We start from the raw sequence: 138,079 nt of genomic DNA, 5'->3' as shown, positions 1-138,079 counted from the left end.
AAAATCACCCATAGAGGACAGTCTGGCTTTAGAAGGAGAATGGGACATTCCTGTTAAAACAGCTGTAAAACTAATTTAAACATCCAACATCTACATTCCAGGTATGGGTCCCCCTAAGTAATGTATTAATAGTTCTGTGTCCCGGTGGAAGAAAGCAGGGATTCTCCCTTTCACAATCCTCACCTCCCCAACACTGGGAAAGGAAAAACTTTGGAGCCTTGGGTATTCTCTCTGTTTTTTGGAAGGAAGAGGTCTTGGATTCTCTCCTCCCAACCATTCCTCTCCTCCCAGACTTTGTGTAACGAGGACACAATTTTTACCCAGGCAGAGATTCCACTCAGAAACGTGCTTGACTGCTGAGTGTGCCATATAACTGAGAGTGTCACACTGGTCCTTGAGGGTTTTACAGTGAGTCTCACTGCATTTCACAGGATGACTGGTATTCATTAGCAATGCTCATCAAAAACAAATAAACAAATGCACATGCACCCGTGCACACACATACCACACATTCCTGGATGTAGAATTGGATTTGCCAAGAGACCCAAGTTTAAAATGCCATTTTCCTTTGGGAGAGCTAGGATAGCAAGACCTTCTGGAGCAGATCAAGTGAGGACCAGGTAGCCCACAGGTGGACCAGCTGATGCCCAGCCCCAGGTGGACAAGCTCTCAAGGACCAGGTGATGCCCACCCCCCGGCTGTTTGACATTCCAGTGGTCTCTGAAGAGCAATAAAGGCCAGGTTCAACACTCTCTGACCCTCCACGAGCTGATGGGGGAACAAAAATCTCCCTTCGGAAGCCAAGCCTCCTGTTATTTCTTCACACTCAGCACGTGGTCAGTGCGAGCTGCGATTTAGTCAGTGATGGATCCCGTCATGGGTCTCGGCAAGGGTGTATTTTTACACCCCCCTCCTTCCGCCCCCAGAAAAACATCAGTTGGGACGAGTCGAGTCCCAATTTAGCAGCAACCCCGAAGTATCCTTTTTACGAGTTGAGGTACTCTGCGCTGAAGAGTAAACAGCCAGGTAATGAGGTGTTCTTCTGGAAATAGGCATAAATAATAACAAAGAAAACATCCTGTGCTTGGTGCCAGCACCCCTTGGGCAGGGAATATAAAAGCTGCAGACGGGCGGGAGCCCTTCAGACCCGGGGAGCTGCGGCCACGTTTCACTGAGTGGGAACCTACCAGCCGAGACAATGGGTTGCTGCCCCACGGACTGCTTCCCTTGCTGCGGTCAGCAGGGCCAGGTGGACTGCTGCGAGACCTGCTGCTGCCAGCCGACCTGCTGCGGGTCGAGCTGCGGTGGCTGCGGCGGCTGCTGTGGCTCTTGTTGCGGGTCTAGCTGCTGTCTGGCTGTGGGGGAGGCGGCTGTGGAGGCTGCGGGGTGCGGAGGCTGCGGGGGCTGTAATGGCTGCGGAGGCGGCTGTTGCGGCTGCTGTGGCAGCTGCTGCGGCAGCTGCTGCGGCTCTGGCGGCGGCGGCTGCTGCGGACCCGTGTGCTGCCAACCCACCCCAGTGTGTGAGACGAAATGAAGAGAAGGACTCGGGCAGCGAGATGAAGCCTGCGAAAAGATGCATTCTTGGTGGAGAGGCACCTCCCCAATTGCCAAAGACAGTGCCCTTGCTCCCGCTTGGATTTTGGATTGGTCTCGGGTCTACACAGAGGAGGAATGCCACTTCTCCAATGCCCGATCTTTGATGATGAGGCAGTGAGACAAAGACCTATATGGGTGAGAAATTAAAAAAAAAAAATAGACATCCCAACCATGTGATCCCATGCAATCGATCGGCATTCGCCGCTTGGGCTCACCTCCTGATGGAACTGTTCAATGTCTTGTCATTTCAGGACATCTTTCCAAGGTGTCTCTGCATCATGTTTCCTGTCTTCTCTGCTACTTCTGAGGTGCAAAGATGCGTCTTTGTCAACTTCTTAATAAACTCGAGCATTGTGGCATTTCCAACAGAGCTCTCACGCCTTTTCTTTCATTTCAGCAGGTGGGTTTGGGCAGGAAGCCCTGGGAGGCCAGTGCCTTATCCATTGGCTTCAGTTGGTTTCTTCCACTGACCAAGAGGGCAAAATGGCAGCTGTCATTTAGGCAGAAAGTTTGGTAGCTGCCATTTTGCCCTCTGGTACAGTGGAAGAAACCCTCAAGCCCTTGGGGGAGAGGAGTGGACTTTGACCGGAGTCAAAGGTTAGAATCAATGTTTCCTCATCATTGTCCCTTCCCTCCCTAGTTCTGTTGCCCTTGGAAGTGGTGGTTTTGAATAGCTCAGCAAGCGTACCAGCTCTCTGCCTTCCCCCAGAATAGGGGATAGAATAGAAATGTCCTGTCTTTACCAAAGGGACCTGGCCCTTTCTCACTTCAAGGCCAGGGAGTACCTAGGAATTCTGGATAAGCTGATATAAGCAGGAAGGGCTAGTGGTTCACACCTCTGGGGTGTGGTGCCATTTTTTTGGCTGGCAAAAGGAATCTAGTTACTATGGTTCCAGTTACCCCTCATTTCCACAGGCCCAAGGGACATGGGAAAGAGTTTCTCTTGGAAGAACTTGAAAGACAGCAGCATTTGTGATTGACTCCAGAGACAGGAGGGTGGGTTTGAAAAGGGGTCAGAAGACAATCTTCTATCTTCCATGCTCATTCTCAAGGTCCTCTGAGGAAATGACCATCAGTACAGTCCCAAACTCTCAAGAAATTTGATTGATTAATTGACTGATTGGTCTACCGAGGAGATCTCAGAAAGGGAAGATGAGAACAGGGAGTTGCTGAGCACTCCATTTAGACAGACATTTAGAAGAGAAGTGAAGTTGGAGGAGATGAGGGACAGCAAACCATAAGCAGGAGGAGCAGAAGAGTGGTAGTCGATATTTAAAGATTTGGGGGATGGCATCTGCAACATTCTTTTCCATGATCACTGGGACATGCGATCCCCAGGAGGGTATCTTTAGTGATCCACAGCACCTGGTGTAACTCTTTGACTTCCAAAGCGAATTGTTGAAAATAACTGTCAACTCCTTTATTCTGTAAGTTCCTTGTGGTCAGGGAACGTGTCTACCAACTCTCTCTGCTCTTAGGATAGGGCTCTGCACACAATACACATTCAATAAACACCACTGATTGATTGAATAATGAAGTCAGGTCCTGGAAAAATGAAAAATTGGTGTTAGCCTGGAATATTGAAATGACTACAGTGAATTAAAGGTGCTTTGCTGATAGTGAATCCTGGGAAGGGGTGGCCCTGATCTGAAAAGGAGGAGAGGTTGAAGATTAGTACTTTTAGGACATGAACACATCGACCATTTGGTGAATTTTTCTGCATCAGGCACACTGCTGGACAGATGGCTTTTCCAACTATCACTTCTTGGTACCCACCAGGAGGCCATTTTGAAAAGAGGGTGAAGAAAGCCGTCTTGAAGATAGGGGAATCAAAGGGAAAATATGCCCCCCTTTTCTTTTCCCACTGACCCTTCCAGATCCACTGAGGGGGTCAAGCTGATCTCTTGCAGACACTGGTTTGGTGGGGTAGGAGGAGACAGGAAGAACCGGATGGGCCATCCATGTCTACAGACCCATTTCTTCGGACCTGGGGCCCCAGGGATACCTAGTGTAGTTGACTGGGGAATCCCTTACCATGGTGGCTGCAGGAATGATCTGCCCCCTACTGGAGTAGGGTGGGGATGCCCTTCTCTTGTGATCTTAAGGATGTTCTCCGATAACGCCAGAGAAACAGGGTGCTTCCCAGGCACTCCTCGACTCCAGTGAGTGTGGTGTGGAAGTTGAATATCGTCGTCATCTTCCTTTCTGAAGACACACTCCTTAAGCTTACTAAGACTCACCCTGGCCTCTGGGAACCTGCCTCCCTCAGAGGTGTAAAAGTTCACCAACAGGCCCAACAGGCCAGAAATCCCTCAACTTCTGGGGAATCTCTCAGATTGGAATCACCTCTCCAATAGGGACTCCTGCCAAGGAATGAACTCTGAGGCCCAAAACCTTCCAAATGGACTTTCTCTCCATTCAGCCACTGCACCTCCTAACTGGAGGTTAGCATCCGGTAGAGAAAAACTGCTTACTGTATTAGGTTAAGGGTTCATAGGTCACTGGGTTGATGCCAAATTAGTTTTCCCCTAAGACAGAAGGAGGGACCTGGGCTATCCTCCTTTCAACCCCTGGGGAATCAGTGTGGCCTAATGGAAAGAACATGAGATTGGGAGTCAGAAGATTTGGGTTCTAATCTCAGCTGCTCCACTTGCCTGCTGTGTGACCTTGGTCAAGTCATTTAGCTTCTCTGGGCTTCAGTTTCCTCACCTGCAAAATGGGGATAAGCTATATTGGGAACCTAGTGAAAGACAGGGACTGGGACTGTGCCTAATTTGATTGTCTGGTACCTACCCCAGCACTCTGCACAGTGCCTGGCACTTAAAAGGTACCACAATTATCAATTGTTATTTTGACCTGGCATGGCAAGGGGATCAAATGGAAGAAACAGGATATTCCAGGGGCACATCTTGGGACTTCTCCTTTTGCCCCTTCTTTCTGAGTGATACTTAGGCAGCGCAATTAAAACAAGCCTATGATGGCTCACTTGTCATCCCCCACTATTCCTTGGTGGGGACCCTCCTTATCCACCAGGGGATCTGGATACCAAGAGAAAAGGATAACTACGAGTATGCACAGGAGCACTTGGCTTTCCCGAGCGTCCCCAGCGACAGGAAGGGAGGGCAGGCCCCATCCAGGAATGTAGAGTGGCCCACCAACTGCTTGTTTCGATCCAACTGCAGGATAATTGAACCCACATTTAGCACCGAGGCAAACGGGAAGGTGTTTTATGAGAGCAAACAAACAGCCGTTTAATAAGATGCTTGTTGGCAAAGCATTCTAAACAACAACAAGGACGACGAGGGGGTACGTGGGGCCACGTGGGCTAGCCAGGTGATATAAAAATCCAGGCAGACGAGAGGGACTCTGAGTCTCAGGCCATTCTCTCCTCGCAACCCAGGGGCAAATCACACTCCCAGCACTATGTCCGCCAACTGCTGTTCCAGGAATTGCGCCACTGTTCCTGCCATCTCCCTCTGCTCTACTGATGTAAGCTGCGGAAGCCCGATCTGCCTGCCCAGCGCCTGCCAAACTCAGACATGGCAACTGGTAACTTGCCCGGACCCCTGCTGCAGAGCCCCAAGCTGCCCCCCGAGTTGCTGTGAGGCCAGCTGCTGCGAACCAACCTGCTGTGAGCCTGTTTGCTGCGAACCCGCCTGCTGTGAGCCTGTTTGCTGCCAGCCGATCTGCTGTGAGTCCGGGACCTGCGAACCATCGTGCTGTGAGCCTTGCTGCGGCCAACCAGACCCCTGTGTGACCCTGGTGTGTGAACCAGTTTGCTACCAGACAGTCTGCTGCATCCCCAGCCCTTGTGAGCCAACGTGCATTACCGATCCCTGCCAAGAATCACCCTGTGGGACATCGAGCCCCTGTCAACCAACTTGTTTCGATCCCAGCTCGTGCCAAGAAACGGTATGCATTCCCTCTCCTTGCCAACCGACCTGCTACCTCATCCAACGCTGCAGGTCCGTTTCCTGTGAGCCTAATTCTTGCCTGCCTGCCTGCTGCCTCCCCTCATCCTGCCAGACACCCTGCTGTGAGGCCTTCTCCTGCAAACCCGTGTGCAGCGGACCTTCCCCCTGCCAGTCACTCTCCTGCCGACCGGGTTCTTCCGTCTCTGCCGTCGGGCGGGCCCCTTGCTCTCGGCCCACGTGCTACGTGCCGAGTTCCTGCCGACCATCCTGTATCACGTCCATCTCCTATCGACCGGCCTGCTACCGATCGCTCTGCTCCAGCCCGTGACCTGCAAGCCGTACGTCCCGTCGATTTCTTACCGCCCATCTTGCTACCGCCCAACATACCCCTTACCCATTCTGCGCCGAGGACCCTGCGTCACCTCGGCTTCTTACCGCCCAGTCTGCATTCGGTCTGCTTACCCGGAACCCGCCACCTACAAGCCGTCTTGCCGAAAGTCCTCCTCCAGCTCTCCAGATTGCTCTGAGTCCAACGTCTGCAAACCAGCTGTGTCTGAGGCTCCTCCCTGCCAGCCCACCTCCACCGTCACCACGTCCTGCAAGCCCACCAGTCCCGCCCCCTGTGACTCGGCGGAAGCTCCCACCAAACCCTCCTGCTGAGTCTCATCCTGAAGATTTGATTTCACACTCAATATGTTGCTAGTATGAGAAGACCTTGGTCTGCTGCTTGACCTCCACAGGATCAGAAGATCTTTTAGTCTATAGCCACTTCCCCCTGTTTATGCTGCCTTTGCTCTTTCCCAAACCCTGAACTCCTCCCAGCTCCAGATGAAGTCCCAGTTAGGGTACTGGGAATGGAAATCCAGGTTTCCTTTCCAAGGCTCCTGGAAGGCTGTCCACGGTTGAACTCCATCATCTTTAGCCAGGTCTTTTCAATCCCTTTTCATTTCAGAAAAACATTTCTGTTTTTGAGAACCTCTTCTGCATCTTCCCTGCATCCCTGATACTTGATAGCCCTCAGCTGAGAGGGAGAGATTATGAAATGCCAATAAATCTGACTGAGCACACTTAGCAGACATAGTTCTTATGCTGTGGCAATATGGGCATGGTTTGGGGAGGGAGTACATTCCTTTATCCTTGTCTGGTGGGAATTTCTATTTTTACAGGGTCATTTTTCCAATCTGTCTCTGCCACTCTTGTGTTTTACAAAGTCTTATGAGCCCCAATGAGGACCTCCTGCCAATCCGAGGAACATGTTTTTGATTCCTACATCTCAGTCACCAATAAAAATAAAATTGAACCGGAGCCGGGAGTTACCACTTGAGGCACCTTGCAATACCATTCCCATAGATTGGTACCTGGAAATTTCCATTTAACTCAGTATCCTAAAGAGTTCTAGGCCTCAGTCTATTAGAACCACAGGAAGTAGGCTTAGTTCTACCCCAGCACGTGTTTTCATTCAGTGTTTTGCCTAGAACCCTGTTAGGGAATCAGAGGATGTCCATCTGATCCCCACCTCCCCCACCCCTGCTCGTATAAAATACGATGTGCTGATGGGAGAAATGGTTCTGTGCATGTATGTGGGGTTAATGAGTTTTATTTAATGTGGGGTTTGTCAGTAATGTAACTGGAGTATTCTGGAAGAACTGAGTGCACTAGGGACCAAAACAGTCCTAGTTTCCTACAAGGCTCCTCAGAGTGCAGTTCTGCTTCCTCCAGGCAGCAGAGGGTGATCACCCTCCCTCCATATCCTCTCCTGCTTTTCCCGCTTAGTCAGGCCTTCTGCCTGGTTTAGGCTGGGCACAGAAAGCATCAGCTCCTGTCCCTGTGAGAACATACCATGGGAACATGAAAGTCCTGGTCCTGGGCAGTGTGGGATGGAAGGGAACTGGCAGGGATGGAGCAGCCTTTGACCCTCACTCTCTTGGCCCTTGTTTCATCCCTGTGATTTGGGGGGATTCTGGGAAAGGAACCAGGACAGAAAGGACCAAGGCTGGGAATAGGGCAGGGAGGATGAAAAACAAGAAGGAATGTGGAACAGGTTGTGGGGTTTAGATCACAAATCCAGCACAATGGGGGGTAGGTGGGAGGGAGAGAAGCACAGATGAAAACAGGGCCAGGATTTGGGGCAACCAGCATGCCATATAGAGGATAGAAATTTAAAGGAGGGTAGGACACATGAGGGTGCAGGTTGGCAGTATGTAGGGAGGCAAAGCGAGTTTTAAAAAAAAGGTCTTACCTGGGCAACAACTGGTAGCAACAGGAAGATTTCCTTTGTGTTAACCAACGATAAGAAGCAAATAACGCCCAACTAATTTGGTACAGCCAGAAGTGCCAAATGAAATCACAGCCAGCTAGGAACAAGTTTAAAATACTTGATTGGGGTGTTCTTCACAAACGTACCTGAATTTCAATTGGAGAGACAGAAGTCAGCTCCTTCCCCTCTACTTTCCATAAAGCTTAATAATAAATAAAAATAGTTGTGGCTTTTCATATATAACATTTGTTAAGGGCTTATCAAGCATCACATTAAGCGCTGGGTTAGATAAAAAGTCATCAGGCTGGACTCAGTACCTATCCCATGGGGTCTCACAATCTAAGTAGGATGGAAAACAGAAATTAAATCCAGATTCTATAGTTGAGGAAACTGAGACCAAGAAAAGTTAAGAGGCTTGTCCAAGGTCACAGAGCAGGCCAGGGGCAGAGCTGAAATGGTGTTAATCACTGGAGTTGCCAAGTGCAGTTTCTTTAGGAAACCTTAACCCCATAGAGACAGGGGAAACCCGGACTCACAAACAACAGATGCAACAACACAACAGACAACAATCTCCATGTATGAGTGGTGAGATTGGGTTCTTGGCTGTTTCAATCACATACACGGCCACAGGTGAGCATCAAGGTCAGGGTTCTCATCTTTGAGACTGAAGGATAGTTAAAGAAGCATGTGGAGTGAATATAAATGGGTGGCTACTCCCTCCGCTTCATAGACAGCCCCACCTCCTGCTCCTCCTTCACACTGGAGACACACCTGGAGCTGCACTAGAGTTAGCACTGCTGCTTGGGGCTGGCGTATACTTCGGGAGTTGTGAGTTTTCTCACAAGATTTGGTCACTAGGCATAAGCATGGACAGAACTCAAGTTCCCACCTAGGTTATGGAAGAGTCGATCACTAGTATGGGAAAGACAAAGAGGGGAAAGGAAGACTTTCCTTTAGGAGAGTAGGGAAGATTTTAGGGAGATCACACCTGACAGTTTTAGTTTTATCAGTAAAGTATGTGTCCAGGTCATTAGGGGCAAGATATGGGGGAGGGCAGGGGGAAAGAGGTTTGGAGGAAATAATTAAATATCTGAAACAGCTGGCACTGGCAGTGGGCATAAAAGCTAATTAGGATGGAGCAATAATGTTGCCTGGTGGAGGAGATATTAGTGATATAGCAGGTGAGGACGAATTTTAGGTGGTGAGAGATCGTGAGGTTCAGTGGTGTCTGGATTTCCACCAGCAGTGCTCTGCAGTTCAAGTAAAGGAACAGATCAGGGAGGCCAGCGGCAATATTCTCAGAACCTCTCTCCCAACCCCCATAGAAAAAGAGGCAGAGAAACTGCCATTTTGAGGCCCATTGTCCAATTTCTATTAGGTCTGCTCTGATTTAATTTAAGCTCTGAGCATGAGAACCAGAGCTGATATTCACAGCTGCATCAGTGGCCCAAAGCAACCCTCTTAAAAGGAAGAGGGGAAGGACTCTTTAGTTTAATAAGAGTTAAGACTGTAAGTTCCTGGTCAGCAGGGAATATGTCTACCAACTCTGATGTATTCTCCCAAGGACAGTGCTCTGCACAGAGTAAGTGCTCAGTAAATACCACTGATTGACTGATGGGACTAGGAGGAAACTCACCTGGAAGAGACTCCTTGTATCAGGGGCAATAGCACAAAAGATGTGGTGGAGATTGGCAAAAACAAACAAACAGTGGTTTTGGTTTTAACGTAGGGGCAATAGTTTCATAGGCAAATGACTGCTGCTTAATGATAGCTTAAATGCTTGGATGCAGATGGTCTAAACAACAATAAGGAAAAGATGCCATCTGCCGGGCCATAACATTGAGGAAGGGGAGTATATTGGAGGAGGAGAAGGAGTATAAAAGCCACGGGTGCCTAAGAGACTCTCAAACTCAGGAACGTACTCCTTGCAACCGACCGGTACTCTGAATCCAGGACACCATGTCTGACGGCTGCTGTTCCGGAAGTTGTACTGCCCTCCCAGCTGCTCCTGCTGTCTCTATTTGCTGTAATGGGATGAGCTGTGGAAGTGGTCTCTGCTTGCCCAGTGCCTGCCAGAGCCAAACCTGGCAACTGGTTACCTGCCAAGAGACCGGCTGTGGACCATCGAGCTGCTGCCAGCCAATTTCCTGTGACTCCAGCCCCAGCCAACCAACTTGTACTACATCAACTTCCTGTGCGGGTTTTGTTTGCAAGCCGATCTGCTACCGCACAATCTGCTACATTCCCAGCTCCCGTCAGTCATCTAGAACCTTCCAGTCGTCTTGCTGTGAATCTAATCCCTGTCAATCCAAGGGCTGTGATAGCACCTCCTGCCAACAAGGGCCCTGCCAAGAAACAGTGTGCGTTCCCAGTTCATGCCAACCGTCTGCCTGTGAATCCAGTCCTTGCCAACAATCGTGCTGTGAGTCCAGTTCCTGCCAACCTACTGTGTCCAACCAGCTTCCTTGCTGGTTTTGTTGCCAACCAGCTTGCTTGCCTACTCTCTGCTTCATACCTAATACTGATCAGTCAGCCTGTTTAAGCAACACTTGTCAGTCATCTTGCTGTGATTCCAGTCTCAGTCAATCAAAGGGCTGTGAGAATAGCTCCTGCCAACAAACCCCCTGCCAGGAAACGGTGTGTATACCCAGTTCGTGCCAACCAGTTGTCTGTGAATCCGGTCCCTGCCAACAGTCATCCTGTGATTCCAGTTCCTGCCAAGCTCTCTGCTCTGATTCCGGGTCCTGCCAGCAGGCATCCTGTCAACCAACTGTCTGTATGCCTGCGTCCATGCCAGGCAACTTGTTATCAACTGGATTCCAGTCAACAAACAAGCTGTGAGTCGCGATCGTATGGACCGACTTGGTACCAGCCAATCTCCTTCCATTCTCAGTCCTTGTCAAACCATTTCCGGTCAAGCCGTCTTCCTGTGGACCTCTTTCCTGCGAAACCATCATGCTTTGCACCCATCTCCTGCCAGCCACTTTACTGCCGGCACGTTCTTCCACTGTCCGCATCTGCCAGCCGACTTACTTTGTACAACCACCTTCTCCATACCCAGATCCCGCAAATCAGCGGTAGGACTTCCCTTTCCTGTCAACCAACTTGTTACCGACCCATCTGCTCTGTGCCCCTTTCCTGGAAAACAGCCGAGTGTATCTCCAGCTCTTTCCGGCCTTCCTGCTGTGTTACCGGTTCCTATGAGCCAGATAGCTGTGGTTCCAATTACTACCGACCAAGCACTCCATGTTTTTATAAAGCAGCCAGTTGTGCACCCGCTTCCTGCTGCCCCACTAGCTACAGGAAGAGTTCCTGCAGGTCAACTTACTGCTGATAAAATGGTGTTTCGCTCCTCACCTGGGTCGGCCTTGCGTGCAAGCAGTGTAGGCCTTTTATCCTGTTGCTTGGCATAGTTCAGTTAGCTCCCAGCATGTGCTGTCACTACCTGTAAGCCACTGGCAACGATTTCGACTAGGAAATCTCTTTCTGTCATTGTCCAAGAGATGGGACCAGCTACTAAGAATTAGTTTTTTCACATACGAGAGCAGACTATGTCTGCGTGTCCTGATGTGTTAATCTTGCATCATTTTAGCAGAGCAGCTGTCTTTCAGATTTTCTCTCCAGGTGTCTTGCTTTCCAAGTTCACAAGTTCAAAGATTTGTTCTAAGCTCTTCAAGAGTAAAGTACCTCCTCCAGGCAAATGCTAATAAACTTGACCAACTCATGACCGCTGTGTTTCTTGATATTCTTCAGTCATTTCAAATATGTCTGGTTTGTAGAATTCCCTACTGAGACATTTAAGTATGGCAGCCCTGTGGGTACTTGGTCCACTGGTCCCATAGTCACTGGTGCCCATGGTTGTGGTGGGGAATGTGTAGACCAACATGCCAACATGAAAAAGGACCACTGAGGAACAATGGAACTGGAACAGAGCCAACTTAGCTTTGATTTTCCTGCCTTCATCCTCTCCTGGTCCTTCCTCTGTCCAGGACCACAGCTCCAGAGGAAGGAGTGCAATCAGGTGGGATAGTCATGCCACTGCTCCTCTGCCCAGATCCACTTACTGCCTTCACTGCTCCATCAGCCTCCAGGATGGCTGCACCCACTTTGGAAAAAGATGGGGAGAGGAGTGGAGAAATACTAATCCACAATTTCTGCCTCACTGAACTAGATAGGACACAAAGGCATAACCCAGTGGAATTTATTGTCACACAAAGAATGGTATTATATTGAGTGCTTACTGTGCTCAGAGTACTGTACTAAGCACTTGGGAGAGTACAATTCAACGGAGTTGGTAGACCACATTCTCTTCCCACAATGAACTTAACTGTAGATGGGGAGACAGATATTAATATATATATATAAAGTATGTACATAAATGCTGCGGGGCTGCGGGTGTATGAATTCCAAATATCTAAAGGGTACAAATCCAAGTTCATAGAAGATGGCAGAAGAGATAGGGTGTCAGGAAATGAGGCCTTAATCAGGGAAGACTGTTAGTTTGGTGATATTTCACCTAATAAACCAGCATGGGAAAAGAGGGGAACAGACAGAGTGCAATCCCAGTAATTTACCTGGAGTCCTGCAACCTTGTGACTGTGATCCTTACAGATTCATATATGTGATGTGCTCATTAGTGTAGGATCTGAATCCTTGCTCTGCCATAGACTTTGGGGTGATTTGGATCAGCATTTTCATCACTAGTTTTCACCTGTGAAATGGGAAAAAAACCAAAATTATTTCAATGTGTAGATTACCAGGGAGATAGATTAGTCAAAATGATTTCTAAGAATGCAGTATTGTGAATTAACACTTTTAGGTACCCTGAAAGGGATTGAATTTCTTAAAAAGTCTTCACAATTTAAATTCACAGTTTAAACACTTAGAAGATGGAAAGATAGAAAATGGTTTTCTCTTGGTCTGGAGCTCTTGCCTAAGTGCTCTGTGCTTATTGTCTTCTCCCTAAACCCTGTAATCATTTCCTCTCTTGAGTGGGTAAGCTTTGAATCTATTTGGATCTTGAGCAGGCATTAGGCCCAATTTGACTATATCATTAGTGTGAGAGAGGCTGTGAGAATTAATGATGGGTAAGGAGGCATCCATTCTATTTCAGCAACTCTAAATGCTGATTATCATCCCTCTCAATAATGATAATTATAATGGTAGTGTTTGGTAACTGCTCACTATGCTCCAAGCACTGTACTAAGGATACAAATTAATTGGGTTGGACACAGTCTCTGTCCCAAATGGGGCTCACAGTCTAAAGTGGAGGGTGCATAGGGTTTTAATGCCTATTTTGTGGATGAGGATATTGAAGCACAAAAAAGTTAAGTGACTGGTCCAAGGTCATGCAGTAGGCAAGTGGCATAACTAGGGATTTGAACTCAGGCCTCCTGACACCCAGGCCTGGGTTCTTTCCACTAGGACTTCTTCTTCTCAAGGTTGAAGATTGTCACCCCTGCAAAAAGATCATGGGTTTTGGGGGATCAGAGCTGAAAATGGAACTGATTAAAGTTAGTTTCTACTTACTTCCCATTGTCAAGGTCAGTGGGTAAATGTAGATAGGAACATAATGACGGATACGATAATTAACATGATGCTTTCACTCTTCTAACCCCTGGTATCCTCAGAGCAATGAGAAAGGTGTTAGGCTGCACTGTCCAAGCAATCTAATCTCGGTAAAGTCAGAAGAGACAGTCTCATTCAATGATTTTCAGGATGCCCCACAGGAGTGGGGCTTTCTATCAGGGAGAAACCTCAGTTGGTCATGCATGCAGAGCCTTGCAAAATCAATAAGGCTTCTCCAAAGATTACTGGAGTATTCTAGCTCATGCTAGCCTCATTCCACCCAATTTGCTGCCAAATCCCACTTGCTGCAGAACCACCTGCTGCCACACTACCTGTGGTCCTAATCTTGTTGCCGAACTACCTCCCCTCCCCTGCTTGTAAAGATGACACAGTTGCCCAAATTCACTGGACCTCCTGAAGCCACGTGGGACAAGGATCGGGCTGCCTGCCCATAATAAGCCACCTGCCTGACACCAACCTGGACCACAGTCTCTTCACCTTTGGAAACTCAATGTCTACCCCCTCAGTCAGTGTGGACACTGGTTTCCAAACAGCATTAAGCTTTGGCCAAATCCTAAAAGACATCTCAGTCTCCCCATCCTCTTGTCTGGCTTGGTACCAACATGTTAGTCTAAGGAGGGACAATGGATTGCCTGTGATAATCCATCTGGATTCAGAAATCCCTTCTTCAGTCCCTAGTCCAGTATCCGTGAACCTAATCCTTCCAGTATGAAACCCATTTTTCTTCCCATCCTGACCTTAATCCTTTTTCAATAGAATTTCCTTCTCAGAACAGAAAATCCTGGCATCATGATGAATCTACTTCTTGAGTGTTTGTCCTCAGCTCCTGGCAAGTCCCATGAAAAAATCAGGTACTGAAAGGCACACTCCAATCGATGGTATTTGCCTGAGCACTAAATGGATTGAATATAATTTAGTTAGTAGACACATTCTCTTCCTCTAAAAAGTTTGCAATCTAGCACTAAAATATTACAGGTAGGGGGAAACAAAATAAAGTTTGAAGATGTAACAGAATTGCTATTGAGGACTACCCATGTGCAAAGAATGCTTATATACAGGTGCTAAAGAAGGGCTAAACTGGTAGTAGTAGAGGCTGGAGAAGATTCTTAAAGGAGATTTAATTTTAGAACTTTAGATGGGGAAAGTAGTGAACGTGAAGGGGGAGGGAATTTCAGACAGGAGACTTGGCATGAGCAAGACGTCAAAGTGAGAGACAGAGAATGAGGTACACTGAGTACTACTACTACTAATAATAATGTTGGTATTTGTTAAGCGCTTACTATGTGCAGAGTACTGTTCAAAGAGCTGGGGTAGATACAGAGTAATCAGGTTGTCCCACATGAGGCTCACAGTTAATCCCCATTTTAAAGATGAGGTAACTGAGGCACAGAAAATTAAGTGACTTGCCTACGGTCACACAGCTGACAAGCGGCAGAGCCGGAACTTGAACCCATAACTTCTGATTCCCAAGTCTGGGCTCTTTCCACTGAGCCACGCTGCTTCTCTAGTATTAGTATTAATAATATTTATCATGTGCTTTCTGTGTGCAGAACACTGTAGTAAACACTGGAAAAGAATACACGGGGGGCTCACAATCTGAAAATAAAAAGGGAAAGGGGCCTGACACATGAGGAAGGAGGGAAAAAGAAACCACTAAGACAACATAAAGACAAAACCAAAATAAGTAGGGTATTTGGTTAGTGGAGCAGAATTTCAGGCTCCTTAGGGTTCAGAGACTGCTACAGCGGCTGTGCCACAATCCTCCAGAGGCTCTGTGGAGGCCACACCAGTCCTGCAGCTGCTTTTCTCCTGAGGGTGGTGTTGCTGCTGTTGAAGATGGTGATTATGATCATGAAATACGATGACTGACATAGAAGCCCTCTTAAGGGGAAGAGCAAGTATCACTTTGAGTGAGTCAGCACCTAAGCCTCCCACTCCCCTGAAACCACTTCTAGACCAGAAGTCAACTTCATTATCCGGAGGAAGGCACATAGATATGAGCAGCATGACTTTCCCAAGAAGTTATAGCAATAGATTCACAGGTTCCGGGGCACTCTGACAGGGAAAGCTGTTCCAACCATGGAAGATGGTAGCATCCCCTTCTCATGTCTAGGGGATTCTGCTCTGGATTTGGCCATGAGAAGCAGCATAGCCTGGTGGATAGAGCATGTGTCTGATTATCATAAAGACTGGGTTCTAATCCAGACTTTGCCACTTAATAATAATGAATAATTATTATACTTGTTCAGCACTTACTCTGTGCCAAGCACTGTTCATTCATTCCGTTGTATTTACTGACCTCTTACTGTGTGCAGAACACTGTACTAAGCACTTCAAAAATACAATTTGGTAACAAATAAAGACAATCCCTACTCAACAGCAGGCTCACAGTCTAGAAGCGGGGGATACAAAGTGCTGGGGTAGATTCAAGTTAGTCAGATTGGATACAGTCCCTGTCCCACATGAGGCTCACACTTTTAATCCCCATTTTACAGATGAGGGAACTGAGGCCCAGAGAAGTGAAGTGATCTGCCCAAGGTCACACAGCAGTCAAGTGGTGGAGCCAGGATTAGAACCCATGACCTTCTGACTCTCAGGCTTCTGTTCTATCCACTAAGCCACACTGCTTCTTTCCTGCTGTGTGGCCCTGGGACAGACACTTAACTTCTCTGTGCCTCAGTTACCTCAGCTGTAAAATGAGGATTAAGTTTGTGAGTCCCATATGGGATAGGGACTATGTCCAACCTGATTTGCTTGTATCTACCCCAGCACTTAGAACAGTGTCTAGCACAGAGTGAGCACTTAACAAATGCTGTAGTTACTATTATATTAAGCTACTTCACACTGGGGCTTTATGGATATTTGCAGGGGTTGATCGGAACCACATCTGAGAAGCAGTGCGATTTAGTGGAAAGAGCATGGGCCTGGGAGTCAGAGGACCTGGGTTCTAATCCTGCCTCTGGCAATACACTCTGTGACCTTGGGCAAGTCACTTGTGTCTCAGTTTCCTTAACTGTAAATTGGGGATTAAATACCTTTTATCCCTCTTACAGAGACTGTGACCCCATGTGGGACAGGATCTATGTTTGACCTAATTAACTTGTACCTATCCCAGCACTTAGAACGGTGCTTGATACACAGTAAGCACATAACAAATACCATAAAAAAGTAGTCACTTCCAGACCTGGTAAAATCAAACAGGGCAAGCTGTGGGCTCTAATTACAAGATTCCCTGCCAGCCTGGAGCCAGACTAGAATGTTCCTGTTTGGGCAGCCTTCCCTGATTGGAACCATCATGAAGGAAAGGGGGACATTTGGAAGGTCTCACCTTCGTTGTGTGCCCCCAGATAGCTTCTGCTAGTGCACTCCAGATGTCTCAAGAAAATTTGCTGCCTCCATTCTGTGAATGAATGTATTTTCACCTCCAGAAATCCCCGTGGGTTTGGAGTTTGCATGCTAATGAAGACCCAAGGGGTTACAGTAGAAGCCTGGAAAAAATTTGAAAAAACCTCCACTCTTCTCCTTGAAAGTCATCAAGAACTTCATCTGTAAATCTCTGATTTCAAGAATGCTGAGGTTTTTCCATAATTACAAATATATTAGTTCCATTTCCTCCTGCAGATCACAGCCCTTCCTAGAAGACACCCAGACAACTCTGCAGAAGAAGCTCATTCCCTGATCCTAGCTCCCAGAACTCCCAAATGGAGAGCTCTCTCCACATGGTTTAAGCATTCTCTCCCTTAATTATCTCCATCCTCCTCTTTGCTAATCTTCCTTGTGATTGGCATTTTTCCAAATAGTGCCATCTGTAAAGTGACTGACGACTGGTTTATGAGTTACACGTTTGGAAGGGAGTAGCGAAAGTGAGTGACTTTAATCCTCCCCATGTGGGCAGAGTCAACTTTTCTGCCCACTTGACCACGCACAGTCTGGGTTGATGAGCTTAGGCACCAGGTAGCTTTGAAGTGTGCCTCTCAGCACATAGTTTGTTAATGGAATTGGTGAGGAATCGAGGAACTCTGAAGAAATAAAGATTTGTGTTGCCAAAATTTTTCAATTATCCATAGGGCTTGGCCAGCAATCAAGGACAAACACTCAGGAAATAAAGATTTACAATGCCAGGATATTTCTGTGCCGGGAAGGGAAATTTTATTAGAGATAATTGGGGACATAATAAGGGTGAGGATTGGGAAGTGAAGGCAGTGTTTTAGAAGGCTTGAAGGATTCGGCAAACCAGAATCCAGACCATGGGCCGAGGAAGGTATTTAACAAGTGGGGTGGATCGCCGCAGAACACTTCCTTGCCTCTTCTTGGATTGACATGCCACTGAGCCAGTTGGGAGGACGAGGACTGAGATGTCCTTTGGGCTTTTTGGTTGATGGCGTCAATTCTGTTTGGAAACCGGTGTCCATGCTGGCTGTGGAGAGATGAGCTTGAGTAGGAGGCTTGGCCTGGTTCCATGGCAGTGAGGATTGTGGGTCCTAAGTTGGGGTTAGGCAGTGTGGCGCATTATGGGCAGGCAGCACAATCTTTCTCCTAGGTGGCTTCAGGAGAGACACTTAACCTGGACATCCTGTGGAAGGTCATTGACTACAAGCAGCTGGTGGGAGTGGAGGTTGTTCAGTAGCAAGCTGATGAACCGCAAGTAGGGCGGCAGCAGCTAGTCCTGCAGCAAGTGGTTTGGCAGCAAGGTGGGCTGCAGCAAGGCTGGCAGCAGCTGGGCACACAACAGGTCGGGCGGCAGCAAGTTGTCCGGCAGCAAGTGGTTTGGCAACACAATGGGCGGCAGCAAGGCTGGCAGCAGCTAGTCACGCAACAGGCTGGGCGGCAGCAGGGTTGACAGCAGCTGGAAGCACAGCAAGGACGGGGGCAGCAGGGCCTGCAGCAGGTGGACACGCAGCAGGCTGGGCGGCAGCAAGTGGGCTGGCAGCAGACCGACTGGCAGCAAGTGGGCCTGCAGCAGGTCGGGCGACAACAGCTGGTCACACAGCACGTTGGGCGGCAGCAGGTGGTCTTGCAGCAAGTGGTCTGGCAGCAAGTCGGGGGGCAGCAAGGACTGAGGCAGCAGCTGGGCTGGCAGCAGGTCTCTTGGCAGCAGCCTCTTCTGCAGCTCAAGGCAGAGCAGACGGATCCACAGCAGGAGTTGACCATGTCGTCGGTTGGTTCAGCGTCTGGCGCTATCTCAGAAGAGAAGGAGGAGATTCCTGAGTCTGAATGCCTCCTGGTGCCCTGGGCCCCTTATATACCTTAACTGATGATGGGTGGTGGGGCAGTGACTGATTATCCACTATGCCAGATCTCTTCCTTACTATTGTTACAGCCAATTGAAAAGCAGCAAATAGATTAGCGATTAAGTTTCTGCCAAGGAAGTGTGCTTAGGCCCTAGGGAAGGATAATTTTCTTCCCTGTCACCCTCAGCCAATGAGGCCCTTGTTTCCAAAAGCCCAATTTTGAGCTTCCCTCTTTCCTGAGGAACATTTCCTCACTTCAGCCATTTTCTGCCATCGTCAACCAGGGTTCTGTCAGGTGACTGTGTGACCTGGCAGATCACTCTCTCTTTGTCTTCCTTGCGGTGGAGCATGCTATGAGGCACACAGGTGGCTGGGTCACATGGAGTGAAGGTCCCCTTTGTGGGATAATGCTCAGGATTAAAACACCTTCCCGTAGGAAGTAATGCAGGTTGGGGGAAGGCAGGAAGGGGACACAGGCGAGAGCTCAGTTGGGAGTCACCAGGGAATCATGAGGAAGAAGACGGCTGAGTGAGCGACGACAGGTTGTTAGGATCCCGACAGAATTCGGCCTCTGGTGTCCATCACAATGCCAATGACTTGCTGACTTGACCAAGCTCGGTAGTGGGTCGGCCATGATGGTATCGAACAAAAGAGCAATTGATTAGCTACGTTCTGCCCCGGGTGGAGCGGCTCTGGAGTGTGAGGCACTTATAGGGAGAACCTGTCAAAAAGAACCTGTGAAAAAGTATAATCTGAAACTGTAGTCTTGGGCCATAAAGTTTGAAGACGATGGTGATGTCATGCATCATGAGGAATGACGATGAGCAGTGGATGGGAGACTTCAGGACTGAGAATCCTCTCCCCTGCTTTAAAGTCTTACTGATGGCACATCTCCTCCAAGAGGCCTTCCCTGACTAAGCCCCCACTTTCCTTTTCTCCCACTCCCTTCTGCGTCACCCTGACTTGCTCCCTTTATTCATCCCTGTAGAAGGCACCACCATCCTCCTGTCTCACAAGTCTGTGACAGTGTTATCTGTGATTCCTCTCTTCCATTCAACCCACATATTAAATCCTTCACTAAATCCTGTTGGTCCCACCTTCACAACATTGGTAAAATCCACCCTTTCCTATCCATCCAACCTGCTACCACTTTAATAGGATCACAATTGACTACCCAGTCTCCTGTCTCTTCCCACTCCAGTCCATACTTCACTCTGTTGCCCGGATCATTTTTCTACAGAAACTTACAGGACCTGTCTTCCCACTCCTCAAAAAACTCCAGTGGTTGCCCACCCAACTCCTTATCAAACATAAACTCTTCACGGCTGGTTTTAAAACACTCCACCACCTTGCCCCCTCCTACCTCACCTTGCTATTCTCCTTCTACAACTCAGCCCACACACTTCACCTACCTAATGCTAACCTTCTCAGTGTGCCTCGATCTTGCCTTGATGTGCCTAGCTTGCTGCCGACCCCTAGCCCACATAATAATAATAATAATGTTGGTATTTGTTAAGCGCTTACTATGTGCCAAGCACTGTTCTAAGCACTGGGGGAGATACAGGGGAATCAGGTTGTCCCACATGAGGCTCACAGTCTTAATCCCCATTTTACAGATGAGGTAACTGAGGCCCAGAGAAGTGAAGTGACTTGCCCACAGTCACACAGCTGACAAGTGGCAGAGCTGGAATTCGAACCCATGACCTCTGACTCCCAAGCCCAGGCTCTTTCCACTAAGGCACTCTGCTTCTCTGCCTGCCTCAAATCTGATAGACATTTATTCTCCCTTTCTTCAAAGCTTTATTGGAAGGCACATCTCTCCAGGAAGCCTTCCCAGACTAAGCTCCTTCTTTTCTTTTCTCCCAATCCCTTGGGCGTCATCCTGACTTGCTCCCTTGGTTCTTTCTCACTCCCACCTCCACAGCACTTATGAACATATCTGTAAATTTATTTATTTGTATTAGTATCTGTCTCCCCCCCACCCTAGACTGTAAGCTCATTGTGGGCAGGGAATGTGTCAGTTTATTGTTGCATTATACTCTCCCAATTGCTTAGTACAGCGTTCTGCCCACAGCAAATGCTCAATAAATAAGCATGGCTTAGTGGAAAGAGCACCGGCTTGGGAGTCAGAAGTTGTGGGTTCTAATCCTGGCTCCGCTATTTGCCTGCTGTGTGACCTTGGGAAAGCCACTTAACTTCTCTGTGCCTCAGTTACCTCATCTGTGAAATGGAGATTTAGACCGTGAGTCCCACGTGGGACAACCTGATTACCTTGTATCTACCTCAAACAATAGAACAGTGCCTTGGCATATAGTAAGAGCTTAACAAATACCATTATTATTATTATTGTAAGTGGATCTTGTTAACTTTTGGGGCAACTTAGGTCAAGTTAAGGTGGAATACCAGGCTAGGGTCAATCTGTTGTAAAACCTGCATTTTTAAAAATAGCCCCTACAGCTGCATTGCTGCAGCTGTTCTATTTACAAGTGTCTTGCTGTGGTAATAATAATAATAATTGTGGTTTCTGTTACATGCTATGTGACAGGCACTGTACTAAGCACTGGGTTGGATGCAAGCAAATTGGATCTAACACAGTCCCTGTCCTACATGGGACTCATAATCTTAATCCCCATTTTACAGATTTACTCAGTTTTACTGAGGCACTGAGAAGTGAAGTGATTTGCCCAAGGTCACACAGCAGAGAAGTGGTGGAACCAGGATTAGACCCCAGATTCTTCTGATGCCCAGGCTCATACCCTATCCACTAGGCCATACTGCTTCTCTAAACATCACAGACATAATATTCTGCCTTGCACATTTCTATAAAGTTTTTCACATTTCCCTTTAAATAAAAGAAGGTGTCCAGGCTGTTTGTGTACCAACTACCCAAAAGACAAAGAAACCTACATTTTTGAATAGGGGAGGGAACTGAGACATTTCAGAATTCTCCTCCAAACAGCTGTCGTAACTGCTGTTTCTGGTTTAGCAGGTAAAAATCCTGACCCTCCCATGCCTCCAAGGGTGAAAATCTATTTATTCGCAGGATGGTGGCAGCCAATTTTCTCGGGAGCTCAGGTGAGCACTAACAGGAGCTATCTGGAAGTGCCTAGAAAAGGCAAGGACACCCAAGAGTTCTCCTATCCCCCAGGACAGGTCCAACTGGGGAAGGTTGTCTCGAACAGGCATATTCCGGTCTATCTCAGGACAGGGAACCCAGTCCAAGGAATCTTGTAGTTCAAACCCACAGCTTGCTCTGACTTAGCATCCTGCGGCTGGAAGCGATCTGGAATTGACTGTACTCTCCCAAATGCTTAACGCAGTGTTCTGTACACAGTAAGTGCTCAATAAATGTTATTGCTTGATTGACTGACCTACTTCTGAAACAGCCACAAAACTCAGTCTGTAGGTGCCTTGTGTCAAATGTGGGGCAAAATCTCTTAAATGTTGGCAAGGGATGTCACAATCCCCAATGGCTGAAACTTACTGGGGGTAGAGAACATGCCTGCACAACTCTGTTGTATTGTAATTTCCCAAGTGCTTACTACAGTGTTGTGGACACAGTAAGTGGTTAATAAATAGCATTGATTAATTGATTGTTTGATGAAACAGCTCTCCCTGTTTGAGCGCCACAGGGCATATGACTCTACTGCTATTTTTTCTTAGGAAGCAAATAATAATGTTGGTATTTGTTAAGCGCTTACTCTGTGCTGAGCACTGTTCTAAGCGCTGGGGTAGACATAGGGGAATCAGGTTGTCCCACGTGGGGCTCACAGTCTTAATCCCCATTTTACAGATGAGGGAACTGAGGCACAGAGAAGTTAAGTGACTTGCCCACAGTCACACAGCCGACAAGTGGCAGAGCTGGGATTCGAACTCATGAGCCCTGACTCCAAAGCCCATGCTCTTTCCACTGAGCCACGCTGCTTCTCCTAATAATAATAATAGTGGTATTTGTTAAGCACTTACAATGTTCCAGGCACTGTACTAAGCACTGGGGTGGGTACATGTAAATTGGGTTGGACACAGTCCCTGTCCCATATAGGGCTCACAATCTCAATCCCCATTTTACAGATGAGGTCACTGAGGCACAGAGAAGTGAAGTGAACTTGGCCACAGTACCAGAAACGGTTAATCAGGCATTCCATCACTCAGTTGTATTACTGAGCACTTACTGTGTGCAGAGCCCCATACTAAGAACTTGGGATAACAATATAAAGGACGCATTCCTTGCCCACACTGAGCTTAACATTCTAGACAGTAATATACTGTATTTATTGAATGCTTACTGTGTGCAGAATACTATACTGAGTGCTTGGAAGAGTACAGTACAATAGACTTGGCAGGCCACATTCCTTCCCCACAGTGAGCTTGCAGTCAAGAGGGGGAGACAGACATTAATATAAAAAAAATCACGGCAATGTATGTAAGTGCTTTGGGGATGAGGGAGGGATGAAAAAAGGGAACAAATCTAAGTGCAAGGGGGACGCAGAAGGGAGTGGGAGAAGAGGAAATGAGGTCAGAGAAGGGTGCTTGGAGGAGATGTGCCTTCGATAAGGATAAGTGCCTTCAATAAGAGAGCTCGGATTCCTGGAGGTCTGCAGTCAGCATTTCAGGCTGGGAGAATCCATTTGGCATATAAACTTCTTCTTGAATCAAAGACTCATTTGCCGGTATTTTCATGACTCGGTCCCCCAGAATTCACCTCTTTTATTTCTAAGGCAGGTTTCATTGCAGGTTCTTACACCTGAGGTTTGCAGCCGTACTTCCAGAGGATTAGATACTGGGGGCTTTGAGCAGATTTCCTCTCACTTCTCCACTCTAACTTCCGATAACATGTCTCCAAAGACTACAATCAATTAATTATATTTATTGAGTGTGTATTGAGTGCAGAGCACTGTATTAAGCAACTGGAAAAGTACACTATAATAGAGTTGGTTGATATGGCCTCTGCCCCCAAGTAGCTTACAGTCTAGAGGGGGACACAGAAATTATTAATATAAATAATTAAATTACAGAAATTTGAATGTAAATGTAAATTACATAAGTGCTGTGGGGCCAAGGGTGATGTGAATAAAGGGTACAAATCAAAGGGCAAGTGGGAGGCAGAAAAGAGTGGGAGAAGACAAAATGAGGGCTTAGTTGGAGAAGGCCTCCTGGAGAAGAGTGCTTTTAAGAAGGCTTTGAAGGTGGAGAGAGTAGTTGCTTGTCTATGAGCAGCTTAACCAAACTGCTCCCAAAGATTTTCATGTTTAATGATCTTAATTGACTTTAAAATAGTTTCAGTTAACAAGAACACTTTAACTGCAAGTGGTTTAACTGCAGTAAAACGTGTACATGTGCATGTATGCAGTAAAACATGCAGTAAAACATTCCATAATCTATAGATCCCCTTTGATTTCAGCACAGAAATGAACAAAAACAATAAACTCTTTCAGCAGCATTTTTTTAAAAGTCATGATTAAATGCATTTCCCCCCTAGCTGGTGACTTTCTCCAAATGGGGAAGTGCAGTTCAACAAAGTAGGAGAATATTCAAGATATGCTGATGTCCCAGTTCCCTTTCTCCATACTTGTGACAACCATTCCTAGAGGCAAATCTAAAACATTCATTCTCTGGTCTGAGAATTTTTGACCCCCAGATGTAGAATTATTTTATTTATGGCTTATGGATTAGTCTCTCACTAACCTCTTCCTTCGTCCTTTTCTCCAGTTCTACCACTTATTAGGCTTATTTTCAGTATTACCGTGATATAGAAAAGCAGCATGGCCTAGTGGAACTAGCCCTGGCTTGGGAGTCAGAGTGCCTGGCTTCTAATCCCGGCTCTGCCACTTGTCTTCTGGATGTGACCTTGAGCAAATCACTTAACTTCATCTGTAAAATGGGGATTAAGACTGTGAATCCCATGTGGGACAGGGACAGTGTCCAACCCCATTATCTTTTATCTACTCCAGCACTTAGTACAGTGACTGGTATATAGTAAGTGCTTAACAAATGCCATAAAAAAGTGACTGGTGCCTGGTTCATGAATTTTGCTGCTTGAAGGGCGCAACAAGAATGAGTGACTGAGTGAATAAATTCAAGTCTCTAGATGCTCTCCCCCATTCATAAATATCTGAGATTAATGAGCCTAGAGACCAGTGTGATTTGGACTGTGGATCCCAGCGCCTGGCTTACCATGGGATTTGGCCATAAACCAAGGACAAACACTTGAGAAATAAAGATTCACGATGCCAGGATATGTCTGTGCTGGGAAGGAAAAATTTATTAGAGAAGAGTGGGGCCAAAAGAATGTTGAAGAGCTGGATGGGAAGACAGCATTTCAGGCTGGGAGAATCCAGCACTCTGGAACCCGGACGGAGGGATGAGAAAGGGATTTCACAGATCTGATTGATCTCCAGGGAACACTCCCTTGTCCATCTTCAGATCTACACACTGTCACTGGGCCACCAGAGATGTTGGAGAGGGTGAAATGTCCTTTGGGCATTTGGCTGGCGGCTTCAGTGTTGTTTGAAAACTGGTGTTCATGTTGGCTGAGGAGTGCGGCTGTTGGTTGCCATGGTGGTGAGGAACTGTGAAACTCAGGTTTTCGGTTTGCTCAGCTATATTCAGGCAGGCTTCTCCCAGACAGCTTCACATGACCAAGAGGTTAGGGGCTTCTGGGTGGATGGTCAGGGGTGGTAAGCAGCTGGAGGGAGGAGAGGTGGTTTAGCAACAAAGTGATGGTCTGTAAGTAGGGCAGGAGCAGGTAGTTCTGCAGCAAGCGGTTTAGCAACAAGATGGGCGGCAGCAAGGTTGGCAGCAGGTGGGCACACAACAGGTTGGACGGCAGCAGATCGTCCGACAGCAAGTGGTTTGGCAGCATGTTGGGCGGCAGCAAGGCTGGCAGCAGCTAGTCACACAACAGGCTGGGCGGCAGCAAGGTTGGCAACAGTTGGGCACACAGCAAGGTCGGGGGCAGCAGGGCCTGCAGCAGGTAGTCATACAGCAAGGTCGGGGACAGCAGGGCCTGCAGCAGCTGGACACGCAGCAGACTGGGAGGCAGCAAGTGGGCTGGCAGCAGACCGACTGGCAGCAAGTGGGCCTGCAGCAGGTCGGGCGACAGCAGCTGGTCACACAACACGTTGGGCGGCAGCAGGTGGTTCTGCAGCAAGTCGTCTGACAGCACGTCGGGGGGCAGCAAGGGCTGCAGCAGCAGCTGGGCTGACAGCAGGTCTCTTGGCAGCAGCCCCTTCCGCAGCTCAGGTTGGAGCAGACGGATCCACAGCAGGAGTTGACCATGGTGTCGGTTGGTTCAGGGTCTGGTCTTGTCTCAGAAGAGGAGGAGACTCCTGAGTTTGAATAAATCCCGGTGATCCGAGCCCCTTATATACTGTGAAGGGATGGTGAGTAGGGACAGAGAAACTGATGATCCATCAAGCAGGATCTCTTCCTTAGCATCTTTGAGGCCAATCGGGAAGAAATGAGTAGATTAACAATTAGCGTTCTTCCAAGGAAGTGTGTTCAACCTCCTGGGAAGGATAATTTCCTTCTCCGTCGACCTCAGCAACAGCCTATCAATGCCTTGCTTCCCAAGACACAAATTTGAACTTCCTCCTCTCCTGAGGAACATTTCCTCACTTCAGCCACTTTCCTGCCTTCATCACTGTGGCTCATTCAGGTGAACAAGGGTCCCTACAGATCACTCTCTCGCTTCCTTGCAAGGAACATGCTATTAGTCAAATATAGATTTAGGTCACATGGGGTGAAGGTCCCCATCCTAAGGCAGTATTCAGAATCAAACAACTTCCTGAAGGAAGAAATGCTGGCTGTGGGAGAGCAGGAAGGGGTCACTGCCAGGCGATCAGTGGAGTCACTAGGGAATCATAAGGAAGGAGATGTCTGTGAGCAATGTCAGCTTGTCAGGGTCTCAACCAAGGACTCGACAGCTCATGTCTATTGTCCCTTCCTCTGCCCTACTGACCTGAAACTGTTAGCCAGTGGGTTGACCATGTTTCTAATCAATCAATCAGTTGTATTTACTGAGCATTTAGTATGTGCTGAGCATGTACTAAGTGCTTGGAAGAGAACAATATAAGACAGTAAGGACACACATTCCCTGCCCTACAAGGAGCTTACATCTAGAGGGGGAGTCAGACCCTAAAATAAATTATAAAGGCTATGGGACTGAGGATGGGGTGAATAAGGAGAACATATCCAAGGGCAAGGGTGATGCAGAAGGTAGTGGGAGTAGGGGAAATAAAGGTTTAGGAGAGGAAGCCCTCTTGGAAGAGATGGGATTTTAATAAGGCCTTGAAGGTGGGGAGTGTGATTGTCGGTTATGAAATGGGAGGGAGTTCCAAGCCGGAAGTAGGACATGGGAAAGGGATCAGTGGTGAGATAGAGGAGATCAAGGTACAAGGAGTAGGTTGGTGTTAGAAGTTCATTCAAGAGCATTTTTTGAGCACTTACTATGTGCAGAGCACTGTACTAAGCGTTTGGAATGTACAATTCGGTAACAAAGACCATCCCTGCCCATTGACGGGCTTACAGTCTAATCAGGGGAGACAGACGGACAAAACAAGACAGCTTAATCGCAATAAATAGAATCAAGGGGCTGTACATCTCATTAACAAAATAAATAGGGTAATAAAAATATATACAAATGAGTACAGTGCTGAGGGGAGGGGAAAGGAGGGGGGAGGAGCAGAGGGAAAGGGGGGGAAAGAGGGCTTAGCTGAGGGGAGATGAAGCGGGGGGCAGAGAGGGAGCAGAGGGAGCAGAGGGAGCAAAGGGAAAAGGGGAAGCTCAGTCTGGGAAGGCCTCTTGGAGGAAGTGAGCTCTTAGTAAGGCTTTGAAGAGGGGAAGAGAGTTTGGCAGAGGTGAGGAGGGAGGGCATTCCAGGACAGCAGGAGGACATGGGCCAGGGGTCGACAGAGGGATAGGCATGAACGGGGGACAGTGAGGAGGTGGGTGGCAGAGGAGCGGAGCATGTGAGGTGGGCAGTAGAAAGAGAGAAGGGAGGAGAGGTAAAAGGGTGCAAAGTGATGGAGAGCCTTGAAGCCCAGAGTGAGAAGTTTTCGTTTTGTGCGGAGGTTGATAGGCAACCACTGGAAGATTTTAAGGAGGGGAGTGACATGCCCAGAGCGTTTCTGCACAAAGATGATCTGGGCAGCGGAATGAAGAATAGACTGGAGCGGGGAGAGACAGGAGGAAGGGAGATCAGAGAGAAGGCTGACACAATAATCCAGATGAGATATTATGAGAGCCTGTGCCAGAAGTGTGAAGTGACTGTGTGGGGTTGTAATAGGAAATCAGTGAGGTAAGATAGGAGAGGGCAAAGCGACTGAGTGCTTTAAAGCCAATGGTTAGGAGTTTTGGTTTAATAAATAGGTGGATGGGCACCCAGTGGGGGAGCTTGAGGAAAAGGGAAACATGGAGTGAATTTTTTTTAGACAAATGATCTGGGCAGCTGAGTAAAGTACGGACTGGAGTGTGGTAGAGACAAAAAGCATAGAGATTAGCAATGAGGCTGATGCAGTAGTCGAAGTGCGTTACGATAAGTATTGGATCAATGTGGGAGCAGTTTGGAAGGAGAAGAAAGGGTGGATTTAAGCAATATTTTGAAGATAGAACTGACAGGGTTTGGTGACAGATTGAATATGTGGGATGAATGAGAGAGATGAGTTTGAGATTATGGGCCCGTGAGAGGTAGAATAATGGTTCTGCCTACTCTGATGGAAATGTCAGGGGGAAGGCAGGATTTGAGTGAGAAAATGAGGAGTTCTGTTCCAGTAATATTCTGTTCCAGTAATATTAATTTTGAGGTGTCAGGGAGGTATCCAAGGAGAGCTGTTCTGAAGGCAGGAGGAAATACCACTTGTCCGCTCTGTGGCCTTGGGCAAGTCACTTAACTTCTCTGTGCCTCATTTACCTTATCTATAAAATGGGGATGAAGACTGTGAACCCCACGTGGGACATCTGATCGCCTCGTATCTCCCCCAGTGCTTAGAACAGTACTTGGCACACAGTAAGTGCTTAGCAAATACCAATGTTTATTGTTATTATTATTATTATTAAATGCGGAGACTTCAAGGGAAAGAGATCAGGACTGGAAACGTAGATTTGGGAATTACCTGCATAGAGATGGTAATTGAAGCCTTTGGAGTAAATGAGTTTTCCAGGGAGTGAGTGTAGGTGGAGAATAGAGGGGATCCAGCACTGAGCCCTGAGGGACTCAAACGGTTAGAGGGTGGACCAGGAGGTCAGTGGAGTTGAGGAGAGATAGAAAGTGGGCAAAGGAAGAGTCAAGGGACCATCCATTTGGTTATTGAAGTCCCCTTGGATCAATGTAGGGATGGGAGAAGAGAGGAGGAATGTGAGAAAGGGATCAAAATGATTCAGGAAATTGGTAGGTATGGAACAAGTGGGCAATTGACCTGGACATATGCTGGTCCACATGGAGTAGCCCCGGAGCTCGACACATCCAAGGGAAAAGTGCTCCATATCAAATGGTGGAAACTTCAGTCTGAGATCTTAGGTTTCACACTTGAACTCTGATAACGATGGAGTTATCTACAGTCAGGAACAGTGATGAGCCACAGTTCAGTGGTTACACAACCGAGAATCTACGCAGAGGAATAGGTCTTGGTGCTAGTTGGCTTTCACGCTTTTCACTACCTGTCAAATACTTGTTGAGGGTAGGAGGTGCAACAAGAAAGGAGTGAGACAGGACTGCATTGTGAACTGAAGGGCAAGTTCCAGGATGATGATGATGATGGTGGTGGTATTTGTTAAGCGCTTACTATGTGCCAGGCACTGTTCTAAGTGCTGGATAATAATTGTGTTATTTATTAAAGCTCTTACTGTATGCAAGGCACTTTACTAAACAGCTTGGCTCAGTGGAAAGAACCTGGGCTTGGGAGTCAGAGGTAATGGGTTCGAAACCTGACTCAGCCACTTGTCAGCTGGGTGACTGTGGGCGTCACTTCACTTCTCTGTGCCTCAGTTACCTCATCTGTAAAATGAGGATTAACTGTGAACTTCATGTGGGATAACCTGATTACCCTGTATCTACCCCAGTGCTTAGAACAGTGCTCTGCACATAGTAAGTGCTTAATAAATACCAACATTATTATTATTACTATTAATAATAATAAATACTGGGTTGGATACAAGTAAATTGGACTGGGCAAAGTCCCAGTCCCATATGTCACTCATAGTCTCAAACCTCGTTTTATAAATGAGAGTAGTGAAGTGAAGAGAGAGAAGTGAAGTGACTTGCCTAAGGTCACACAGCAATCAAGTGTGGAGAGGGGATTAAATGAGCCTGGAAATAACTCAATTTTCCAATTCCAGAGCAGAGCTCTTTCCACAGGATGAGTGAGGAGGTTTTCATGAGCTGTTCCTGACCTCTGGATGTCCATTTGCCTGTTTCTCATTAGAATGATCAGTTCATATGCTTGGCGGATGCTGACATTGACTGGACCTGGGAAAAGTTCAGTGATACATCTATATAAGGGGAGGCGAGTAGGAGATAAAACCAGGGAGCAAAAGCAGCTTGTCTCTTGGGCTTTTCCTTCATCTGAAATTGCCTTTGCTGAAACTAAAGGTTGTGTTGTGACCTTCAGAATTACTGGATGCATTTTGGAGTTCCCGTAGACAACGGGTATATGTGTATCAAGGTATATATGTGTATTAATATGTGTATTTTGTTGACTTTGAGGGTAAGCCAGGTTAAGATAAGGTAGAATAAAAGGTTAAAGTCAATCTGCAGTTAAACCTCGATTTTATTTCAAAAAGCTCTACTGCATGATTGCTGCCTCACACCAGTTTAGTCATTCCTTGAAGAGGTAGATAAAACATTGCACACTGTATGTACACAGAGTAAATGGACACATAATATGGACACAGAGAAGTAGTGAGGCCTAATGGATAGAGAATGAGCTTGAGAGTCAGAAGGACCTGGGTTCTAATTCTGACTTCACCACTAGTCTGCTGTGTGACTTTTGGCAAGTTACTTACCTTCTCTGGGCCTCGGTTCTCTCATCTATAAAATGGGGATTAATAATAATGTTGGTATTTGTTAAGCGCTTACTATGTGCCGAGCACTGTTCTAAGTGCTGCGGTAGATACAGGGTGATCAGGTTGTCCCAGGTGAGGCTCACAGTCTTCATCCCCATTCTACAGATGAGGCAACTGAGGCCCAGAGAAGTGAAGTGACTTGCCCACACTCACACAGCTGACAAGTGGCAGATCTGGGATTCGAACCCATGACCTCTGGCTCCCAAGCCCGTGCTCTTTCCACTGAGCCACGCTGCTTCTCTTGTAAGACTGTAAGATCCATGTGGAACCAAAACTATGTTCAACCTGTTTGGCTTGAAACGACCCCAGCACTTAGTACAGTGCCTGGCACATAGTAAGCACTTAACAAATGCCATAATTATTATTACTACTGTTAAATCATTTTGTATTTCTTTTTAGTAAAAACTAAAGTTGATGTGCCATCTGTGAACATTGGCTGCAGAGGTATAGTCTGAAGACTGTTTGGCCAGAAACTGCAGACAAACATTTTAAAAAACAGGTAACAGAGATGCCAGTTTTTTTTTTATCCCATGGATGGGATATTTTATTAGGGATCAGTCAAGCGGTGAAGTATAAGAAAGCGAGAGGGGGTGATAGGAAGGGATGAAGTCATTGCACACTCAGAAGATTCAGTTTATGGGACATTACACCGGTTATTTCTTAATGAGAAGCAAGAGAAGCAGGTAAAGTTCTCCATAATCCTTTCTCCTTGTGAAACATCAGACACGATGAAGTGGTGGTTGAGGATCTCGTGTGGAAGGCTGTCAATGAGGGACAGAATGTAGAACACAGCCTATTCCAGTTCTAGGACTGCAGATTTTCCATGGGTCTCTGGTGGTGGGGTGAATGGTCACAGGGAGCTCCTGGATTGCTCCACATTATACCAGTAACCCTCGAGGGGATCATGGATTGGAAGCAGCTGGTTGGCACTCAGCAGCAACATGATGGGCAGCAAGTAGGCTAGCCAGCAAGGCTGGCAGCAAGGGGACACACAACACGTTGGGCGACAGCAAATCGTCCGGCAGCACGTGGTTTGGCAGCAGGTTGGGAGGCAGCAAGGCTGGCAGCAGCTGGGCACACAGCAGGTTGGCGGGCAGCAAGGCCTGCAGCAGCTAGACAGGCAGCAGGAAGGGCGGCAGCAAGGCTGGCAGCAGCTGGACATGCAGCACGGCGGGGGACAGCAGGGCCTGCAACAGGTAGACACACAGCAAGCTGGGCGGCAGCAAGGCTGGCAGCACAGGGAGAATCTTGGGAAGCCACAGAAGCCTGTGGAGCAGCAGTTGCAGGCCATGGTGGCAGGGATTGTGAAAATCCTTCAGGTGCAAGGAGAAGTTTCTGACGTTTGGTTGCCCTTCTGCCCCACTTTGTGTCTTATATACTCTCCTGGGAGCAGCTGAGGGTGGGAAGTGGTATCACATCCTTGTGATTGTTCGTGTGCTAAATTACAATAATTAAGTAAAGGGGAATTAAGTTTTTCCTCATGAATCCTCCCGAGCTTCCTTAGGAAGGCCATTGCATTTCTCAGAGACTCTGAGAGTCAACCAATTGGCTCTTGGCTTCCCAAATTACAATTTCATGCTTCCTCTTCCCTGAGAAACATTACTTCCGGTCAGCCAGCTTCTTCTCTTCCCGCTTTTGGGCCATGGGTTTGTCACATGACCATCTGACTCTCGGGCTCCAGTAACATGCTCTGAGTAATGTAGGGGCTGAGTTCCTACTGAGGAACTCCCACTTCAGGGCCATCATCAGAGAGAGAACAATATGGCCTAGTGCACAGAGTGCAGGACTGGGAGTCAGAAGGACCTGGGTTCTAATCCCAGCTTCTCCGCTTGTCTGCTGTGAGACTTTGTACAAGTCACTTTTCTATGCCTCAGTTACCTCATCTATAAAATGGGGATTAAGACTGTGAGTCCCATGTGGGACAAGAACTGCATCCAACCTGATTAGCTTGTATCTACCCCAGCATTTAATACAGTGCCTGGTACATAGTAAACCCTTAACAGATAGCATTAAAAATATTGAAGCCAGGAATAAACCCCTTTCCTTACCAGCTGATGGCGTTCTCCAGTGGGGACTCTAGCCAAAAAACCCTTCAGTGGAACAGCAGGATTTTCATAATTTGATGATGCCCCACTTCTTTTTCTTCCAACCATCCCAACCCTTCATGGTGGATGCTCAGCCAAGTCTTCCAAGGTTGCTTCATTCTCTGGTCCTAGCCTTCTGGACCCTGAAATGGAGAATTATCATGTTCATGAGTCGTGGAGATTCTCGCAAAGCCAGACTCTTTCCTAATCCTTCCTGTGATTGGCTTTGTTCCAAATAATGCTCTCAGCCAAGTGACTGATACCTATTTCATGAGTTTTGCATTTGGAACGGTGTCACTAAATTTGATCAACTAATGGTATTTTTTGAGCACTTACTATTTGGAGAGCACTGTACTAAGTGCCTGGGGGAGTACAATTCAATTGTGAAAAGCAACTGTACAATGCAACTGAGGTGGGGTGAATATCAAGTGCTAAAAGGGATCCAAATGAATACATAATGCAGAATGGAGAGAGAGTAGGAATGAGGGCTTAGTCAGGGAAGGTTTCTTGAAAGAGGTGTTATCTTAGTAAGACTCTGAAGGTTGAGAGAGTGGTGGTCTGTTGATATGAAGGGAGAGGGAGTTCCAGGCTAGAGGCAGGACATGGGTGAGGGTTGATGATGAGATAGACAAGATTGAGGTGCAGTGAGTGAGTAGATTGGTGTTAGAGGAGCGAGAGCCGCCGGGTAAGATAGGAGTGGAGTGAAGCTGATTGAGTGCCTTAAAGTCAGTAGTAAGGACTTTCTGTTTGATGTGGATCTGGATGGGCAACCATTAGAGGATTTTGAAGAGTGGCAAAGCATGAGCTGAACTTTTTTAGGGAAAATAATCTGGGCCTCGGAGTGAAGTTTAGACTGGAGTGGGGAGAGACAGGAGGTAGAGAAGTCAGTGAGGAGGCTGATGCAGTAATCAGGAGTTTGGGTGGAGAGGAATAGAAGCATTTTAGTGACTTTGTGAAAATAGAACCCACAGGATTTGGTGAGAGATTGAATATGTAGGTTGAATGATAAACATGAATCAAGGGCAACATTATTGGCTGCCAGACAGAAAAGATGATGTCTAGAGTGATGGGAAAGTCACTGGGAGGGCAGGGTTAGAGAGACGTTCTATTTTGGACTCAAGTTTGAGATGTTGGTGGGACATCCAAGTAGAGATGTCCTGAAGGCAGAAATAAATGTGAAACTGCAGAGAAGGAGAGATGTCAGGGTTGGAAAGGTAGATTTGGGAGTCATTAGTGTAGAGATGGTAGTTGAAGCTGAGGGAGTGAATGAGTTTTCCAAGGAAATGGGTGTAGATAGAGAATTGAAGGGGACCCAGAATCGAGCTCTCAGTTAGAGGTTGGGAGGCAGTGAAGAAGCCTAGGAAAGAGACTGAGAAGGAGCATCAAAAGAGATAGGAGGAGAACCAGGAGAGGTCAATGTCATCGAAGCCAATGTTAGATAATGTTTTCAGGAGAAGGAGGTGGACCGCTTTGTGAAAGGCAACTGAGAGGTCAAAGAAGATTAAGATGAATTGGGCCCACTGGATATGGAAAAAAGGAAGTCATTGGTGACCGTAGAAAGGGTCATTTCTGTGGAGTGAAGGGGTTGGAAATAGGCTGGGTTAGCTACTCTGTTAACCATGCACAGTCAAGTTTGATGAGAATAGGGACTGGTGACTTTGGAGCATAGTGCACACAGTGTTTGATTTATCATGTGGTTTGACCAAGAAGTAAGGACAAACATTCAACAAATAAAGATTTGCACAATTCCAGGATTATTTTGTGCTAGGAAGGGAAATTTTATTATAAAGTAGTAAGGCCAAAACAAGGGTGAAGATCAAGACAGGAAGAGAACATTTCAGACCGAAAGATTCAGTCCGGTACGGGGACCGTAGGCAGGGGTAGGGATTTCCCAAGTCAGGAGTATTTCAACAGGAAACACTTCTTTGTCCCTGCTTAGAATGATACACTATTACATTCCCAGGTGAGAAGATGAGGCGACTGAAAAGTCCTTTGGTGTTACAGTCAGTGGCTTCTGTGGGAGCTGGCATCCATGTGGGTTGAGGATGGTGGCCGTTTACTGGGAGGCTGGGCCTAGATCCATGACAGGAACAATTATTGTTCTGAGGTTGTTGTTGGGTAGCTGAGCTTGTTTGTGTGCGGGAAGCACTCTTGGGTGACTTCAAGTGGTCATCAGTTACAATCACTTAACAGGAGGAGAGGTGGTTCAGCAGCAAGTAGTTTAGCAACAAGCTGGGCGGCAGCAAGGTTGGCAGCAGGTGGGCACACAGCAGGTTGGGCGGCAGCAGGTCGTCCGACAGCAAGTGGTTTGGCAGCAGGTTGGGCGGCAGCAAGGTTGGCAACAGCTGGACACACAGCAAGGTTGAGGGCAGCAGGGCCTGCAGCAGGTAGTCACACAGCAAGGTCGGGGGCAGCAGGGCCTGCAGCAGGTAGACACGCAGCAAGGTCGGGGACAGCAGGGCCTAAAGCAGCTGGATATGCAGCAGACTGGGCGGCAGCAAATGGGCTGGCAGCAGAATGACTGGCAGCAAGTGGGTCTGCAGCAGGTGGGGCGGCAGCAGCCGGTCACACAGCAAGTTGGGCGGCAGCAGGTGGTTCTGCAGCAAGTGGTCTGGCAGCATGTCGGGGGGCAGCAAGGGCTGCAGCAGCAGCTGGGCTGACAACAGGTCTCTTGGCAGCAGCCCCTTCCGCAGCTCAGGTTGGAGCAGACGGATCCACAGCAGGAGTTGACCATGGTGTCGGTTGGTTCAGAATCTGGGGTTGTATCAGAGGAAGAGGAGATTCCTGAGTTTGAATGCCTCCCTGTGCCTGTGCCCTTTTTATACCCTGATGGGGTGGCAGTTGGAGGAGCAGAGACTCTTGAACCAGGATGTTGGATTCATTACGTGCCCTTGTTTGAGCCAATTGAAAAGCAGTGAGTAGATTAGCAATTAACGTTTTGTCAAGGAAGTGTGCTCGGACTTATGGAAGAGTGATTTTCTTCTCTGTTGACCTCAGCATCATCATCATCAAGGGCATTTATTGAGCACTTACTAGGTGTAGAACTTGGGAGTGGACAATACAGCAGTGGACAAACTCCCTGCCCTACAATTTCGAGGGTGTTACAGACATTAATATACATAAATAAATGGATATGTAAATAAGTGGTGTGGGGCTGAGAGTGGGGCGAATAAAGAGAGCAAATCCAAATACAAGGATGGAGGTGGGAGAGGAGGAAGTGAAGGCTTAGTCAGGGAAGGCCTCTTGGAGGAGATGTACTTCTAATAATTCTTTGAAGATGGGGAGAGTGATCATCTGCTGGATATGAAGCGGGCGGGCATTCCGAATCAGAAGCAGGACATGGGTGAGGAGCTATCAGCGAGATAGACAAAATCAAGGTACTGTGATTAGGGTGGATTTAGAGGAGTGAAGTGTGTGGACTGGACTGGGCTGAAATAGGAAATCAGAGAGGTGAGGTAGGCGGGGACAAGGTGATTGAGTGCTTTAAAACAGATGGTAAAAAGTTACTGTTTGATGGGGAGGTTCGCTGGGCTATCACTGGAGGTTCTTGAGGAATGGGGAAGCATGGATTGAACCTTTTTCTAGAAAAATGACCTGGGCAGCAGAGTGAAATATGGACTGGGTTGGGGAGAGAGGGGAGTCAGGGAGGTCAGCAAGAAAGCTGATACAGTAATTAAGGCTGAGGCTTCCCCAGTCAGTGGCCACCTCCATCAACTCACGGGAAGATCAGAACGGGTAGAGAATGTTTCAGGCTCAAAAGATTCAGCACTCAGGAACCAGGAATATGGGTTGAGGAAAGGATTTCCCAAGCTGGTTGGATCATCATGGATCGCTCTTGTCTCTCCTTGGATTGACAGACTGCTATAAAACCAGGCAAGAAGATAAGGTAAATGAGAAGTCCTTTAGTGTTTTGGTTTATAGCTTTAGTGCTGTTGGAATCTGGTCTTCACTTGGGCTGATGGAGGTGACCACTGACTGGGAAGGCCAGGCCTTTATGGTGGGGAGAAATATGGGACCCATGTGTTTGTTAGGCAGCTCAGCTTATTGTGGTCAGGAAACATAGTCCTTCTCCTAAGTTGCTTCTAGTGGACCAGACAACTCAGGCATCAGCATGGATGGTCATCAGTTATGAAGTGGGTTGCTGTTCAGCAGCAAGATGATAGACCACAAGTAGGGTGACAGCAGGTTGTTCTGCAACAAGTGGTTTGGCAGCATGTTGAGCGACAGCAGGGTTGGGAGCAACTAAACACATAGAGGCTGGGTAGCAGTAAGGTTGGCAGCAGCTAGTCCCACAGCAGGGTTGGGGGCAGCAGGGCCTGCAGCAGCTGGACACGCAGCTTGGTCGGGGGCAGCATGGTCTGCAGCAGGTAGAGACACAGCATCGCTGGGGGCAGCAGGGCCCGCAGCAGATGGATACGCAGCAGACTGGGCGACAGCAAGTGGGCTGGCATCAGTCCAGCTGGCAGCAAGTGGGTCTGCAGCAGGTCGGGCGGCAACAGCTGGTCACACAGCACGTTGGGTGGCAGCAGGTGGTTCTGCAGCAAGTGGTCTTTCAGCATTTTGGGGGACAGCAAGAGCGGCTGCAGCAGCTGGGCTGACAGCAGGTCTCTTGGCAGCAGCCTCTTCCGCAGCTCAGGTCAGAGCAGGCGGATCTACAGCAAGAGTTGACCATGGTGCAAGTTCTGGTGTTTTCTCAGAGGAGGAGGAAGAGATCCCCAAGTTTGAAAGCCTCCTAGTGCCCTGTGCCACTTCTGGAGTGGCAGGTAGGGAAGCAGAGACTGATGATTCAACATGATGGATTCATTCCTTGCCATCGTTTGGGCCAATTGAAAAGCAATGAGTACATTAGCACTTAACCTTTTGCCGAGGAAGTGAGCTCAGGCCCCGCAGAAGGATAATTTTCTTCTCTGTTGTCCTCAGTGGCATCGTCGTCATCACTTACGGTGTGCAGGACACTGTACTGAGAGCTTGGGAAAGTACAATTCAACAGTTGGTAGACACCTTCCCTGCCCACAGTGAACTTACAGCCTAGAAGGGGAGACAGACTCTAATATAAATAATTTATAATATATGTTTTTTTTTGTCTTATGTCGTCGAGTCGTTCCGACCCATAGCGACACCATGAACACATCTCTCCCAGAATGCCCCACTCTCCATCTGCAATCATTCTGGTAGTGTATTCATAGAGCTTTCTTAGTAAAAATACAAAAGTGATTTACTACTGCCTCCTTCCACACAATAAACTTGAGTCTCTGCCCTCGACTCTCCTCCGTGCCACTGCGACCCAGCACAGGGGAGTTTTGACTTGTAGCAGATTGCTTTCCACTGGCTAGCCACTGCCCAAAGTAGAAATGGAATGGGTATGCCTCTGCTTGACTGTCCCTCCCATAGCCAAACTGGTGGAGTACTGGAAACTCTCCAGGTGCGACCCTGAGAGGGGCATATGATTTTTAGATATAGCTAATTTATAGCCATATATATAATCTATAGATATTATATTTATATAATTGCCCCTTGCTTCCGAAGGCACAATTCTAGCTTCCCCCTTTCCTGAGGAATATTTCCTCACTTTGTCATTTTCCTGCTTCTGTCAACTTTGGCTTGGTCAGGTGATCGAGGGACCTGACAGTTCATTCTCTTTTCCTTGCATGGAACTTGCTATTAGTCAAACTTGGGCCTAGGTCACATGGAGTAAATGTCCCCATCACAGGGCAGTGTCCAAGATCACACACCTTTCCAGAGGAAGAAATGCTGGTTGAGGGAAAGCAGGAAGGTGACTTTGCCCGGCAGTCAGTTAGACATCACTAGAGAATTATGAGAGGAAAGAGGCTGAGTGAACACCAGCACATTGTTAGGATTCCAACAGTGAACTCAATAGGTGGTGTAGATTCCATCAGCCTTTGCCCTACAGACCTGAATTTACTGGAGATTGGTTCATCCTGATGATACTTTTGGAACAAAAAGGCCATTAATTTGGACACAATCTTGTTAGCAAGAATTCCCAAGAGCTCTAGATCTCCCAGTTCCCTCTTCACAAGCAATGTCTGAGGTGGTTTGAATCCCAGAATGGAGCAGATAAATTTAGTTCATGTCCCACCCAACCTGTTCCCAATTACCCATTGATAATAATAATAATAATAATAATGCTACTTAAATGCTTACTATGTGCCAGGTTCACTAGCTAAGAGTATTGAGTACTACTGAGGACAGATAACACATACAGGGAGTCTGAAGGATCAAGTTCTCTGCTTGCCTTGTCTGAGCTCCCCATGCCCTGGAGAGACTTACCCCCAACTGGTCTTAGATTAAGTTGCAAAGGCCTTGGCAGCAGGTAACTTGCAGTGAAATCCAGAGCAAACCTTCTAGGCACTGACAGGGAATATGACAGTCTATTGTGGTTTGACTGCCAAAGGGCGGGTGAATCTCGTGCTATATTTTCCGTGGCTCGTATTTATGTGCCTAACTTGGGATAAGGAACTGGGCTACAGATCTAGGAATGGTTTCAGGAGAGAGGCAGTGGCTGCCCAGGTCGAAGTGATACTTATGTTTTTTAAGCAGGATCCGATGTCAGTTATCATTATCATCTTCATCATCATCATCATCATTATTCTCATCATCATTCTTGTCATCAGAAGCCTTTAGTGATGATTTCCTAGGGGCTGAACACCATTCTAGGGACTTGGGGAAAATGCTGAAGGAATGAAAGATGTCATGGATACAGAGCCCTATTCAAGACAGGGACTAGAAACTGAAGATAAACATTAAAGGAAAGCCAATGGAGATGCCAGAATCTTTTTTATCCCAGAGATGGGAAATTTTATTAGGCAAGAAAGCACAAAAAATCAAGAGCTAGGGGTGGGAAGGAATGAAATCACTGAGGGTTCAGAGGATTCGATTAGTTGGAAGCTTTTTTATGGTGTTTCTACTGCAAGCAGTGTTCTAGTCACTGGGCTAGATACATATCAATCAGTTTGGACACAGACCCTTTCCCGCATGGGGTCTCCTGGACCCTGAAATTTAGAGCTACCTTCCCTGTGTCTCATGTATTTCCTTCCCTTAGCCAACCCCCTACTTCTTTTCTCTAATACTCCCAGTGATTGGTTTTGTTCCAGGTCATGTGACTGACAATAGCTTCACATGTTTTGCCATTAGAAGAGAGTAGCAAGACTGAGTGATTTAGGGTCTTGTGGCGAAGGCTGGATTAGCTTCTCTGCCCGCCTGACCATGCTGGTCAAGATTCATGAATTTAGGGACCAGGTGACTTTAGAATCACCCTTCCATACATGATTTACCAGAGGATTGGCCAGGAATCAAGTACAAACAAAATACAAAGATACAAGATACAAGAATTATTCTGTGCTGGAAAGGGAAATTTTATTAGAGGGATGTGGGGCCAAGATAGAGGTGAAGATAAGGATGGGAAGAGAGTGTTTCAGACTTGAAGGTGTCAGCGTGCAGGTCAGCCAAGGAAAGGACTTCCCAAGCATGAAGGATCCCCATGGAACTGTCCCTTCTCCGTCTTCAAATTGAAACATTATCCTTGTGCCGGGAGAGAGAATGAGGTGACTTAGATGTCTTTTGCCCTTGTGATTGAAGGTTTCAGCATGTTTGGAGGTCCATGTCCACGTTGGCTGAGGAGGGAGAGCGATGGGATGAAGGCCAGGCTCTTACCGCGGTGATGAGGGCTGTGTGGGGCAAGTTGTTGGTGTCAGGCAGCTCAGCTTGTTGTGGGCAACAAGCACAATCCTTCTCATGGTGATTTCAGAAAGGGCAGGAAAACTAGGCACCTGCAGGGATGGTCATTGGTTACAAGCAGTTGGCAGGAAGAGAAGTTGTTCAGCAGCAAGATGATGTACAGCAAGTAGGGCGGCAGCAGGTGGTTCTGCAGCAAGTGGTTTGGCAGCAAGCCGGGCGGCAGCAAGGCTGGCAGCAGCTGGGCACACAGCAGGTCGGACGGCAGCAAGTTGTCCGGCAGCAAGTGGTTTGGCAGCATGTTGGGCGGCAGCAAGGCTGGCAGCAGCTGGGCACACAACAGACTGGGCGACAGCAGGGTTGGCAGCAGCTAGTCACACAGCAGGGTCGGGGGCAGCAAGGCCTGGGGCAGCAGGGCCTGCAGCAGCTGGACACACAGCAAGGTCGGGAGCAGCAGGGCCTGCAGCAGCTGGACACACAGCAAGGTCGGGGGCAGCAGGGCCTGCAGCAGGTAGACACACAACAGACTGGGCGGCAGCAAGTGGGCTGGCAGCAGACCGACTGGCAGCAAGTTGGTCTACAGCAGGTCGGGCGGCAGCAGCTGGTCACACAGCATGTTGGGCGGCAGCAGGTGGTTCTGCAACAAGTGGTCTGGCAACAGGTTGGTGGGCAGCAAGGGCTGCAACAGCAACTAGGCTGACAACAGGTCTCTTGGCAGCAGCCTCTTCCGCAGCTCAGATCAGAGCAGACGGATCCACAGCAGGAGTTGACCATGGTGTCGGTTGGTTCAGGATCTGGTGTTGTTTCAGAGGACGAGGCGATTCCCAAGTTTGAATTCCTCCTTGCACCCTGTGCCCCTTATATACCCTGACTGGTGGTGGCTGGAGAGGTAGAAACTGATGATCCAGCACACTGTAGACCTTCCTTGCCATCGTTGCAGCCAATTGAAAAGTGACAAGTAGTTTAGCAATTAAACTGTCATCAAGGTAGTGTGCTCGGGCCTATTGGAAGGTTAATCTTCTTCCTCATGGAGCTCTGTGGCAGCCAATCATTCCTTTACTTCCCAAGGCCAACTGAGAACTTCCCCATCTCCTGAGGAACATCTCACTTCTGCCATTTTTCCTGCTTCTGGCAACCGTGGCTCAATCAGGTGACTGAGGGACATTTTCCTGCTTCTGGCAACTGTGGCTCGATTTGGTGACTGAGGAACCTGACAAGCTACTCTCTCTCTCTTCCTTGCATGTTGTCCACTATGATTCAAAGATGCACCTGGCTCACATGGGGTGAAGGTTCTCATGATGGGGCAATATTCGGGATCAAAACACCTTCCTGAAAGAAGGAATGCAGGTTGGGGGATAGCAGGAAGAAGACACTGCCTGGCTTACAGTTGGGAATCACCAGGGAATAATGAGCAAGGAGGTAGCTGAGAGAGCAACATCACGTTGTCATGATCCCAACAGAAATCTGGGCAGTGTGTTTCCTTTACATCCGCTTCTGCGCTGTCAATCTGAGCCTGCTGGTAGTTGGGTAGTCATGACGGTACTTATTGGAGCAGTAGAGAATTGAATTGGACATGTTCTTCCCCTGGAGCTACAGGCATCCAGGAAGGAGGTGCTCCATGGGAACAGGTAGATAGTTTAGCCGGAGACCAGTCTTGGCCCGTGAGATGCTGTCATTTCTTGTCAAGAATGATGATGAACCAGATTGCTGAGACATCAGGCCTGTTAATATGCCTTAAGGACTGGATTATCATGTTAGCAGTTTATGCAACCCTGCTCATGCTGGCCCTTTTTAGTAATATTTTTGCAAGGGTAGGAGTGTAATGAGAAAGGAGGAAGGCAGAGATTCATTACATAGGGCACCTGCGATGTTCTTTTGGAACTGGAACCAAGGTCTCCTGATTTCCAGGGCAGAGCTCTTTCCACTGGACCAGGGTGAGGGCTAACGTGAATTATTCCTGATGTCTGGATGTCCATTTTCATTGTTCTCTCCCAGAGCTAAAGTGGCCAGTTCACCTGGGTGCCTGGGGCTGACATAAGCTGGACCTGGAACATGTCCAGGAGTATATTTGTCAAAGGGGAGGGCAGAAGGTGAAAATACTAAAGAAGCATAAGCATTTCATACTCCTGACCTCTGCCTCCTTCTGAAACTGCCCTTCCTTAAACTGAAGGATGAGATGTGACTTTTGTGGTTCCAGGAGCCATCTTTGAAGAGCCTTATTCTGGACAATTTGTTAAAAAGACATTGTTACCTTTCTGGACATCCCAGGTTAAGGTGGAGTACCAAGCTAAGGTGAATCTGCATTTAAACCAGAATGCCATTTCTAAAGACCCTTTCCTTATCTCCCATTCCATTTTACATCATCAGACTCTCTCCTTTTGCTCTTCCCCCTTCCCAGCCCCAAAGCACTTATGTACATATGTGTAATTTTATTTATTTGTATTGCGGTCTGTCTACCCGCTCTAGACTGTGAGCTCGTAGTGGGCAGGGAATGTTACTGTTTTTGTTGTATTGAACTTCCCCAAGTACTTAGTACAGTGCTCTGCACACAGTAAGCACTCAAAAAATACAACTGATTGAGAGTAAGCTTCTGTTAACGTATGTTGTCACTCTCAAGAGCAGCAGGATAACCTAGAGGATAGGGCACAGGCCTGGAAGTCAGAAAGAACTGGCTCCTAATCCCGGCTCCACCACTTGTCTGCTATGTGACCTTTGGCAAGTCACTTATCTTCTCTATGCCTCAGTTACCTCATCTATAAAATGGGTATTAAGACTGTGAGCCCCAGCGGAACATGGAGTGTGTCCAACCTGATTATTTTGTATGTACTCCAGCACTTAGTACAGAAAGTAGTAAGCACTTGACAAATTTCATTAAAAAAAATCCTTGCTGAGGTAGACATCACATTCTGCCTTACACATTTTCTGTGCATAGAGTAAATCGCTTCATATTTCTTTTAAATTTCTTTAGACTGTAAGCTTTTTATGGGCAGGGGACATAATAATAATAATAATAATTATTATTATTATGGCATTTGTTAAGCTCTTACTATGTGCCCAGCACTGTTCCAAGCACTGGGGGGGATACAAGGTGATCAGGTTGTCCCATGTGGGGCTCACAGTTTTAATCCCCATTTTACAGATGAGGTAACTGAGGCACAGAGGAGTTAAGTGACTTGCCCAAAGTCACACAGCTGGCAAGTGGTGGAGCTGTGATTAGTACCCATGACATCTGACTCCCAAGCCCGAGCTGTTTCCGCTGAGCCACGCTGCTTCTCTGCCTACTTAATATCTTAATATCATACTCTACCAAGCACTTAGCACAGTGATCTACTACACAGTAAATACTCAGTGAATGCAACTGATTGATTGATGGATATTTAATGAAGAAACATGTTCATGCTATTTGGTGCAAACTCTTCAAATCCTGGGAAAATCACGCTCTAGGTTGGGAGTTGAGACTTTATTCCTTCTTCAAACAATCAATCAATCAGTCAGTCAATGGTATTTATTGCATTTTTACTGTGTGAAGAGCAATGGACAATACAGATCTCTCTGATAGAGCAATGGACAATACAGATCTCTCTGGTAGAGTGCCATGGGGATTTTGAACAATCACTCTAACTTCCTGGGACGATCTCGTTGCTTGTGTCTGTGTGCCTTCCTCAGTTTGTCTAACTTGGCTGCTGATCGAGGAATCACTGCAGGAGAATGGTCAGCTCGTCTGCTGACTAACTCAAAGTGATCCCAACTCAACCACCTGTCTGCTATGTGACCTTAGGCAAGTCACTTCACTTCTCTGTGCCTCAGTTACCTCATCTGTAGAATGGTGATTGAGACTGTGAGGCCCAAGTGTGACAGGGAGTATGTCCAACCCGAATTGCTTGTATCCATCCCAGAACTTGGTATAGTGCCTGGCACACAGTAAGCACTTAACAAATACCATTATCATTATTGTTATTATTATTATGATCACTTGATCAGTAGTATTTATTGAGGACTTACTGTGTTCAGAACACTGTTTTAAGTGCTTGGAAGTGTACAATACAACACATTTGGTAAATGCGTTCTCTGCCCACGAAGAGCTTACAGTATAAAGTAGGATAATAATTGTGGTATTTCTTAAGTGCTTACTATGTGCCAAGCACTGTAGTAACTGCTGGGGTAGATTCAAGGCAGTCAAGTTGGACACCTTGTTCCACAGAGGGTTCACAGTCTTAATTCCCATTTTTTAGGTGAGGAAACTGAGGAACAGAGAAGTTAATTGACTTGCCCAAGTTCACACAGCAAATGAGTGGCAGAGCCAGGATTAAAGCCCAGATTCTCTGTCTCCTAGGCCTGTGCTCTATTAACTCGATCATGCTGTTTCTTGTTCCACTTGTTCTGCCCTTTAGGAGGACTCCTATGTCAGTCATCATCATTGTCATGATCATAATCACCATCCTCATTATCAGAACACTTTATTGTTGGCCTTCTGAGAGATGTTATCTCTCAGGGGCTTGGTGATCATCAGTTAATCAGTCAGTGGTATTTACTGAGTGCTGAGCACAGTACTAAGTCCTTGGGAGAGAACAATCGGTTAAGTTGGTAGAAAGTTTTTCTGCCCACAAAGAACTTACAATCTAGAGTAGAAGACTGACATTAAAATAAATTATTGATAGGGGAATAGGAGAGTTTAGGGATATGTAATTAAATGCTGGGATGTCGAAGGTAGAGTGAATATCAAGTTCTCAAGACATAAAGATCCAAGTGCATATGTAGAAAGCAAAGTCAGTGGGAGGCTGAATGGGAGAAATGAGGACAATGTCAGGAAAGGCCTCATCATCATCATCTTCATTATTCATATTTATTGAGCACTTACTGTGTGCAGAACACTGTATTAAGTGCTTGGCCTCTTGGAGGAGGTATGATTATGTGATCATGCCCAAGAAGAGAAAGATGTGACCATCTCTGAACTCTACTTGAGGGCATGGTTGGCCAGAAATTGAAGACAAGCACTCAAGAAACAGCTACCAAAAATGTCAGGATCTTGTTAGCCCAGGGATGGGAAATTTTATTAGGGAAATATGTAGAAAAATACAAAGAAGTGAGAATGCGGAAGACATTGTAGGCTCAGAGGATTAAGTTCACTGGAACCTGGGTGGGCGATTCCTTAAGGAGAAGCAAAAGGGGCAGATAAAGTTCTCCTACACTGCCCTTTTTCCTTGCGAGATTCTAGGTGAGATGAAGTGGTGGTTGAGGGTTGCATGTGGGAGGTTGTGATGAGGGACAGAGGTTAGAGCAAAGGCCATTCCAGGTCTGGAACTGCAGATTCCCCATGGGTCTCTGGTGGCGAGAAGAGCAGCAGCAGGGAATACCGGGAATTCAAGTGGGGGTCATGGACTGGAAGCGGTTGGTTGCCAGGCGGGATGCTCACCAACAACATGATGGGCCACAAGTAGGGCGGCAGCAAGGCTGGCAGCAAGGGGACACGCAGCACGTTGGGCGGCAACAAGTTGTCTGGCAACATGTGGTTTGGCAGCAGGTTGGGGGGCAGCAAGGCTGGCAGCAGCTGGGCACACAGCAGGGTCGGGGGCAGCAGGGCCTGCAGCAGCTAGACAGGCAGCAGGAAGGGCGGCAGCAAGGCTGGCAGCAGCTGGACCCGCAGCATGGCGGGGGACAACAGGGCCTGCAGCAGGTAGACACACAGCAAGCTGGGCGGCAGCAAGGCTGGCAGCACAGGGAGAATCTTGGGAAGCCACAGAAGCTTGTGGAGCAGCAGTTGCAGGTCATGGTGGCAGGGATTGTGATAGGTCTTCAGGTGCAGGAAAAGTTGCTGATTTTTGGCTGCCTCTAGGGCCCTAAACCTGTCTTATATACTCCCCTGGGGACTGCTGTGGTGAGAGCAGGATCATGTCCTTGTGATTGTGTCCTCATTTACTGTAATTAATAAAAGGAGAACTAGGTATTTCCCCATGAAATTTCCTGATTCTCCTGAGGAGGAATACTGTACTTCCCAAGAGCACTGAGAATCATCCAATCAGATCGTGGCTTCCCAGATCACATTCTTTTCCTCTGAGGAACATCATTTCCCATCAGCCGGCTTCTTCCCTACCCAACCTTGGGCCATGGGTCTGTCACATGACCACCTGACTATTGGACTCAGGTGACACACTATAATAATGATAATAATAATAATAATTGTGGTATTTGTTATGTGCTTACTATGTGCCAGGCACTGTACTAAGCACTGAGGTAGACACAAACAAATCAGGTTGGACACAGTCCCTGCCCCACAAGGGGTTCACAGTCTTAATTCCGATTTCACAGCTGCAGTAACTAAGGCAGAGAGAAGTTAAGTGACCTGCCCGAGGTCACACAGCAGACAAGCGATTGGAACCCACATCCTGCTGAGTCCCATGCCCGTGCTCTACCTAATAGGCAATGCTGCTTCCTGCACTGAGTAATGTAGGTCCCCATTTCTACTGGGGGAAATTCCTACTGGTGGGACATCATCAGGATGAATGATCTGTCTGGCAGGTTAGGAGTCTGCTGGTGAAAGAGAAGGACAGATTCTCTTCCAGGTAATTTTAGCAGGGGATGGGCCTGATCTTTTTAGTGGAATTTGTTAAGTATTTACTATGTGCCAGGCATGGTACTAAGCATTGGGGTAGATAGTAGTTAATCAGGTTGTCCACCATCCATGTCCCACTTGGGCCTCACAGTCTTAATCCCCATTTAGAGATGAGGAAACTGAGGCATAGAGAAGTAAAGTGACTTGGCCAAGGTCACATAACAGATAGGTGGCAGAGCCAGAATTAGAATCCAGGTCCTTTGGACTGCCAGACTGTGCTCTATCCATTAGGCCACATTGTATCTTTTTTGTGGACTGTGGGAGAACAGAGAGGATTGGGTCTGAGCTACATAACTCTGGCTCCTGGGCAAGAATGTATTGGCCTAAATGTTTGCCTTGGTTTCACCAAAATGAGCCTATTAATAGTACAGGATCACTTCTCCATCCAGTAGACCCAGAAATAGAGCAATCTGGGGGGTGAGGGAGACTGATTTTGAGGAAAAAGTAGAAATATCAGGTTGAGGCTAAAAGTCTTAAAGAATGATGACACCAGTCTGGCAGACAAAGTGGTGTGATCAGCTGGAGAACTTGGAAGCAATTCTACTCTTGACAGGGATTCAAATGTGTCTGTGATCCCAATACATTGGGAATTAGTCCTCTACTGCTGTTGGGAAAGGAGGTGATCTGAATTTTCATGGTCCTGGCCAAGCAGAGGAACAATTCCTTTCTAAACGACAGAATTATAACCTTCATCCTATATGGTGTCCCAGGAAGCAAGAGAAAGCCAGCTGTCTTTCACCCGCCCAGTTATAGAGCCTATCTGGGGAAATGAGCCTAGGGCTCTGGAAGTCATGGGAAAATCTAGGAAGCTGTGGTTTGGTGGGGATTTGGAGACCTGCCTCATTGTTCCTGGATTGCCTTCTTTGAAGTGAGACTTCAGTGGTCTTGAAATCCCTATGCACCTCCTGCGTGTCATCTTCCATAGAAATGGGAATCAGTAGAGTCAATTAAAGTGACCTTCTTTCTCTCCTGCTTGCCAAAGTAACTCATGAAGTCACTTGAAAGAGAACTAAGATTCCCAAGGGTCCTTGAATCAAAGAATCATTGCCAGGGATTTGAATGACTCGGTCTTCAAGAATTCACCTCTTTCATTACTGCCACAAACCTAGGACTTTCTGATTTGTGCCCTAGAAGTTTGCAGTCCAGCTGGCCAATCCCAATTCCAGCAGTTGGTGGCTCTGAGAAGATTCTCTTTTGCTTTTCTGCTCTACCTTACAATGACTATCCCCAAAGACTGAGAGTCTCCCTCACAACCTGATCCCTTGTACTCTAGCAGTGAGAGATCTTAACCATTTTAATTAGTTTCTGGTTAAGAAGACAAACAGTGAAGCATTTTGGTTGCAGTAAAATAAGTACACGGGAGGCTCTGTAACCCCTTTGGTTTCAGGATACATATAACCCAAAGCAGTGGGCTCTTTCAGCAACAGTTCGTAAAAGAAAGCCATGAATAAATGCCTTTTCAAGAAAGATGTTGACTTTCACCAAACTGGAATTCCCCTCAAGTTCTTCTACAGTGGAGCAGGAGGATTTTCCTAATTTGCAGATGCCCCCGTTCTATTTCTTCCTGCTCATCACGGCCCTTCCTGGAGGAAGCCCAGCCAACTCTACCGAGGGAGTCTTATTTTCTGGCCCTGGCTTTCTGGACCCTGAAGTGGAGAATGCTCATCCTGATGGTTCATGGAGTCCCTTCCCTACCTAGCCCACCCCTCCCTTTTCCTAATCCTCCATTAACAGCTTTGTTCCAAGTAGCGACATCAGCTAAGTGACTGACATGACATTCATGAGTTTTGCGATTGGAGAGTGATAGCAAGTGTCAAGGACTTTGAATCTCACGATGTGAACTGAGTTAGCTGCTCTGCCCACCTACCAGTGAAGTGCGGCACTTAGAACAATGCTTGGCACATAATGAGGGCTTAACAAATACCATCATAATTCTTATTATTATTAAACTTCAAGGTGTATAAGGATCAGGTGATGTTGGGACATACCCTCAATCACCTGGTTTAGCATGAGGCAGGAATCGAGGACAAACACTCAAAAAATAAAAATTCACAATGCCAAGGTATTTCTGTGCTGGGAAGGGAAATTTAATTAGAAGAAAGTGGGGTCAAGATACAGATGAAGATCTGGAGGGGAAGAGAGTGTTTCATGCTTGAAGGATTCGGTAATCAAAGGATGAGGCAGGGATTTCACAGAGTGGATGGCTGCCAATACAGGACACTTCCTTGTCCCTCTTTGGATTGACAGGCTCTCAATGTGCCAGGCAGAGGATGGGGAGAATGAGATGTCTTCCAGGCTTTTGACCTATGATTTCGGCTCTGTTTGGAAGTAGGTGTCCACTGCGATTGAGGGCAGTCGTTAAGTTGGAGCCAGGGCCTTGTTCCATGGAGCCGAAGATTGTGGGTATCATGTTGATGTCAGGCAGTTTGATTCAGGGTGGGAAGGCAGCACAGTCTTTCTCCTGGGTGGCTTCAGGAGGCCGGTGAACTTGGGCACTGTGTGGATGGTCATTGGTTGCAAGTGCTGATGGGAGGGGAGATGGTTCAGCAGCAAGATGATGTACAGCAAGTAGGGCGGCAGCAGGTGGTTCTGCAGCAAGTGGTTTGGCAGCAAGCCGGGCGGCAGCAAGGCTGGCAGCAGCTGGGCACACAGCAGGTCGGACGGCAGCAAGTTGTTCGGCAGCAAGTGGTTTGGCAGCATGTTGGGCGGCAGCAAGGCTGGCAGCAGCTAGGCACACAGCAGGCTGGGCGACAGCAGGGTTGGCAGCAGCTAGTCACACAGCAAGGTCGGGGGCAGCAGGGCCTGGGACAGCAGGGCCTGCAGCAGGTGGACACGCAGCAAGGTCGGGGGCAGCAGGGCCTGCAGCAGGTAGACACGCAGCATGTTGGGCGGCAGCAAGTGGGTTGGCAGCAGACCGACTGACAGCAAGTGGGCCTGCAGCAGGTCGGGCGGCAGCAGCTGGTCACACAGCATGTTGGGCGGCAGCAGGTGGTTCTGCAGCAAGTGGTCTGGCAACAGGTCGGTGGGCAGCAAGGGCTGCAGCAGCAACTAGGCTGACAACAGGTCTCTTGGCAGCAGCCTCTTCCGCAGCTCAGGTCAGAGCAGACGGATCCACAGCAGGAGTTGACCATGGTGTCGGTTAGTTCAGGGTCTGGTGTTGTTTCAGAGGAGGAGGAGATTCCCAAGTTTGAATTCCTCCTTGCATCCTGTGCTCCTTATATACTCTGTTTTGGAGGTGAGTGATGGCCCAGTGACCAACAACGGGGCAAGTTGGAAAGCAACAAGCTGATTGGCAATTAAGGTTTTAACAAGGAGCTGTGGTCAGGTCCAGGGAAATGATGATCTTTTGTGGGTACCTTGGTAACAGCTAATCGGCCCTTGTTTCCCAAGGACCAGTTGTCAACTTCCCCTTCTCCTATGGAATGTCTTCTCACTTTAGCGATTTTCCCGCCACCGTCAACCATTGTCCTGTCAGGTGACTGTGTGACCTGACATCACTTTCTCTCTCTTCCTTGTGTGGAGTCCACTTTGTGACCCATCTGGGTCACATGGGGTGAAGGTCCCCATGATGGGGAAATATTCAGGATCAAAGGAAGAAGGAATGATGGTTGTGGGAAAGCCGGAAGGGCAGACTGAAGGGCTCTCAGTTGGGAGTCACTAGGGAATCATGAGGAAGGAGGTGGCTGAGTGAGTGATGTCAGCTTCTCAGGATCCTGAAAGAGAACTTGCCAGCTTGCATCCATTCCTTTAGCCTCTGGCCAATTGACTTGAGGCTGCAGGACATTAGATCGGCCGGATGATATGTACAGAGCAAAAAGCCGATTGATTTGGACACGTTAGTGTCAGGTTAGCCAGAATTCTCAGCAGCTCCTCCCCCAGTTCCCTGTTGGCAAGGAATGCCTGTGATTTAGTCAGTGCAATGGAGAGGATAAAGACCCTCCCCCGCTTCCCCATCAAAAAGAAAAACTGAGTGTGAACCAAGCTGAGTTGATTCCCTGGATACCTTGGCATACTACTGCTCTTCAGCGGGGTTCAGTTCTGGAGTAGATTTATCAAAGGAGAGGGAAGCAGCTGACAAGATGGGCCCATGGGTCTGATCCTTCTCTTGGCTTCTGACTCTCTCTGAATCCTCCCTTGTTGAAATTGCAGGTTGTACCGTGACCTGTGTGAACGCAAGAGACATTCTTGGAGAGCACAGCCCTGTTAATTTCATATCAACCAACCTATCGTATTTATTGAGTGCTTACTGTGTGCAGAGCACTGTCCTAAGAGCTCAGGTGCAGGTAGAAACGGCAGCCGAAGGAAAAGAAGGCCTAATGTACGATGTCACCCATCTGGCAGACTAAGTGTTGGGATCATTCTGGAAAACCTGGAAGGGTTTCTACTTGCAACAGAGATCCAAACAGTCTCTGATGCCAGAACATTGGGAATCTTGCTTGCCTACTGTCGGAAAGGGTAGTGATCACCATCATCATCATCATCATCATCATCATCATCATCATCATCGTTATAACCCTCCTCATCAAAGGTATTTATTAAGCTCTTACTGTGTGCAGAGCACTAGTAAGGCTTGGGAGAGTGCAATATAACAGAGTTGATCGATACGTTCTCTGCCCACAATACTTACAGTCTAGAGGGGAAGGCGGAGGTTAACATACATAAATAAATTATGCGAATGTACATAAGTGCTGTGTGGTTAGAGGAGGGGTGAATAAAGGGGTGTCACGGGGGTGAATCTGATGCTATTTCATTCCAGGAAGGTCTTGCTGGTCGCATCTGCGTACCTAACTTGGGTTACTACATTTGGCTGCACTTTAAGGAATGGTTGCAGGAGAGTGGTTAGTTTGGGCCGATGATCAGGTTGAAGTGATGCTTGTTCTGTCCTTTTAGCAGGCTCCTAGGTCAGCCATCCCTCATCATCATGATCAAAACCACAATCTTCATCAGTAACAGCTTTTATGAATGGTATCCGGGGAGCTGAGCATTGTAGCATGGGCCTGCAGGCCGTGCCAGGAAACTGAAAAATGTAGTCATGGCAGAATTCTAGTCAGGGGCATATCTGGTGAGAAACTAAAGAGAAGCATTCAAGGAATAACAACCAGAGATGCCAGGATATTTTTACATCACCGATGGGAAATTTTGCTAGAGAGCAGCCAGGCAGCCAAGCCTGAAAAAGTGAGAGGGAGCGATCAAAGGGATTAAATCATTACAGGCTCAGAGGAAAGAGTTTCCTGCAACCTTGTGGACAACTTAAAGCCGGCACAGTGGAAGAGCACGGGCTTTGGAGTCAGGGCTCATGAGTTCGAATCCCAGCTCTGCCACTTGTCAGCTGTGTGACTGTGGGCAAGTCACTTAACTTCTCTGTGCCTCAGTGACCTCATCTGTAAAATGGGGATTAAGTCTGTGAGCCCCACATGGGACAACCTGATTCCCCTATGTCTACCCCAGTGCTTAGAACAGTGCTCTGCACATAGTAAGCGCTTAACAAATACCAACAAATACCAACATTATTAAAGAGAAGTGAAAGGAGCAGAAAAAGCTCTCCTCCATTGTCCATGTTCTTCATAAGATGTCATGAAGAGATTTGAGATGTCAGGTGAGATGAAGAAGTGGTTGAGGATCTCATGAGAGATTCTGTGAATGAGGGGAACCAGAGTTTAAAGTGAAGCCCATCTAGTTCTGGGACTAAGGTTCCACATGGGGCTCTTGAGACGTGTAGGGCAGCAGCGGGGAGCTCCTGAACTGCCCCCCAAAATGCCAGGAACCACTGATGGGGTCTTGGATTGGAAGCAGCTCTTTGTGGGGCAGGATGCTCAATGGCAAGATGATGGGCTGCAAGTAGGGCGGTAACAAGTTGTCCGGCAGCACGTGGTTTGGCAGCAGGTAGGGCGGCATGGTGGGGGACAACAGGGCCTGCAGCAGGTAGACATACAGCAAGCTGGGGGGCAACAAGGCTGGCAGTACCCACATAGGGAGAAACTTGGAAAGCCACAGAAGCTTGTGAAGCAGCAGTTGTAGGACACAGTGGTAGGGGACGTGATGGTCACTCATGTGCAAGGAGAAATTTCTGATATTTGGCTGCTTCCTTGCCCCACTGCCTGTCTTATAAAGAGAAGCAGGGTGGCATAGTGTATAGAGCGCAGGCCTAGGTGTCAGAAGGTCAAGGGTTCTAATCCTGGCTCCTCCACTTGTCTGCTGTGTGGCCTTGGGCAAGTCACTTCACTTCCTTGTGCCTCCAGTTACTCCATCTGTAAAATGCAAATTAAGACTGTGAGCCCAAAGTGGGACAGGGACCTGATTACCCTTTATCTACCCCAGGGCTTAGAACAGTGCTTGGCACATAGTAAGCACTTAACAAATGCCATCATTATTATTATTATTTTATTATTATGTACTCCCCTGGGAGCTGCTGTAGGGCAAAGGCAGTATCACTTCTTGTGAGTCTGTGCTAGTTTACCATAATTAATAAAAAAGTAATTAAGTTTTTGCCCATGAAATGTACTGAACAGGGATTGTCTCTATCTGTTGCTGAATTGTACATTCCAAGCGCTTAGTACAGTGCTCTGCACATAGTAAGCGCTCAATAAATACTATTGAATGAATGAATGAATGAGCACCTTCGGGAGGACAATTGTATTTTTCAGAGGCTCTGGGAGTCATTCAATTAGTTCTTGGCTTCCCACATCACATTCTTATGGTCCCTTGTCTCTGAGGAATCACTTCCCATCAGCCAGCTTCTTTCCTCCCTGATAGAGAAGCAGCGTGGCTCAGTGGAAAGAGCCCGGGCTTGGGAGTCAGAGGTCATGGGTTCGAATCCCCGATCTGCCACTTGTCAGCTGTGTGACTGTGGGCAAATCATTTAACTTCTCTGTGCCTCAGTTCTCTCATCTGTAAAATGGGGATTAAGTGTGAGCCTCACTTGGGACAACCTGATTACCCTGTATCTACCCCAGCGCTTAGAACAGAGCTCTGCACATAGTAAGCGCTTAACAAATACCAACATTATTATTGCAGAACATGTGTCTGTCACTTGACCACGGGACTTTTGGGCTCAGACAACAGACTCTGAGTACTGTAGAAATCCAGTTTCTACCAGGGGAAGATTCCACTGCTGGACCATCATCACGGTGAATGAACTGCTCTGCAGAGTGGAAGGCTGTTGTTGAAAGAGGAGGTCCGCTTCCCTGCCAAGCAATCTAATAATAATAATAATAATGATTATAATAATTATGTGCCGGGCACTGTACTAAGTGCTGGGGTGGGTACAAGAAAATTGGTTAGACAAAATCCCTGTCCCACCTGGGGCTCAGAGTCGCAATCCCCATTTTCTAGGTGAGGTAACCAAGGCACAAAGAATTGAAGTGACTTGTCCAAGACCACACAGCAGACAAATGGTTGAGCTGAGAATAGAACCCATGACCTTCTGACTTCCAGACCCATGTTCTATCCTCTACGCCATGCTGCCTCTCTGGAGGGATGAACACAATTTTGTGAGCGGTATGAGGCCAGCATGGACTATGTCTGTGCTATGTAACCCGGCCTCTTGGCAAGAATGTATTGAACAAATTCTCTGCCTTTGTGTGTCTAAAATGAGGCTTTATATTGTCTGGGATTGCTTCTATGCCCAATACCCTGGAAACAGAGCAATTAGGGAAGGATCGAGTTTTTTAGAGCAGATAGAAATGGCAGATTGGAACCAAAAAAACATAAAGAACACTGTCACTGGTCTGGGGTTTCTTCTTGACATAGATTCAAATGGTCTGTGATTTCAGCACATTGGGAACATTCCTTACCTGGTGTCAGGAAAGGTGAAGGGTAATATGGTCAGGGTCCTCAACGAGAAGAGAATCAATTCCTTTTTAGCCCTTACTGGATAATAATAATAATGACACTAACAGTAATAATCATAATAGTATTTGTTAAGGACTTCCTATGTGTTAAGCAGTGTACTGAATATTGGAGTAGATACAAGATAATCAGATCCTGCATGAGGCTCGCAGTCTAATTAAGAGGGAAAGCAGTTGTTGATGCCCCATTTTGCAGATGAGGGAACAGAGACCCTGAGAAGTTAAGTGACATGTCCTAGGTCACTCAGCACTCACTCTGGATCCTTAAATGCACCATTAACTTCCTGGCAGCTCATTGATTCTCTTCCTCATCTAACTCCCTCTTCTTTTTTGCTAGCTCATTCCAAGTGCTGCCCTCAGCTAAGGGTTTGAACCTAATTCATGAGTTTTGACGTTGGAGGGAGTCACAATACTCAGTGCTTTTGAGTCTCCTGGTGTGGGCTGGGTTAACTGTCTATTAACATTTAAGGTTGATGAACTTAGGGACCAGATAACATTGAAGTGTGCCTTCTAGCACCTGGTTTATCATAGGGCTTGGCCAAGAATCAAGAACACACACTCAAAAAATAAAGACTCGTGATGCTAAGATATTTCTGTGCTGAAAAGGGGAATTTTATTAAAGTGGGTTCAAGAGAGGCATAAAGATCTAGAGGTGAAGACAGTGTTTCAAGGTTGAAGGATTCAGCATTTTGTATCCTGGTCCATGAGAAAGGTATTTCACAGGCAGGATGGGTTTCCAGGGGACAATACTTTGTCCCTCTTTGGATTGACACAATATCACGGTGCCACCCGAAACGACGTAGAGAAAGATGTCCTTTGGGATTTTGGCAGAGAGCTTTGGGGGTTTGGAATCTGGTGTCTACACTGGTTGAAGAGGGTGGCCGTCAAGTAGGAGGCTGGACCTCATACCATGGTGAAGAGGACTGTGGGTTCTAGAATGTTGTCAGGAGGCTCAGCTATTTGCAGGCAGGTAGCACAGTCTTTCTCCCGGGCAGTTTCAGGCAGGGCAGAGAACTCAGCTTCCATGGGAACGATCATCGGTTACAAGCAGTTGGTAGGAATGGAGGTTGTTCAGCAGCAAGATGATGCACAGCAAGGAGGGCGGCAGCAGGTGGTTCTGCAGCAAGTGGTTTGGCAGCAAGTTGGGCGGCAGCAAGGCTGGCAGCAGGTGGGCACACAGCAGGTCGGGCGGCAGCAAGTCGTCTGGCAGCAAGTAGTTTGGCAGCAGGTTGGGCGGCAGCAAGGCTGGCGGCAGCTAGGCACACAGCAGGGTTGAGGGCAGCAGGGTCTGCAGCAGCTGGACACACAGCATGGACGGGGGCAGCAGGGCCTGCAGCAGATAGACACGTAGCAAGGTTGGGGGCAGCAGGGCCTGCAGCAGGTGGACACGCAGCAGACTGGGCGGCAGCAAGTGGGCCGGCAGCAGGTCGGGTGACAACAGCTGGTCACACAGCACGTTGGGTGGCAGCAGGTGGTTCTGCAGCAAGTGGTCTGGCAGCAGGTCGGGGGGCAGCAAGGGCTGCAGCAGCAGCTGGGCTGACAGCAGGTCTCTTGGCAGCAGCCCCTTCCGCAGCTCAGGTCGGAGCAGACGGATCCACAGCAGTTGACCATGGTGTCGGTTGGTTCAGGGTCTGGTGTTGTCCCAAAGGAAGAGGAGGAGATTCCCGAGTTTGAATGCCTCCTGGTGCCCCATGTCCTTTATATACGTTGACATGGTGGTGGATGGGGCTGCTGATCCAGCATTACAGACCTCTTCCTTGCCATCTCTGGGCCAATTAAAAAACAGCAAGCTGATTAGTAATTTAGGTTCTGCCTAGAAAGTGTGCTCAGACCCATGGGAGGGATAATCTTCTTTCCTGTAGATCTCAGCCACAGCCAATCAGTCTCTTGCTTCCCAAGGAAGAATTTTGAACATCCCCCTCTCTTGAGAAACATCTCCTCACTCAGCCACTTCCTTGCCACCAGGAACCATAGGTCTCTCACATGACAAGTTTACCCTACAGGTCTCTCTCTTTCTCTCTCTCTTCTATAGGTGGACATGCTATGAACCAAGCAGTGTCTAGTTCACATGGGGTGGAAGTTCATTCATTCATTCATTCATTCAATAGTATTTATTGAGCGCTTACTATGTGCAGAGCACTGTACTAAGCGCTTGGGATGAACAAGTCGGCAACAGATAGAGACAGTCCCTGCCGTTTGACGGGCTTACAGTCTAATCGGGGGAGACAGAATCGGGAAGTCCCATGATGGGGCAGCCTTCAGGATTAAACATCTTCCTGGAGGAAAGAGTGCTGGTTGGGGGAGAGCAGGAAGGTCACCCTGTTGGACATTCAGTGGGAAGTCACTAGGGAACCTTGAGGAAGGAGGTGGTTGAGTGAGCAACATCAGCTGGTCAGGATCCTGACAGTGAACTCCTCAACTTATGTCCATTTTACCTGCCTCTGTCCAGTTGACTTGACCTGCTGGACCGTAGGTTGGACATGATGTTATGTAAATGTAAAAAGGCCTTTGAAGTGGACATGTTCTGCCCAAGTTGGAGGGACCCTGGAGCTAGAGGCTTCTAGGAGGAAAGGTCTCCTTAAGAATCGATGGAAAGTTCATCCTGAAACCCTTGTTCTTAGGCCTTGAGATATGGGGATGATGGAGTGGTCTGTCATTGGGAATGATGTAGTCCAGAGACTACAGGACTGAAAGAGAAATGGATTATTGTGCAAGAGACTTGTGCAAACCTCTCACGCTCATCCATGACAGTCATATTCCCATTTGTGCCAGAGTGCAGCAAGCGAGGAGGAAGGCAGGGGTGCAGTATACTGCTAAGTGGATGTGCTATCTTTTCTCACCTTAGCCAGGTTCAGGATGGTCTGGGACTGGAATCCAGGTCCCCTGATTCCCAGAACAGTGTTCTTTCCACCGTACCAGTGGCTGGGCTTCCAGGGACTATTCCTGATGTCCACTTGCATGCCTCTCTGATACTGTTGGTGGGGCTATTTCATCTGGACCCCTGGTGATGATAACAGCTGGAACCATGCCAAGTCCCAGGTTAGATTGGTCAAGGGTGAGGGAGAAGTTGGTAAGACCAAGAGGCATAGGGGCATAATCCAATTATTCTCTTGACCTCTGACTTCGTCTGAAATTGCCGTTGTTGTAACTGTCTGTAGGTTGTGTCGTGACCTCTGGGGTCAAAGGAGCTATTTTGGAAGAACCTGTCGCTTGACGATTTGATATGTGAATCTTCCTTATTTTGGGAGCAATCGAGATTCAGTTACAGTGTAGTAAAAATCTATGGTCAATCTGAGGTTGCACCTGCATTTTATTTCCAAATCCCTTCTGCCTGATGACTGCTGCCGGCCTGTTCAATTCATTCCTTGCTGATGTAGACATCACATTCTGGTTTTTACATTTCTGTAAACAGAGTAAATCATTGCATATTTCTTTGAATTGAAGAACTTCTTAGGAGAAGCAGCGTGATCAAGTGGATAGAGCATCAACCCGGTAGTCGGAAGGACCTGTATTCTAATTCTGGCTCCTTCACTTGCCTGCTGGGTGATCTTGGACTTGACACTTACCTTCTCTGTACCTAAGTTACCCCCTCTGCAAAATGGGGATTAAGATCATGATCCCCATGTGGGATCTGTCCGACCAATTTGCCTGTATCTCCCCTAACGCTTAATACAGTGTCTGGCATATAGTAAATGCTTAACAAATACCGCAATTAGTAAAGAGGGGTGTCTGTGCCACCTGGGCGAATCGTTCAAATGTCGGGAAAACCACACTTGATTTGAAGAAGGAAGCAAGACTTTTTTTTATTCCTTCCCCTGGGTCTCTTATAACTCTAGGTTGCTGATTATCAGGCAAAAGTCCTTTCAATCTAGAGTGACTTCCCATAACTATTCCTCCCCCTTCTCCCCCTCAGTGGAAAGAGCACCGCTCTAAGAATCAGGAGACCTAGGCTCCAGGCCCCAATTTTCTTGTAGCTAGCTAAGGTGAAGAAAAACCTCATATGCACTTAGTTCTGCACCCCAGCCTGCCTCGCTTCTTATTACACTGATGCCCAAGCAGGAATATGAGTAACATGGATCAGTACTAGTGGTGTTGCTTAACTCTTTAGAACTATAATCAATTCCTCTTCACAGATTCTCAGTTCTGAAGTCTCCAAAACAGGGCTCATCATTATTTCTCATGGCAGTTGATATCATCATCATCATACCTCATGGTCCAAGACTATGGTCTCTCTTGGTACTCTGCACCATTTCTTTTGGAGTGCTTCCCTCCTGAATGCTCTTGATCCAAGGCCACTCAACATAGGCCAGACCGTGTCCAAATCAATGCTCAGTACCAACAAGGAAAGCCCACTGCCCAGCAAGCTCATGTCAAGAGTCTAGGGGGAGGTGGTGGCTGAGTCCTCTGTCGGGATCCTGACAACCTGACGTCTCTCTTTCAATCACCTCCTTCCTCATGATTCCCTAGTGACTCCCCACTGACCGCCCGGCAGTGCGACCTTCCTACTCTTCCCCAACCAACATTCCTTCCCTCAGGAAGATCTTCGATCCTAAACACTGCCCCATCATGGGGACCTTTGTCCCATATCACCCAGGCAACAGTATGCATCATAGTGGGAAACCAGAAATGAAGAGAGAATCTGTTGGAACCCAAGTCAAATGAAAGAGCCACAGATGGTGGTGGTGAGAAGCTGGCAGAGGTGAGATGTTCCTCAGGAGAGGGGGAAGATTATGATTGTGGCTTGGGAAGCAAGAGACTGGTTGGCTATTGCAGAGGTCAACAGGGAAGATTATTCTTCCCACTGGGCTGAGCACTTCCTCTGTGGAAGTTTAATAGCTAATCTACTTGTTGCTTTTCAATTGGCCCCAACAATGGTAAGGAAGAGATCTGGCATGCTGGATCATTGGTCATGGGATGGCCCCCTCCACCACCAGCCTCCACATCAGAGTATATAAGGGGCCCTGGACCACCATTAGGCATTCAAACTTGGGAATCTCCTCCTCCTCTGAGACAACTCCAGACCCCAAACCAATTGACACCATGGTCAACTCCTGCTGTGGATCCATCTGCTCTGACCTGAGCTGCAGAAGAGGCTGCTGCCAAGAGACCTGCTGTCAGCCCAGCTGCTGCTGCAGCCCTTGCTGCCCCCCGACCTGCTGCCAGACCACTTGCTGCAGAACCACCTGCTGCCGCCCAACGTGCTGTGTGACCAGTTGTTGTCGCCCGACCTGCTGCCGGACCACTTGCTGCCGCCCGGTCTGTTGCGTGTCCACCTGCTGCAGGCCCTGCTGCCTCCAACCTTGCTGTGTGCCTATCTGCTGCAGGCCTTGCTGCCCCCATCCATGCTGTGTGTCCAGCTGCTGCAGGCCCTGCTGCCCCCGACCCTGCTGTTTGACTAGCTGCTGCCAGCCTTGCTGCCGCCCAGCTTGCTGCCAAACCACTTGCTGCAGGACGACTTGCTGCCGCCCAACCTGCTGTGTGCCCACCTGCTGCCAGCCTTTCTGCCGCCCAACTTGCTGCCAAACCACTTGCTGCAGAACTACCTGCTGCCGCCCTACTTGCTGTACATCGTCTTGCTGCTGAATAATGTCCACTCCTGCCAACTGCTTGTAATCAGTGACCATCCACATGGAGACCTGATTTCCCTGCCCCTCCTGAAACTGCCCGGGAGAAGGACTGTGCTTCCTGCCCGCAATTAGCAAAACTGCCTGACATGAGACCCACAGACTCCCCCCTTTGGAGCAGGGTCTGGCCTGCCACTCAGCAGGCACCCTCCTCATCCAGTGTAGGCAGAGACCTCTCAACAATATTGAAGCCACTGACCAAAAACCAAATAGACAGCTCAATGTCCTCATTGCAAAGAGGGAATGTGCCGATCTGAGGAAGGAAAATGGATCATTCCCCAGGTAACCATCCAGCTTGGGAAAACCTTTTCTAAGACCACTGTCCAGGCTCCCAAATCCCATATCCTCTGAGTTCGATATGCTTTCTTTGTGTCGTGCTCCTCACTCTTGCTTTATCATGTCTTGGTGATGGACTGTTTTCTAATAAAATATCCCTGCCCAGCATGGAAAATCCTGGCATCATTATTTCTTGTACTTTTTTCTTTAAAATCTACTTAAATGCAGTAGAAATACAAAATGATTTAATCTATCACTTTGATTTCCATATTTCTAATCATAATAGTCCATGCTAAAGAAAGAGTACTATGATCTAGAGTATCTTGAGAGCATAAATGAAATCTCTATCAGGACCACCAGTTAACGAAATATATCAGGAAAAAAACTATCTGCAGATAGCAAAGTACTTGCTAATTAACCAGCGTGGCTCAGTGGAGAGAGCACGGGCTTTGGAGTCAGAGGTCATGGGTTCGAATCCCGGCTCGGCCACTTGTCAGCTGTATGACTGTAGGCAAGTCACTTAACTTCTCTGTGCCTTAGTTACCTCATCTGTAAAATGGGGATTAAGACTGTGAGCTCCACATGGGACAACCTGATTCCCCTGTGTCTACCCCAGCCCTTAGAACAGTGCTCTGCACATAGTAAGCGCTTAACAAATACCAACATTATTATTATTATAACCTTTGTGGGATCACGAACCCTGTCATAAATGAAGTGGGATGGATTTCCAGGTCGGGAAGGGGGTGGGGATGTATGGCATGGGACAAGGGAAAGGAGTTGGCACTCAATCAGCTCACCCATTCTTACATTACCTCACTGATTTCATGCTACAGTGAGCAAGTTGGTGCTAGAGGAGCAAAGTGTATGGGCTAGTCTGTAGAAGGAAATCAGTGAGGGAAGATAGGAGGGGGAGAGGAGATTGAGTGGTTTAAAGCCAGTGACAAGGCTTTTTTGCTTGACGCAAAGCAGCAGATGCTTTTGAGGAGATGGGAGATGTGGATCGATCTGTTGTGTTTTTTTTAAATGAACCAGACAGCTGAGTGAAGTATGGATTGACGTGGAGAGAGACAGGAGGCAGAGAAGTCAACAGTGAGGCTGAAGCAGTAATCAAGGTGGGATAGGATTCAAGCTTGGGTTAATGTGGTGACAGTTTGGATGGAAAGGAAAGGGTGGAGTTTATCAATATTAGGACAGTAGAAATGACAGAATTTGGTGGTGATTTAAATATGTGTGTTGGATGAGGGAGATGATTTGAGGATAATACCAAGATTACAGGATTGTGTGATAGGGAGAATAGTGGTGCAGCCTACAGTGATGGGAAAGTCAGAGGGAGGACAGGGCTTGGGGGGGAATTTAGTTTGAGGTGTTCATGGGACATCCAGGTAGAAATGTCCTGAAAACAGAAGGAAATGTATGACTGCTGAGAAAGAGTGAGGTTGGAGCTGGAGATGCAGATTTGGGAATCTTCAGCATAGAGAAGATAGTTGAAGCCATGGAAGCAAATGAGTTCTCTAAGAGAGTTAATGTAGATGGAGAATAGAAGGGGATCCAGACCTTAGCCAGGGACCCCCACTGTCCCAGAGGAGAAACCTGAAAAATAGACTGAGAAGGAACGGCCAGAGAGATATAAGAGGAGAGAACCAGGAGAGGACAGTGTCAGTGAAGCCACAATTGGATAATGTTTCCAGAAGTGGGTGTTTGACAGTGTCAAAGGCAGCTGGAAGTTCAAGGAGGATTAGGTTCGAATAAAGGCCATTGGATTTGGAAAGAAGGAGATCATTGGCGACTTTTGCGAGGGCAGTTTCTGTGGAAGGAAGGGACAGAAACCACAAGGGAGGGGGTTAAGGAGAGAATTGGAGGAGAGGAAATGGAGGCAGCCTCATAGTCTGGTCCTGATGTTTTGAACTCAGAAATGGAGAATTAAATTTCTCTCCCCTAGCCAGTCTCCTTCCTCTTTTCTCAGTGATTGTCTTTGTTCCAAATAGTGCCATCTCTTAAGTGACTGACACCTGGATCATGGGTTTTCCCACTGGAAAGGAGTAGCAAGAATATGTAACATCTCCAACTGCACATCTGACCCCATCCTCTTGCATCTTATCAAAACACTTGTTCCCTCCCTTCTTCCCTCCATAACCACCATCTTTGACTGTTCATTCTCCAGTGGCTTCTTTCTCACTGTTTTCAAAAATGTTCATGTCTCCCCATCCTAAAAAAAAAAAGAAACCCTATTTTGACCCAACGTCTCCCTCCAGTTATTGCCCCATCTCCCTCCTACCATTTTTCTCCACATTCCTAAGAGCCAGTAGTCTACATCCACTGTCTCATGTTTCTCTCCTCCAGTGTTCTCCTTGACCTTCTCCAATCTGGCTTCCATGTCCTTCATCTCACAAAAGCCACCCTCTCAGAGGTCACAAATAATCTCCCTCTTGTAAAATTCCTCTATTCCATCCTAATCCTCCTTGACCGCTCAGCCAGGGAGGACTGGGAGGAGCTTCTTCAGTGGCATGGAGGAGAGCTAGTGAAGGTTCTCGGGGAGAAGGCATGGCTGGCTGTGTACATTGGGGACACCAAAGGTGCTTAGCTGCAGTTTCAATCCTTGTGCACAAAAAGCATGTTGGGAAATGAGGTACTTGGTGGTGAGGAAGGAAGGCAGTAGTGTTCCCTGTTCCTTCAATCGATCAGTCAATCAATCCTATTTATTGAGAATGTACTCTGTGCAGAAAACTGCACTAAGCACTTGGGAGAGTACCCTATAACAAGGTTGGTAATAATAATAATGATAATAATGATGATAATGACAGTATTTGTGAAGCACTTACTATGTGCCAGACACTGTACTAAGCTCCGGAATAGATACAAGATAATCAGGTTAGACACAGTCCTGCCCCACATGGGGCTAACAATTTCAATCCCCATTTTACAGATGAGGTAACTGAAGCCCAGAGAAGTTAAGCGACTTACCCAAAATCACAAAGCAGACAAGTGGTGGACATGCTTCCTGCATATAAGGAGCTTACAGTCTAGATGGGATCATGGGACTGTGGTGGAGAAAGGGCCAATCACATGTCTCTGTTGATGGAATGCTGGGAGCTGATCTCTGTTCTAGGGACAGAGATAATGCCATGGAAGTGAAAAATGTGACATCCTCAGAGCACTGAACTTGAGACTGTTGGGCCCAAAACTGAAGACACACTACAAGAAACAACTACAGGAGATGCCATGAATTTTTTATCCCACAGATGGGAAATTTTATTAGGTAGCTACAAGACAGTGAAACATAGAAAAGTGAGAGGGAGTGATGGAAAGGAAAGAAGTCATTACAGGCTAAGAGGATTCGGTTTGCTGAAACCTGTGTGGGTGATTCCTCAGGGAGAAGCAGGAGCAGATAAAACTCTCATCCATCATCCTTTTTCCTAAGAGATGCCAGGTGAGAGGATGCGGTGAATGAGAGAATGAGCTGTAAATGAGGGAATCCAGAATTTCGAGTGGAGCCTATTCCAGTTCTGGAACTGCAGATTCTCTATGGGTCTCTGATGGCATGGAAGGTAGCAGCAGGGAGTTCCTGGATAGCTCCCCCAAATTTCAAGAACCATCGAGGGGGTCATGGTTTGGAAGCAGCTGGTTGCCAGGCAGGATGCTCAGCAGCAACATGATGGGCCGCAAGTGGGGCGGCAGCAAGGCTGGCAGCAAGGGGACACACAGCAGCTTGGGCGGCAGGAAGTCGTCCGGCAGCATGTGGTTTGGCAGCAGGTTGGGCGGCAACAAGGCTGGCAGCAGGTAGGCACACAGCAGGTTGGCGGGCAGCAGGGCCTGCAGCAGCTAGGCAGGCAGCAGGTAGGGCAGCAGCAAGGCTGGCAGCAGCTGGGCACACAGCAGGTTGGCGGGCAGCAGGGCCTGCAGCAGCTAGGCAGGCAGCAGGTAGGGCGGCAGCAAGGCTGGCAGCAGCTGGACCCACAGCACGGTGGGGGACAACAGGGCGTGCAGCAGGTAGACACACAGCAAGCTGGGCGACAACAAGGCTGGCAGCACAGGGAGAATCTTGGAAAGCCACAGAAGCTTGTGGAGCAGCAGTTGCAGGCCATGGTGGCAGGTACTGTGATGGTTGTTCAGGTGGAAGGAGACACGTTCCTGATGTTTGGTTGCCTCCTTGCCCCACTGCCTCTCTTATATACCCCCTAGGGAGCTGCTGTGGTGGTGAGGGAAGCGGGATCACATCCTTGTAATTGTTTGAATGCTAATTTTCAATAATTAATTAAGGGGCAATTAAGTTTTCTTCCATGAAATGTCCTGAGCTTCCTCAGAAGGACCACTGTGTTTCCCAAGGGCATTGACAGTCATTCAATCAGCTTTTGAATTCCTGGACATTATTCTAGTGCTTCTTCTCCCCTGAGAAACATCACCTCCCACCAGTCAACCTGTTTCCTTCCCTGTTCCTGGGCTGTGGGTCTGTCACATGAACGTGTGATGCTCGAGCTCTGTTGACACATTCTGAGTAATGTAGGGCAACCTTTTTACTGGAGTAAAGGAACCATTAAGCTTGTCATGGGCAGGAAAAGTGTCTACCAGATGTGTTGTAGTGTACTCTCTCAAGTTCTTAGAATAGTATTCTGCACAGAGTGAGTAGATAATATATAACCTAGATTGATTGATTGACTATTTGGGTCATAATTAGGTGGAAGGTGGTTAATGGAAGAGAAGGCCCGATTCTCTGCTGGGCAAACCTGGAAGGATGAACTTAATTTTGTTCAGGTTCAGGTTTGAGCTGTGGAAGAGTGTTTTTAACAGAGTCTGCCTTAATCCCACTACAACAAGCCTTTTTTATTGTATAAAATCATTCCATCACCCCCTGTCCCTGGAAATATAGCAGTTGGAAGGGGTTGGTTTTGTTGAGGCTGGTGGAAATGGCAGCTTTTTTTCTATTTGTTAAGCATTGACTATGTGCCAGACACTGTAATAAATGCTGAGGTAGATATAAATTAATCTGGTTGGACACAATCCATGTCCCACAAGATACTCACAGTCTTTATCCTCATTTTATAGATGAGGTAACTGAGGGAGAGAGATGTTAGGTGTCTTGCCCAAGGTTACACATCAGGCAAGTGGCTGAGTCTGGATTAGGACCCAGGTCCTTCTGATTCCTAGGCCTGTGGTCTTGAAGTCAAAACAATTTACAGAATGATGATGTCACTAGTCTGTCAGATAAAGTTGTGGGATTACTCATGACAAAGATTCTGAAGGTCTGTGATCCTGGCTCAAAAAGGAAGCAGGGAGGCCTAGTGGAAAGAGAAAGTGCCTAGGACTCAGTGGAGTCATTCATTCATTCAGTCATATTTATTGAGGGCTTACTGTGTGCAGACCACTGTACTAAGCACTTGGGAGAGTATAATACAACAATAAACAGTCATATTCTTTGCTCAAAATGAGCTTATAGTCTAGAAGGAGGGGAAGCAGGCATCAGTACAAATAAATAAAATGACACATATGTCCGTAAGGGCTGTGGGACTGATATGTGGGAACAAGGCATGGGGTTGCCAAAGGGAGTGGGAGATGTGGAAATGTGGGGCTGTCTGGGAAGACCTCTTGGAGGAAATGTTTTTTCAATAAGACTTGGAAGGGGGAGAGAGTAATTGTTGGATTTGAGGATGGAGAGCATTCCAGACCAGAGGCAGGATGTGGGCTAGGGGTCAGTGGAGAGATGGGTGAGATGGAGGCACAGTGAGAAGGTTAGCACTAGAGGAGCGAAGTATGAGGACTGATTTACAGAAGGAGGTAGAAGGGGGCAAGGTGGTGGAGTGCTTTAAAGCCAATGGTGAGGAGTTTTGGTTTGATGTGGAGGTGGATAGGCAACCACTGGAGATTTTTGAGGAGTGGGGTGACATGTCCTAAAGGATTTTATAGAATAATGATCTGGGCAGCAGAGCGAAGTAGGGACTGGAGTGGGGAGAGACAGGAGGCTCAGAGCTCAGCAGAGAGGCTGATGCAGTCATCCAGGCAGGATAGGATTAAAGTGGTAGCAATTTGAACGCAGAGGGAAGGGTGGATTTTAGCTATGATGTGAAGGTGGGACCGACAGGATTTAGTGATGGTTGAGTATGTGGATTGAAAAAGAGAGGAGTCAAGGATGAGACCAAGCTTATGGGCTTGTGAGACAAAGGATGGTGGTGTCTTGTACAGTGATAGGAAAGTCAGGGGGAGGACAGGGTTTGCGTGGGAAGATGAGTTCTGTTTGGGATGTGTTAAGTTTGAGGTGATAGGAGAATATCCAAGCAGAAATGTCTTATAGGCAGGAGGTTATGTGAAAGTGGACAGAAGGATAGAGATCAGGGCTGGAGAAATAGATTTCACTATCAACAGCATAAAAGTGGTAGCTGAAGCCATGGGAGTGGGAGGCAGCAAGATGAGGTGCACCAAGGAGGCCTCAGCAGGTGGTTCCTCAGCAAACGTTTTGTCAGCAGGCTAGGAGGCCACAAGGTTGGCATCGACTGGATACACAGCAAGGTTGGGGGCAGTAGGCCCTGAAGCAGCTGGACACACAGCAGACTGGGCGGTAGCAAGTGGGCTGGCAGCAGACTGACTGGCAGCAGTAGGGGCTGCAGCAGGTCGGGCGGCAACAGCTGGTCACACAGCATGTTGCTTGGCAGCAGGTGGTTCTGTAGCAAGTGGTCTGGGAGCACGTCGGAGGGCAGCAAGGACTATTGCAGTAGCCGGGCTGACAGCGGGTGTCTTGGCAGCAGCCTCTTCCGCAGCTCAGGTTGGAACAGACGGATCCACAGCAGGAGTTGACCATGGTGTCGGTTGGTTCAGGATCTGGCTTTTGCTCACTGGAGGAGGATATTCCTGAGTTTGAATGGCTCCTTGCTCTCTTTTACCCCTTATAAGCCCTAATATGGTGGCAGGTGGATTGGTAAAGAAAGATGATCCAGCCTACCAGACCCTTTCCTGGCCATAGTAGGGACCAATTGGTAAGAACTGAGTAGATTAATAATAATAATGATAATAATGTTGGTATTTGTTAAGCGCTTACTATGTGCAGAGCACTGTTCTAAGTGCTGGGGTAGATACAGGGTCATCAGGTTGTCCCAAGTGAGGCTCACAGTCTTCATCCCCATTTTACAGATGAGGTCACTGAGGCACAGAGAAGTTAAGTGGCTTCCCCAAGGTCACATAGCTGACAAGTGGCAGAACTGGGATTCGAACTCATGACTTCTGACTCCCAAGCTCGGGCTCTTTCCACTGAGCTATGCAGATTCTCAATGAACACTTGCAGTTCTGCAAATGAAGGACCTGCAGGAGGAAGATATGTAACTTAGTGGGGGACAGTGGGGCCTAAAGGAGCTTGAGCTGTGAGGTCAATGACCTTTAGGAACCAGGTGACTTCAGAATGCATTTTTCAGCACCTGGTTTACCCTGGGGCTAGGACAGTAATCAAGGACGAACTTGCAAGAAATGAAGATTCACACTATCAGGATTATTTTGTGCTGTAAAGGGAAAGTTTATTAGAGTGAAGTAGTACCCAAACACGGGTGAACATCAGGGAGGGAAGAGAGTGTTTTAGACTTAAAGAATTCAGCACCCACAAAACCTGGACTGTGGCCAGAGGATGTGATTTCCAAAGCCAGATGAATCATTAAGGAAAATTCTTTTGTCCCTCCTCAGATGTCATGTAGAGAACATGGAGGTGAGGGGACAAGATGACTGAGATATCCTTTGGTCTTTTGGCAGATGGCTGTTTGGAAGCCAGCATTTATGCTGGCTGAGGTGGGTGGCTGTTGACTGGGAGGCTGGAGAAGACTGTGGGCCCCGTCTTGTTGTCTGATGGCTTGGCTCTATGAGGGCAGGCAGCACAATCTTGCTCCCAGATGGCTCCATGGGATCCAAGGAACCCGGGCATCAATATGGCTGGTCATTAGATGCAAGCAGCTGGCAGGAGGGGTGGTTGTTCAACAGCAAGATGATGTACAGCAAGTAGGGCGGCAGCAGGTGGTTCTGCAGCAAGTGGTTTGGCAGCAAGCCGGGCGTCAGCAAGGCTGGCAGCAGGTGGGGACACAGCAGGTTGGGCGGCAGCAAGTCGTCCGGCAGCAAGTGGTTTGGCAGCAAGCTGGGCGGCAGCAAGGCTGGCAGCAGCTAGGCACACAGCAGGGTCGGGGGCAGCAGGGCCTGCAACAGGTAGACACACAGCAAGGTTGGGGGCAGCAGGGTCGGGGGCAGCAGGGCCTGCAGCAACTGGATACGCAGCACGGTCGGGGGCAGCAGGGCCTGCAACAGGTAGACACACAGCAAGGTTGGGGGCAGCAGGGCCTGCAGCAGCTGGCCACGCTGCAGACTGGGCGGCAGCACGTAGGCTGGCAGCAGACCGACTGGCAGCAAGTGGGCCTACAGCAGGTCGGGCGGCAACAGCTGGTCACACAGCATGTTGGGCGGCAGCATGTTGTTCTGCAGCAAGTGGTCTGGCAGCACGTCGGGGGGCAGCAAGGACTACTGCAGCAGCCGGGCTGACAACAGGTCTCTTGGCAGCAGCCTCTTCCGCAGCTCAGGTCGGAGCAGACGGATCCACAGCAGGAGTTGACCATGGTGTCGGTTGGTTCAGGGTCTGGTGTTGTCTCAGAGGAGGAGGAGATTTCCAAGTTTGAATATCTCCTAGTGCTCCATGCCTCTTATATACCCCGTGGTAGTGGCCGGTAGTGGTTCAAAGACTGATGATCCAGTATGCTGGATCCCTTCCCTGCCATATTCGGAACCAATAGGAAAGCAATGAGTAGATTAGAAATTAAGGTTCTGACAAGGTAGTATGCTTAGAAGGATAATTTTCTATCGTGTTGACCTCAGCAGCAGCCAATTAGCATCTTGCTTCCTAAGGCACAGTTCTGAACTTCCTCCTTTACTGAGGAACATTTCTTCACTTCCTCCATTTTCCCACCACTAACAACCCTGGTTTAGTCATTTGACTCTATACCCCAGTATATCACTATCACCCTCCCTTCCTTGTGGGAATAGGCAGTGAGTCCAAGATACCCCTTGGGCACTTGGGCTAAAAGTCCTCATCTTGGAACAGTGTTCAGGATCAAAGCACCTTCTTCTAGGAAAGAATGCTGGTTGAGGAAATACAAGAAAGTGAGTGGGGAGTCACTAGGGCATCATGAGGAAGAATGTGGCTGAGTGAGCCCATATCAGCTTGTTAGGATCCTGATAGAGAACTCTAAAGCTGGTGTCCATTTCAACCACCTCTGGTTTATTGATTTGACTCTGTTGGGCAGTGGGCTGGCTGTGCTGGCGAGTATGGAGCAAAAGAGCATTTATTTGGACATTTTCTTCCCCATGTGTAGTGGTCTTGGATCTAGAGACAACTTGGGAGGAAGTGCTCCATAAAAACCAGTGGAAAGTCTGGTCTGAGATACTAGATTTGGGTCGTGAGGTAAAATGGTAATGGAATAATTTGTCAGGAACAAAGATGAGCTACAGTCCAGAGACTTTGGGACTGAGAATTTGCACAGAGGAGTTGATTATAAAGCTAATGGCTCGTGTAGAGACTCATTTATTCACTAATTCATTCGATAATATTTATAAAGTTCTTCTCTGTGCAGAGCACTGTACTAAGTGCTTGGGAAAGTACAATTCAACAATAAACAGTGACAATCCCTTCCCACTATGAAATCACTGTCTGGACGGGGCCTCCTCCACTTGTCCCTGATAGTCAGATTCTCAATGGGGTAGGAGTACAATGAGAAAGGGGAGGGGCAGTGATATATTGTTACCCTGCCAAGCAGTCTATGCTCATGTTAACAAGTTCCTGGATGATCTGTGACTGGAACCCAGATCCTCTGGTTCTTAGAGCAGTCTTCTGTCCACACTGGACTATCTCGAGGGCTACGTGAACTGTTCCAGAACTCTGGAGGCCCACCGCATGCTTCCTTTGCGCTTTGTCCATTTCACCTTGTTACCTTATGATGATGTCCACCCGATTTGGGACAAGCCCAATGATAGGTTTGTTAAAGGGGAGAGTAGCAGGAGACAAAATCAAAAGACAAAGTTGATCATCTTGGTCAACACCTCCCACTGAAACTACCCTTGCTGAAACTGAAGGTTTTACAATGTGCTTTGAAGACCTATAAGCCATTCTAGAAGACCCTTCTTCTGGACAATTCGATAAGTGGATTCTGCTAACTTTGGGGGCCAACCCAGGTTAGGTTAAGTGGAGTACCAGTCTAGGGTTCAAAAGTTCCAATTGTCTGATTGCTGCTTCTGACCTGTTTAGTAAAGGAAGGTTTCTTGGAGGAAGATATGATTTTAGTAAGGTTTTAAAGATGGGAAGAGTGGTGATCTGACACATGAAGACAGTCAATTGAGATGCTGAGACGAATGGGCAACCCCTGGAGGTTTTGGGGGAGAAATGTGAAGGATGATTTTTTTGTAAATGTGATCCAGGCAGCAGAGTGAAGTGTTGAATGAAGAGGTAAGAGGCAAGTAGCAAGGAGGCTGATGCAGCAGTTGAGGCAGGATACGACATGTACTTTTACCAATTCTGTGGCAAATTAGATGGAAAGGAAGAGGTGGATTCTAAAGATATGGTGGTGCTACTGACTGGATCTGGTGACGGACTGAATATGCAATTTGAAAGAAAGAGATAAGGCAAAGATAATGCCTAAGGGTAGGGGTTTGTGAGTCAGGGAGGATGGTAGCATTGCCTATACTGATGGGAAAGGTCTGGGGAGGAAAAGGTTTGGTCAGGAAGATGAGGAATTCTGTTTTAGACTCGTTAATTTTAAGGTCTGGTTGGGACAGTCAATTAGAGATGTTCTGAAGGCAGAAAGGAATGAAATACTGCAGAGAAGGAGAGAGATCTGGAGAGAAGTAGTAGATTTGGGAGTCATCCTCATAGAGTTGGTAGTTTAAGCTGTTCTCCAAGGAAGTGGGGTAAATAGAGAACAGAAGGAATCCCAGATCTGAGCTCTGAGGGACCCCCACAGTTTTCCAGACTGATCCCTACACTGTTGCCAGACATCACTTTTTAGTTATTTTTGATCTCAAACTACCATTTCTTCCTGCTACCTCAAAAACAGCCCATCTCCAACTGCTCTAATTCCACAGCCAAGGATGCAGAAGCAATCCCGGCTATATGAAGGCTCACTTTTGTGGGATCAAAGCCGGCACTTTGGCCAATAGAGTCATACCCAACGTTCAGAGATGGGAAGCACGGATCCAGTCCATGCTGTTTCCCACTGCTCACTAAAATTGGCTTCATCCCCTAAGGACCACCTGGCAGAAACTCTGGCCTCCTCTTCTGCCAACAGTCTTCCACGCCCCCCAGAACAGATCATTCACTCCGATGATGTCCAGCATTGGGACATTTCCCACTGAAGGGAATGGGCCTCTACATTACTCGGAATATGTTACCTGAGTCCCAAAGTCAAATGATCATATGTTAGATGCCCAGTCCCAGAGTAGGGAGGGAAGAATCTGACTCAGTGGAAGTGATGCTTCTGCAGGGGCCAGGAGAGGAATCACAAAAAGCAGCATGGCCTAGGTGGCAAGAGCATGGGGTTGGGAGACAGAGGACTTGGATTGTAATCTAGGCTCCATCATTTCTCTGCTCTGTGACCTTGGGCAAGTCACTTAACTTTTCTGTGCCTCAGTGTCCTTATCTATAAAATGGGGATTAAGACTGTGAGCCCCATGTGGGACAGAGACTGGGTCCAACCTGAATACCTGAATACCAGCATTTAGAACAGCACTTTTTACATAGTAAGCGCTTAAAAAACTATAATTATTATTATTATCACAAGAACGTGACTTGGAAAACAAGAGCTGATTGGATGTCTAAAAGTGCCCTGGGGAAATACAATAACCCTCATTAGGAAGCACAGGTGATTTCATGGGGAAACACTAAATTCTCTTTTCAGTAATTATTGTAAATTAGCATACAAACAATCACAAGGATGTGCTCTCCACTTCCCTGTAGCAGCCCCGAGGGGAGTATAAAAGATGGGCAGTGGGGCACAGAAGCAGCCAAAGTCAGGAACTTCTCCTTGCACCTAACAACCATCACAACCCCTGCCACCATGGCCTGCAACTGCTGCTCCACAAGCTTCTGTGGCTTCCCAAGATTCTCCCTGTGCTGCCAGCCTTGCTGCCGCCCAGCTTGCTGTGTGTCTACTTGCTGCAGGCCCTGTTGTCCCCCACCGTGCTGCGGGTCCGGCTGCTGCCAGCCTTGCTGCCGCCCTACCTGCTGCCTGTCTAGCTGCTGCAGGCCATGCTGCCCCCAACCCTGCTGTGTGCCCAGCTGCTGCCAGCCTTGCTGCCGCCCAACCTGCTGTCAAACCACTTGCTGCCGGACGACTTGTTGCCGCCCAACCTGCTGTGTGCCTAGCTGCTGCCAGCCTTGCTGCCGTCCTACTTGTGGCCCATCATGTTGTTTCTGAGCATCCTACCTGACAACCAGAGGCTTCCACTCCAGGACACCCTTGGGGTTTCCTGAAATAGCAGGGAGCCATCTAGGAACTCCCTGCTGCTGCCCTACCCTCCTCCAGAGGTCCATGGGGAGTTCTCAGTCCCGGAACTGGAATGAGCTTCATGCTAAACTCTGTCCCTCATTCACAGTCTCCCACACACGGTCCTCAACCACCTCTTCATCTCACCTGATGTCTCCAAGGAGGAAAGATGATGCAGGAGAGCTTTATCTGTTCTTTTTGCTTCTCCTTAAGGAATCGCCTATCCAGGGTCCAGCAAACTGAATCTCCTAAGCCTGCAGCAAATTTGTTTCTTCTTTTCCCTCGCTCTCACTTTTTTGAGCTTTACTACCTGTTTCCCCCTTAATAAAGTTTCCCATCCCTGGGATAAAAAAGAGCTTAACGTCTCTGATAACTGTTTCTTGAGTGTTTGTCTTCGCTCTCTTGTCTAGTGCTCGGACTCCATCGTATCTTTCACTTCCTCAGCATAACTGTCATATCACTAAACAGTGATCAGCTCCCAGAAGTCCCTTGGGAAAGTGTTCTGGTGATGAAGAAGTTCATTATGTTCATGATGATGATAATGATTAACTTAGGAACCCTCTTAAAGGACAGAACAGGCATCACTTTGATCTGGTCAGCAGGTGAAGCACTCGCCCCCCTCAAACCATTCCTAGAACACCAGTCTGGTTCGACAAAATGAGGGAAGCCCACAGATACAAGCAGTGAGACCTATGTAGTAAATAATAGTGATAGATTCATGGGCCCTGTGGCCCTCCACAGGAAAAGCTGGTTTGACGGCCAACCCATCAATTAATCAATTGTATTTACCGAGTCCTTACTATGAGCAGAGCACTGTACTATCAATTAATCGATCATAATTATTGAGCACTTATTATGTGCAGATTGCTGTGCTATTAATCATATTTATTGAGCCATTACTCTGTGCAGAGCACTGTACTAAGTGCTTGGGAAAGTACAGAATTAGCAGACATGTTCCTTTCCCATAACGTTCTTACAGTCTAGAGGGACAGACAGATATTAATATGAATAAATAAGTAATTTACAATATATATTTCAAAGATATCTACATAAGTGTGGTGGGGTTGGCAGTTGGGTGAATATCAGATGTCCAAAGGTCACAGATAGAAGTGCATCGATGACAAAGAATGGAGCATGAGATGTGGAAAAGAGGATTTATCAAATCTTGGATAAGATGTGATCTTAAAAATGCTTCGAAGATAGAGAGAGCGGTGGTCTGTAGTATATTGAGGGCGAGAGAGTTTCAGGCTTGGGGGATGATGTGGGAAAAGGTTCAGCAGCGAGAGATAGATGAGATTGGGGCACAGTGAGTAATCTGGTGCTAGAGAAGTGGAGTGTGTGGGCTGGGTGTAGTAAGAGATTAGTGAGATATGGCAGGATGGGGCAAGCTGATTGAGAGCTTTAAAGTTAATGGTAAGGAGTTTCCATTTGATACAGAGGTGGATGGACAGCCCTTAGAGGATCTTGAGGAGTAGGGAAACATGGACTGATTATTTTTGTTAATAAATGATTCATGAAACAGACTGAAGTATGGATTGAAGAGGAGAGAGAGGCAAGGAGGTCAGGGAGAAGGCAGATGCAGAAGTCGAGGCAGGATAGGTTAAGTGCTTAGGTCAGCATGGTGGCAGTTTAGATGGAGAGGAAAAGGTGGATTTTAACAGTGTTGTGAAAGTAGAACCGACAGGATTTCATGACAGATTGAATATGTGGGTGGAATGAGAAAAATGAGTAGAGGAAAATGCTGAGGTTATGGATTTGTGATGTAAGGAGGATAGTGTTGTCTACAGTGATGGGAAAGACAGGGTAGACCAGAGTTTGGGAGTGAAGATAAGGAGCTCCGTTTTGGACATATTTAACTTGAGGTGTTGGCTTGACATCCAAGTAGATATGCCTTGAAGGCAGGAGGAAATGTGAGAATGCAGGGAAGGAGAGAGGTCTAGCTGGAGGTCTGGATGGAGAAGAAGTGTGGTATAGTGGATTGAATAAGGGCTGGGGAGTCAGAAGGTTATGGGTTCTAGTCCCTACTCTGCCACTTGTCTGCTGTACGACCTTGGGTAAGTCACTTAACTTCTCTATACCTTAGTTCCCTAATCTGTAAAATGGAGATTGAGACTGTGAGCCCTGTGTGGGACAGGGACTGTGTCCAAACTGATTGAATTGTATCTAGTCCAGCGCTTATCACAGTGCCTGGAACATAGTAAGCACTTAACTAATAGCATAATAATTATTATTATTATTAGCTGGAGATGTAGATTTGGGAATCATCTGCCTAGAGATGGTAATTAAAATCATGGGAGCGAATGAGTTCTCTAAAAGAGTGGGTGTAGAAGGAAAATAAAAGGGGACCTAGAACTGAGTCTTGAGGGAACCTCAGAGGGTGGGAGGCAGAGGGGTAGCCACCAAAAGAGACTTGAAAAGGAGTGGTCAGAGAGGTAGGAGAATCGAGAGAGGGTAGTGTCAGTGAGACCAAGGTTGGATAAAGTTTCAAGGAGAAGGGGGTGGTCTACAGTGTCAAAGGTGGCTGAGAGGCCTAGGAGGTTTAGGATGCAGTAGAGGCCATCAGATTTGGTGAGAAAGTCATTGGTAACCATAGAGAGTGCTGTTTCTGTGCAGTAAAGGGGACAGAAGGCAGATAGGAGAGGATCTAGGAGAGAACTGGAGGATAGGAAGTGGAGACAACTCTCTCAAAAAGTGTAGGGAGATAGGGTAGGAGGGAGTTGAGGTGATAACTGGAGGGAACGGTGGGATCAAGGAAGGGTTTTTTTTTAAGATAGAGAAGCAGAGTGGCCTGAGTTCTAATTCCAGCTCTGCCACGTGAATGCTGCATGACCTTAGGTCAGTCACTTACCTTCTCTGTACCTCAGTTACCTCATCTGTAAAATAGGAATAAGACTGTAATACCTATGTGGGACAGACTGTGTCTAACCTGATTGACTTGTATCTAGTCCAGCGCTTCTTATAATGCTTGGCACATAGTAAGTGCTTAAAAAGGGTGAGGGATACATAAGCATGTTTGAAAAAGTGGTGAAGAAATCATTAGAAAGTGAACAGTTGAAGATGGCAGTCAAGGAGGGAAGAAGGGAGGAGGTGAGTGTTTTCAAAAGATATGAGGGGATAAAGTCAGAAGCCCAGGTGGAGGAAGAAGATTTATAGAAAAGGCGAGAGATTTCATCTTGATTTCCTGAAGGGAAAATAGGGAGAGTCGAAAAGGATGGAGGAAAATAGAGGGGAGGGTGGAAGAAAGGGATAGAGTGCAAGCCTGGGTGACAGAAGGCCATGGGTTCTAATCCCAGCTGCTCCACTTGTCTGTTGTGTGAACTTGGGCAAGTCACTTCATTTCTCTATGCCTCAGTTATCTCATCTATAAAATGGAGATTGAGACTGTGAGCCCCACGTGGGACAGGGACTATGTCCAAACCAATTAACTTGTATCTACCCTAGTGCTTAATACAGTGCCTGGCACTTAGTAAGTGCTTAACAAACATAATTATTACTATTACATGGCCTCACCTTTGCAATGCGCTCCCAGATAGCTGCAGGTAATGCACAACAGAACTCTTTAGAAAATTTCCTGCCACCAACTAGAGACAGTGCATTTTAATATCCTGAAGGCATGGTATGACCTTGGGAGTTTCCCTGCTAACCAGCAACCCCACAGTTACAGCAGTTATCTGAAGGAGGAATCAAAAAAGGCTAGGCTTCTTCCCCCAATCTAGATTGCGGTTTTCCTTGGATTTAGGAATTTGGACATAGGTGTGTTCATGCATGAACACACCTCTTCTTTAAAAATAAATGTGAAATGATTTACATATGTACAAACAATATGCGTTCAGAAAATATGTAAGGTGGAATATGATGACTACCTCAGCAAGAATCGATTAAACAAAGTCAGCCGCATTTTACTAGGGACTTCTGAAAGAAAATCCAGATTTAACTGAAGAATGCCCTCAACCTGGTGCTTCACCTCAACTTAACCTGGGTTGCCCCTAAAGTTAGCGAGAATTTCTCATCAAATCGTCTTCAAGAATGGCTCCTGGGTCCACAAATGCTACGGAGGATACTTCAGTGTCAGGAAGGGCAGTTTGAAAAGGACAGGGAGGTCAAAAATATGTCTCCTAGCTTTCACACCTGCTGTCTTTCCCTTTGACAGAGCCAGCCCTGGATGTTCCTGGCATCCAGGTGATGTCATCCCCAGTCACCCAGATGAACTGGCCAATTCTAAGTGTCAGAGAAGAAAGCAAATGGACATCTGGAGGTGAGCAACAGGTCATGGTAGTCCTCACCCTTGTCCAGTAGAGAATTAGGTTATAGACCCGAGTGAAGATTGCAGGTGAACTGCACAATGTCTTCCTCCTTTCTCATTGCACTTCTACCCTAAAGGTAGAACGCTTAGTACAGTGCTCTGCACACAGTAAGTGCTTAATAAATAAAATTGAACGAACAAAGGGAATATGATTGACAGGGACAAGAGTGAGTAGTGATACAGAAGGCACTAGCATGATAATCCATTCCTCTGTGCAGATTTTCAGCCTTGAAGCCTCTGTACTGTGCTCATTGGCGATCCTGTAGACAGATGATCCCATTGTTATCATCTTACCTCATGGATCAAGAATATAGCCTCGGGCAGAACATTCCACCACTTTTTTTTAATGGCATTTGTTAAGCACTTACTAAATGCCAGGCACTGTTCTAAGCACTGGGATAGAAACAAAGTAATCAGGTTGGACACTGTCCATGTCCTACCTGGGGTTCACAGTCTTAATCCCCATTTTACAGATGAGAACTGAGGCACAGAGAAGTTAAGTGACTTGCTCAAAGTCACCCAGCAGACAAGTGGCAGAGCAGGGATTAGAACACAGGTCCTTCTGACTTCCAGGCCCGTGTTCACTAAGCAACACTGCAGCTCCCTTCCTCTGGGGGAGTTTTCTCCTGGATGCCTTTAATTCCACATGGGGTAGCATATGTCCAAATCAACTGCCCTTTTGCTTCATATTTATAATAATGGCTGGCCAACTGCCAAACTGTCTTGTATCAATAGAGCAGAATCAGGTGTAATGGACACTTATCGCACAGGATCCTGAAAGGAAGAGTTTGACACTGCTCACTCAGCCTCCTCCTTCCTCATGATTCTTTAGTGACTCCTCACTGACCACCATTCAGAGTCCTTTTCCTGCTTTCTCCCAACCAGCAATTCTTCCTCCAGGAAGGTGTTTGATCTTGAACACTGCCTAGTCATGGGGACCTTCACCCCATGTGACCCCAGTCACATGTCTGGCTCGTAGAGAGACCCAAGTAAGGGAGGGATAGAGTACTTTGTTGGGTCCCAAGGTCACAGGACTGATCCACAGTTCGTAGAGGTGGGAAAATGGCTGGAATGAGGAAGTGTTCCACAGGAAAGGGGAATGTCACAATTTGCCTTGGAAAGCAAGGAGTTGATTGGCTACCCCTAAAACCCACAAGGAAAAAAATATTCCCCCCCAACAGGCCTGAGATCACTTCCTTATCAGAACCTTAATTGCTAAACTACTCATTGCTTTTCATTTGGCCCAATCATAGCAGGGAAGATATCCTGCATGTTGGATCATCAGTCTCTGCTCCTACATCCTCCCACCAGTCAGGGTATATAAGGGGCACAAGGCACAAAAAGACATTCAAACTCAGGAATCTCCTCCTTCTCTGAGATAGGACTAGACTCTGAACCAACCGACACCATGGTCAACTCCTGCTGTGGATCCATCTGCTCCGACCTGAGCTGTGGAAGGGGCTGCTGCCAAGAGACCTGTTGTGAGCCCAGCTGCTGCAGCAGCCCTTGCTGCCCCCCTACGTGCTGCCAGACGACTTGCTGCAGAACTACTTGCTGCCGCCCAACGTGCTGTGTGACCAGCTGTTGCCGCCCGACCTGCTGTAGGCCCACTTGCTGCCAGTCAGTCTGCTGCCAGCCCACCTGCTGCCGCCCAGTCTGCTGCGTTTCCAGCTGCTGCAGACCCTGCTGCCCCAGACCTTGCTGTGTGTCCAGCTGCTGCAGACCCTGCTGCCCCCGACCTTGCTGCGTGTCGACCTGCTGCAGGCCCTGCTGCCCCCGACCCTGCTGTGTGCCCAGCTGCTGCCAGCCTTGTTGCCGCCCAACATGCTGCCAAACCACTTGCTGCCGGACTACTTGCTGCCGCCCGACTTGTTGTGTGCCGACCTGCTGTCAGCCTTGCTGCCGCCCGGCTTGCTGCCAAACCACTTGCTGCAGAACCACCTGCTGCCGCCCTACTTGTGGGGCATCTTCTTGTTGCTGAATCATATCCCCTCCTACCAACTGCTTGCAACCAATGACCATCCCTATTGATGCCTGGGTTCTTTGAAAGACATGAACCATCTGGGAGTAGAAGTATGCTCCCTGTCTTCAAAGAGCCAAAGTACCTGACGACAACTTGGGACCCACATTCTTCACCACCATGGAACAAGGCCCAGCATCCCAGTCAGTGGCCATCCACCTCAACAAGCGTGGACATTTGTTTCCAAACAATCACCAGCCAAAAGACCAAAGGACCACCCAGCCACCTGGCATGTTGTCAAAGTGTCCATCTGGGGACTGACAAAGTAGTTTGCCCCGGCGACTCATCTGGCTTTGGAAATCACTTCCACTGGCCTCAGTCCAGGTTCTGTGGGTGCTAAATCCTTCGAGTATGAAACCCTCTCTTCCTGTCTTGATGTTCACCCTTGTTATGACCCTATTCCTCTCCAATAAACTTTCCCTTTACAGCACAAATAATCTTGAAATTGTGAATTTTTATTTCTTGAGTGTTTGGCCTCAATTACTGTCCTGGAACCATGAAGCCAGGTGCTGAAAAGTATGTACTAAAGTCATCTGATCCCTAAACTCTTCAACCTCCACTGTTCATGATCAGTTGGGCAGAACAGGTAGCCCAGCCCATGCCAGGAGACTCAAAGCCAATGATTGTTGTGACACCATTCCAAAAGCAAAATTCATGAAACAGGAATCAGTCACTTAGCTGATAGAATTACTTGGGACATAGTCAGTGTCAGGGAGAATTGAGAAAGGGAGTAGGGGATTAACTATGGGACTAATTACTCTCCACGTGGTGATCCAGGACAGGACTGGAGACTGAGCCTCCTTCTTCAGAGATGGTTGGACATCCTCCAGAAAGGGCTGTGATGAGCAGGGAGAAATGGAACTGGGATATCTGAATCCTCCTTCTTCATCACAGGGGTCCCTGGATGGAGTTCTAGTTGAGGGAAAGTCATCAGTTGGTAGGAAAAGACTTATGTTCATGGTTTTCATTTAAGAACTTCTATTAAAAGAGCCTATGGATTTTGGTCATGCTGAAACCAAAACAGATTTACGATAGAAATTACACATTTTACCACAACCAAGTGACCTGACATGGTGTCCTCTTGTTGGTCTGAAACTCATTATAAACCTGTCAAGATCTGCAAAACACTAGGAGGGGCCAGAATGTATGAGAGATTTTCAGAAGATACATTACTGTAAATCAGACTGGGGAAACAAAAGAGAGACAGAATCTTCTCTGAGTACCCAGCATCCAACCCTCTGGAAGTAATAATAATAATAATAATGTTGGTATTCGTTAAGCGCTTACTACGTGCCGAGCACTGTTCTAAGCGTTGGGGTAGATACAGGGTAAGCAGGTTGTCCCACGTGAGGCTCACAGTTAATCCCCATTTTACAGATGAGGTAACTAAGGCACAGAGAAGTTAAGGGACTTGCCCACAGTCACACAGGTGACAAGTGGCAGAGCCGGGATTCGAACTCATGACCTCTGACTCCCAAGCCCGTGCTCTTTCCACTGAGCCACGCTGCTTCTCAGTGGAAAGTGGAATGGCTAGCTGGACTGCAAACCTCTGGAGTCCTAACTGCAAATTGAGGATTGGCGGAAGCAATGAAAAGAGTGAATTTTTATGGGCAAAGTTGTGCAATTCCCTGGAAATGATCCCTTGCCTCAAGGCAAACATCCTCCCTGCTATTGCCACCCCAAGGGCATTAGGACCATGCAGATCTCCAGGAATCCAAGCTCTTTTTCAATTAGTTTTAGGGGTTACTTCAGCAACAGGAGAGATGGAAAGTCACCTCAACTTCGATATTTTATTCCCAATTTCTTTGAAGATGACAGATCAGCAAGTACAGATCTGGTCTGAAGCGAGGCAACCCGGGAGCAACGAGATACTCATCCAAATCTCAAATGAATCAGAGACTCTGAGAGCAGATAATGACCAACAGAAACTATGTGCTCCAGGCTCATTCCCCCAGTAGCTCTAAAACTGGACAGGTGAGGGACAGATGGCTCTTTCTTGCTCCCTGGGAGAGTACCTGGATGGAATCTATAATTCCAGCAGAGCTAGATAGGAATTGTTTCTCTGCTTGCCTAGGACTGTCACCATTCAGATCTTTACCTCGCCTGACAGCAAGTAAGGAATATTATCGCTGAGCCAGGTTCACCAATCATTTGAACTCTATCATGAGCATCAGCCCTGCCAGACCGATCCAGACCGATCCACTTACATTGTCTGTTGGACCGGTGAAATCATTTTTTGAGTCTTTTTGGCTTGAAGCTGTCATTTCTCCCTGTTTCAGTTAAACCAACCCTTACCTAACTGCTAAATTTCCAGGTACCTGGTGCATGAGTGATCCTGGACAATACAGAAGTTCATTTTGGAAGTATAGAGGCAGGTATTTTGGTTAGTACATTCTCGCTCAAGGGACAAGGCTGTGCAGCTCAGACCATATCCACGTCCATCTTTCACAGCTCACAAAATCAGATTTATCCCTCCAAGATTCTCTGGCAGAAACTGCGACCTTCTGCTCCACATCAGCCTTCGACCCCACAAAACAGATCATTCACCCTTATCTGAATGACCCAGTAAAGGCACTGTACTTCCAGAGCAAGAAGTGGGCCCCTAAATTCCTCAGGGATTGTTATCCGTTCCCCCAAATTAGACAATCATGTGACAGATCTACTGCCCAGGTACTGAGAGGAAAGAACCTGGCTGATTAGAAGTGATGTTTCTCAGGGTAGAATAAGTATGAGAATGAGTTTTGGGAAGCTCAGACCTGATTTGGATGACTCTCATGGGACCCTGGAAAACACAGTGGATCTTACTGAGGAAGCTCAGGATATTTCTTGGGGTGGAAAAATCAAATTCCCCTTTAATTAATTACTTTAAATTAGCATACAAACAATCACAAGGATGTGAAACCATTTTCTGGCCATGGCAGCAGCACCCAGGGGAGTATAAAAGACAAGCAGTGAGGCATGGAGGCAGCCAAACATCAGGAACTTCTCCTTGCATCTGAACGACCATCACAACCCTTACCACCATGGCCTGCGACTGCTGTTCCACAAGCTTCTGTGGCTTCACAAGATTCTCCCTGTGCGGCTGTCGTCAGCCCTGCTGCCGCCCAGCTTGCTGTGTGTCTACCTGCTTCAGGCCCTGTTGTCCCCCACCGTGCTGCGGGTCCACCTGTTGCCAGCCTTGCTGCCGCCCTACCTGCTGCCTGTCTAGCTGCTATCCGCCAACCTCCTGTGTGCCCAGCTGCTGCCAGCCTTGCTGCCTCCCAACCTGCTGCCAGACCACCTGCTGTCGGACAACTTGCTGCCGCCCCACATGCTGCATGTCCCCTTGTTGCCACCCTATTTGTGGTTCATCGTCTTGCTGCTGAGCATCCTGACTGGCAACCAGCTGCTTCCAATCCATGATGGCTTCATGGGTTCCCGGCAATGTGGGGAGCAGTCCAGGAGCTCCTTGCTACTGACCTACCCGTCAACAGAGAAACATGGAGAATCCACTGACTTGGAGCTAGAATGGATTTTGCCCTGAACTCTGGTTCCCCTCATTCACAGTCTCCCTCATGAGGTCCTCCACCACCTCCTCACCTCAACTCATGCTGAAATGAGGGAAGAGGATGATGATGCAGAGCTTTATTCATTCCTTTGTCTTCTCATTAAGAAATCCCCTGTTAATGTCTCAGGAAACCAAATCCGCCAAGCCTGCAATGACTTCATCCCTTTCCCATACTTCCTTCTCACTTCCTTATGTTTTGCTGACTGTATGTTGTTTAATAAAGTTTCCCATCCCTGGGATAAAGAAAAATGTTGGCATCTCTGTTTCTTGTTACCTTAGTGTTCACTGCCAGCGTAGCTCAGTGGAAAGAGCCCAGGCATGGGAGTCAGAGGTCATGGGTTCGAATCTCACCTCTGCCACTTGTCAGCTGTGTGATTGTGGGCAAGTCACAACTTCTCTATGCCTCAGTTACCTCCTCTGTAAAATGGAGATGAAATCTGGGAGCCTCAAGTGGGACAAACTGATTTCCCTGTAACTACCCCAGCACTTAGAACAGTGCTCTGCACATAGTAAGTGCTTAACAAATGCCAACATAATTATTATTATTACTGCCAGTTTCTGGCCAACCACTCCCATAAATGCCATTCCCTGATTGCATGAACTCTTTACTAAAAAGAAAGCTGTAATGATTTACTCTGTGTGTAGATAACATGGAAGATAGGATAATAAAATAATAATATTGATATATATTAAGCCCTTACCCTATGCCAAGCACTGCTCTACTCGGATAATCAGAACCGGTCTAGGTAGGAGGGAGAACAGATATTAAATCCCCATTTTGCAGATGAGGGAATTGAGGCACAAAGAAGTTAAGTAACTCACTCAAGGTGACATACCTGGTTATAATAATAATAATAATAATGATGGTGCTATTTGTTAAGCACTTACTATGTGCAAAGCACTGTTCTAAGCGCTGGGGACAATACAAGGCGATCAGGGTGTCCCACGTGGGGCTCACAGTTTTTAAACCCTATTTTACAGATGAGGGAACTGAGGGACAGAGAAGTTAAGTGACTTGCCCAAAGTCACACAGCTGGCAAGTGGTGGAGCCGGGATTCGAACCCATGACCTCTGACTCCCAAACCCGAGCTCTTTCCACTGAACCACGCTGCCTCTCTATGTGACAGAGCTGGCATAACAACTCAGGTCCTCTGATCCCAGACCTAGGCTCTTTACACTAGACCCACTACTTCTGAGGGAGAATGTGATGACTACCTCAGCAAGGAATGACTAAGCTGGTCAGCAGCATCAGTTATGCAGTATTGACTTTCAAAATCAAATCTTGGTTGAACTTCAGATTAACCATATCCTAGTGCTCCACCTTAACTTATCCCATGTTGCCCCCAAAATAATCAAAACTGACATCAAATTGTTCAGTGGAAGTGGCTTCTGAATCCACCAAACCTTCAGTTGCAGCGAAGGCAGCGTCAGAGGGGGGTACACAGCCAAGAGAACGAACTTCCCATGTCCGTTGACTTTTCCCCCTGTTCCCCTCCCCTTTGACAAATTTAAATCCAAACCTGTCCCAGGTTAAGCTGATGCTATCACCAGGAACCCAGGTAAACCGGCCATTCTAACTCTGCTGGAAAAATACCAAAGAGACAACCGGAAGTCATGGAAGTTCATGGAAGTCCTCTCAATGGTCCAGTGGAAAGAGCTCTGCTATGGGAACCCAGAGCCTGGGTCCCTGTCCTGGATTGCCCAAGAGCATGTTAACATTCGAGTACGGGTCATAATGCACCCCTGACATCCTCCTTTCGAAATGCATTCCTACCCTAGTGGAACTATGATTGGAAGGGACAAGTGGGAGACAAGGGCTGCACAAGTCATTAGCCCGATGATTTATTTCTCTGCATAGATTCTCAGTCATGAAACCACTGAACTGTGGCTCGTCATCATCCTTACTGATGACAGATGACTCCTTCTTCATCTTACCTCATGCCTGCAGACTGAGGTCTCAGGCCAAGCTATTTACCACTTCTTATGGAGTGCTTTCCTCCTGGGTGCCTCTAGACCACTTCTTATGGTGTGCTTTCCTCCTGGATGCCTTTAGCTCCAGGACCATTCCATATGGGGCAAAGCAAGTCCAGATGAATGATTCTTTCCTCCTTGCATATCATCCTGGCCAATCCAGCAATCTTGAGTTCGAAGGCAGAAGTGGTTGGAATGGGTATTCGCTGTCAAAATCTGTCAGGATACTGAGAAGCTGACAACCTCAGTTAGGCATCTTCATCCTCATGAGTCCCTCCTGCTTTCCTGCTGACTGCTGCAGGTGCTCCCTTCCTGCTCTCCTCAAACCAACATTCCTTCTTCCAGGAAGGTGCTTTGATCTTGAACATCATGGGGACCTTCACTCCATGTGATCTAGACACATGTCTGACTCGGGGTTGCACACAAGGAAGGGAGAGAGTGATCTGTTCGGGACCACAATCACCTGACAAAACCAGAGTTGACTAAGATGAGAAGGTGGCTGAAGTAAGAAGACTTTTCTCAGGAGGACTGAAGCTCAGAATTGGGCAGTGGGAAACGAGGGACTGATTGGCTGCTGCTGAGTTTAACTTACGAAAATTGTCATTTCCACAGGCCTGAGTTCACTTCCTTGTCAGAACCTTAATTGCTAAACTATGCATTGTTTTTCAATTGGCCCCAGTGATGACAAGGAAGATATTCTGTATGCTGGATCATCATGCTCTGCTCCTCCAACCTCCACCAGTCAGGGTATATAAGGGGCACTGGCACTAACAGACATTCAAACACGGGAATCTCCTCCTCCTCTGAGACAACACCAGTCCCCAAACCAACCGACACCATGGTCAACTCCTGCTGTGGATCCGTCTGCTCCAACCTGAGCTGTGGAAGGGGCTGCTGCCAAGAGACCTGCTGTGAGCCCAGCTGCTGCAGTAGTCCTTGCTGCCCCCCGACCTGCTGCCAGACCACTTGCTGCAGAACAACCTGCTGCCGCCCCACCTGCTGCAGGCCCACTTGCTGCCAGTCGGTCTGCTGCCGGCCTTCTTGCTGCCGCCCAGCCTGCTGTGTGTCCAGCTGCTGCAGACCCTGCTGCCCCCGACCTTGCTGCGTGTCCACCTGCTGTAGACCCTGCTGTCCCCAACCATGCTGTGTGTCCAGCTGCTGCAGACCCTGCTGCCCCCAACCTTGCTGCGTGTCCAGCTGCTGCAGGCCCTGCTGCCCCCGGCCCTGCTGCCCCCGGCCCTGCTGCCCCCGGCCCTGCTGTTTGACTAGCTGCTGCCAGCCTTGCTGCCGCCCAGCTTGCTGCCAAACCACTTGCTGCAGAACCACCTGCTGCCGCCCAACCTGCTGTGTGCCCACCTGCTGTCAGCCTTGCTGCCCCCCAGCTTGCTGTCAAACCACTTGCTGCAGAACCACCTGCTGCCGCCCTACTTGCTGTACATCATCTTGCTGCTGAACAACCACCCCTCCTGCCAGCTGCCTGCAACCAATGACTATCCATTTTGATGCCTGGGTTCCTTAGAAGAGTGTGTTGCCTGCCCACATAGAGCCAAGTCACCTCATAACAACTGGGACCCCTAATCCTCACCACTATGGAACAAGGCCCAGCCTCCCAGTCAACAACCATCCCTCTCAGCCAGCATGGACGTTGGCTTCCAAACAGCCACCAGCCAAAAGACCAAAGGATATCTCAGTCATCTTGTCCTCTCACTTGGCATGTTGTCAATATGTCCATCTGAGGAGGGACAAAGGAGTTTTTCTTTGGAAATCTAGCTTTGGAAACCACTTACTCTGGCTACAGTCCAGATTTTATAGGTGCTGAATCCTTTGAGTCTGAAATCTTCTCTTCCCATCCTGATGCTCACCCATGTTTTGTCCTACTTCTCTATAATAAACTTTCCCTTTACAGCACAAAATAATCCTGAAATTGTGAATCTTTATTTCTTGAGAGTTCGTCTTTGATTACTGTCTTACCCGCAGAGTAAACCTCTGCTGAAAAATACGTTCTAAAGACAACTGGTTCCTAAAGTCCATTGACTTTACTGCCTAATCTCCAGCATATCCAGCTCCTTTAGGCCCTACTGTCCCCCACCACGTTACATATCTTCCTGCTGCAGGTCTTTCTTTTGCAGAACTGCAATTGTTAATCTACTTAGTGCTTTCCAATTGGTCTTAACTATGACAAGGAAGAGCCTTTTGTTTCTGGACAAAAGGGCTAACTGAACCACATTTGCGAATTTTGCTGCAGCAAAACCACTATATTTGATGTCCTTTTATGAACCTGAAACTAATTAATGTCCAGTCAAGATCTCTAAACCCTGATGTATGAAGATGCAGATTGCATGAGAGACTCATAGCATTGAGGGAAACCTTACTGTGAGATTGAGGGGATAAGCGAGAGGGTATCTTCTCAGAGTGCCTCCAGCACTTCTGGGGTACATCGTGAATTGCTATAGCAATGAAAAGAGTGAATTTGGGGGAATGGAGTCACACAAGTCCCCAGAAGCGATCCCTTGCCTCAAAAGGAAACATTTCTTATAAGTTCTTTACCATACTGCGGTTCTCTGGGGATCTGCACTCTTTTTCAAGTGGTTTCAGGCGTTACTTTGGCAAGCAAAAGAGATGGAAAATCACCCGAACTGACCCAATTCCATCCCAATTTCACCAAATTTGACATATCAGCCAGTGCATCTCTTCCTGTAGACTGGGAACTCCTTGTGGGCAGGGATCATATCTACTAACTCTATTGTATTGTACTTTTCCAAATGTTTAGAACATTGCTCAGCACACAGTAAGTGCTCTTTAAGTACCATTGATTGAAACAGTTACTGTATTCAAGGGAGCCAATCTGTTATAAACCCACCAATTGCAACTGCATCACAGCCTCCTAGAGCTGCAAATGATCTCCAGAGCCTATCCTCTCTGGGTGGTTCTGCAACTGGACAGGAGAAGGACAGATGGGTTGTGTCTTTTGCTCGGGGAGATCTCCTTGGATAGATGCTGTAATTCTGTTGGGGCTAAAATCAAATTTATTCCTACTTTACCAAGATCCTGGGAATGTGTCTACTAACTCTTTTATATAGTATTCTCCCAAGTATTTAATACAGTGCTTTGCACACAGCTCAATCAATATGATTGATTGATCCTAATTGTTAAGTCTTCCAACCTCTTCTGACACCAAGTTAGGAATATTTATAATAGCAAAACTAATTGTGGTATTTGTTAAGGGCTTACTGTGTGCCATGCACTGAACTAATAGCTAGGATAAATATAAAACAAGCAAGTGAGACACAGTCTCTGTCCCACATGGGACTCAAGGTCTAATGGGGAGGGAGAAGAGATATGTCATCTCCATTTTATAGATGAGGAAATTGAGACACAGAGAAGTAATTTTCCCAAGGTCATGCAACTGGTAAGTGGCAGAGCTGGGATTAGGACTCTGGCCATTGATTCTCAGCCTTCTTTGCAGAATCCTCCTCTGCCTCCAATCCCCTAACTGTGGTTGTCCCTCAAGGTTCTGTTCTGGGTGCCCTTCTATTCTCCATCTACACCCACTCCCTCGAGAACTCATTCACTCCCATGGCTTCAACTAACACCACTATGCAGTTGATACTGAAATCTCTCTCTCCAGCCCTGATCTCTTTCTCTCCAGTTTCACATCACCTCCTGCTTTCAAGGCATTTCTACTTGGATGTTCTCCTGTCACCCCAAACTTAACATGTCCAAAACAGAACTCCCATCTTCCCACCCAAATCTTGTCCTCCCCTTGACTTTCCTATCACTGTACAAGACACCACCATCCTTTCTGTCTCACAAGCCCATAAGCTTGGCATTATCCTTGACTCCTCTCTCTCATTCAACCTACATTGTCAATCCATCACTAAATCCTGTCACTCCCACCTTCACATCATAGCTAAAATCTGCCCTTTCCTCTGCATCTAAAATGCTAACACGTTAATACAGTCACTCATCCTATCCTGCCTAGATGACTGTATCAGCCTTCTTGCTGACTTCCCAGCCTCCTGTCTTTCCCCACTTCGTCCATACTTCACTCTGTTGCTGGATCATTTTTCTACAGAATCTTCCAGGACATGTCACCTCGCTCCTCAAAAAACTCCAGTGATTGCCCAACTATCTCTGCATCAAACAAAAACTCCTCGCCATTGGCTTTAAAGCACTCTACCACCTTGCCCTCTCCTTTCTCACCTCACTTCTCTCCTTCTACAACTCAGCCCGCACACTTCACTCTTCTAGTGCTAACCTTCTCATTGTGCCTCTATCTCGCCTGTCTCTCCACTGATCCCTAGCCCACATTCTGCTTCTGGCCTGGAATGCCCTCTCTGCTAAAATGTGACAGATAATTACTCTCCCCCCTTCAAAGCCTTTAAAAGCACATCTCCTCCAAGACGTCTTCCCAAACTAAGCCCCACCTTTCCTCATCTCCCTCCCTTTTGCCACCCAAACTTGCTCCTTTTATTTTTCCCCTCTCCCTGCCCCACAGAGCTTATGTAAATATCTGTTATTTTATTTATTTGTATTGATGCTTGTCTCCAGCCTTCCAGACTGTAATCTCATTGTGGGCAGGGAATATGACGGTTTACTGTTGTGTTATACTCTCCCAAGCGCTTAGTACAGTGCTCTGCACACAGTAATCACTCAATAAATACGATTGAATGAATGAATGAATGCACTGACTTCAAGCACATTCTCTTTCCACTGGGTCTCACCGCTTCCCTGTTGAGCCAGGATAACAGAACTTTTGAATCTTTGTCATGGGCAAGCCCACCTCTTTGCCTGCCAGACTTGTGGCATCATTCTTTAGGTTGTTTTGGCTTCAACAGCACAGGCCTAGGAGTCAGAAGGATCTGGGTTCTAATCCAGACTCAGCCACTTGTCTGATGTGTGACCTTGGACAAGACACTTAATATCTCTCTGCCTCAGTTACCTCATCTGTAAAATGAGGATAAAGACTGTGAACTCCTTGTGGAACATGGACTGTGTCCAAACTGATTAGTTTGTATCCACCTTGGCGTTTATCACAGTGTCTGGCACATAGTCAGTGCTTAGCAAATACAAAAAAAGCTGCCATTTCTACCGGACTCAACAAAACGAAATCCTTCCAAACTGCTCTATTTCCAGGGTCATGGGGTGAAGGAATGATCCTGTACAACTTAAAGGCTCATTTTAATGGGACTAAGACAGACACTGTTTAAAAACACTCTTCCACAACTCAAACCTGAACCTGAACAAAATTAAGTTCATCCTTCCAGGTTTGCCCAGCAGGGAATTGAGTTTTCCCTTCCATGAACTGGCTTCAACTTACTGATGACCCAATCAATCAATCAATCAATCAATCAAGGTTGTATGTTGATTACTCACTGTGTGAAGAACACTGTACTGAGAACTTGGGAGAGTACAATACAACACTTTTCCTGTCCACAGTGAGCTTAATGGTTCCTTTACCCAGTAAAAATGGTGCCCTACATTACTCAGAGTGTGTCAACAGAGCTCTAGAGTCACACGTTCATGTGACAGACCCACAGCCCAGGAAAAAGGAAGGAAAGAGGCTGACTGATGGGAGGTGATGTTTCTCAGGGGAGAGGAAGCAAGAGAATGAGGTTTGGGAATCCAAATACTGATTGGATGACTCTCAGTATCCTTGAGAAGCAGCGTGGCTCACTGGAAAGAGCACGGGCTTTGGAGTCAGAGGTCATGGGTTCGAACCCCGGCTCTGCCACTTGCCAGCTGTGTGACTGTGGGCAAGTCACTTAACTTCTCGGTGCCTCAGTTCCCTCATCTGTAAAATGGGGATTAAGACTGTGAGCCCCACATGGGACAACCTGATTCCCCTATGTCTACCCCAGCGCTTAGAACAGTGCTCGGCACATAGTAAGCGCTTAACAAATACCAACATTATTGGGAAACACAGTGGTCCTTCTGAGGAAGCTCCGGACATTTCGTGGAGGAAATCTTAATTGCCCCTTAATTAATTATTGTAAATTAGCATACAAACAATTACAAGGATGTGATCCCACTTCCCCCACCACCACAGCAGCACCCAAGGAGGTATATAAGAGTGGCAGTGGGGCAAGGAGGCAGCCAAACATCAGGAACATCTCCTTCCATCTGAACAACCATCACAACCCCTGCCACCATGGCCTGCAACTGCTGCTCCACGAGCTTCTGTGGCTTCCCAAGATTCTCCCTGTGCTGCCAGCCTTGTGTCCGCCCAGCTTGCTGTGTGTCTACCTGCTGCAGGCCCTGTTGTCCCCCACCGTGCTGCGGGTCCAGCTGCTGCCAGCCTTGTTGCCGTCCAGCTTGCTGCCTGCCTAGCTGCTGCAGGCCTTGCTGCCCGCCAACCTGCTGTGTGCCCAGCTGCTGCCAGCCTTGCTGCCGCCCAACCTGCTGCCAAACCACATGCTGCCGCACGACTTGCTGCCGCCCAACTTGCTGCGTGTCCCCTTGCTGCCAGCCTTGCTGCCACCCAACTTGCAGCCCATCGTGTTGCTGCTGAACATCCTGCCTGCCAACCAGCTGCTTCCAATGCATGATTTCCTTGATGGTTCCTGAAACCTAGGGGAGCAGTCCAGGAGCTCCCTCCTGATGCCTGCTGTGCTACCAGTGACCCAAGGAGAATTTGCAGTTCCAGAACTGGAATGGGCTCCACTCTAAGCTCTGCGTTCCCTTATTCACAGCTTTCCACATGAGGGTCTCAGCCACCACTTCATCTCACCTGGCATCTCTTTAGGAAAAATGATAAAAGAGGAGAGTTTTATCTGCTCCTGCTTCTCCTTGAGGAAGTACCCGCCAGGTTTCCAGTGAACTGAATCCTCTTAGCCTGCAATGACTTCTTTCCTTTCTATTACACCCTCTCGTCTGTGTTTCATTACCTTGCAGCTCACTAATAAAATTTCCCATCTTTGGGATAAAAAGTTTATGGCATCTCCAGGAATTTTTTCTTGTGGTCTGCTCTGAAACCATTATATTTTTAACTTCTGTGATCAGCTCCCACCTTTCCATTAATAGAAACATGTTATTGGCCCTTTTTCCACCACAGTCTTATGATCCCTTCTAGACGGTAAGCTCCTTATAAGCAGGAAACGTGTCTACCACTTGTCTGCTGTGTGACCTTTGGTAAGTCGCTTAACCTCTCTGGGCCTCAGTTACCTCATCTGTAAAATGGAGATTAAAACAGTGAACTCCATGTGCAACAGGGACTGTTTAGTACAGTGTAAGCACTTCACAAATACCATTTTTATCACCAGTATTATCATTATCATTATTACCACCCTGTTATAGGGTACTTTCCCAAGTGCACAGTGCAGTGTTCTGCACATAGGAAATTCTCAATAAATAGGATTGATTGATTGAAAGAATAGGAAACACCGCTGCCTTCCCTCCTCACCACCAAGTGCCTCATTTTCCAACATGCCCTTTGTGCACAAGGATTGAAACTGTAGCTAAGCACCTTTGGTGTCCCCAGTATACACAGCCAGCCATTCCTTCTCCCCAGGAACCTTCACCCGTTCTCCTCCATGTCACTGAAGAAACTCCTTCCCATCCTGCCTTCCACCAAGCCAGTGGAAAAGAGAACACCCTCAGCATGAAACCTCCACAAAACTCTGGGAGGACTAGCAGCTGTCATGGTCACTGCAGCTGCTTTAGATGTGCCTTGGACTCTGAGCCATGAGGATCCTGAAAGTCTTCTCTTCTAATCCCAGCACCCTACAGATTTTTGCTTATATTTTGACTGCTTTTGTCCTGGCCTTATATGCTATTTTACTGTTTCATCAGCCCTTTGTGTCAGTTACCATTTCCCTCTCCCCTCTTTATATTGTTAGATTGGGAGTCTCTTAAAGGCCAGGGACAATGGCTCATTCCTGACTCTGCATAGCTTCCCAAAAAGTAGTTCACAGGAAGTGCTTAATAAATTATTAGTGCTATTATGACTGCAACTATTATTGGTGATATAGAAGGGGATTTTGACCATAACTATGATGTATTGCATTTTCCTAAGCACTTAGTACAGTATTCTGCACATAGTAAGTGCTCAATAAATAGATGCCATTGATTATGGCTGATGTAGAAGTCTCCTTAAATGGCAGTTCAAGTAAACCTTTTTCCTAGCCAGTAGCTAAACCACCCACTCTCCTGCAACCATTCCTAGACCTGTAGCCAAGCTTACACTGAAAGCTTCTATGAGTGGGGATCATGTGTACCAACTCCTTTGCAATGTAATAATAATAATAATGATGGCATTTGTCAAGCTTTTACTATGTGCAAAGCACTGTTCTAAGCACTGGAGAGGATTCAAGATGATCAGCTTGTCTTACGTGGGGCTCACAGTCTTCATTCCCATTTGACGACAAGGTAACTGCGGCAGAGAGAAGTTAAGTGACTTGCCCAAAGTCACACATCTGACAAGCAGCTGAGCCAGGATTTGAACCCATGCCTCTGACACCCAAGCCCGTGCTCTTTCCACTGAGCCAAGCTGCTTCTCTCCCAAATGCTCAGTATAGTGCTCTGCACATAGTAAGGGCTCAATAAATACTATTAATTGACTGATTGAAATCCCAAGGCACACCAACCCTATCAGCAAGAATTTCCTACATAAAAAACCTCTAGTCCATCCATATTGATGCCTGGTTCTTTGAATCACATAAAGCCATCTGAGAGTAGGAGTGTGTTGTCTGTTTGTAAAGAGCCAAGGCGCCTGACCCACAGTCCTCACTGTCATGGAAAAAGGCCCAGCCTCCCAGTCAATGGCCACCTACCTTATCCAGTGTGGCCACTGGCTTCCAAACCATCATCAGCCAAAATACTAAAAGACATCCCATTCACCCTGTCCTCTCACCTGGCATGTTGTCAAAGTCTCCATTTGAGGGCTGATAAAGGGGTTTTCCCTGGTGATCCATCTGGCTTTGGAAATCTCTGGCTTCAGTCCAGGTTCTGTGGGTGCCGAATCCTCGGAGTCTGAAACCCTCCCTTCCTGTCCTGATGCTCACCCTTGTTTTGACTCTATTTCTCATTGGTAAACTTTCCCCTACCGTCAAAATAATTTTGAAACTGTGAATTTTTATATCTTGAGTGTTTGGCCCCATGTCCTAGCAACATGGTAAACCAGGTGCTGAAAAGTATGTTCTAAAGTAACCTGATCCCTAAACTCTTCAACTTCTACTGTTTATGGTCAGTTGGGCAGGACAGTTAACCCAGCCCATGCCAGGAGGCTCAAAGTCAGGGATTATTGTGACACCATTCCATAGGCAAAACTCATGAAACAGGAATCAGTCACTTAGCTGCTAGTATTACTTGGGATATAGCCAATGGCAGAGAGAATTGAGAAAGGAAGGAGAGGACTGGCTATGGGATTAATTTAGGCTGATTACTCTCCACTTTGGGGTCTAGAACAGGACTGAAGACTGAGGCTCCCTCTTCTGAGATGGCTGGGCATCTTCCAGGAAGAGCTGTGAAAAGCAGGGAGAAATGAAACTGGGTTATCTGAATCCTCCTTCTTCAACATAGGGGTCCCCAGTTGTAGTTCCAGTTGAGGGAAAGTCATAAATTGGTAAGAAAAGACTTATGTTCACGGCTTTCATTTAAGAATTTCTGCTGAAAGAGCCTATGGATTTTGGTCATGCAGAAAACAAAGAGGATTTACAGACCCAATTACATATTTTACTGCAAAGAAATGACCTCGCATGGTGTCCTTTTGTTGGTCTGAAATTAATTATAAACCAGTTAAGATCTGCAAATCACTGTGAGGAATCAGAATGTGTGAGAGACTTTCAGAAGATACATTACCATAAATCAGACTGGGGTAACGAAAGAAAGACAGAATCTTCTCCGAACCCTCACCATTGAGCCCATTGGAATTGGGAATGCTTAACTATCCTGAAGATCTTTGGAGCCCAAGCTGCAAAACAAGGATTAATGGAAGCAATGAAAAGGATGAATTTTTAAGGACAAAGTTGTGCAATTGCTTGGAAATTATTCCTTGACTCAAGGCAAACATTCTCTCTCCTTCTTCCCCCTGAGGGCATTAGGACCTTGCAGATCTCCAGGAATCTAAACTCTTTTTTGAGTAGTTTCATCAGCAAGAAGAAGAGATGGAAAGTCCCCCAAACTGCCATACTTCAGTCCCAATTTCTTTGAAGATGTTATCAGCAGGTACACGTGTTCCGCACCATCAAAGCCTGCCTTGAAGCAAAGCAATCCAGGAACAATGGGACAAGCAACCAAATCCTAACTGAATCACAGCCTCTGAGAGCAGAAAATGACCTCCAGAAACTATGTGCTCCAGAGGTATTCCCCAGGTGGCTCTCTCTTGCTTCCTGGGCGATCACTTGAGATGGAAGTTATAATTTCAATGGGGATAGAAAAGAATTACTTCTCTGCTTGCCCAGGACCATGATCATTCAGATCTCTACTTTTCCTGATATTGAATGAAGAATGTTGCCAATGTGCCCGGATCACCAATCATTTGAATCTCTCTCACGAGCATCAACCCTGTCAAGGTCCCTAGATTGATCAACCCATGTCTGTTGGACTGGTAACATCATTCTTTGAGGATTTTTGGCTTGAAGCTGTCATTTCTCTCAGCTTCAATTAAACTAACTCTTCCTTAACTGCTCAATTTCCAGGGCCCTGGAAGCAGGAGTGATCCTGGACAGTAACAAAGTTCATTTTGGAACCACTGAGGCAGGCATCTTGGCTAGAACATTCTTCCCCAGGGACAAGGCTGTGCAGCACAGATCATATCCATGCTGTTGTTGCACAGTTCACTAGATCAGATTCATCCCCCCAAGATTGCATGGAAGAAACTATGAACTTCTCCTCCACAACAGCCTTCCACCCCAAAAAACAGATCTTTACCTTATCTCAAAGGCTCAATAAAGTTACCTTCCCATAACAAAAACTGGGCCCCTAAATTCCTCATGGGGTGTTATCCGATCCACAAAATCAGAAGGTCATGTGACAGACCCATTGCCCAAGGACTGAGATGAAAGAACCTGGCTGACTAGAAGTGATGTTTCTCAGGGTAGAAGAAGCCTGAGAATGAGAGTTGAGAAACCCAGACCTCACTGGATGACTCTCAAGGGCCCTTTGAAAACACAGTAAGTCCCATTAGGGAGGTTCAGGACATTTCTTGGGAGGAAAACAAAATTCCCCCTCAATTAATTATTGGAAATTAGCATACAAGCAGTCACAAGGATATGATTCTACTTCTCCCCTCAGCAGTCTCCAGGGAAGCAGATAAGACAAGCTGTGGGACACAGAGGCAGCCAAACATCAGGAACTTCTTCTAGTACAAGAACAATCATCACAACCCCTGCCCCCATGGCCTGCAACTTCTTGCTGCTCCACAGGCTTATGTAACTTCCCAAGATTCTTCCTGCGTGTCTACCTCCTGCAGGCCCTGTTGTCCCCCACCGTGCTGTCGGTCCACCTGCTGCCAGCCTTGCAGCCATGCTGCCAGAGCCCGTGCTGCTGGACAACTTGCTACCACCCCACGTGCTGCGTGTCCCCTTGTTGCCGCCCTACTTATGGTCCATTGTCTTGCTGCTGAGCATCCTGCCCCACAACAAGCTGCTTCCAATTCATGATGCCCTCATGGGTTCCCAGCAATGTGGGCAGCAGTCCAGGAGCTCCTTGCTACTGACCTACCTGTCAACAGAGATCCATGGGGAATCCGTGGTTTTAGAGTTAGAATGGATTTTGGCCTAAATTCTTGTTCCTCTCATTCATGAGATCTCCCTCATGAGATCTTTCACCACCTCCTCATGTCAACTCATGCTGAAGTGAGGGAAAAGGATGATGAAGCAGAGCTGTATCTGCTCCTTTGTCTTCTTGTTAAGAAATCCTCTGCTCATATCCCAGCAAACGAAATCTTCTGAGGCTGCAATGACTTCATTTTTTTCCATATTTCCTTCTTACTTCCTTGTACTTCACTGACTGGATGTGGCCTTACAGTGTTTCCCATCCCTGGGTTGAAAAAAAATTGTTGGCAACTCTGTTTCCTGTTACCTGAGTCTTTAATGTCAGGTTCTGGCCAACCACTTCTATACGACATGAACTCTTGACTCGTTTCCAGACTACATGAACTCTTTACTGAAAAGAAAGCTATAATGATTTACTCTGTGTACAGATAACTTATAAGATAGGATAATAATAACTGTGGTATTTGTTAAGCACTTACTCTGTGCCAAGCAGTATACTAAGCACTGGGGTAGATACAAGATAATGAGAACCAGTCTAAGTAGGAGGGAGAACAAGTATTGAACTCCCATTTTGAGGATGAGAGAACTGAAGCACAGAGATGCTAAGTGACTCACTCTAGGTGACACAGCAGGTATGTGGTGGAGCTGGAATAACAATGCAGGTCCTCCGAATCCCAGGGCGGGGTGCTTCCACTAGGCCACACCGCTTCTGAGGCAGAGTGTGATGTCTATCTTGGCAAGGAATGACTGACCATAGCCTGGTACTATCAGCTCTGTGACTTTGGGGAAGTCACTTAACTTCTCTGTGTCTCAGTTACCTCATCTGTAAAATGGGGATTAAGATTTTGAGCCCCATGCGGGACAGGGACTGTGCCCAATCCAATTTGCTTGTGTCCACCCCAGTATTTAGTACCGTGCGTGGAACATAGTAAACACTTAACAAATGCCACAATTATTATCATTATTATCTACCTGAGAAGCAGCATGGCATAGTGGCAAGAGCATGGGCTTGGGAGTCAGAGGACATGGATTCTAATCCCAGTTCTGCCACTTGTCTGCTCTGTGACCTTGGGCAAGTCGCTTAACTTCTCTGCGCTTCAGTTATCTCATCTGTAAAATGAGGATTAAGACTGTGAGCCCCACGTGGGACAACCTGATTATCTTGTATCTCCCCCAGCGCTTAGAACAGTGCTTGACACATAGTAAGCGCTTAACAAATACTGTAATTACTGTTATTATTACAGGAATGCAGAGACCTGGGTCCTAGTCCTGGATTGCCCAAGCGCATGCTAACATGCACATACAGTTCATAATGTACCCCTGCTGGTCTCCTTTTTAAATTAATTCAATTCATTCAATCATATTTATTGAGTGCCTACCATTTGCAGATTCATTCCTACCTCAGCGGGACTATGACGGGCAGGGACAAATGTGAGAGAAGGGCTGCACAAGTCACCAGCCCAATCATCCATTCCTCTGCATAGAATTTCAGCCATGAGATCAGTGAACTGTGGCTCATTATCCTTTCTGATGACAGATGACTCCTTCTTCATCGTACCTCATGTCCCTAGACTAAGGTCTCAGGCCACGTTTTCTGCCACTTCTTATGAAATGCTTTCCTCCTGGATGCCTTTAGTTCCAGAGTCAAGCACTCATCCTATCCCAACTGGATTACTGCATCAGCCTCCTTTCTGACCTCCCAGTCTCCTGCCTCTCTCAACTTCAGTCCATACTTCACTCCGCTGCATGGATTATCTTTCTACTTAAGTGTTCAGGAATGATACCCCCGTCCTTAAAAATCTCCAGTGGTTGCCTATTCACCTCCATATCAAACAAAACCTCCTCTCTATTGGCTTTAAAGCTTTCCATCACCTTGCCCCCTCCTACCTTAGCTCTCTTCTTTTCTTCTACAGCCCAGCCTGTACACTCCGCTCCTCTGGTGCTAACCTCACTGTTCCTCGATCTTGCCTGTCTTGCCGCTGGCCCCTGGGCCACAAACTACCTCTGGCCTGGAACGCCTTCCCTCCTCAAATCCACCAATTACCCTTCCCCCCTTCAAAGCCCTACTGAAGATGCACCTCCTCCAAGAGGCCTTTCCAGACTAAGTCCCACTTTTCCTCAGCTCCCCCGCCCTTCTGCATCACCATGACTTCCTCACTTTGCTCTTCCCCACGGTCTCCACCTCACAGCACTTATGTATATATGTATATATCTATAATTCTATTTATTTATATTGATGCCTGTTTACTTGTATTGATGTCTGTCTCCCCCCCCCAAGACTGTGAGCCCGTTGTGAGCAGGGATTGTCTCTCTTTATTGCTGTACAGTAATTTCCAAGAGCTTAGGCAATAAGCACTCAATAAATACGATTGAATGAATAAATTAATGTAGGGCAAAACTTCACTCTTTGCTCTCTTCACATCATCCTAGCCAATCCAGCAATCTTGAATTAGAGGTTAGATGAGAGTGGAACGGACAACTGTCAAATTCTCTACCAGGATTATGACAAGCTGACATTGTTCATTCAGATACATCCACCCTCCAGATTCCCTAGTGATTCCTTGCTGACTGCCTGGAAGTGACCTCTTCCTGCTGTCCCCCAACCAACATTCCTTCCTCCAGGAAGGTGCTTTGATCTTAAACATCATGAGGAACTTCAATCCACATGACCCAGCACGTGTCTGACTCAGGGGGTTACACACTGGAAAGGGAGAGAGTGATCTGTTTGGGACTACCAGTCACCTGACAAAATAGAATTGACTGAGATGGAAAGGATGAATTGAGAAGACATTCTTCAGGAGGGACAGAATCCCAGAATTGTGCCTAGGGAAGCAAGGGACTGATTGGATGCTGTTGAATTCGACAGATGAAAATTGTCCTTTCCAGAGGGCTGAGTTCACTTCCTTTTCAGAACCTTAATTGCTAAACTACTCATTATTTTCCAATTGGTCCCAAAGATAGCAAGGAAGGTACCCTGCATACTGGATCATCAGTCACTGCTCTTCCAGCTGCCACCAGTCAGGATATATAAGGGGCACAGGCATAGGAGCCATTCAAACACGGGAATCTCCTCCTCGAAACAACACCAGACCCTGTACCAACTGACACCATGGTCAACTCCTGCTGTGGATCCGTCTGCTCCGACCTGAGCTGCGGAAGGGGCTGCTGCCATGAGACCTGCTGTCAGCCCAGCTGCTGCTGCAGCCCTTGCTGCCCCCCGACCTGCTGCCAGACCACTTGCTGCAGAACCACCTGCTGCCGCCCAACGTGCTGTGTGACCAGCTGTTGTCGCCCGACCTGCTGCAGGCCCACTTGCTGCCAGTCGGTCTGCTGCCAGCCTACTTGCTGCCGCCCGGTCTGCAGCGTGGCCAGCTGCTGCAGGCCCTGCTGCCCCCAACCTTGCTGTGTGTCTACCTGCTGCAGGCCCTGTTGTCCCCGACCTTGCTGTGTGTCCAGCTGCTGCAGGCCCTGCTGTTCCCCACCTTGCTGCGTGCCCACCTGCTGCCAGCCTTGCTGCCGCCCAACATGCTGCCAAACCACTTGCTGCCGGACGACCTGCTGCCGCCCAACCTGCTGTGTGCCCACCTGCTGCCAGCCTTGCTGCCGCCCAGCTTGCTGCCAAACCACTTGCTGCAGAACCACCTGCTGCCGCCCTACTTGTGGGGCATCATCTTGCTGCTAAACCGCTTTCCCACCTGCCAGCTGCTTGCAGCAGTTGACTATCCACACAGAATATTAGTTTCCTTGGACCACTTCAAGCAGTTTGGGAAAAGAACTGAGTTATCTGTCTTCAACAAGCCGAACCACCTGACAACCATGGGGGCCCACAGCCTTCACCACTATAGAACAAGCCCTGGACTCTCACACAATGGCCACCCTCCCCAGTCAATGTGGGCAATGCTTCCAAGCAGTGCTGAAGCTCTTCACCAGCAGCCCAAAAGATATTTCAGCCACGTTGTCCTCTCCCCTGGAACAGGGAAAATATGTCACTCTGGGGAGGAAAAAGGGAGCGTTCCTCCACAATCATTCTTCTTGAGAAATCCCTTCCTCAGTATATAGCCCATGTTCTGGAGACTCTAATATGGCAAGTCTGAAACGTTACCTTCTGGGCCAGCTCTTCACCTTTGTTGTCATCCCACTCCTCTTTAATAAAATTTCCCTTCCCAGCACAAAAAATATCCTCACATCATGTGTCTTTATTTCTTGAGCGTTTTGTCTTCTATTCCTGGCGAGGGCCCATGAAAAACGTGGCACCTTTTTTATGATGGTATTTGTTAAACACTTACCCTGCGCCAGGCACTGTTTTATGCACTGTGGTAGATACGAGGTAATCAGGCTAGATACAGTTCCTGTGCCTCCTGGGGCTCACAGTCTTAAATCCCATTTTAAAGATGAACCAAATAAGGTACAGAGAAGTTTAGTGACTTGTCCAAGGTCACACAGCAGACAGGCGCCAGAGCCAGGACTAGAACCCAAGTCCTTCTGAAGCACAGGCCCATGGTCTATTGAGTAGGCCATGCTGTTTTACTAAGCTCATCAATCTCAATTTAGCTCCTTAAAATGATCAATCTCAATTTTGCATTTTTAGGTATTAGGATTAGTAATATCAGCAGTAGCACTAGCAGTTATAATATTTATTAAGTCCTTACTGCTTGCAGAACATTGTACTAAGTGCTGAGAAAGAATATTCAAGTGAGAATTTAGACATGTACCCTCTCCCTCAAGGGATTAACAATCTATGAATATAGGCGGCGTAGGAGGGGAAGACTGGAGATGGATATAGTGGGAGAAGTGCAAAATAAAAATGACATGAAGGACAAGGACTAATACACGAAATGAAAACAAAAGTAGGAAGGGAGTTGTAGCTAAATGAGCAGCTGAATTTCTCCTCGTGATTCAGCGTCCATAGCAATGGTTGCTCAACACTAACTTTCCCGAGATTCTGTGAGGCCTCTGCAGGTGCACTACTGTGGAAAGCAGGACAAGATGGGGGTTTCCTGGATGGTGCAGAAGGGAGCCGGTGTCACCCTGGCTGGAAGGGAGGAAAGGCAGGGCACTCAGCCATGGTGAGTGCAGGGAGTTGAGATTGTAATTATCAGATGTTTCTCCTCAAAGATAGAGAGGGGAGCTGGTGCTAGCCTTCAGTATTGGCCAAGAGTGCTCAGGCAGGCAAGTCTGCAAATTTGAGATGTTTTATTCAGCTCCGGAGGTGAGGAAGGGCTGAGAAGGCAGAGCAACAACTTTTATACCCAGTCCGGCGGGCAGGGAGCAGAGTTCCTCAGCCACAATGGGAGGGCTGAGGGCATACAGTGTGCACACATGTCTCAGTGAAATAGAAGAGATTGGACAGAGTAGCTCACCCTGCCCACGATAGGTGGTTTAAACCACATGGAAGATAAATCTCCATTTCTGGGTCCAGATGGCCAGGTCCAAAGAATGAGCTCCGGCAGCAGAATTGGTTGGGTGTTCCCCTGGAAGGACTGTGATCGGCAGGAAGAAATGGTACTGGGGCACCTGAAAATAAAGAAAATTTCTTCATTGCAGGGGTCCTTGGGAGAAAATTATCTGTGATATGGAAAGGCATTTATTCATGGCTTCCATTTAACAACAGTGGCTGAAAGAATTCCCTTTTCAGGATCGCACCTGGAGAGTTTCCAGTACTCTACCAGTCTCGGCTATGGGAGGGAGAGTCAAGCATTTTTACCAAGAACATTCTATGGATACACTTCCAGAACGATTGCAGATGGAGGCGGGGTGTTCTGGGAGAGATGTTTCTATGGAGTCGCTACGGATTGAAGACGACACGACAACATAAGACAAGACAAGGTGAAAGAACCTACTGTTTTGGCTCATTTCTATGCTGAAAACAAAGGAACTCTGCAAATCCTATGTATGTATTTTAGCAGTTTTAATACAGAGTGGGGAGATTAGAAATTAATATGTGAAATATAATCTGGGAAGGTTTATACTGCATTCCCATTTAAATTGTAAAATTATCTAGAGTACACGGAGTCTGCTCTCTTAATACTGCTATATTTCTGTTACAGTGCTTAATTAGATTCTTGAAAATGTTGAGCACCTGAGTACTAAATGGAAGGTAGTTTCCAATAGGAAATAATGTAAAATGCATGAATACATTTCCAGTATTGGAGATAATAATGATTAATAATAATGATTAGGGTATTTGTTAAGCATTTCCTATGTGCCAAGCACTGGGGTAATAATAATGTTGGTATTTGTTGAGCGCTTACTATGTGCAGAGCACTGTTCTAAGCGCTGGGGTAAACATAGGGGAATCAGGTTGTCCCACGTGGGGCTCACAGTCTTAATCCCCATTTTACAGATGAGGGAACTGAGGCACAGAGAAGTTAAGTGACTTGCCCACAGTCACACAGCTGACAAGTGGCAGAGCTGGGATTCGAACTCATGAGCCCTGACTCCAAAGCCCATGCTCTTTCCACTGCACCACGCTGCTTCTACAGATACAAGGTAGTAGGGGTAGGGGTAGATACAAGGTAATCCGGTTGTCCCACTTGGGGCTCACAGTCTTAATCCCCATTTAACAGATGAGGTAACTGAGGCACAGAGAAGTTAAGTGCCTTGCCCAAGGTCACATAGAGACAAGTGGTGGAGCTGGGATTAGAACCCACATCCTCTGACTCCCAAGGCCGGGCCCTTTCCAATAAGCCGTGCTACTTCTCTATATGCTTCTATATCTATCTATATCAGCATACTGAAACATAGTAATATGATCGAATAGCAGGAAAATATATACCAACAATGAGGAATTTTGAGTTAGATGCTTTTAAGTGCATCTGCAAACATAGTACTTAATTTTCTAAGTCTATCTTTCAGATCCTCTTCAGCAAAAAGTCCTTCTGCTAACATACCAAAAGATGTGCCATTTTCTATTGTTAAATTACAGTGAGCTATAATCACTCTTTTCATGTCAAAGTTATTCAGAAGGAGGAGAAGGAGATACTTTAAGCAAATTAAACTTTGTCTTGTAAATTCAAAGAGCCTGTAAGTAATGCTAACTTTCTAATGCAATTGGTTAGCTCTCAAGAGTGCTTAAGGACAAACAATTCAACTGTGATGGTTGTATTTATTCAACAGATTAAAGTGTTGAAAGGTGAGTCATAATCCCAAACAAGAATGCAGTTAGATTTAGAGACCAAACGAGGACTAATTGTATGCTAGGATTAAGATAATCGGGGGAGACCTGGAAAATTTGACCGCTGATATATTTATGAGAGAGAGACAGATAAACAGGAATAATCCTGGAAAGGTCAATTAACAAATGTTGTGCTGCAGCTGATCTCTTTCCTGGTATATTTTTGGTAATTAGTGTCCCTGGTAGAGATTTTCTTCAGGCTTTCAAGATCCTCTAGCTCCTAGTACAATTCCTAGACTGTGAACCCGTTGTTGGGTAGAGATCGCCTCTGTTGCCAAATTGCACTTTCCAAGCGCTTAGTACAGTGCTCTGCATCCAGTAAGCGCTCAATAAATACGATTGAATGAATGAATAGTACACATTCTTTAGCATTGACTCATTTACTAGTAGGATCAAGAAGATGGAAATTAATGGGATAGATTGAAGCACTTTGGATTTTTAACTGTGTTCAAGTAGTTGAGGAGGAGAAAAGTACATGAAATAATGACTCACAGTTAGGATTTTCTTTCCTGGGGAGGGATATTTTATCATGCCAAGGCATAAGAAAACAAGTGAGAAAGTGAAAAGAAAGCATGCTTAAAAGATTCGCGACACTGGAAGTCAGACTGTGGGCTGAGAAAGTGATGACCCAAGAGGGTGGATCACCAGGGAACACTCCATTGTCCCCGCTCAGAGTGACACATTGCTCCTCTACCAGGTGAGAAGATGAGAAGCCTGAGGTGCTGATGCTTTATACTGTGTCTACCCCAGCGCTTAGAACAGTGCTCGGCACATAGTAAGCGCTTAACAAATACCAACATTATTATTATGTGATGCTTCAGTCCTGTTTGGAAGCTGGTATCCACTCTGGATGGGCCTTGCTTCAAAGTGGTGAGAATTGGGGGGGTCCCAAGTTGTTGTCAGGTGGCTCGGATTGTTGCGGACAGGCTGTGCAATCCTCCTTGGTGGTTTCAAGTGGTCCAAGGAATCTAAGCATTTCGTAAGCACCTTGTGGGAGAGAAGGTTGTTCAGCAGCAAGATGATGTACAGCAAGTAAGGCGTTAGGAGGTGGTCCTGAGACATGTGGTTTGGCAGCAAACTGGGCAGCATGTGGGCACACAGCAGGTTGGGCGGTACCAAGTCGACTGCCAGCAGCCTGACTGGTAGAAAGTGGGCCTGTATCAAGTCAGATGGCAACAGCTGGTCGTACAGCACATTGGGTGACAACAGGTTGGGGGGCAATAGGTCTGCTGCAGCAGCTGGGCTCCCAGCAGGTCTCTTGGCAGCAGCCTCTTCCACTGCTCAGGTCAGAGCAGACGGATCCACAAGAGAAGTTGACCATGGTGTCGGTTGATTCAGGGTCTGGTGTTTTCTCAGCGGAGGAGGAGATTCCTGAGTTTAAATGTCTCCCTGTGCCTATGTCCCTTATATGTCTTGATGGAGAAGAACCTAAAGGGGCAGAGACTGATGATCCCACATGCAGGATACCTTCCTTGACATTGCTGAAGTCAATTGGAAAGCAATACATAGATTACACAGGAATACATAGATTAGGAATTAAGGGCCTAACAAGGAAGTGAATTCAGGCTCGTGGAAAGGATAATCCTCTTCCCTGTGGAGCTTGATGGCAGCCAATCAGCCATTTGTTTCCCAAGGCACAAAAATTTTGAACTTCCCCATCTCCTGAGGAACATCTCATCATTCCAGTCATCTTCCCTTTTTTGGTCCCCATATAGGGCAGTGTTCATCATCAAACACCTTCCTGTAGGAAGGAATGCATGTTGGGGGAGAGCAGGAAGGGAACACTGCCGAGTGGTCAGTGGGTAGTCACCAGGGAATCATGGGAAAGGAGGTGGCTGAGTAGGCGACAGCAGATTGTCAGGAACCTGACAGAGAACTCAGCTGTTCATGTTCATCTCACCCACCTCTTCTGTACTGATTTGCCACTATGTGTGAAAGGTTGGCCATGCTTTAAGGGAAGTAGAGTGGCTCAGTGAAAAGAGCAGGGGCTTGGGAGCCAGAGGTCATGGGTTCAAATCCCGGCTCAGCCACTTAGCTGTGTGACTGTGGGCAAGTCACTTAACTTCTCTGTGCCTCAGTTACCTCATCTGTAAAATGGGGATGAAGACTGTGAGCCTCACGTGGCACAACCTGATTAGCCTGTATCTGCCCCAGCGCTTAGAACAGTGGTCTGCACATAGTAAACGCTTAACAAATACCAACATTATTATTATGATGATGAAAAGTATGGAGCAAAAAGGCCACTGAGTTGGACATGCTTGATCCAATATGGAGTGTTCTTGGAACTAGAGGCATACTCAGGGAAAGCACTCCACAAGAACTAGTAGAAATCCCACTCTTCTACTGACTCCACAGGCTTGGGCCATGAGTTATGATGATGATGTTGGCAATGAAATTACCCGTCAGCAGGAATTACGACGAGTCACAGTGAAGAGACAACAAGATTCTGAATCCGTGCGGAGGACTTGATTATTGGGAGAGTGCTTTCTACTGTGTCTGTCATTTGACCTAGTGGAAAGAGAATGAGCCTGGGAATCAGAAGACCTGGGTTCTAATCCCGATCTGCCAGTTGCCTGATGTGTGTCCTTAGATAAGTCACTTAACTCCTGTGAGACACAGTTTCTTCTTCTGTAGAATGGTGATTTAATACCTGTTCTCCATCCCATTTAGATTATGAGACCCAACGGGACAGGGATTTTGTTCAGTTTGGATTAACTTCTATCTACTCTATCTACTCAGTGCTTGAAACATAGTAATGCTTAAATAAATTCCCTAATTTGCTAACCTGTTTCGCTAATCCTTGCCGAGGTGACATCGCATACTGCCTTATAAATGTCCTATATATCAATTAATCAATCAATCAATAATACTACTGAGCATTTACTGTGGCCGAAAATTATTGTAATTATCACGTTCCTGCTGGGACATGGATTTCCTGGAGCAAATACATAGCAGGGTTATGGCTCATGCAACATACATGTCCAGCCTTTAGTTCAATCAGTGAACTGAAAACACTTATTAAGGGCTCACGGTTTGCAGAGCATTTCAGTAAGAACTTGGGAGAGTCCAATAGAGTAAGTAGTCATCTTCTCTACCTTAAATGAGCTTGTAAGTTAACTAGTGAGACAGACATTAAAATGAACTCCAGGTAAGAGAAGCAAACAAGTTTAAAGATACGTGTTGTAACATTAGATACTACAGTAACCACTGGGACCCAGCTTTCCTGATTCCCAGAGCAATGCTTTGTATTGCATCATTTACAGTGTTTCCATTGTTGTCTCTGACTTCTCGAGGTCTGTTTGCTTGTCTTTGAGACATTGATAGAAGGGCCAGTTTACCTGGTGCCAAATGATGCCATCAGTTGGGCCCAGGACAGATGAAGACTGGATTTATCAAAGTTGAGGGGAAGCAGCAGATAAAATCAAGGGGCAGGTAGGTAGTAATGCTGGTCTCTGCCTGACTGTGAAACTGCCCTGGCTGAAATAGAAGATTATGGTTCGACATTGAGGTTTTAGAGGAGTGAGAAAACATGGACTGAACGTTTCTGCAGAAAAATAATATGGGAAGCAGAGTTAAGAATGTACTAGAGTGGGGAGAGACAGAAGTCAGGGAAGTCAGCAAGGAGGCTGATACAGTAATCAAGGCAGGATAGGATAAGTGCTTGTATTTCATGGCAGCAGTTTAGATGGAGAGGGAAAGGTGGATTTTAGTTATGTCATGAAGGTGGGACTGAAAGGATTTAGTGATAGACTGAATGTGTGGGTTGAATGAGAGAGAAGAGTCAAGGATAACGCCAAGGTGATGGGGGTCATAGAGTGAATAATTTCATAATTGTTTTGAATGAAAAGGTGGTTATCTGTGCTACCTCTGTAAGAACTTTCCACATCCAGGATAAACCATGTTATTGAGAAGCAGCGTGGCTCAGTGGAAAGAGCCTGGGCTGGGGAGTCAGAGGTCATAGGTACAAACCCCATCTGCCACTTGGCAGCTGTGTGACGGTGGGCAAGTCACTTCACTTCTCTGTGCCTCAGTTACCTCATCTGGAAAATGGGGATTAACTGTGACCCTCACGTGGGACAACCTGATTACCCTGTATCTCCTCCAGCACTTAGAACAGTGCTCTGCACATAGTAAGCGCTTAACAAATACCAACATTATTATTATTGTTTGGGAGAGGGAGTCAAGTCAATTTTGATTCCTTCTCCAAGTGGTTGCGGTAACTTCATAGGGTTGCTAGCTAGTCCACCATGTCTCCAGAGACAGAATCCATTCAGTTGCAGATGGTGGCAGCAAATTTTCTTGGGTGTTCTTGGGGAGCACTAACCAGAACTGTCAGGAAGCACATAACGTCCTTTCCTTTAGGATGAGTCCAATCAGGAAAGGCTTTCCTAACTGGCATGTTTTTACTTGGCTCAGAGCAGGTAAATAGCATTCTAAGAAAACTTGTGATTCAACTGTGGTGCTTGTTCCAGGGCTAGGAGTTTGATTCTGTCCCACCCCAGCCACAGTCACAACCACACTCACAGTCACATCTGGAGCAAAATCTTCTAGAAACTGGCAGGGATTGTCTCAGGTTCCCTTGGATGAAAAGCTTTTGCAGTTTGAGTGCCACAAGGACTTCGGGTTCGATGTGTTTTCCTTTTGGGTGGGTCTCACTGTTCTTGTCTGGGTGGCTTTTTCGGGTCATCCTGTCCCTGACACAGGCCCCCCTGCAAATCATCATCATCGTTATCATCGTCATCGTCGCCATGAACAATCTCATCATTAAAAGTCTTGATTGAGGGACTCCTGGAAGCTGATCACTGCTCAAGGTGCTTGGCGAATACGTTGAGGAACTGAGATGTGAGCAACTTAGAGCTTTAGTCGAAGGATGATTTGGCCAGAAAATGAAGTCAAACACTTCAAAAACAGTTACCAGAGATGTCAGAGTCTTTTAATCCCGTGGTTGGGAAACTTTATTAGTGAAAAGTCACATAGCAAAGCACAGAAAGAGAAAGCCAAGGATGGGAAGGGATGAAGTCACTGCGGAGGCTCAGAGGATTCAATTCGCTGGAACCAGGATGGGAAGTTTCTCTAGGAGAAGTTAAAGGAGCAGATAAAGCTCTCCTCCATCATCCTTTTTCCTTATGACACGGTAGGTAAGGTGAAGAGGCAGTTGAAGATTTCTGTGGGAAGCTCTGAATGAGGGAAACTAGAGTTTAGAGAGAAAGACATTCCAGTTCTAGAATTGTTGATTCCCCATGGATCTCTGGGGGTGGGTAGGGCAGCAGCAGGGAACTCCTGGACTGCTCCCCACTATGCCGGGATCCTCCAAGGGTGTCACGGATTGGAAGCCTCTCCTTGCCAGGCAGGATGCTCAGCAGCAACACGACGGACCGCAAGTAGGGGGGCAGCAAGGCTGGCAGCAAGGGGATCCGCAGCAGCTTGGGCGGCAGCAAGTCGTCCGGCAGCACGTGGTTTGGCAGCAGGTTGGGCGGCAGCAAGGCTGGCAGCAGCTGGACACACAGCACGTTGGCGGGCAGCAGGGCCTGCAGCAGCTGGACAGGCAGCAGGAAGGGCGGCAACAAGGCTGGCAGCAGCTGGACCCGCAGCACGGCGGGGGACAACACGGTCTGCAGCAGGTAGACACACAGCAAGCTGGGCGGACGCAAGGCTGGCAGCACAGGGAGAATCTTGGGAAGCCACAGAAGCTTGTGGAGCAGCAGTTGCAGGCCATGGTGATGGTGATTATGATATTCCTTCTGGTGCAAGGAGAAGTTCCTGACGTTTGGCTTCTTCTGTGCCCCACTGCCTGTCTTATATACTCCCCTGGCGGCTGCTATGGGGGGAAGTGGGATTGCATCCTTGTGATCGTAGGCTAATTTACAATAATTAATAGAAAGGTAATTAGGTGTTTTCCTGTGAAAGTCATGAGCTGCCTTCAGAGGACCATTGTGTTTCCCAAGGGCACTGAGAGTCATCCAATCAGCTCTTGGCATTACAAATCACATTCTTGTGTTTCATCTCCCTTGAGGAACATCACTTCCTATTAGCCAGCTTCTTCTCTCCCCAACCCCGGACCAGGAGTCTGTCACATGACTGTCCAACACTCTGGCACAGGTAACACACTGTGAGGAATGTTGGGCCTTCATCAGGATGAATGATTGTCCTGTGGGCTGGAAGGAACTTGATGGAAGAGGAACTTGGAGTCTCTGCCAAGCAATTCTGAAAGGATCAACTTGATTTTTCTTAATTTCCCACTCCCTCTGCATCTCCCTGATTTGCTCTCTTTGTTCTTCCCCTGTCCCAGCCCCACAGCACTTATGTACATACTGTGATTTTATTTATTTGTATTGATATCAGTCTCCCACTTCCTAGACTTTGGGCCCGTTGAGGGCAGGGAAAGTGATTCTCTATTGTGGTATTGTACTCTCCTAAGTGCTTAGTACTTTGTGAACTGGGGGAGAACAGCATAGGCTGGGTCAGTCTGTGTCTTGCCCTAATCCCTGCACAAGACTGTATCATCTAAAGTATTTCCACGTTCCCACTAAAAGGAGCCTTGTATTGTGCTGAATTTCTTCTGCCCCCAGTAAACCTGGAAATAGAACAACTGGGGAGAGCCTGGATTTGAGGAAGCAGATAGAAACTTCAGCTTGAAGAAAAAAATTAAAGAAAGATGTCATTGCTTTGCCAGACTAAGTGCTGGGTTTGATCTGGAGGACTTCTAGGGTAATAGTGGTGACAGAGATTCCACTGTGGTCTGGGAATCCGGCACATTATGAATACTTCTTAAACAACTCCAGTGGTTGCCTATCAACCTCCGCTCCAAACAAAAACTCCTCACTCAAGGCTTCAAGGCTCTCCATCACCTTGCCCCTTCCTACCTCTCCTCCCTTCTCTCTTTCTACCGCCCACCCCCCACACTCCGCTCCTCTGCCGCCCACCTCGTCACCGTCCCTCGGTCTCGCCTATCCCACCGTCGACCCCTGGGTCACGTCCTCCCGCGGTCCCGGAACGCCCTCCCTCCTCACCTCCGCCAAACTGATTCTCTTTCCCTCTTCAAAACCCTACTTAAAACTCACCTCCTCCAAGAGGTGAGACTGAGCTCCTCTTCTCCCTCTACCCCCTCTGCCATCCCTCCTTTACCTCTCCGCAGCTAAACCCTCTTTTTCCCCTTTTCCCTCTGCTCCTCCACCTCTCCCTTCCCATCCCCACAGCACTGTACTCGTCCGCTCAACTGTATATATTTTCATTACCCTATTTATTTTGTTAATGAACTGTACATCGCCTTGATTCTATTTAGTTGCCATTGTTTTTACGAGATGTTCTTCCCCTTGACTCTATTTATTGCCATTGTTCTCGTCTGTCCGTCTCCCCCGATTAGACTGTAAGCCCGTCAAACGGCAGGGACTGTCTCTATCTGTTGCCGACTTGTTCATCCCAAGCGCTTAGTACAGTGCTCTGCACATAGTAAGTGCTCAATAAATACTATTGAATGAATGAATGAATGAATGAATGAATGAATATTTCTCACCTGGAGAGGAAGAGGGAGATATGAAAGGTCATGGTCCTGGGCAAGAGGAGAAACAATTTTTTCCTAACCCAACTGGAATTATAGCTTCCATTCTAAGTAATGTTCTAAAAAGCAAGAGGAACCCATGTGGCTTTCGTCCAGCTAGGTGTAGAGCTGCCCAGGGGATTGGGCCTGGAGCAGATCACTTCTGGAGGCCATAAAATAATTATGATTATAATAATATTGATTGTGGCATTTGTAAAGCACTTATTATGTGCCAGGTACTGTACTAAAGGTGGGGCTCTGTCCCACATGAGGCTCACAGTCTTGATCCTCATTTTACAGATGAGATGAATGAGGCACAGAGAAGTTAAGTGACTTGCCCAAGGTCACACAGATGACAAGTGGCAGAGCGGGGATTAGAACTCCAGTCCTTCTGACTAGGTCCAGATCTAGATGTGCAGATCTAGGTTCACTTGGGATTAGGAAGAATGTTCCATTGTTCGTGAACTCCTCCCTTGAAGCCAGGAATTGATAGAGAGGGATTCTTATGCAGTTTTTTTTATGGCATTTGTTAAGCGCTTACTATGTGCCTGGTACTTTCTAAAACCTGGAGTAGATACAAGGTAATCAGGTTGGACACAGTCCATGTCCCACATAGAGCTCACAGTCTTAATCCCCATTTTACAGATGAGATAACTGAGGCATAGAGAAGTTAAGCCACTTGCCCAAAATCACACAACAGTCCAGTTTTGGAGCCGAGACTTTAACCCAGGTCCTTCTGACTCCCAGGTCCATGCTCTATCCACTAGGCCATGCTGCTTCTCAGTTCCTGATGTGTCCTTTTTGGTGAAATTAGGAACAGACTGTAGCAGTTTGGGTGACCTTCTGCCTCTTCTGCTTGCAGAAGTAACCTCTGAGAAACCACTTGAAAGTTTGGATTTCTTGAGGTCTACAATGTCCTCAAGATCTGTTGGACTCCAATCATTTTCGAAAGACACATAGCGGGCAAGCGGCAGAGCGGTGGTTTTTTAAATTGTATTGGTTAAGAACTTACTATGTGCCATTCACTGTACTAAGTATAGGGATAGACCCAAGATAATCAGGTTGGATACAGTTCTTGTTCCAAATAGGGCTCACAGTCTTAATCCCCATTTTACAGATGAAGTAACTGAGGCACAGAAAAGTAAAGTGATTTGTCCAAGGTCACACAGCAGACTGAGGGTCGGATTAGAACCCAGGTCCTTCTGACTCCCAGGCCCATGTTCTATCCACTAGGCCACATTGCTTCTGTAGGCTGTGCCGCTTGATTGAGCATTTACTGTGTGCAGAATAATGATGGTATTTGTTAAGCACTTACTCTGTGCCAAGCACTGTACTGTATCGATATAACAGAGTTGGTAGTTACATTCCCTGCCCACAGTGACCTTACAGTCCAGAGGAATAGATTAAACTATTTTGAATTTCTTCTGAATTCAAGAAATAATGATTCACACTGCCAGGATTTTCTATGCTGAGAAGGAAGATTTTATTAGAGAACAGTTGCTTAACAGGGTAAAAGAAAGGATGAGTGAGAAACAGGATGGGAAGAAAGCACATCAGACAAAAAGGATTCAGGACCAGGAACCTGGACTGTGGGATGAGAAAGGGATTCCTGAGTTGGATGGCACAAGAAGACACCTTTATCCACGCTCGGGTGGACAGGATGTCACGTTGGCCAGGCAAGAGGATGAGGAGACTAAGCTGTCTTGGGGTTTTCGGCCGACAGCTTCCTCACTCTTTGGTAGCTGTTGTTCACTTTAGCTGAGGAGGGCAGAAGTTGAGTGGGAGGCCAGGACTTGTTCCATGGTGGTGGAGACTGTTGGTCCCAAGTTGTTGTCGGGTGTCTCTGCTCATTGTGGTATGCATCACAATTCTCAAGGGCAACTCCTGGAGGTGCCAGGGAACCTGTGCGTCAATGTAGGAGGTCATGGGTTACAAGCAGCAGGTGAGAGGGGAGGTTATTCAGCAACAAGATGATGCACCACAAATAGGGAGGCAGCAGGTGGCCCTGGAGCAAGTGGTTTAGCAGCAAGCTGGGCGGCAGCAAGGCTGGCAGCAGGTGGGCACACAGCAGGTCGGGCGGCAGCAAGTCGTCCGGCAGCAAGTGGTTTGGCAACATGTTGGGCGGCAGCAAGGCTGGCAGCAGGTGGGCACACAGCAGGTCGGGCGGCAGCAAGTCGTCCGGCAGCAAGTGGTTTGGCAACATGTTGGGCGGCAGCAAGGCTGGCAGCAGCTAGTCACGCAGCAGGGTCGGGGGCAGCAAGGCCTGGGGCAGCAAGGCCTGCAGCAGCTGGACACGCAGCAAGGTTGGGGGCAGCAGGGCCTGCAGCAGCTGGACACGCAGCAGATTGGACGGCAGCAAGTGGGCTGGCAGCAAGTGGGCCTGCAGCAGGTTGGGCGGCAGCAGGTGGTTCTGCAGCAAGTGGTCTGGCAGCACGTCGGGGGGCAGCAAGGACTACTGCAGCAGCTGGGCTGACAGCAGGTCTCTTGGCAGCAGCCCCTTCCGCAGCTCAGGTCGGAGCAGACGGATCCACAGCAGGAGTTGACCATGATGTCGGTTGGTTTCAGGGTCTGGTGTTGTCTCAGAGGAGGAGGAGGAAGAGATTCCCAAGTTTGAATGGCTCCTGGTGTTCAGGGCCCCTTATATACCCTGAAGGGGTGGTGTGTCAGGGCACAGCGACTGATGATCCAGCATGGGGGATACCTTCCTTACCTTTGTTGGAGCCAATCGGAAAACAGCGAGTAAATTAACAATTAAGGTTCTGCTAAGGAAGTTTACTCTGACCCATGGGAAGGATATTTTTTTTTCCCTGTCAAATTCATTGGAAGCCAATCAGCCTCTTGCTTCCTAAGGTCCAATTTTGAACTTCCTCTCTCCTGAAGAATAGCATTCAGTTCAACAATTTTCCCTGACAGTAGCTCTGTCAGGTGACTGTGTGAGCCAATCAGGGTCGGATTAACTAAAGCAGGCACCTTGGATATAATTGTCTCGTGGGGACCTCTTCCTTTCCCCCCGATGTGCCCCTCAGTGGTGTCATTATAGCACCATCAACCAGAATGGCAGCAGGGATGCTCTAAGAGGCCTCGGCCACCAGGAATGGAAGTCCTTTCAACTGGGTAGCTTCATGGCCTGGGAGGAAGAAGGAATAATAATGATTGCATTTGTTAAGCGCTCACTATGTGCCAGGCACTGTGCTAAGCAACTGGGTAGATGCAAGATAATCAGGTCCCGCATGGGACTCACAGTCTAAGTAGGAGGAAGAGCAGATTTTGAATTCCCATTTTGCAGATGAAGGAACTGAGTTCCCAGAGAAGTTAAGTGATTTGCCCAAGGTCACAGCAGGAAAGTGGCAGATTTGGGATTAGAATCCAAGTTCTCTGACTCCCAGGCCCCTGCTCTGTCCACAAAGGCCATGCTGCTTCCCTGGAAGCAGGTGTTGGGATCAGGTGACCCATCATGAGAAAGTGGCATTTTCTGACACGTCCCTCTTTCCCACTCTCTTTCTACCCTCATCCTATGCCTTGTTCTTCTGAAAGTGAAGGTGGCTGGGGGGCCAGATGCAACGGACTTGGGTGATGGGGAATCCCCCTTGTTCCTTCCAGTATCAGACACACATCACTGGACAGTAGCCCACTGAGTAAAGTCACATGGCCAAGGAAATATGCACAAGGAATTGTCACCTCTACACCTCTTCAACATCTAAAACATTTTTCTGCTTTCTATTTGCTTTCATCTTAATGACCTGTCCAATCCAAAGATTCCTCCATTAGAGGGAGAACTTTGGGGTGGGGATGGGGGAGGTGATTAGCTTGAGTGATTTGTACCTGTTCGTATTAATGACTAAACCAACCTCCTCCCCTAACTGAGATGGGTTGAGGTTAATTGGGAGATTTTTACAGGAGCACTTGAGGACATGTAGACTTCTCCTTGATTTCATTCATTCCTTCGATTGTATTTATTCAATACTTACTGTGTGCAGAGCACTGTACTAAGCCTTGGGAGAATGCAATACAACAATAAACAGCTACATTCCCTGGCCACAATGAGCTTACAATCTATACAGGAGAAGACAGACATTAATATAAGTAAATAAATTATAGATATGTACAAAAGTGCAGTGGTTCTGAGAGTGGGGAAGAACAAAGCCAGCAAGTCAGGACAATGCAGAAGGGAGTAGGAGAAGAGGAAAGGGGGGCTGAGTCAGGGAAGGCCTCTTGGAGGAGATGTGCCTTCAATGAGGCTTTGAACGTGGAGAGAGTAATTGTCAGATTTGAGGAGGTAGGGCGTTTCAGGCTAGAGGCCTGATGTGGGCGAGGTGTCATTGGTGAGATAGTTGAGATCAAGGTACAGTGAGAAGGTTAGCTTTGGAGGAGCAAAGTGTGCAGGCTGGGTTGTAGTAGGAGAGTAGGGAGGTGAGGAAGGCGGGGCCAAGGTGATTGAGTACTTTAAAGCAAATGGTGAGGACTTTTTTATTTATTCGGAGGTGGATGGGCAACCACTCGAGTTTTTTGAGAAGTGGGGACATATGTTCTGAACTTCTCTGTAGGAAAATGATCCCCTAGATTTAAACGGATAGTGTCCCCAAGAAGAGCCAGACACACAGGCACTGGCTAACTTGCTGTAACCTATTATGAAAAAAAGCACACCTTCTTCAAAATGGTAACTTCCAGAAGGAGTGCTATTTGAGACTGTGGCCAAAAACTCTATAAACATGAGACACTGGGCATAAGCCCTTTGAATCCCTGCATTGATCTGGCCATCTACCAGCAAGACCGTTTTCTCTCTCCTTCCCCTGTGCCTGAATCATGCAAAGAATCACTCAGGGTCACCTGGGGTGATGATCCCCATCACTGGACAGTGTTTAGGATCAAAGCACCATCCTGGAGGCAGGAATGTTTGATGGAAGAAGAATGGAGCATGAAGAAATGCCAGGTAGTCAATGGGGAGTCACTAGGGAATCATGAGGAAGTAGAGGGGTGAGTGAACGACGTCAGGTGGTCAGGATCCCAACAGAGAATTTGGCTACTGTTGTACATTCCATATGCTTTTGGCCTGTTTACTTGAACCTCTTGGGCTGTGAGTCTGCTGGGAATGTACAGGGCAAAATGGCCGTTAATTTGAACGTGTTCTTGCGTATGTGGAGTGGTCTTGGAGCTGGAGCCATTAGGGTGGAAAGTGTTCAATAAAAATCCAGTGGAAAGCCCAGCCTGACCCTGTAGTCTTGGGCCTGAGGTGTGATAATGATCATGATGATAGTGGGGTCACTTATGATTAAATACTATGATGAGCCATAGTCCAGCAACTTCAGGACCGAGGATCTGCACAGAGTAATGAATTATTGTGGTAGTTGCTTTTGCAGAATCACTCACGCTCATCTGAGCTAGTGAGGAAACACAGCGGTCTGGGCCTTGTATTAGTCCCTTCTCATCGAAATGTTCCCTCTGAGCAGTTTTGTTTCTAGGCCTGTTTGATTGTCTCCTAACCACTTTGTTTAAGTGAACAAGAGTATTTCTGGTGACTGGTGTCCATAAGAATGGTAGAATATCAAGAGATGGAATGTGATTTGCCATTAGACCTGGACTCCATTTTGTACGGCCGACAGACCATTTCCTTGATGCGGGCACATCACGTATCCTCCTCTCTCCTTTGTTTCCTTATATCCGTCTTCAGGAAGTTTGGTTTCTTAAGGTCTTGAGACAGGAAGAAGCCAGGTCAGGATTCCTAAACCGCTCATCAGTAGTGTTTTCCCACAAGATTCTTATTAAGGAGAGAACCGGGCAGGGCCTAAAAATTACCTCAAGTAGAATTTACAGATGTCTGTATTAAGGTATAAACAATGATTGTGCTCTTCAATCTCATGTGAAGCTAGGATGCTGTACCAACTGTATATGAAGAAACTCTGTATTGCTAGAAATTGCCCTGGCCTTGACTAGTACAGGAAACTCTGCCGGTCAACCACCACTCTCTACCAGTCTGTCAGTTAGTAAGCCAATCTTATTTATTGAGCACTTACCTTGTGCAGAGCACTGTACTAAGTACTTGGGAGAGTACTATAAAGAGACACATTCCCTGATGACCATGAGCTTACAGTCTAGAACTTACAGTCTACAGTCTACTAGTGCTAGAAAAAAGTGTTAGTATTAATAAATGAGTCTCTGACATAGCCTTGTGAATGCAACACAGAGTCTGTGAAGTTTTCTTCCACAGTAGATTTACTTTTGTTTGGGCAGGAATGCAGTAATAAAGGAGACAGGCAGGGATGCAGTACATTGTTAACTTACCCAGCTCCAGGATGAAACGAGACTGGAACGCGTATCTCCAGATTCCCAGATCGGTGCTCTTTTCACTGGACCAGTGGCCAGACTGTCTGGAGCTGTTCCTTACCTCTGGAAGTCCATTGGTATGCCTCTCGGATACCCTTCGTTAACCAAGAACCCCAGCAATTTCTCCTCCTATTCTCCATCTGCAGGAAGCAAATGACACCTCTGTGAATAGAGCTGAATTTATTAGCTGGGTTACCCAAAGACCCTTGACCCCCCCAAATGAATTCTCCTCTTTGCCCGAAGACCAAAAGACCAAGAGAGCCAGGACCCTGGTATCCATGTCCTGGGTATGCAACAGAGGCAGAGAGGGGTAAAACAAGAGATACCAGGGGCAAGAACATGAAGAAGGATCTGGGGCAAAACAATTCCTTCTCCCCACACAATCTTCTGTGGTGGATGTGTGCACTGCCCAGAAGATTAATAATGTTAGTATTTGTTAAGCGCTTACTATGTGCAGACCACTGTTCTAAGCGCTGGGATAGATACAGGGTAATCAGGTTGTCCCATGTGAGGCTCACAGTTAATCCCCATTTTCCAGATGAGGTAACTGAGGCACAGAGAAATTAAGTGACTTGCCCACAGTCACACAGCTGACAAGTGGCAGAGCCGGGAGTCGAACACATGACCTCTGACTCCGAAGCCCAGGCTCTTCCCACTGAGCCACGCTGCTTCCTCAATAATATTGGTATTTGTTAAGCCCTTAGGATGTGCAGAGCACTGTTCTACATGCTTGGGGAGATACAGGGTCATCAGATGGTCCCACGTGGGGCTCCCAGTCTCACCGAGGGAACTGAGGCCCAGAGAAGTGAAGTGACTCGCCCCCAGTCACCCAGCTGCCAAGTGGCAGAGCCAGGATTCGAACCCATGACCTCTGCTTCCCAAGGCCGGGCTCTTTCCACTGAGCCACGCTGCTCCTCAAGATTACATGATGTTGATCACTTCCACCTCTGTCCACACCATCCTCTCCACAGGATTACTCTGCTCTCTCATATATGCTTAACATGACTATCCAAATCCATTTCTCACCACATTAAGCATCATCCTCTTCACCTCTGTGAATGTCTGGTTGCCTCAGCAAGGGCACAAATTAGCTAACAGGTGGTCAATTTCACCTTCATTCAAACACAGTGTCTAGTCTTGAGGAGCTGGTTTACTAGAAACAGCCCCCCATTAGAGACATCTCAACATTAATCCTTTGAGGGGAAAGTTCAACTGGGCACCTGGTGATGACATTACCTGGAACCATACAAGTCCAGGGGTGAATTTTTCAAAGTACAACAGGAGATAAAAGTCACAGGACATCGGCCAATAGCTTTTAGCCTCTGCCTCCCTCTGAAACTGCCCTTGTTGAAACTGCAGGTTGTATGGTGATCTTTGTAATCACATCTACTCGGCACCTATCAGTGAACAATTTGATAAGTGGATTTAGCTAACTTTGGGAGCCACACAGATGTGGTTATGATGCAATGCTAGGTTAGGGATAGTCTGGTTACATTTGGATTTTATTTCTTAAATTCTCTATTCTTTGATTGTTGCAGCTGACCCATTACCTTGCAGAGGTAGATATCACATTTTGTCTTGAACTTTTTCTGTACATAGAGTAAATTGTTTCATGTTTCTTTTTAATAAAGAGGGTATTGGTACCATCTGACTGTGAACTCTACAAATCGAAAAACAATCATGTTTTTGACTGGAAGAAGGCCCTCCCCCTACTCTTCCCCCCACCTAACCCCCTCTTCACCCCCTCCCCCCTTCTCTCTTCCCCACCCACGCCCCATCCCAGTCCTCTTGTCCCACCGCCACCCCTCATCCCCCTCTCCTCGTCCAGGGCCCCGCCACCTCCTTCCCATCCAAACCCTCCCCTCCCCCCGCCCCTCCCCCCTCCTCCCCTTGCACCCACAGCTACTTTCAAGTGTGGCCTCTGGAACCCCCGCTCTGTTACAGGCAAGCTACCTTTCATCCATGACCTTTTCCTCTCCCGCTCTCTCCTCCTCCTCGCCCTTTCGGAAACGTGGCTCTCTCCCGAAGACACGGTCTCCGCCGCCGCTCTCTCCAGCGGAGGCCTCTCCTTCTCCCACTCCCCCAGACTCACCGGTAAGGGAGGAGGCGTCGGCTTCCTCCTCTCGCCCCGATGCCGCTTCCGCACTATCCCTCCTCCCCCTCCCTCTCCTTCCCCTCCTTCGAAGCCCATATCATTCGCCTCTACCACCCACTCCAGTTACTTGTCGCCGTCATCTACCGCCCTCCCGGTCCCACCTCCGACTTCTTCAACCACCTTGACCCCTTTCTCACCTTCCTTCTCTCCTTCTCTCTGCCCACTCTGATCCTTGGAGACTTCAACATCCATACGGATGTACCCGACGACTCCTCTGCCGCCCGCCTGCTATCCCTCCTCGACTCTGCCGACCTCCTCCTCCACCATACCGCGCCCACTCACCGACTCGGTCACACCCTCGATCTCGTCATCTCCTACCGCTGCACTATCTCCTCACTCACCAACTCTGAAATCCCTCTCTCGGACCATAACCTTCTCACCTGCCTCATCTCTCACACTCCCTCCCCCTGCAAATCTTCGCTACTGCCCCACAGAGACCTCCGCTCTCTCGATCCCATCCGTCTTTCCAATAGCATCTCGCCTCACCTTGCCGCCCTGTCCTCTCTTCCCACTCTCGACGATCAGGTCTCCGCTCTCAACTCCACCCTCACTACTCATCTCGACTCTCTCGCCCCCCTTTCCCTCCGCCGCTCTCGCGCCACTAACCCACAGCCCTGGATCACCTCCTCCGTCCGCCTCCTACGCTCCTATGCTCGAGCTGCTGAGCGCCGCTGGCGAAAGTCCAAGCACCAAGCCGACCTCACACACTTCAAATTTATCCTTTTCCTGCCTTAACTCTGCCCTCTCCTCCGCCAGGCAAAGCTTCTTCTCCTCCCTCATCGACACCCATGCCCGTCACCCCCGCCGATTGTTCCGGACCTTTAACTCTCTCCTTAGGCCCCCTGTTCCTCCCCCTCCCCCATCTCTCACCCCTAATGATCTGGCCACCTATTTCCTCACAAAAATCAACACGATCAGGTCTGAGCTCCCCAAAGTCACCCCTCCGCCTCTCCCCTCCCCCCCAACAACCCCCTCCCCTACTTTCCCATCCTTCCCTGCAGTATCCTCAGAGGAGATCTCCTCCCTCCTCGCAAGTGCCACCCCCTCCACCTGCGCCTCGGACCCCATTCCCTCTCACCTTCTTAAAACCATCGCCCCTGCCCTCCTCCCTTCCTTAACTTCTATTTTTAACCACTCAATCTCCAAGGGCTCCTTCCCCTCTGCCTTCAAACACGCCCACGTCTCCCCCATCCTAAAAAAACCCGCTCTTGACCCCACTTCCCCCTCCAGTTATCGTCCTATCTCCCTACTACCCTTCCTTTCCAAAATCTTAGAACGAGTCGTCTACAATCGATGCCTAGAATTCCTTAACTCCCATTCTCTCCTAGACCCCCTCCAATCTGGCTTCCGTCCCCTCCACTCTACTGAGACTGCTCTCTCTAAGGTCACCCATGACCTCCTTCTTGCCAAATCCAATGGCTCCTACTCCATTCTGATCCTCCTTGACCTCTCTGCTGCCTTTGACACTGTCGACCATCCCCTCCTCCTCCGTACCTTATCTCACCTTGGCTTCACGGACTCTGTCCTCTCCTGGTTCTCCTCTTACCTCTCTGGCCGATCATTCTCGGTCTCCTACGCTGGAGCCTCCTCCCCCTCCCATCCTTTAACTGTTGGAGTTCCTCAAGGGTCAGTTCTTGGCCCTCTTCTGTTCTCCATTTACACTCACTCCCTCGGTGAACTCATCCACTCTCACGGCTTTGACTACCATCTCTACGCAGATGACACGCAGATCTACATCTCCGCCCCTGTCCTCTCCCCCTCCCTTCAGGCTCGCATCTCCTCCTGCCTCCGGGACGTCTCCACCTGGATGTCTGCCCGCCACCTAAAACTCAACATGAGCAAGACTGAGCTCCTCATCTTCCCTCCCAAGCCCGGTCCGCTCCCAGACTTCTCCATCACCGTGGATGGCACGACCATCCTTCCCGTCCCGCAGGCCCGCAATCTCGGTGTCATCCTTGACTCGTCCCTCTCGTTCACCCCACACATCCTATCCGTTACCGAGACCTGCCGGTTTCACCTCTACAATATCGCCAAGATCCGCCCTTTCCTCTCCACCCAGACGGCTACCTTACTATTACGGGCTCTCGTTATATCCCGGCTAGACTACTGTGTCGGCCTTCTCTCTGACCTCCCTTCCTCCTCTCTCGCCCTGCTCCGGTCTATTCTTCACTCCGCTGCCCGGCTCATCTTCCTGCAGAAACGATCTGGGCATGTCACTCCCCTTCTTAAACAACTCCAGTGGTTGCCTATCGACCTCCGCTCCAAACAAAAACTCCTCACTCTAGGCTTCAAGGCTCTCCATCACCTTGCCCCTTCCTACCTCTCCTCCCTTCTCTCTTTCTACCGCCCACCCCGCACGCTCCGCTCCTCTGCCGCCCACCTCCTCGCCGTCCCTCGGTCTCGCCTATCCCGCTGTCGACCCCTGGGTCACGTCCTCCCGCGGTCCTGGAACGCCCTCCCTCCTCACCTCCGCCAAACTGATTCTCTTTCCCTCTTCAAAACCTTACTTAAAAATCACCTCCTCCAAGAGGCCTTCCCAGACTGAGCTCCTCTTCCCCCTCTACTCCCTCTGCCATCCCCCCTTTACCTCTCCGCAGCTAAAGCCTCATTTTCCCCTTTTCCCTCTGCTCCTCCACCTCTCCCTTCCCATCCCCACAGCACTGTACCCGTCCGCTCAACTGTATATATTTTCGTTACCCTATTTATTTTGTTAATGAATTGTACATCGCCTTGATTCTATTTAGTTGCCATTGTTTTTACGAGATGTTCTTCCCCTTGACGCTGTTTAGTGCCATTGTTCTTGTCTGTCCGTCTCCCCCGATTAGACTGTAAGCCCGTCAAACGGCAGGGACTGTCTCTATCTGTTGCCGACTTGTTCATCCCAAGCGCTTAGTACAGTGCTCTGCACATAGTAAGCGCTCAATAAATACTATTGAATGAGTTTAGGCCTTTTTGATTCACTTTCACTTTCAACTGCAGCGAGTTAGCAGGCAAAACCCCTAAGCCCACTGTAATTCCAGGGGGTGAAAATCCATTCATTCATAGGAGGGTGGCAGTGAATTTCTGGGGGAAGCAGCATGGCGCAGTGGATAGAGAATGGTCCTGGGAGTCAGGAGGACCTGGGTCCTAATCCCAGCTCTGCTACTTGTCGTGTGGCCTTGGGCAAATCACTTAACTTCTCTGTACCTCTGTTGCCTCATCTACAAAATGGGGATTAAGACTGTGAGCCCTACGTGGGACAGGAACTGTATCCAACCTGGTTCACTTGTACCTAACCCAGACCTTAGTACAATATCTGGCTCGCAGTAAGTGCCTAATAAATGTCAAAAAAAAGAGCACTTCAGGGAGCTATATGGGGGCACATTGGAAAGGCAAGGTCCCCTGAGTGACCCCCTTTCCTCCAGGATGAGTTCATTCATGGAAGGTTGCCCAGCAGGCATGTTCCAGTCTGGATCAGGTCAGGTAGCAGGCAACATGGTCCAAGGAGTCTTGTGTTGAAGCCCATCCTTAGCCCTGGTGGCCGACAACAGCCGTCCCTCAACATCCCAGAGCCCCTATCAGAGAACTTCGAAACTGCGAAATCCGTGATCTGGCATCCCAACATAATTATCCTAAAATGTGGTTAAAGTGTCCATATCAATTCCAGAAAACAAGACTGGTTTCAATTTTCCATTGGCTCTTTTTTGACTGTGTTCCTCCCAGATGCTTGGAGCTCCAGGGACACTCCCCTGGGTGAAACTTGTGTAGATCAGTGCTTCTTTGGCTCTATACAATCATGGCTGAACCAAGCCTTGGCATGCTCCAGTGCATAGATCAGGTGGAATGGACATAAGATTCCGAGTTCTCTGTCGGGATCCTGACAGGCTGATATCGCTCATGCAGTCATCTCCTTCCCCATGATTTCTTAGTGACTCTCTTCTGAGCTCCCAGCAGCATCTCCTTCCTGTTCTCCCACAACCAGCACTCCTTCCTCTAGGAAGTTGTTTGATCTTGGACACTGCTCCATCAGGGAATCTTCAGTCATGTGATCTATGTACATGTGAGCCTGTTTCATGCACAGAAGAGGGAGAAAGAAACAGAGAGAAAGAGAAAGAAAGTGATCCGACAGTTCACACAGTCACATGACAAAGCCACAGGTCAGGGTGGCAGGAAAAAGATTAAGTGAGAAGAGGGGGAAGTTCAAAACTGTGCCTTGGGAAGCAAGCTGCTGATTGGCTGTTGCTTAGGTTGGAAGGGAAGATTTTCCTTCCCACTGACATGAGCACGTCTTGGCAGAACCTTAATTGCTAATCTACTCATTGCTTTCCAATTGGCCCCAGTGATGAAGAAATCCTGCATGCTGGATCATGAGTCTCTGGCCCTCCAGGTACCACCCCATCAGGGTATATAAGAGGCATGGGGGGCCAGGGGCCATACAAACTCGGGAATCTCCTCCTTCACTGAGACAATACCAGACCTTGAACCAACCGACAACATGGTCAATTCCTGTTGTGGATCCGTCTGCTCTGACCTGAGCTGCGGAAGAGGCTGCTGCCAAGAGACCTGTTGTGAGCCCGGCTGCTGCAGCAGCTCTTGCTGCCCCCCAACCTGCTGCCAGACCACTTGCTGCAGGACCACCTGCTGCCGCCCCACATGCTGTGGGACCAGCTGCTGTCGCCCGACCTGCTGCAGGCCCACTTGCTGCCAGTCGGTCTGCTGCCAGCCCACTTGCTGCCGCCCAGTCTGCTGCGTGTCCAGCTGCTGCAGGCCCTGCTGCCCCCAACCTTGCTGCGTGTCTACCTGCTGCAGGCCCTGCTGCCCTCGACCATGCTGCGTGTCTAGCTGCTGCAGGCCCTGCTGTCCCAGGCCTTGCTGCCCCCGACCATGTTGTGTGACCAGCTGCTGCCAGCCCTGCTGCCGCCCAACGTGCTGCCAAACCACTTGCTGCCGTCCAACCTGCTGTGTGCCCAGCTGCTGCCAGCCTTGCTGCCGCCCAGCTTGCTGCCAAACAACTTGCTGCAGAACCACCTGCTGCCGCCCTACTTGCTGTGCATCATCTTGCTGCTGAATAATCTCCTCTCTCACCAGGTGCTTGCAGCAGATGACTGTCCTCAAAGATAACTGGGTTCTCTGGACTACTTGCAACCAACCAGTAGAAGGACAGTCTGCAAAGAATTGAAATTGAGCTGCTTGGCAACAATGTGGTACTCACAATCCTCGTAGCTGTCGAATTGGGCTCCGTCACTCACCCAAAGGGCATCGTCCTCATCCAGGTGGACGGAGACATCTAAGCAGCCTTGAAGCCATTGGCCAAAAGCCACATGGATAATCAGCTGGCCAAGGTGACCGCCTGCCCATCTGAGGAAGAACAATGAAGTGTATCCCAACCACCTAACCAGTGTGAAAAAATCCTTTCTCAGCCCATCATCCAGATCTTCCGATCCCAAGTCCTCTGAGCCTGTTATGTTTTCTTCCCATCCAGTTCCTCTCTCTTGTTTTCATAAACATTGTTCATTGACTGCTTTCTAATAAAACATTACTTCCCAGCAAAGACAATCCTGTTACTGTGAACGATTATTCATTGAACTCTTTTCCTTAGCTTCTTGAACACAGTAGAAATCTAAAGTGGTTTAAATTATCCCGTTAATTTCCACCTTTCTTATCTTGATAGTCAATGCTAAAGAATGAGAATTATAATCTAGAGCATCTTGAGAAACTGCAGAACTCCTCTCCCTGGGACACTACTTATCAAAGCTATAATAGAAAAAAGTTCTACCTGAGATTGTAGTCTTCAGCCATCAGCTCTACTGATGATGAGATTATCAGCTGATGAGGCGCTACAGTCAGGATCAATCAACCAACCTATGAATCATATTTATTGAGCACTTACTGGGTTTAGAGCACTGTATTAAGCCCTTGGTAGAGTAGACTATAAAGGAATTGCTAGATATGTTCCCTGCCCACAATGAGTTTACAATCTAGAGGGAGCGACCGACCATAATGTAAATAAATTAAATTACAAATACATATGATAGTGCTATAAGGTTGAAGGAGGCATGAGTAAGGGGTGCAAATGCTAATACAAGGATGGCACAGAAGGGAGTGGGAAAAGAGGAAATGAGGGCTTATTCGGGGAAGATTTCTTGGAAGACTTGTGCCTTCAATGGGGCTTTCAAGGTGGGGAGAATGAACCTCTGTTGGATATGAAAAGGGAGGGAGTTCCAAGTTGGAGGCAGGACGTGGCTGAGAAGTCGGAGGTGAGATAGACGAGATCGAGGTACAGTGAATAGGTCAGAATATTTCAGGACTGAGAATCTGCTCAGAGAAATGGATTATTTGGCTTCAGGTGCCCTTGTCCTTTCTGTTCATAGTCACGCTTGGAAAGGAATGCAATAAGTGAGGACGGGGAGGAACACACAACACACACACACGTGGTCTTTACTCACTTCAGTCAGTTGCAGAAGCTGGGAAGCAGTGTGGCCTAGTAGAAAGAACCCAGATCTAGGAATCACTTATTTGTGGAAAGATCTTGGGAAAATCACTTAATGTCTCTGCAAAATGGGGATTCAATAGATATTCTTCTTCCTTCTTAGACTTAAGCCTCATGTGGGACCTGATGAGCTTGTACCTTGCGCAGCTCTTAGTTCAGTGCTTGGCATTTAGTAAATGCTTAACAAATACCACAATTATTATTATTACTACAGTGTGTTGTAAGACTGGAACCCACATCTCTGGATTCCCTCTTTTCACTGGACCAGAGACTGGGCTACTGTTTCTGATTTCTGAAAGTCCATTTGCATGCCTGGCAGAGTTTATTTGAGAGCCTGATGCAACTGGATGTCTGGTGATGTCATTAGCTGTTTCCAAGATGAATCAAGGGTGATTTGAGAGAGGAGCAGGAGATAAATCCAAAAGATAGAAAACTTGGAGACTGCCCTAAATGAAACTACAGATTGTGCTGCGACCTTTGTGGTCACTTTGAGCCATTCTAAAAGAGGCAATCCCTGGACAAATTGATGAGTGGATTTTGCTACTTTGGGAGCAATCATGGAGTTCGAAGTTAGGGACAATATACAGTTATACTGGGATTTTATTTACAGTCCCTGTAACCTGATTGCTGCTAATGACCTTGCTGAGATAGACACCACATTTTGTCCTCTGCATTTTTGATTCTTGAAGTAAAACATCTCTTATTTCCTTTGAATAAAGAGGGGAATACATGCCATCTGTTAGTGAACTCTCCAAACCCAGGGCAAACCACGTTATTTAGGGGGAGAGGGGGTCTAGAGTTTTTTGATACCTTCTGTGGTTGCTTTAACTGCAGGGTTTCTGGTTCAGTGGAAAAGCCCCTGAGGCCACAGTGTCTCCAGGGCATGAAAATCCATTCATTCGCAAGATCATGGCAGTGAATTTTCTTGTGAACTCTGGTGTATACTAGTGAAAAATATCTGGGAGCACAAAGTGATGATGGGGCACCCCGAATGTTTCCTTTTCTTCAAGTCTGGTCCAATCAAGGAAGGTTGTCCCAGCTGGCATGTTCCTGTCCGGCTCAGGGCAGGTAACATAGTACAGAGAGTCTTCTGTTTCAAAGCCACCACTTGTCCATGTTGCTGATAACTTCCATCTCTCAAGAATTCCCTCAAAACCTCAATTCCCCTGAACCAGAAGCCCAACATTGTTACCCAAAGAACGAGACAAGAAGTCAAGATGTCCACATCAATTGAATTTACTGGAAGTAGAGGTATTGGAGTGCCTCCTTCCCATTCTGACACTCCTAATTCCTCTGGATCCAGTGGGATTGTGAGACCATCCCAAAGTGCTAAGAAAGAGAGAGAGGGGGATCACCACTCTTTCCCCAAGTTCCCCCTTGCTCCTTTCAACAGATCATGAACCATCCAGATTCTGCCCTAGACGTGGGTTTCCTCACTTCTGATATCAGTTTAAGGTGGTTGTGCAATACAGAAATGTATCTGTATATTTTTGGGAGTTCACTGATCTAGAAGCTGATCAGTCCTTGCCAGAGGTAGAGACATCAGTTTAGATGTCATGACCTCTGTATCCCAGAAAATCCTTATCGGATCATCCTCAGTTAGGGAAATCATCTTAACACTGATTGCTGCTGAATCATCTCTGGAAATCCCTTTGTTCTTTTGCGTCAGTTTTGTCAAGCTTTCTGGAGATGTTGGGTTTAGATTGTTCTTGCAGTCTGATGGTCCCTCTCTGTTGATGCCAGTAAATGTCTTGGTTTCATCACTCTGCTTTTGAACTTCTTCTACTCTTGTGCCACTCTTGTGCCATAAATGTCTCACCCCATGCTCCTGCTCAATGGAGAGAGCACCGCTCTGGAAATCAGGAGACATAACGTCCATTCCCATATGCTCCAGTAGCTGGCTAAGGTGAGAAAAGACAGTGCTTACACTTAGCATTGTGCTGCATCACTCCCTAACTCCGCTAACTAAATTTCTGCCCAAGCAGGAATATGCATGGATGAGTGTACATGGTGCTGCCCAAGCCACTAGCATGATATTCTGTTCCTCTGCACAAATTCTCCGTCCTAAAGTCTCCTGACTCACTGCCATTCATCGTGGTGAATGGTTTCTTCATCATTATCCCTCAAGGCCCAAGGCTACAGTATCAGGCCAGACTGCCCATCCTTTCTTTCTGGCTAAACATCCCATCCTTTTTTTTCCCAAGCACTTTCCTCCCCAACTCGTCAAACTCCAGGTCCACTTCGTATGTCAAAATTTGTGCATATTAATGTCACTTTAGCTCTGGGCCATCACAGCTAAATCAATGCCTGACGTGTTCAAGGCAACAGACCAGAAGAAATCAATTGTTTTTATTGAGTGCTTACTGTATGCAGAACACAAAGCGCCTGGGAGAGTGCAATACAACAGAGTTGGTAGACATATTCCCTACCCACAAGGACTTACAGTCTAGAGGTGGAGATGGACATCCATAGAAATAATTTAATTATGGATGTCCATCTGTGGTATTTATTGAGCATTTAATGTGTGCTAAGCTCTGTACTTGGTGCTTAGGAGAGTACACTACAAAAGAGTTGGTGGATATACTCCTTCCCCACAAGGAGCTTACAGCCTAGAAGGGGATATGTACATACCTGGAATGGATATGAGCTGTGGTGTTCTCTGTCAGGATCCTGACAAACTGATGTCTTTCACTCATCCACCTCCTTCCTCATGTTTCCCCTGTGACTCCCCACTGACCACCTGGCAGTGTCCCCTTCCTGCTCTCCCTCAACCAGCATTCCTGCCTCCAGGAAGGTGTTTGATCCTGAACATTGCTCAGTTATGGGCACCTTCACCCATGTGACCCAGGCATCCAATGTGACTCATAGCAGCCTGGAATACAGGGAGGGATACATCAGGACCCACAGTCACTTGACAAAATCATGGTTTGCAGTGGTTGATGTGTGGAGATATTCCTCAGGATAGGGGAAATTCAAAACTGTGCCCTGGGAAGCAACCAGCTAATTAGCTGATTAACCTTCTCATGAGTCTGAGCATACTTCCTCGGCAGAACCTTAATTGCTAATCTACTCATTGCTTTCCAATTGGTCGGCCCGGTGATGGCAAGGAAGAAATTCCAAATACTAGATCATGAGCCTCTGCCACTCCAGGAGCCACCCCGTCAGGGTATATAAGGGGCATGGGGTAGCCAGGGACCAGTCAAACTTGGAAATCTCCTCCACCACTGAGACAATACCAGACCCTGAACCAACTGACACCATGGTCAACTCCTGCTGTGGATCCGTCTGCTCCGCCCTGAGCTGTGGAGGAGACTGCTGCCAAGAGACCTGTTGTGAGCCCAGCTGCTGCAGCAGCCCTTGCTGCCCCCCGACCTGCTGCCAGACCACTTGCTGCAGGACCACCTGCTGCCGTCCGACCTGCTGCAGGCCCTGCTGTCCCCGTCCTTGCTGCGTGTCTATCTGCTGCAGGCCCCGCTGCCCCCATCCATGCTGCGTTTCCAGCTGTTGCAGACCCTGCTGCCCCCGACCCTGCTGTGTGTCCAGCTGCTGCAGGCCCTGCTGCCCCAGGCCTTGCTGTGTGTCCAGCTGCTGCAGGCCCTGCTGCCCCCGCCCCTGCTGTGTGCCTAGCTGCTGCCAGCCTTGCTGCCGCCCAACCTGCTGCCAAATCACTTGCTGCCGGACGACTTGCTGCCGCCCGACCTGCTGTGTGCCCAGTTGCTGCCGGCCTTGCTGCTGAACCATCTGCTGCTATCTTATCTGTGGGCCACCACCCTGCTGTTGAGCAACCTCCTTTAATGCCAACTACTTGCAACCATCTGAAGTCCAGGTTCCCTTAATCGTCTGAAGCTCTCTGTACACAAAGAACCGACAGCCTGTGGTGGGACCACAGTCCTCACCATCATGGAAACAGGTCCGGCCTCCCAGTCCATGGCCACCTTCCTCAGCCAACATGGACACTGGTTTCCGAAAAGTGCCGAAGTGCCCGACTTAAATTCTGAAGTCTTCTTGTCCTTATCCTTTGGCCTGGCAAGATGACAATCTGTCAATCCCAGGAGGGACAATGCAGTGTTCTCTGGTGACATCTCTGGTTTTGAAAGTCCCTTCTTCAGCCCATGGTTGGGTTTCCAGTTGCCAAATCCTTCTCTCATAGAATACCTTCTTCCCCTCCAGCTCTTCTCTCTTCTTCTAGCTCCACTCTTTTCTAATACAATTTCCTTTTCCAGCACAGATAAATCCAGACACTGTCAATCTTTATTTCTTAATTGTTTGTTCTTGATGGTCTCATGGTAAACCAGGTGTTTGGAAGCACACTCAAAATCACCTAATCTCTAAATTTATCAAACTTGACTGTGCATGGTCAGATGGGCAGAGTAGCTAACCCCCTCCAATATGGCTTCCGTTCCCTTCACTTCACAGAAACCGCCCTCTCAAAGGTCACCACTGACCTTCTTCTTGCCAAATCTAATGGTTTCTACTCCATCCTAAACCTCCTCAACTGCCTTGGACACTCTGCACCACCCCCTTCTCCTGGAAACATTATACAACCTTGGCTTCACTGAATCCGCCCTTTCCTGGTTCTCCTCTTATCTCTCTGGCCATTCATTCTCAGTTTTCTTTGTGGGCTCCACCTATGCCTCCCATCCCCTAACTCTGGGGGACCCTCAAGGTTCAGTTCTGGGTCCCTTTCTATACTTTATCTACACTCATTCCCTTGGAGAACTCACTCATTTCCATGGCTTCAACTGCCATTTCTATGCAGGTGATACCCAAATCTCCATCTCCTCCTCTGATCTCTCTCCCTCTCTCCAAGCTTGCACCTTCTCCTGCCTTCAAGACATCTCTACTTGGATGTCCTCCTATCACTTCAAACTTAATATGTCCAAAACAGAGCTCCTTATCGTCCCACCCAAACCCTGCCCTCTCCCTGATGTTCTTGACAATGTAGACAGCACCACCATCCTTCCCATCTCACAAGCCCATAACCTTGGCATTATCCTTGACTCCTCTCATTCACCCACAAATTCAATCCGTCATCAAATATTGTCGGTCCCAACTTCACAACATCGCTAAAATGGAGAAAATTGGAGAAGCAGCGTGGCTCAGTGGAAAGAGCACGGGCTTTGGAGTCAGGGCTCATGAGTTCGAATCCCAGCTCTGCCACTTGTTGGCTGTGTGACTGTGGGCAAGTCACTTAACTTCTCTGTGCCTCAGTTCCCTCATCTGTAAAATGGGGATTAAGACTGTGAGCCCCACGTGGGACAGCCTGATTCCCCTATGTCTACCCCAGCGCTTAGAACAGTGCTTGGCACATAGTAAGCGCTTAACAAATACCAACATTATTATTATTATTAAAATCTGCTTGAACTGCTACCACTGTTTATTGTTGTATTGTACTTTCCCAAGCTCTTAGTACAGTGCTCTGCACACAGTAAGTGCGTAATGAATACAATTGAATGAATGAATGAACCCCGTCCACTCTGGGATACTTAGTGTCACTGACTATTGCTACTCCCTTCCCTTTTTTGAGGGAAAATCATCAACTTTCATGGCTTTCTCTGAAGAACTGCTGCTGAAAGAGTCCATTCTTCTTAACAATATTTATGCTGAAACATTAGGGTCTATGCTGGTCGATTAGACCGTAAGCCCGTCATTGGGCAGGGATTGTCTCTATCTGTTGCCAAACTGTATATTCCAAGCGCTTAGTACAATGCTTTGCACATAGTAAGCACTCAATAAATACTACTGAATGAATGAATGAATCCTGTGTTCATATTTTAATACAATCAGACCTCTTCACACTCTATCTTCTTGTTAACCTGAAACTAATTAAAAATGGTAAAGATTTTTCAAACCTGGTGTTGGGGATGAGGGTCTCTGGGAGACTAGCGGTCTTCGGGAACAAGTAAGGCAGCATGGAGAAGCAAGAGAGAATCTTCTCAAAGCCCCCAGCCCAGGGGAAAATGCTGGTGAGCTGGTCTGAAAGCCTCTGGGTTGCCAACCTGCACATCATGGGTTGGTGATAGCAATGACAGGGATAAATATTTGGGGACAGAATTACATAAATCCTTGGAAATGATCCCTTACCTCAGAAGGAAAAGAAATCCTGATGATTTATGACAGTGAAGACCTCCAGGAATCGGAGCCTTCAGCTTTCAAAAGGCTTCAGGGGTTTCTTCACCAAGCATAAGGGAAGGAAAGTCACCTGAACTGATCTACTTCATTCCCAATTTCATAGAATATGACCCAACAACAGGTGCATAAAATTCCCACGCCATCTAAGCCTGTCTTCAATGAAGACAATCTGGGAACAATAGAACATTCTTCCCAATCCCAACTGAACTACAGCCTCTTATACCTGAAAATGATCTTCGGAGACTTTTTCTGGGTGACTCTACCCTGACCAGAAGAGGGATTCATGGCTCTTTCTTATTTTCTGGGACATCTAGGATGGGATCTGTAATCCCATCGGGGTTATGAGAAAGTGATTCTCTGCTTTTTCAGAATCCTGTCCATTCTTATTCCCATCTCTCAGGATTACAGGTGAGGAATATTAATTTTGTGGTATATGTTAATCACTTACTATGTGCCAAGCATTGTACTAAGAGCAGGGATACATACGATGCAATCAGGTCAGACACACATGTGGTTTGAACTCTAAGTGGAAAGGAGGAAAGGTATTCCATCCCTATTTAACAGATGAGGAAACTGAAGCACAGTAGTTGAGTGACTTAACCAAGGTCACACAACAGGCAAGTGGTGAAGCTGAGATGAGAAGGCAGGTCCCCTGACACCCAAGCACATTCTTTTCCCATTAGGCCTTGTTACTTCCTCCTAGACTGCAAGCTTGCTGTGGGCAACCAGTTCTGTTATATTGTTTTATTGTACTCTCCCAAATGCTTAGGATAGTGTTTTGCATACACTTTGGGCTCAGTAAATACAATTGATTGAATGTACCAGGATTACAGGACATTTAGATGCCTGTCATGAGAAGATCCAGCACTTTGCCAGATCATGGACATTGTTCTTTAGGTCTTTTTGGCTTCAAGAAAACCAACACATTTCTAATTGCTATATTTCCTGGTCCACAAGGTACAGAAGCAATCCTGCAGAATATAAAGGTTCATTTTTTTGGAACCAAGGTGGAGGCTTTGGCCAATAAAATCTTGTCCGGGGGTGGGACTGGCAGCAAAGACCTAGTCTTCACTGTTCTCGCACAGCTCGCAAAATCAGTTTCATCCCTCAGGATCTCTTTCAGAGGCTCTGGCCTCTTCTTTCACCGACAGCCTTCCACCCCAGAGAACAGATCATTCATCATGACAATGGTCCAGTAGTGGAACCTTCCCCTGGTAGGGATTGGACCCCTAGGTTACTCAGAGTGGGTTATCCAAGCCGGGGAGTCAGACAGTCACATGACAGACCACGGCCCAGGGATGGGGAGGCAAGAAGCTGGCTGAATGTGAGTGATGTTCCTCAGGGGAGAGGAAGCAAAAGTATGTGGTTTGGAAAGCCAAGAGCTGATTGGATGATTCTCAGTGCCCCAGGGAAACCCAGTGGTCCTCCTGAGGAAGTTCAGGACATTTCATGGGAGAAAACGTAATTGCCCCTTAATTAATGATAGTAAATTAGCATACAAACAATTACAAGGATGTGATCCTGCTTCCCCCCTCACCACAGCACCCCCAGGGGAGTATAAAAGACAGGCAGTGGGGCACTGAGGCAACCAAACATCAAGAACTTCTCCTTATACCTGAATAACCATCACAACCCCTGCCACCATGGCCTGCAACTGCTGCTCCACAAGCTTCTGTGGCTTCCCAAGATTCTCCCTGTGCTGCCAGCCTTGCTGCCGCCCAGCTTGCTGTGTGTCTACCTGCTGCAGGCCCTGTTGTCCCCCACCGTGCTGCGGGTCCGGCTGCTGCCAGCCTTGCTGCCGCCCTACCTGCTGTCTGTCTAGCTGCTGCAGACCCTGCTGCCCACCAACCTGCTGTGTGCCCAGCTGCTGCCAGCCTTGCTGCCGTCCAACCTGCTGCCAAACCACTTGCTGCCGGACAACTTGTTGCCGTCCAACCTGCTGCGTATCCCCTTGCTGCCAGCCTTGCTGTCGCCCTACTTGCGGCCCATCATGTTGCTGTTGAGCACCCTGCCGGGCAACCAGCTCTTTCCCTCGGGGTCATGGCACTGTGGATAGCAGTCCAGGAGCTCCCACTTACTGACTTATCCACTCCCAGAGAACCATGGGGAATCTACAGTCCAGAAACTGGAATGGGCTTTGCTCTAAACTCTGGTTTCCATCATCCACTGCCTCCCATGCAGGATCTTCAACCTCTTCTTCATTGCACCTAGAATCTTACGAGAAAAAACATAATGGAGAACTTTACCTGATCCTTTCCCTTTTGGTTAAGAAATCCCCCACCCAGGTTCTTGTGAAACAAATTTCCCAAACCTGAAGTGATTTTTCCCACCACAGCCCTCACTGTCATTATCTTTTGCGTCTCGGCCTGGTTGCTCCTTAATAAACTGTCTCATCCCTGGGTTAAAAACATCTTCGTCTTTCCATTACCTTTTCATTAATCGTTTGTCTTCAGTTTCTGATCAAACACCCTAAGCTAGAACTTTGTGAGTGTCTCATCTTTCAGTTCCTCAGAATGTTAATCAATCAATAAATCAATGTTATTTATTGAGAGCTTATTCGTCAGTGGTATTTACTGAGTGCTTTCTGTGTGCAGAACACTGTACTAAATCTTGGGCAAGAACAATACAACAGAATTGGTAGACAAGTTACCTGCTCACAACGGGCTTTCAGTCTAGAGGGGGAGACAGATATTAATATACATAAATTATGGATATGTACAAAAGTCTTGTGAGGCTGAGGGCAGGGTGAATACCAAATACCCCAAGGGTATAGATGAAATAGAAGGGAGAGGAAATCTGGAAAAGAGGGCTTAGTCAGGTAAGGCCCCCTGGAGGAGATGTAACCTTAATTAGGCTTCGAAGGTGGGGAGAGGGGTGGTCTGGCATATGTGGTGGGGGAGGGGAGTTCCAGGCCAGAGAAAGGATGTGAGAAAGGGGTTAGTGGTGAGCTTGGGAAGACTGAGGCATAGTGAGCAAGAGGAGTGAAGTATGTGGGCTGAGGTGTAGTAGGAGATCAGTGAGTCAAGGTAGGAGGAAGTAGATTAATTTAGTGCTTTAAAGTCAGTGGTAAGAAGTTTCTGTTTGATTCCAAGATGGATGGGCAAACAATGGAGATTCTTGAGGAGTGGGAAGATATGGACAGAATGTATTTTTGGAAAAATGATCCAGGCAGCAAAATGAAGTATGCACTGGAGTGGAGAGAAAGAGGAGGCAGGGAGGTAAGAAAGAAGGCTGATGCAGGAATCAAGGAGGGATAGAATAATAATAATAATGATGATGATAATGGTATTTGTCAAGTGCTCACTATGTGCCAGGAACTGTACTAAGTGCTTTGATCAGCATAGTAACTATTTGGATGGAAATGAAAGGTTCCGTTTATTGATTTTGTCAAGGTAGAATTAACAGAATTTGACAACAGATTGAATATGTGGGCTACATGAGAGAGATGACTCAGACAAAATGCCAAGAGATAGGGACGATAGTGGTATTGTCAACAGTGATGGGAACGTCATGGGGAGGACAGGGTTTGGGTAGGAAAATAAGGAATTTTGATTAGGACATGTTAAGTCTGTGGTGTCAATGGCACACCTAAGTAGATATGTCCTCAAGGCAGGAGGGAATATGAGACTGCAGAAGAGAGAGAGATCAGGGCTGAAGAGGTAAATTTAAGAATCATCTGTATAAAGATAGTAGTTGAAGCTACGGGAGCTATTTAATTCTCCAAGGGAGTGGGTGTAGGTGGAGAATAGAAGGGGATCAAGAACTCAGCCTTGAGGGACCCCATTGCCAGAGGGTGGGAGGTAGAAGAGGAGCCTGTGAAAGAGACTTAGAAGGAAAAGCCAGAGTTAGGAGGAGAACCAGAAGAGTTCAATGTCACAGAAACCAAGGTTGGATGATGTTTCAAGGAGGATGGAGTGGCCTTCAGTGTTGAAGGCAGCTAAGAGTTTTGGAGGATTAGGATGGAGTAGAGGTCTTTGAATGTGGCTAAAATAAGGTCATTGGTGACCTTAGGAAAGGCTATTTCCAAGGTGTGAAGGGGGCCTCTCCTAAAAATCACATCTTCTCCAAGATACCTTCCCCTGGTAATTAAGCCCTCATTTTCCCTATCCTCCCTCCTGTCCGAGTAGACTATGCACTTGTCTCTATACCCCTTAAACACTTTAATACTCACCCTAGCCCCACAGCTCTTATGTACATATCTCTATACTCTACTATTTCACTCATCTTTCATTTATTGTAATGTCTGTCTCTCCCTGTACAGTGTAAGCTTCTTCTGGGCGGGGATAGTACCTACCGATTCTATTGTATTGTACTTTCCTAAGAGTTTATTACAGTGCTTTGCAGCAAGTGCTCAATAAATATAACTGATTGATTGATTTACTCTATGCACAGAAAATGGATAAAGCAAAATGTGATGCCTCCTTCAGCAAGGAATAATGAAATACATCAACAACAACATTCTGGCCTAATTCTCCACCTTGACTGAAACTGGGTTGCCCCCAAAGTTACCAAGATCCAGCATCCAAGTTATCAAAGCATCCTGACACAACCTTCAGTTTCAGCACAGACTCTCATTTATCATCTGCTCCTTCTCCTTTGACAAATCCAACCCCAGATTTGCTCTGGATTCAGCAGATGTCATCGGCCCGTGCCCAGGTAAACTAGAAGCAGGCAACTGGACCTATGGATGCCATGAACAGCTCATGGGAGCCTGACTTTAGGTCCAGTGGAAACAGTTCTGCTCTGGAACTTAGAAAACGTGGCTTCCATTCCCAATCATCCTGTAGCTGACTAGCTTGGCATGAACAAAGACTACACATGCCCTACACAATCTTCTAGCCTATGATCTCGTTGTGGGCAGGGACACATACAGCTCTGCACACAGTAAGCGCTTAATAAATATAACTGAATGAATTAATGTTCTGCACCCCTGCTTGTCTCCTCACTCTTTACATGCTTCTCAAGTGAGAATGGAGGGGCAAATGCCCCTAGCGTAATAACTGATTCTTCTCTGTAGGCCCTCAATTCTGAAGCCTCCTGACCTTGGCTCATCATCTTTCCTCATGGCAGATGACTTTATCATCATCATCATCATCATCATCATCCTCATCATCCTCATCATACCTCACTGACCAAAAAATTGCAGTCTCTGGAAGGGTTTTCCTTCGGAACGCTTTCCTCCCGAATGCCTTGAGTGCCAGAGCTGCTCTGCTTACCAGAACTTCATTCATTCATTCAATTATATTTATTGAGTGCTTACTGTGTACAAAGCACTGTACTAAACACTTAGGGGAGTACAATATGATAGTAAACAGACACATTCCCTGCCCACAGTCAGCTTGTGCAAATCAACTGCTCTTTTGCTCTATACCATCAGGCTGATTCACTGCCAAGTTCATTCTTTCATTCAGTTGTATTTATTACAATTTATTATTAATTTTATTTATGCAGAGCACTGTACTAAGAGCTTG

At 47.5% G+C, this 138,079-nt stretch overlaps 17 protein-coding genes and 1 pseudogene across 28 annotated transcripts; 8 read left to right on the top strand and 10 right to left on the bottom strand.

The window, feature by feature from the left end:
* Positions 1–1,198: 1,198 nt before the first annotated feature.
* Positions 1,199–1,534, top strand: LOC100084868 (keratin-associated protein 17-1). Its single transcript, XM_001507367.2, has one exon. It carries the CDS (start codon positions 1,199–1,201, stop codon positions 1,532–1,534), a length of 336 nt encoding a protein of 111 aa, XP_001507417.2.
* A 3,485-nt stretch (positions 1,535–5,019) lies between these two features.
* Positions 5,020–5,838, top strand: LOC103168076 (keratin-associated protein 16-1). The gene is made up of 2 exons (XM_039913479.1): positions 5,020–5,358; positions 5,683–5,838. Exons 1-2 carry the CDS (start codon positions 5,020–5,022, stop codon positions 5,836–5,838), a joined length of 495 nt encoding a protein of 164 aa, XP_039769413.1.
* Positions 5,839–17,976: 12,138 nt separating this feature from the next.
* On the bottom strand, positions 17,977–18,562 carry LOC100084880 (keratin-associated protein 4-3). The gene has a single exon (XM_001507462.3). It carries the CDS (start codon positions 18,505–18,507, stop codon positions 17,977–17,979), a length of 531 nt encoding a protein of 176 aa, XP_001507512.2. The 5' UTR covers positions 18,508–18,562.
* A 6,790-nt stretch (positions 18,563–25,352) lies between these two features.
* Positions 25,353–25,865, bottom strand: LOC107547416 (keratin-associated protein 4-7-like). Its single transcript, XM_016226466.2, has one exon. The coding sequence runs from the start codon at positions 25,863–25,865 to the stop codon at positions 25,353–25,355; it is 513 nt and encodes a 170-aa protein (XP_016081952.2).
* Positions 25,866–34,952: 9,087 nt separating this feature from the next.
* On the bottom strand, positions 34,953–35,465 carry LOC100088660 (keratin-associated protein 4-2-like). Of its 2 annotated transcripts, XM_029074583.1 has the most exons (2): positions 35,189–35,465; positions 34,953–35,092 (listed from the first exon to the last, which is right to left on the bottom strand). In XM_029074583.1, exons 1-2 carry the CDS (start codon positions 35,463–35,465, stop codon positions 34,953–34,955), a joined length of 417 nt encoding a protein of 138 aa, XP_028930416.1. The 2 variants fall into 2 exon arrangements, with proteins under 2 accessions (XP_028930416.1, XP_003430363.2); XM_003430315.2 differs by having other exon boundaries at positions 34,953–35,465.
* Positions 35,466–36,876: 1,411 nt separating this feature from the next.
* Positions 36,877–37,403, bottom strand: LOC114814983 (annotated as a pseudogene).
* A 3,164-nt stretch (positions 37,404–40,567) lies between these two features.
* On the bottom strand, positions 40,568–41,197 carry LOC100681726 (keratin-associated protein 4-4-like). 2 transcript variants are annotated; one of them, XM_029075795.1, is made up of 3 exons: positions 40,879–41,197; positions 40,671–40,767; positions 40,568–40,613 (listed from the first exon to the last, which is right to left on the bottom strand). In XM_029075795.1, the coding sequence occupies exons 1-3, from the start codon at positions 41,195–41,197 to the stop codon at positions 40,568–40,570; spliced, it is 462 nt and encodes a 153-aa protein (XP_028931628.1). The 2 variants fall into 2 exon arrangements, with proteins under 2 accessions (XP_028931628.1, XP_016082509.2); XM_016227023.2 differs by having other exon boundaries at positions 40,568–41,197.
* An 8,379-nt stretch (positions 41,198–49,576) lies between these two features.
* Positions 49,577–50,164, bottom strand: LOC107546794 (keratin-associated protein 4-4-like). Of its 2 annotated transcripts, XM_016227025.1 has the most exons (3): positions 49,846–50,164; positions 49,680–49,776; positions 49,577–49,622 (listed from the first exon to the last, which is right to left on the bottom strand). In XM_016227025.1, exons 1-3 carry the CDS (start codon positions 50,162–50,164, stop codon positions 49,577–49,579), a joined length of 462 nt encoding a protein of 153 aa, XP_016082511.1. The 2 variants fall into 2 exon arrangements, with proteins under 2 accessions (XP_016082511.1, XP_016082510.1); XM_016227024.2 differs by having other exon boundaries at positions 49,577–50,164.
* Positions 50,165–55,951: 5,787 nt separating this feature from the next.
* Positions 55,952–56,559, bottom strand: LOC100088634 (keratin-associated protein 4-4-like). Of its 2 annotated transcripts, XM_039913512.1 has the most exons (2): positions 56,279–56,559; positions 55,952–56,125 (listed from the first exon to the last, which is right to left on the bottom strand). In XM_039913512.1, the coding sequence occupies exons 1-2, from the start codon at positions 56,489–56,491 to the stop codon at positions 55,952–55,954; spliced, it is 387 nt and encodes a 128-aa protein (XP_039769446.1). In that variant the 5' UTR covers positions 56,492–56,559. The 2 variants fall into 2 exon arrangements, with proteins under 2 accessions (XP_039769446.1, XP_016082512.2); XM_016227026.3 differs by having other exon boundaries at positions 55,952–56,559.
* A 2,963-nt stretch (positions 56,560–59,522) lies between these two features.
* Positions 59,523–60,948, top strand: LOC114815204 (keratin-associated protein 4-3-like). Its single transcript, XM_029076129.2, has one exon. It carries the CDS (start codon positions 59,795–59,797, stop codon positions 60,461–60,463), a length of 669 nt encoding a protein of 222 aa, XP_028931962.1. The 5' UTR covers positions 59,523–59,794; the 3' UTR covers positions 60,464–60,948.
* A 3,470-nt stretch (positions 60,949–64,418) lies between these two features.
* LOC114815074 (keratin-associated protein 4-11-like) lies at positions 64,419–67,567 on the bottom strand. Its single transcript, XM_029075272.1, has 2 exons — positions 67,295–67,567; positions 64,419–64,799 (listed from the first exon to the last, which is right to left on the bottom strand). Exons 1-2 carry the CDS (start codon positions 67,565–67,567, stop codon positions 64,419–64,421), a joined length of 654 nt encoding a protein of 217 aa, XP_028931105.1.
* Positions 67,568–68,798: 1,231 nt separating this feature from the next.
* LOC100681931 (keratin-associated protein 4-7-like) lies at positions 68,799–69,350 on the bottom strand. The gene has a single exon (XM_039913568.1). It carries the CDS (start codon positions 69,348–69,350, stop codon positions 68,799–68,801), a length of 552 nt encoding a protein of 183 aa, XP_039769502.1.
* Positions 69,351–78,976: 9,626 nt separating this feature from the next.
* Positions 78,977–82,953, top strand: LOC100085284 (keratin-associated protein 4-4-like). Of its 5 annotated transcripts, none has more exons than XM_001515595.3 (2): positions 78,977–79,466; positions 82,697–82,953. In XM_001515595.3, exons 1-2 carry the CDS (start codon positions 78,977–78,979, stop codon positions 82,951–82,953), a joined length of 747 nt encoding a protein of 248 aa, XP_001515645.3. The 5 variants fall into 5 exon arrangements, with proteins under 5 accessions (XP_001515645.3, XP_028931958.1, XP_028931961.1 ...); XM_029076125.1 differs by having other exon boundaries at positions 78,977–79,527; positions 82,755–82,953; XM_029076128.1 differs by lacking the exon at positions 82,697–82,953 and having other exon boundaries at positions 78,977–79,222; positions 79,376–79,595.
* A 2,991-nt stretch (positions 82,954–85,944) lies between these two features.
* Positions 85,945–86,559, top strand: LOC100085270 (keratin-associated protein 4-4-like). 2 transcript variants are annotated; one of them, XM_029076132.1, is made up of 3 exons: positions 85,945–86,297; positions 86,376–86,456; positions 86,514–86,559. In XM_029076132.1, the coding sequence occupies exons 1-3, from the start codon at positions 85,945–85,947 to the stop codon at positions 86,557–86,559; spliced, it is 480 nt and encodes a 159-aa protein (XP_028931965.1). The 2 variants fall into 2 exon arrangements, with proteins under 2 accessions (XP_028931965.1, XP_028931964.1); XM_029076131.1 differs by having other exon boundaries at positions 85,945–86,559.
* Positions 86,560–99,929: 13,370 nt separating this feature from the next.
* LOC100091895 (keratin-associated protein 4-4-like) lies at positions 99,930–100,502 on the top strand. 2 transcript variants are annotated; one of them, XM_029076134.1, is made up of 2 exons: positions 99,930–100,399; positions 100,457–100,502. In XM_029076134.1, exons 1-2 carry the CDS (start codon positions 99,930–99,932, stop codon positions 100,500–100,502), a joined length of 516 nt encoding a protein of 171 aa, XP_028931967.1. The 2 variants fall into 2 exon arrangements, with proteins under 2 accessions (XP_028931967.1, XP_028931966.1); XM_029076133.1 differs by having other exon boundaries at positions 99,930–100,502.
* An 8,826-nt stretch (positions 100,503–109,328) lies between these two features.
* On the bottom strand, positions 109,329–114,078 carry LOC100681906 (keratin-associated protein 4-3-like). 2 transcript variants are annotated; one of them, XM_029075544.1, is made up of 3 exons: positions 113,869–114,078; positions 113,574–113,751; positions 109,329–109,631 (listed from the first exon to the last, which is right to left on the bottom strand). In XM_029075544.1, exons 1-3 carry the CDS (start codon positions 114,076–114,078, stop codon positions 109,351–109,353), a joined length of 669 nt encoding a protein of 222 aa, XP_028931377.1. In that variant the 3' UTR covers positions 109,329–109,350. The 2 variants fall into 2 exon arrangements, with proteins under 2 accessions (XP_028931377.1, XP_007662429.2); XM_007664239.2 differs by lacking the exon at positions 109,329–109,631 and having other exon boundaries at positions 113,551–114,078.
* A 10,403-nt stretch (positions 114,079–124,481) lies between these two features.
* Positions 124,482–125,054, top strand: LOC107547598 (keratin-associated protein 4-4-like). The gene has a single exon (XM_029075546.1). The coding sequence runs from the start codon at positions 124,482–124,484 to the stop codon at positions 125,052–125,054; it is 573 nt and encodes a 190-aa protein (XP_028931379.1).
* Positions 125,055–129,735: 4,681 nt separating this feature from the next.
* Positions 129,736–130,212, top strand: LOC100091875 (keratin-associated protein 4-9-like). Its single transcript, XM_007664237.2, has one exon. It carries the CDS (start codon positions 129,736–129,738, stop codon positions 130,210–130,212), a length of 477 nt encoding a protein of 158 aa, XP_007662427.2.
* Positions 130,213–138,079: the final 7,867 nt, after the last annotated feature.

The sequence above is a fragment of the Ornithorhynchus anatinus genome, chromosome 11 (assembly GCF_004115215.2).
Source record: "Ornithorhynchus anatinus isolate Pmale09 chromosome 11, mOrnAna1.pri.v4, whole genome shotgun sequence".
Classification (NCBI taxonomy): Eukaryota; Metazoa; Chordata; class Mammalia; order Monotremata; family Ornithorhynchidae; genus Ornithorhynchus; species Ornithorhynchus anatinus.
The sequence above is the reverse complement of the archived record's forward strand: the minus strand, read 5'-3'. Positions and strand labels throughout refer to the sequence as shown.

What these genes read in the sequence shown, in the direction of transcription:
- LOC100084868 (XM_001507367.2), top strand. Translation starts at nt 1,199, where the DNA reads ATGGGTTGCTGCCCCACGGACTGCTTCCCTTGCTGCGGTCAGCAGGGC.
- LOC103168076 (XM_039913479.1), top strand. Translation starts at nt 5,020, where the DNA reads ATGTCCGCCAACTGCTGTTCCAGGAATTGCGCCACTGTTCCTGCCATC. An exon ending in CAGACCCCTGTGTGACCCTG is followed by an intron (nt 5,359 to 5,682) that starts GTGTGTGAACCA and finishes TCCCCCTGCCAG; the next exon opens with TCACTCTCCTGCCGACCGGG.
- LOC100084880 (XM_001507462.3), bottom strand. Translation starts at nt 18,507, where the DNA reads ATGGTCAACTCCTGCTGTGGATCCGTCTGCTCTGCCTTGAGCTGCAGA.
- LOC107547416 (XM_016226466.2), bottom strand. Translation starts at nt 25,865, where the DNA reads ATGGTCAACTCCTGCTGTGGATCCGTCTGCTCCAACCTGAGCTGCGGA.
- LOC100088660 (XM_003430315.2), bottom strand. Translation starts at nt 35,465, where the DNA reads ATGGTCAACTCCTGCTGTGGATCCGTCTGCTCCAACCTGAGCTGCGGA.
- LOC100681726 (XM_016227023.2), bottom strand. Translation starts at nt 41,197, where the DNA reads ATGGTCAACTCCTGCTGTGGATCCGTCTGCTCTGATCTGAGCTGCGGA.
- LOC107546794 (XM_016227024.2), bottom strand. Translation starts at nt 50,164, where the DNA reads ATGGTCAACTCCTGCTGTGGATCCGTCTGCTCTGACCTGAGCTGCGGA.
- LOC100088634 (XM_016227026.3), bottom strand. Translation starts at nt 56,491, where the DNA reads ATGGTCAACTGCTGTGGATCCGTCTGCTCCGACCTGAGCTGCGGAAGG.
- LOC114815204 (XM_029076129.2), top strand. Translation starts at nt 59,795, where the DNA reads ATGGCCCCCTCCACCACCAGCCTCCACATCAGAGTATATAAGGGGCCC.
- LOC114815074 (XM_029075272.1), bottom strand. Translation starts at nt 67,567, where the DNA reads ATGGTCAACTCCTGCTGTGGATCCGTCTGTTCCAACCTGAGCTGCGGA. An exon ending in GTGTGTCCAGCTGCTTCAGG is followed by an intron (nt 64,800 to 67,294) that starts GCCTACTGCCCC and finishes CTGTGCTGCCAG; the next exon opens with CCTTGTTGTCGCCCAGCTTG.
- LOC100681931 (XM_039913568.1), bottom strand. Translation starts at nt 69,350, where the DNA reads ATGGTCAACTCCTGCTGTGGATCCGTCTGCTCCGACCTGAGCTGCGGA.
- LOC100085284 (XM_029076125.1), top strand. Translation starts at nt 78,977, where the DNA reads ATGGTCAACTCCTGCTGTGGATCCATCTGCTCCGACCTGAGCTGTGGA. An exon ending in ACCTGCTGCCGCCCTACTTG is followed by an intron (nt 79,528 to 82,754) that starts TGGGGCATCTTC and finishes CTGCGGGTCCAC; the next exon opens with CTGTTGCCAGCCTTGCTGCC.
- LOC100085270 (XM_029076131.1), top strand. Translation starts at nt 85,945, where the DNA reads ATGGTCAACTCCTGCTGTGGATCCGTCTGCTCCAACCTGAGCTGTGGA.
- LOC100091895 (XM_029076133.1), top strand. Translation starts at nt 99,930, where the DNA reads ATGGTCAACTCCTGCTGTGGATCCGTCTGCTCCGACCTGAGCTGCGGA.
- LOC100681906 (XM_029075544.1), bottom strand. Translation starts at nt 114,078, where the DNA reads ATGGTCAACTCCTGCTGTGGATCCGTCTGCTCCGACCTGAGCTGCGGA. An exon ending in GCTGCCGTCCAATCTGCTGC is followed by an intron (nt 113,752 to 113,868) that starts GTGTCCAGCTGC and finishes AGCTGCTGCCAG; the next exon opens with CCTTGCTGCCGCCCAACATG. An exon ending in GCCCACCTGCTGCCAGCCTT is followed by an intron (nt 109,632 to 113,573) that starts GCTGCCGCCCAG and finishes GCGTCCGCCCAG; the next exon opens with CTTGCTGTGTGTCTACCTGC.
- LOC107547598 (XM_029075546.1), top strand. Translation starts at nt 124,482, where the DNA reads ATGGTCAATTCCTGTTGTGGATCCGTCTGCTCTGACCTGAGCTGCGGA.
- LOC100091875 (XM_007664237.2), top strand. Translation starts at nt 129,736, where the DNA reads ATGGTCAACTCCTGCTGTGGATCCGTCTGCTCCGCCCTGAGCTGTGGA.